Source organism: Anopheles marshallii, chromosome 2, assembly GCF_943734725.1.
Source record: "Anopheles marshallii chromosome 2, idAnoMarsDA_429_01, whole genome shotgun sequence".
Taxonomy (NCBI): domain Eukaryota; kingdom Metazoa; phylum Arthropoda; class Insecta; order Diptera; family Culicidae; genus Anopheles; species Anopheles marshallii.
In genome coordinates, this window is record NC_071326.1 from 84,301,043 (window position 1) to 84,445,221 (window position 144,179).

At 43.0% G+C, this 144,179-nt stretch overlaps 3 protein-coding genes across 3 annotated transcripts; 2 read left to right on the plus strand and 1 right to left on the minus strand.

The window, feature by feature from the left end:
• Window positions 1–4,197: 4,197 nt before the first annotated feature.
• LOC128708878 (D-beta-hydroxybutyrate dehydrogenase, mitochondrial) lies at window positions 4,198–44,528 on the minus strand. Its single transcript, XM_053803858.1, has 6 exons — window positions 44,505–44,528; window positions 42,765–42,992; window positions 9,178–9,381; window positions 4,860–5,013; window positions 4,429–4,787; window positions 4,198–4,356 (listed from the first exon to the last, which is right to left on the minus strand). The coding sequence occupies exons 1-6, from the start codon at window positions 44,526–44,528 to the stop codon at window positions 4,198–4,200; spliced, it is 1,128 nt and encodes a 375-aa protein (XP_053659833.1).
• LOC128708879 (elongation of very long chain fatty acids protein 7) lies at window positions 35,039–40,221 on the plus strand. The gene is made up of 7 exons (XM_053803859.1): window positions 35,039–35,117; window positions 35,229–35,419; window positions 36,621–36,701; window positions 36,816–36,978; window positions 39,471–39,559; window positions 39,637–39,684; window positions 39,925–40,221. Exons 1-7 carry the CDS (start codon window positions 35,039–35,041, stop codon window positions 40,219–40,221), a joined length of 948 nt encoding a protein of 315 aa, XP_053659834.1.
• Window positions 44,529–65,096: 20,568 nt separating the features above from the next.
• Window positions 65,097–114,464, plus strand: LOC128707402 (PE-PGRS family protein PE_PGRS26). The gene is made up of 3 exons (XM_053802354.1): window positions 65,097–65,951; window positions 113,657–113,817; window positions 114,359–114,464. Exons 1-3 carry the CDS (start codon window positions 65,117–65,119, stop codon window positions 114,416–114,418), a joined length of 1,056 nt encoding a protein of 351 aa, XP_053658329.1. The 5' UTR covers window positions 65,097–65,116; the 3' UTR covers window positions 114,419–114,464.
• Window positions 114,465–144,179: the final 29,715 nt, after the last annotated feature.

A 144,179-nucleotide genomic window follows, 5' to 3' on the forward strand; every position in this document is an offset into this window, starting at 1 on the left:
GAGAGAAGGAAAAAATTTACGCGATGAAAGAAAAAAAAAACGAATGACTCTTGCAGCAACAAGGGATGAAAAATGGGCTTCAGTTTTTTTTTGCGAGAATGATGAGAAGAGTTTTCTGTTTGACAAATAGACAAACAGGAAGCAGACGAACAAGAGCTTAAAAACACGCAATTTAGGGAGGGTCATGACGAAGTAGTATTGGTAATAATCATAATGGAAGCTTTTTAAAACATGATAACTTTGCTATACTTATCTCTGCGTATACTGGAAAAAACATATTTTTATCAAGAAAATTAAACACCCGATCTGCGAAGAACATTCGAAAACCTTGAACTATGTCCAACCACAAAAAAACACCTTCCCATGAAAAGCTTTTACATAATATGTTGAACGCTCCAACATCATCAGGTGCGAAACTGTGGAAGATTCTTTGCTTCACAAGGCCAACGTTTGTTACCTCAGACACTTCACAAGCGCCTTCAACTTAAGATCAGACAGGTAAGAAGACACAAGACGCTTAAAGAAATCTGTGCGTTTGCACCACCAAAAGGGGCTGCAGATGAGATGAGGTTTGAGTTCTGCCTGTTTTCGCCACCTGTATTTGCGCGGAACGAAATACGCTTCGCGCAACACTTGAAAACCATCAAGCGAGCGCAATTGAGCATTTATTGTCTGAGAGATTTTCAGGTGCACGCGTCCGCGTGAAGGTTAAAGTCATTAGCAGCGGGGTTGCCGACATTCAGCCGAGGGCGCGAGTTTTCTTGCTGCTTCTTGTCGGCTTTACCCAGGGGCCCGGTTTGGGCGCTTTCCGTGTGGGAAGTTTTGTTCCAAAGTCAAACAATATTCGTTTATTTGGGGTTTTCTTTTGTCTTAATAATTCCAGCGGATTCACAAGCCAGTTTATCAAGGAATTCCAAAACCTCATGCCATCTTCATCGTTATGTCTAACATCACCTACGAAAATGAAAACAGACATAAGTTAAACAAAAAAAAAACACACTTTTGAACGCATTTCAACGTTTTTTTTTGTCGGTTTTACCTAAATCCGCTGCATACACGCCGTTGGAACCTGTTTTCGGATAGATAAACAATACCAAACTGGTGGTGCTGATGTAACCGGGCTGGTGACTGGTGACGGACCGTGATCTTCACACGCAACCCCACAATGCATGATGGTTTGTAGGCTTTTGGGGGTTCGATTTTGTGAAAGCAGATAAGCCGCTGAACGGGTACGATAACAAGCGCCTGCGTACGGTTTTTTGGTGTGCAGAGGAGGGAAAGATTTGTAATTCACTAAGCGGTCTTTGGGTCGTAACCTTCTGCCCGCTAGTATCATCGTTACGCAATGACTGTTAATGTAAGACAACGTAAAGTGTACATTAAAAAAATCAAAATTGCTTATTGTAAGATAGTTGCCAGCTTGTTGCACACGAGCGATACAAAACTGACTCTAAAAGCAGGGCAATGAATAAAGCATATCGATTAAATGTAACGCGCGTGCTTTAATCGAATCAAGCCACAAATATGGATTAAGTCCGCGAATTGTTCGTGGCGCAAGGCATGATACAGCAAACCAAAAAGTTCGCGAAAACCATACTTTTCATCGCACACCGTTTTTTGGTGCGCGTAATCATCATCATTATTAGGCGGAATGTTGAACAAATCGTTGGGCATCTTTCGTTCACGTTTGACGTCAGCTGCATGCTGGAAGGAGGGATTCAATTAATTGGATTTATGTGGACGGATTTTTCGTTCCTTACTACCTGCAGGTAATATCCAGTGTCTTGTCGTAATAAAATAAAAATATCAACCCCACACACACATACACACACTGCATACTGCATGTCCAACCGGAAAGCCAATTACGGGTACCGAAATCACTTCTTAAAACCGGCCAACATGCAACATGAAGATGGATGACGGTGATACATTACAATGGATTAAGTTTCCGTTCTACGACGATTTCCTTACATCGGTACAACGCAATCAAACGTCAGGGAGCTAGAGTCGGTACGGTGATGCGGTCTTATCGCCGTCAGCTGCGGCACTCACGGTGGTTAACTTTTTTAGCCGTGCCTACGTTGTTTTCAGTGTGCACTGACATCAAAATCTCATTCCACCTCGTGGCGATGTGTGTTCATCGAACCAGACAACGATTTTCATGCCGGTGAGCTTCATTTCCACGGGCTGGCAACGGGGAAGGGGTGCGTGGAGAACAGGTCGGATCTTGGAAGCCGAGATTGCGCGATGACGTTGCATGTTTCGTATAGTCTCGGGATGTCGTTAAGGGTGGGGTAATCTATGTACAGGCCAGCATATTGAAGCATATCTTTGCATGAACGGAACCAACTTTGGAACTGATGAAAATGATCAGTTTTGGAGATATGACGGGAGCAGCGTTATACGGCTTTATCACACAAACGATCATGAAGCGAAACAGGTTGATTTCTTTATTATTTTCATTATCTGACAATAATGCCACTTTTATAGCTATCTTTGCTGCTTAACCTTCACCGCTCAATTCATATTATTCAACAAAAGCATTCATGTTTCACTTGATTCTCACAAATTATTTGCACTGCTTCACTGAACCACCATTCTGCGTTGAAACATTCTTCACTGTTCTATCTTCTTTACGTATCTTTACACTACATCGTCATGGTTTGATAGCGCTATTTAAATTCATTACCACTCCGAAGCCGGCCAATGAATAAAACAACAAACGCACTTGGCGTCCAAACAAAAACAGCTGTTTTGGATGAAAGCAGAGAAACGAAAAAAATGCGTGATGTATTCAACGAAACAAATGTCACATTCTGCTGACGATTCTTAACGAAACACATTGGTTGGAAAAGCGCAGAGGAAACTGGGAGATGATCATAACATTGTGTTTTTTATTGCGATTTTAATTGTGTTTTGAAGTGAAAAAAAAACACAATAAAAATGGTTCACATTTTTTAAAAATATCGAAATTGATCAACAGATGATGTGAAGGCTATGAGTTGTGTCTCGGATAATCCAATAGATGGCGCTATCGTTGGAAATACAGGGTTCGTTGGCGTAGCGCATGATGTGAGTGTTGCACAAAAAAAAATAGATAAATAATGTGAATTTTAGCTAACTTTCCTGCAGTATTCATAAGTTTTTTAATTATATTTTTTGAATTTACTTTAAATTCATTTTTAGGCCGATGGTTGTGCACATTTGCGGAATTTTAATTTTGAAAACTCCGTCAGGTTTTTGAGCAACTGTTTTGTAAAAAAAGCTTAAAAATGTCTTCATACTTACCTGAATAAACTGAATCTAGAGTCATGTTAAACGCTTATGTTCGAGAGCCGTTGTCTGATAATCTAATAACCTATCCTTCCTGGTGGAAGCATCAACGCTATTAGTCCATCTGAATTTGGGCCAACCAAGTTTTCTCAGTCCATGTGGACCTAAATAGACTTTATAAATTCAGTCGTCCACATCCATTCACTTGATACGACCAGCCCACTGTAATCTGGCAAGTAAATTTGTCTATACGATAGTGAGTTCAAAGAGTAGTAGAGCTCGTTCAGATCGTCATCGTAGCAACTTCTCCATTCTCCTTCTATGCACACTGGGCCATCCTTCTACGCCTCTTCTTCTGCTACTCATTTAAGTTAGGATGTATACAAATGCAGGGAAAAAAAGTATCTTTTTGGTAATTTACTGTTCCAAAATATCGCTTTAAATGCTAAATGTATTAGGATCAAACAGAGGAAACCAGCTCTAGAGCTTTGAAGAATAAAGAATATTGCCACCCGATTAGACATACGCGGAAATGCTCCGCTTTGTGAAACTGAGCTTTCAATTTCGAAAATGATTGAGCTTTCCGGCTGGTGTAACTTTTGGTTTGCACTCACATCGTGAAACCGTCCTAGCACATTTTAGACTTTGGTGTTTGGGTTTACGGTTTTGTATTTGAGTTTTTGGATGCTTGGATGGAAATTATTTTGACTTCTTTCCCACAAAACAAAGAGGATAAAACATGTGCCAATCTTTGGTACACTTATATGTTTACTAGTTACTAAGCAAACAAGGAAAATCAAGTTTATTACAGAGAATTGTTTTCTATTGCACTAGCAATGCTACATCACATCCTAGCAGGGAACATCAAATGACTAGCGACACGAGTACAAGCATCTCTACACCAACTACACACCCTGTGCGCGACTAAGCTTTGAACAGAATGTCGTACAGCAAGCTTGGCATATACTCGGCAGCGATGATTTGAAACTTTTCCTTGCACGTCAATGGCGTGTAGCGAAAGACCGGAAACGTGCGCACGATTGCATCGGACAATGCACGAACGGTGGCTTGAAAGTCTCCATCCTGGGAAATAGAAATCGCCTTAATTGGTGATGGGGGAACTGCGGATGATTTTTGACTATGAGCGATACTTACTCCGTAGCAGAACGGTTCCAGCGAACGAATCGCCTGTTCGAAGTAATCCTCACCGTACGCATTCTTCTGCTCCTCGCTCAGCAGGGCCCACATGGTTTTAGCCTGATCGCGCATATCCTTATCGTCCAGCCAAGCATCGCCGGCCGTCAGTTCGCTAGCGCAGACGATCGACACACCGACCTGGCGGGGCGTCAGCTCCTTCCGTAGACATACGGCAAACCCTTCGATAGCGGCCTGGGTCGCACAGAGGACACCCCGCACCGGCGACGGCAGATGGGCGAGTGCCGACGACAGGAACACGATTCTACCCTTGCCGTTGCGGATGAGGGGCAGCATGATCTGTGTCAACCGGGAGGCACCTGTGAGATGGGCAAGAGCACGTGGCACTGTGTTACTACAAAGTACTTTGTTCCGTCGCACGGTGCACCCACCGAGAACGTTAACGTCGAACGATTTTCGCAGGACGGGAAACGGTACCCATTCCAGTTCGCCGAGTGCGTTCCAGAGTTCGCAGTGCACCAACGCCCACAGACCAACCTCACCGGCGGGCAGGTGTTGGGCGATGTAAAGCGAAGCCTCCAACATCTGTAACGAAAGCGAAAGCGAGAGGGAGAAGGGAAACGAGCTGGTAATTCTATTTCCTTTGTGATGCATTCGGTCTTCCACGAAGCAACCACCACCATCAGCTCTACTCCATCGGCACTAACAGGATGTGGCAGGAAGGCATGCACCTTGGACAAAACAACGCCGGAATCTTCGGTATGGATTGAGCTACTGAATTAGGAGCATTCCATTCCAGGAGCAAAGCAGATGGACCGTTAAAAATATGCATACCGAGAAAAATAGCTCGTCAAATTTTTGCCACTGCTAAACTATGGTTGCAGTCGTCAGGTCAGGTTTGATGTACAGTGGTTGGCAAACATATGCAAAATGTTGCTGAAACAAGTCTGAAGTCTTACGAGCACAAATATTTAGTTTCTTTCTTTGAAAATGCATCACATTGATGGCAGTCTATAATGCAGCAGCTAACTAAACAACAAATCATAGAAAGCGAGAAATGGCAGGTCTAGAGCTCTTGAGATTGTTGTGCCGATCAAGAAGAAGAGGGACTAAATAACGACGATACAGATGGAGGCACCACAAGCCTTTGTTGGACGCACGTAGAATATTTTCTTCCGGTAATTCTACAATCAAACACATCACTTTTAACTTTGAATGTGAACATAATCTGAATGGAAAAAAAACTAGATAACGTGCAAGGAACATTCTTCAGGAGTAAGCAATGATCGCGGATGATGTTATTAGAAGTTAAGCAGTGCGTAGTTGGCCAGCAGACCCAAAGACTACTGGATGGTAACTTCGAAAAGTTCAGTAACAAAGCATCACAAGGTTTTTAAAGGGTTGAAAGATCTAGTAGCCAACACTTGTTAGGTGTTTCGAGAATTAGATTCTTTGGGTTAAACTTCCTTTCCTATATCCAATCCTCATGACTCCCTCTCTAACATCTGTTTTTTCTCTTGATGTTAGTGTAAATGCCTAGAGCGGTGCCCCAATACATGTTCCTTAATTTTCTTTTGTCGCATGTCACATAAAATTAACACCACCTGCAGTGTGTGACAGAGCTGTCCAACGGGTATTGAGTGCGAAAGATCTAGAAGTGTGGTTAGATGAGGCTCTAAGCTTTCAGGTAAAGATCTTCATCTTCTTCTAATTCTTGGCGTAACGACTTATTTGCTCTAGGCATTTAATTTCTGACTTAATAGTCCAATCGAAGTCCAATCAATTGCTGCACATTAAGGAACTCACGTGGATGCCTTTTTCATCGCAAATGTCTTTTCCATCATTTGATGCATGGCACTGATGCTAAATGGTATTGCTTGTTCTGTTTGTGTCAACGTCGATCCCTTGCTCATAAGACTCGTTATGAAGAGAATGATCCGGTTATCTAAGCTATCTGAGCGACATCCAATGTGTTGGAAGAGTTTGACTCGCTGCGCTTGATTAAGTGCTTACCGATTAAATGCGCAATTGAAGACTGGAGAACTGGAGTTTCCAAGTCAGACTGCACATGATTCTCACAGATTTATCTTTGCGTAATATGAGGACATTATGATTGGACAACGAATGATGGGTTCAGTTCTGGACCTAAGAACCTCGACTTTCTCAAAAACCTGTTACCTTTAAATTCTATTCTTTACGATATGTTTCGATTGCGAAGCTATCTAAGCTTGAAGTTTGCGGAGCAGTTAAGCTTAGTACGCGTAATTATAAATCTGTTACAATATGACAAAATACTGCTATCAAAAATGCCTTGCACACCACTGGACTATCCTATTGGAATCTCTTGTTTTGCGTAACGTTAGATTCTTTTAGCAGTATTTTCCAAGAATGTTCTCCCGGTCGAATGGAGCACTGCGGCCCAGAAAATCGTAAACAACTCGTATTTGTGAATCGTTGTTTAGTTACTTGCTGCAACGAGCATATTATTCAATGAACGTGCAAACAACTGGAGAAAGGAACATAGCAGCGTTAGTTCTAGCGATTGTGGCTGCTTAACAGATTTGACATGATTTGTGGAGTGGAACAAAGGCACACTAGCGATCGTAATTTGGGTCGCATTTTCTACAGTACCGTGAGAAAACTGTGCACTGGAATTTTGCCGTCGCACGTACACGCACACATACACATGCATGTACAAAATAGGAAACGGAAACATCAACAACATGTAACCATTTCTCGTTGAATAAGCTGGTGGCGCGGTAACGAAGCGAATTCCCTTCGGTTTCAGGGTTTTAGAGCGTGAAAGGAATGTAACTCCCACGTGGGAAGCACGAGGCAACATGTCTGCCCTGCTGGACTGAAGCTAGATGACGACAGATTTCTTTCCATAATATCCTTCCCCGTTTATAAAACACCAGCGAGACAAGCACATGGAAGGGAAAGGATATATCATAATTTAATTGGAAACAAACTGAAATTGCTCGAGAATCAACCATTCTCACCTACGCAGCACTATCGTTTGATCCCGTCCGTCCGACGGTGACCGGTCGGTAGGATTCTAAAACGGAATGTGGTGGGAGGAATTGAAAAATGATCCTTCGCTGGGATCGTTTGATTTCACTGCCACGAAACCGAACGTATCTTTACGGTGGGTCGAATGATTGAAACTAGGTCAGCAGCATCGGTGCTGTATTTTTGATAGCGTAGTCGTGGGAAGAGTGTGATAAATACACGAGCAGGAAGCGTTTCAACGAATTGGTTTATGGAATGTTCCTTCCGAAACTACGAAATGATAATAGTGGACTGGTAGCCGCTATGAAAATGGGAGAAACGAATTTAAAGCAATTTATGGTGAACGAATACGAATACTATCGAGTTCGGGAGTTGGTTCTGGTATTTTTGTTTTTCAGAGGAACTTGAGAAGAAGAATTTTATTCTACAGTTGTACAAACTACGGTCAGTAATTAATCAGTAGTAATGATGGAAAGTCCAGAGTGGAATCATGAATCCACTCCGACTCCGAAAAACTTGTATCAACTCCAACAAAAAAATCTGGAGAGAACTCCGGATTACTCTGGAGTCAACCCCAGAATACTCTGGAATCGACTCCGTATTTCTTTGGATTTAACTCCGGATTACTTCGGAGTCGATTTGGGTTCAACATGCGAATATAGTCGACCCCGAAGTAAACACCGATGTGTACTTCGGTGTGATCTTCGGTGTTAACTCCAGTGTTTACTCCGGATTATCCAGGAGTCAAATCCGGATTCGATAACTAAATCAACGCTGAAACCAACACCGCTAGATTTAACTTGTGAATCTGAAACCGCTTGATGCTGGATTTGATACCAGCCCTGTTCCACTGTTTTTCCAACATTTTTATATTCCAACAAATATTTATGTTGCAATTTTTCAAAGATGGTGCAGCTTTTTAATAACCTTTGGCACAGTTTTTCAACGAGTTTTCTGCATTTTTTGTGTACTTTTCTTTAGAATTTATTAAATGCAGTATTGGGGTACTCCACGGTATCGGGGATTTGCTCGAGGTTTGCAATAGAGTTCCGTTAGTTAATTTAGCGTTATTCTTCGTTGGTTTCCTCGGGTTTTGTGGAGATTTTTACAGTATAACAGCGATGATGTTTTTGACAGCAAAGCTTTATTTTTTGTCGTTTTTTATGAACTGCACGTTTAGATCTTGCAGAACTTTTTAATTTTTTCTGCGGATGTTTAGCAGGGTTTGTAGACTGGAACAAGTTAGAAGCTCTTGAAAATATTTGAACTGTGAACCATTTCTTGTGTTTATTCAAAGTATTTCGAATAAAAGTATGCCAAATGATGACTTATCCGATAATTTTTACTTCCAAATCAGGCAACAATAGCAATTGAGATTATGCTTTCAATTTCGAACATGATTGCAAGCCAAAGGTCACACCGGGTAAAGGGAAAATTGAGCATAAAATCTCATTTGCATTTGCAGCTTTTCCGTTACACCAATTTACACAAAGTCAATGGCACAATTGGTAGCCAATAGCTTGCAGCGGAATGTCTTTTTACGGAATGGCTTAAAGCATTTATTGCGAATGTGGAACAAAAATAAAACAAACCAGTCAACCGTACATCGGGCATGTTTTCCGACACACCCGGCACCCAGAAGCGTTCATTATCATATTCAAATCAAGAGCACCTACCGTACCAAGTGCATAGCACATAGGGAAGTTCATGGGTTCTTTGGGTGGGGCTTTTACTTACCTCGACCTCGCTAGTCACGTCCAGCTGAAGCAGCTTCAGACGCCCGGAGGATGCTTCCTTCATTGTGATCGCATCGTCACTGTCCTGCAGCTTCTTGAAGCCCGCAAATACGGTGAACCCAAGGTCATCCAGATACTTGGCAAGGGCACGAGCTAGCGGTGACTCACAGCCGGTAATGAGGACAGCCTTTCCCAGTGGCGAAATCTGTAACGGTACGTAACGATAGCAGATATTTTTAGCATTAATGTATATAAAGGGATTTCTGCACATTAATTTCGTATGGTCGAGAAGGAGAAGTGGTACAACGTAGGTTTGAGATGTTACCCGTTTCCAATAATTATTTTCTCTCGGATTCAATCGAAACGAAACACACCAAGGATTCTTCCCATGAAAAAGAAGTGTAGCTTCAGAAAAGGTCAAAACGATTCGTTGCTTGGGTTTACTTCTCATATATCTAGGTGCTCGATAAATGTCAGCAGGCTGATGAACTTGAGTCTATTAAATTGGTTGAAAGGCGAGAAAGTGTGAGTTATTTTTTGATTTCAAGAAAAGAAATCAACACCGAGAGGCGAAAGTTGTCAAAAATTCATTCTACCGAACGGTACAATCATTCTAGACCGATCTGTTTTTCATGTCCCGTGAGATAGCTCGAATTACCATCGTCGGATCTAGGTTCTTCATTTCATAGAAGTCGGGTCAATTGATTGGAAGATAAACCAAACCTCCGACAGGCCCCACACTTCGGTGTAGAATGTTTTAATAGGTGGATTTTTACTAATTTGTAAAAAAAACACGCTTTAAGCGGTACGATAAAAACGAACTTCCTGCGATGTTAAATCATACCGCGAAGAACGCTTCGAGCAATTGAAATGACATTTTCATTGCGTTGCGCTGCGATCGACCGGATGCATGTGGAATATTTTTTCATTTGGCACGGAGGTTGAGGTAGCAGAAAGAACTGGCAGATAATGAAGCAAATTTGAAGATATTAGAAAATTAATAATCAAACAAGAAGGATACTATACTACGATACTACACGAAAGCCTCGCAAGTAGATAAATCGTAATAAATAAGACGATTTGTACTCGTTTTTAGGCAACTCTATCAAGCAATTGCATAACTTTAGGCGCATTGAAGAATGAAGCGCTTGTGGAAAATCTGCCAGTTGAACTATTGACACTGGATGGCAAAGCGAATTAATTACCACACAGAAAATGCTTCAGGCAAAGACTTAAATATTCTTGTAAACCATACACCAGAAGACATGAGCATATAAATTCTCACAACGTTTGGGATACGTTGTTTGAATTTACAATTAACATTTGTTTGGTCTGAACCAATCGCAAGCAGCAGCTTAATGGTGGATGCTGCTCCGCGACAAAGTTACGACATCCACTGCAAAGATAAATGCCGAAATGCTACGATTGCATACCAAGAAGGGCTTCCCGTTGTTGACGTCGTTTGACGTTTCACGGCGTTTCAATGTCAATTAAGTAGTGATGTTCAAAATTAGTGCGGGGAAAAACAAAATACCCTGTGCCTCGGCATTCCCAACAGGTACGCGTGCTTCATGAAGCTCTCGATACACACGCACTCACGCACGTATCGCTCTGACTTTGAAAATGTTTTAGCAGCAAGAAGCTTTACGCCGATTTGGCCGGGAGTTCGTCAGTTTTTATGTATCTCAGGGCAACGTGTTTCATATTTTATCCAACGCTATTATTATCCTTCGTGAATTTTACCGCGAGCTAGTCGAACGCCGTCGTTTGTGACGCTGTTCGTGTGCAGGCGGCATGTGCCGGAACTGAGCAAGTCGCCGCTAGGGGGAAAATTAGCTTCGTCCGCTTGGTGGCTAAAGGAGGCGGGCTAAGGTAAACAAATGGGTGGCGTGCATGTTGGCAAATTTGAAGCATTTGATGTTGTTAGAAGTGATCGGTATAGGCCCATCGAGCCTCGGTGATCCGAAGGGAAATGTTTAATGTTTTCGTGCGAGGATAAAAAGTACGGCAAACATGTTCAACTTTGCGCTTTGTACTTAAATTACAGTGGAGGCGTTTACGTTTGGTGCATTCTTTGAAATGGTTTCGAAAGTTTGTCTAGAGAGAGATTGGCTTCAAGGAGGGATTCAGATGAAACAAAATTGATTGGCACGGCGCACAAAGCATCAGGGTGAAAACGGTAAAAATCTTAACAGAAAAATCTTAAATGTCAATATTATAGCAACAACTAGGCTTGACATTTTTGGCATTATTTGACTTGATGTATCTGTAACCGAATAGTCAGTCCTGCGTACGAAGGATTGTTGCGAGTGGGATTTGGAACCGTTCCTGTGTATAACTAAGTACTAGGCAAAATGACTTATTAATCAAATATTACTTAGAATGATATGAATCTTCGATTATGTGACGTTGGCAATCCCCGAGACACACTGTTACAACTGACCGCTATATTCCGCGAGAGTTATCTATAATTTCCACATATGTTCAATCCTGGTACAATATCGTTTATACTGCAAAGTTACAGAGTCGACTTCCTACTTTGCACTTTATTTATGCAGCAATTCAGGCGACTTTTAAAAGCATATACCATGAAAGAACATCACATAAATAATATTAACAAAAATTAAAAACAAATAAAACCAACTTCAAACAATACAACATCATTCTGCTTAGATGTTTTGCTATAAAATAAATTAACTGTCAATTATCCAAAAATTGAACCGTGTGTCTCGAGGACAGCCTGTACATTTTTTAGTTTATATTACCCCAAATACCCAAAATACTTAAAATTCTCAATAAACTAATAAGATCGCTGTCGTTAAAGGTTATAGCTACGAAAAAAAAGCTATGAAAAAAGCATTGTCTTTCAGATTTCACGGTTAAGGTTAGGTGAAATGAGACGCTTCAAAGATGCAACGAAACGAAACGGACGGCCGACAATTTCCTCTCCAGCAGCGTTCCCGCGTTCTTCAGCCGGTCGGATAATGGTTTGCCCGCCAGAGTCCGGATCATCACCGAAACGTACGCAAAACTTGACGCACACTGGCAAGCAATGGTTCGAACCGTAGCTGCGCGTATCCTTTTTGCAAAAACCGTGATAATTTATTGTGATTATCATGGGCACAATGTTCCGTAACCTTGATAATGGCGGCAGAAGTGGAAGCATAATTCTTTCAAACCAAGCCACCACTATCCGGCCGGTTGCCGGCCGTCTTGAAGCGATGCCAACCGAGTGCGAGAAAGAAAACTGGCCACCCGCCTTGCAGGGCCAGGGAATGGGGAATGTGCTCTCGCACGGCGACATTCCCGAAAGAACGCGTCCCCGAATTGCTTGCTCATCGAAGGGATATGAATCATTCTATTGAAATGACGAAATTAATATATCCGTGCAACCAACTGCATCTGTGCGTGTGTTTGCACAAGTGTTTGGTGACATATTGGTGCATCTGCCCACGGTTGTAGAAACGTCGCAGAAATAATGGTCCGTTCTGATGTGCTGAACTTTCTTGCTGTACGCCAACGCGAACGAGCGGAACAGATGAATCAGATCCCGCACAGACGACCTGACGATAGAGCTGCAGCGGGCTGATAAGCAAACGAACAGCAAGACGAAAAAAAACCCCGAGAAATAACAAACAAACAAAAAAATCGCACTAAAATAAACTTTAGAACTTTTGGGCGACGTGCGAACATCATCCCCGGCAGCGAATGCGTCACATACATTCAGGCGCTTCATCGACCAGAAAGCCATTACACAAATCTTCCCACATTGCGTTTTATGGTACGCGCGCGGGGTTTTTCTTTCTCGTAGTTGCTGCTCTGCTTTATGTGCAAAATCGCTTATCTTCATCGAAATGGATCGAGTCGGGTGTCGCTTTTCCCCCCGTTCATTGCGTTAGTTCATTTTTATTTCGCACTATATTGAGACGTGCTATAAAAAGTAGCGGAACATCATCTTGGAATGGAGGCAAATCAATTTTAGCACTCTTTGCTGCTTTTTGATCTTCCCGACGCTTTTGTAGCTTTCCCTCATCCCTCCCCCTATTACGGGTGCTTCTCTTTGATCATGGCTTTCTTTGCTTTTGGGGCTGCGTACTGAGCACTTCGGCATAAACGCACAAGAAAAAAAAAACAGTCATTGGAGATTGGATGATGTTTCTTGTCCGTTCTGTTCGCCGAGTGACATTCAAGGCATTGAGGGTTTGGGCTGCGACGAGATTGCGTGCGTAACAGACGCCAACGTTCCGGGCAGCCCCGGGTGTACCAGGGGAACGGCACCCGTACGGCATAAACGGTGGCATGACGGATTATCAGGCTCCGATTCTTCTACGGTGCCCTTGTCTAGCATTCACATCCGGAGCCGGAAGAAAGATTCTAACGTGGGTTTTTCGGCGTTTTCCGCACATCTCCCAGCGCCGAGTGACGGTATCACTATTTCATTGAATAAAAATCACACCACACTGCCATCACTACCACCCCCGGGGGCTTCATTTCTTCCGTTTGCATTTTCCCGGCGGCGTGTTCCGGCATGAATGAATGAAATAGTGCGCGCCCGTGGGAAAAACAACGCGCAGCCAGCGCGCACAGAACACAGCCGCATCAATGAATGACAATGAAGTGCTCCCGCCCGACAGGCGGTGACTCATCGTATCGAGCGAACGGTAACCGTAAAGGACCAACCGTTTATGGCAGGATGACAAAACCCCGGGTACTGTACCGGGGTTATGTCGTCCCCCGTACATGGGCACAGTTCTAATAGCCATCCCCCGTCGGGGGTGGGCGGATGTTTGCCTTCTGCCACGTGTACGAGTGAAGCGGTAAAAGAAACTCACCCCCAAGCACCCGAAGGATCGTCCGCATGGTTGGCAATCAGTATTCAGATTTCCCACGCCGAAACTTCCCCGGAATGAAAAATCAAAGTGCTGCCTAGCCGTGTGGGTCGCCAAGCTATGCCGGGAAAGTGAGAAGTGTGTGCAAGAAGTGGGCACTGCCTGCCATTTTTCCTTCCTGCGCCAGAATGTGACCAGCGTCTCGAATGAGTTTCGAGCCGAGTAGGATGTGGTAATGCTGAGAAGGGCACCAAACGTACCGTCAACGGCAAATCTTGCCTGTTGTCAACATTAGAACAATCTTTGTAAATCGAAAGAACAACGAGAACTTTACGACGTGTGAAACTATGCACGTCCATGCACCGATGTTTCGTGACACGTTTCGTCCATACGCAAACTTAAGCTTGCCCGTGCATGAGTACGCCAACAAACTACTCGAGATTCGCTTCGCAAAGGAGTTTCATTCCGTTTGCACTTCTAATTGCGGCAAGCTTTTAGAGATGGCTGTAGAGATGGCGAGCGTACCATGTCCATGACGTGCAAGAATTCAGCGATGGGTCGATACGACAATGTCTGACTGAAGGTTTGCTAGTATTTTTCTTTTTTAGTAAGTGTCTTTCTTTTTCCTCCCATTTTTGGTCATCTGTTTCAGATTCTTCTTCCTTTGCAGCTCAACCGTTACCAAATGATACTATGTTCTGTCATTCGCCACTCTATCTGGCGTCTGGCGATCGAAAGTTTCTATCATGCGCGTTGCTTTTGGAGGAGGGGGGGGGGGGGGGGGGGGATTTGCTGTACACCCACAACCGGCCGGCCCATTATGTATGCTGAACCGGGGATGCCTTTCCTAGTTGTTTTGGGGTGTACGTGGGTGTGCTGTTTTTGGAAAATTCTTACCGCGTTTCTTTGTGGGCTTTGATCGACCCCACCCTCCCAGAGGCAGAGCATTGTTAGTCTTTGCATTGCCGCACTGCTTATCATTCATGTTTTACGGGTGTTTCCATTACGTACGAACGATTGCGCACTATCGGTATGTAAATGTAATGAGAATCTGGTTTGTGAACCGTTCGAGTGCCATCGGTTAAGGTTTGATTGTGGTAGTACGGGGTTAAATTATTACGGAATGTTTACAGTACTAACAATGTGGCTGTCTGTAAAATGGAAACAATTTTGGGAAGATTTCATCGTACAAGTTTAATTGTAGTGTCTTATATATGTTTTTTTTTGTTCTCAGTGTACAAAGAACGAGTTTTATTTGAAGTATGTAAAGTATGTGCACAGATAAATCTACCTAATGCAATCCTCGCAGAGTGACGTGGGAATGTTGTCCAAGCTTTGAGAATTACCGTCTTGAACTGGACCAACAAGTGATGATGTATGTTTTGTTGAAGCTTGGAGTCTACAAAGCCCTCAAAGTTGGTAAACTCGTTCAAAACCAGGTGTACCAAATTCTCGTAAACTCTGGTGCACCGTTCTGGTGGAACAAGAGTGCTCATCGCCAAAGAGGGTTCGAAGGTTGGGAGCAAAAACCTACTCCAAAAATTAAGTGTAGAAGTAAGCCGTGATTAATTTGACCTTGTTTTTCAATACTAAGCGAATTGTCTGGAAATGCCTCTCGAATTATCGCGGATGGTGCATATAGCATTATTATTTTTAATGCATTCAGAAATGCTGTCGCATGTTGGAGGCTACACCTGACCATCATGCAGCTGCTACAGCACGAACAGGCCGAAAAAATGACTTCTTGACCCTCGTGCCAAACGAGAAAAATCTATGCCCGACTCAATCTCTTTATGCCGATCCCTCCCGAAAGAACAATAACTGATCGAATGCCAACGCCATGCACACTTCAAGCGAATATGTGTACCATTCATTGGTTTGATCACAAGATATTACGAACATTACAGGAAACATAAAACTTATAACCTATATTTTTTTATTTTCAGATTTTTCCAGGTGACAAATATGAAGTTTACAGCACATATTCGTTAACCTGATACGAGTAGAGCAGGCCATGATAGTGACCCACTGTGCTGTGAAAATGAAACTAGCACCAGCATCTCGTGTACTTCGAATAGCATAACTTTAGGCGCATTAGCGTCAAGTTTGCAACGGAACATACCACAGCAAAAATTGTGCATAAAAACCCATTTCTATGCTTTGACATCATGCGGCAATGGAATACATCTTTGTTCCTGAAGGTGTTGCTCGGTGGAGTCGGATTATAATAATACAATTTGTGAAGTGCCCCTCCTACATTGTGAGTGGTGCTCGACTCGAAACTTCCCGCGCTATCGAATGTCAATCAGATTTGACCCGATTGTGGGGCGTGACGTCACATACACACACACACCTCAGACGAACAGACTCGCACCTTGGGGAGGTACATGCGTCAAGTGTCCTCGACTCGGCAATTCAGTGAAGTGAAAAATTGGCGCAGTCAGTAGCAACAAAACCGATTGCGTTTTGATGGACGATGTGTGACTGTTTATTTTACATCCTTCCATCTATTCCCTCTATTCGAAATGCTATCTCATGAATCCAAATTGGTCACCGTTGTTCGGGAATTCGAATTTGATGACGCCGTTTGGTAGGATAGAAAGAGGGTGACGGCAATCGTTGGTAAGCTAAACAAAGCCGTATGAAAAGTGTGCACATCTGATTTGACGTATAATTAAAGCAACACTTGTTCAGTTGAAGTGCAGTGTGCGTAAACTACGTCCGGACACTATCAAAGCTTCCTGGTAGTATGGTATGAATACAAATTTAATTAAGTGAAAAGTAAATTTCCTTGGTGCACTGAATAGTGGAGGTCAGTATGCTGCATGACATTGGATGTGCTGTTGGTCATTGACATTACTTTCCCTTCGGTAGATACTTGGGAAAGATCGCAATTGAGGTTGAATTCGTTTCATGTACGTTTCGATGCAAGATGCAATCCACTTGCACATTGTTTTGGCTTATTTCTTCCTTCATTTTGAAGAGAATGGCAACCAGGAAGCTTCATATCGCAGGTTACAGTTTCTGGGTTTTTATTGTTTTATGCATTGCTCACATCATCGATCGTCGAGCTGCAGAACCTGTCGGCCTTAAAAGTTAAGGGATCCTGGAGTTACTTTCCAATAGGACTCGCAAAAATAAAAGTGAACTACCTTCGAAATTCCTGCAATCCCGCGCATGCGCGAACCGAACGGCTCAGCCTTCACGAGATGCCACCAGGTGAATGAAAGGTGTCGTTGTCGTTGCGGTTTGTGTACTTGCAAATTTGTTACGCCTTGTCGAAGGGTGATATCGCGATGTGGTCGAGGGTTTCGATCGCGGGTTGTGGCGATCGCGCCGAGTTAGTTTGCACCCGACTGTCCAGGAGAACAGACAGACTGACTGCAGAGTGTTTCGACACTAGTGTGGCTGTTTAGTCCCAGTGCTAGTTCAAGCAAAATCTATTCGCCATCAGAAAAGTTTCTTCCGGTGTGAGGTGTCATAAGTCACACTGGAAAGTGTGAGTGTGTTCCGTGTATCGAGTGGCCACCGGAAAAAAGTAAACGATTCTACAGTTTGGATATGCAAGTATTAACTGTTGAGATGTCATGTCAGCTTAAGTAACATGAGCAGTGATCCGGGGGGTTTAATTCAACGGACGAGTAGCATTTGTTGTTGTCAGATTGCTTTCAGAGACTTCTATCCCAGTCATATGCTTTCGTCTCTTAAAAACGAGTTGGATTTCGAGTGATTTCTGCATTGAAATATTCATTTCTGCACAAATGATAACAATAATTCAAATGTCGTCACAGTGATACAGTGTGCGGGCACACGCATCTTAATGAATTCTAGTGCACCGGTTTTGGTGTGAATTGTGTCTTGATGTAAATCGAATAATCTAAAGGATTAGTCGCATATGAAATGGTTGAACAAAAGGTTGTACAGCAACTCGGTTTTATTATGCTGTTCGCAAACTTTCATTGAATTCTTTTAAATATCAAGTTTGAATATAATAGGTATTTAAAAAGTCAGAAGTAATATTAATGTGCAGAGTTACGCAAAAAATGCGTGCCAGAGAAATTCACGTTACTTGATTTTTTTTTGTGTAACTCGAATTCCCTTTACAATATCATATATATTAAGTATACAGTGATCGATTTCTTCCTTTCACGTTACGAAGCACATTATTGATTGATATTTTTTTGTTTATTTCGCCAACTCGGGAAACGACTAGACAGCAATAGCATACATTTGTGATAAGAAATCAATTCTTAGCGAACTGAATCAAGGCACTAATTGAAACGTATTAATATATCTAATGTATTTCACTTGTAAATATGACAATAAGTAATAGTTGCTTAACTCAATTTACAAAACCTCTTAACAATAGAACATTCTAACTTTGAAAAGATAGAAACAAGACTTTAAAAAAAAAAATATTTGGAGTCCCGAGTAATTTTAACGTGCAAAAATTAAATATATTTCATTGCTATAAGGTTATTATGGAAAGTTTTTAAATAAATTGTCTTTAAACAAAACAAAAAAATAATCACCGAGTAGCTCGAAACCAATTAAATTATACAACTCGGGATTGTGATTGTTGAATTGAGACGGGAAAATCCTCTTAAAGAATTCCCCCGTTACAATGGCAATCACGACGTACCATCAACACCTTACTTCCCATTGAAATTTCGCGGCAGTTCCGTTACCGATCGCATAATACGTCACGCGTTTGCTTTTACATCATACAAAATGCACCGAGTGCACGATGCAAAGAAGTTATTCAACCGGGGCGTGCATTCTTGGGGCCGTGGTCACCAGCACCGTAATCAACAAACCCGATAATTACCGCTGGACGGAACTGTCATCAGGTAATCACGGGTCGCGCGGACTGGATGAAGATGGTTTTCTATATTTTTCCCACCCGGTGGACCGTTGGTGGGCGACAGTTTTTCGTTGTTTACTTTTCCGAACGGTCGCCCTTTAGAACGGTCGGGCAAAGTTAGTGGAGCAGCTGAAGGTGCGCAATGGCGTCATCGAGCCCTCAAGGTTCGCCCCCGCTGATGGTGTGCAGTTGATGACACACCGTCTCCGAGGAGGTGCATAATTCCTATGATTAGGGTTGAGCGTATGGTACGTGTGAGCCGGTACTGTACCGATCGAGCTAGCGATCGATCGCATGTGCTTGGAATCTGGCCGGAAAGCCCAATATTTACGCTGTAACCTTGAACGAATTGTGGTCATGCGTTTCCAGCGCTGTATCTCTCTCCGGTTACCTTCAAAGATGATCTGTTCGTCTGTCCGGACGTAAGAGACTTCGTTGGGTGGGTGGGTTTAATAACCCCGAAAGCTTTAAAAAAGCCATCGTCATCTGCTACTTTTATTCTGTCCAAGAACCAAGAACCAAAAAAAAACACCAACGCAAATTTTCCTTCTCCCAGCATTTCTTACTGTGCCTAAAATTTCTCCTCACAAATGAAAAAGCCACGAAAAATGTGCCAAATGAGAGGTGTAGCCAATCGCGCAGAACGATCGTACCGAAATGTGGATGACCCCCAGAACCAATCCGGAAAAATGTGCGTCAAACCGGACCGCAAAAGTTGCCATGTCACCGCGTACGATCGGTCGATCACCGGATAAGATTCTTCAAAATCGATGGAAATTCCAATTTCTGTTTCAAAGTTGCACGTATTTCGGGTGGATAGGTTTCAGGTTTATTGTCCAGGTGCCCGAAGCAACGTTCCACACACCGGTTATTGATTTTTCATACGAATTTGTGCACGGAAAAGTGATCGTTCGGGTAGGTTAGGTGGTTCGAGAAGTTTCGCGACAGCGGGAGTTATGTAAAGAAAAGATGTCGGCGCTCGTCTTGCAGATTCCAGACATAAATTCTCATTTAATTTAAACCTATTGAAAATATACCTCCAGCAATAAAAATAATCACAGAAATGAATAATTTAAAATCATTCAAACGAAAGCAATCCCTTAAACTCCCTAGAAAGGTTATGAAAGCCAAACGGGAATGCTAAGGGTCCCGATTTCATTTATGGGCCACCAATAAAATCCCACGCGAAAAGCTTCCTCCAGTTCGGGAATGTGTAAATAACATATGCAAAACAACGATCGTCCCGAATTTACATCGGGAGTTGACAGCTGGGACTGATGATGCCAATGGAACGCCTGGAAGGGTGTCCAGTGTTTAGTTGCTTATCGCCCCCTGCAGCCATGCCAGTAATGAATCCAGCCAGTTCAATGATCCCGAAGGACACTTGGAAAGAATATGGAAGGTGAAATTAATTCACCAACGAAAAAACTTCGACGGAACAGCACCCGTTTACCAAAGGGATGCTTAAAAACCGGTTCTAAAAGTCGTGCGTTTTCACGGGTCTACTTTCGGTGAAGTTTCCGAGAGTTTTTATGTTATTGTATCATCCAAACAGAAAATCCAATTTCTTATCGTTTACCCGTACCGTTATATTCAAATGTGCGGAATCGATATGTTTAAACAATTTAAAGTATACGATGTGTATTGCCCAGAAAAAAAAATCAGGAAATCGTATGTAAATTAGTCCAGACGATGGTTAGCATATACCTTTGAATTCTAACAATATCATTCCCATCCATGTTGCTCGAAGAGGTTTTACTCAATGTCAGTTTTTTTTCGAAAGTTAAACATTTAAATGACAATCGCCCATCTGCTCGCCTGTTCCCCTTCCCGTGCGTTCAACGTTTCAACGAGGGATATACTTTATCAATCGATAGGTAGATAATATTCAAACACGTTGAATTAGTGTCAATATCCGGTTTTGCAACGATGGTACACTCGACCGCTTTGAAGTTGGGCAAGAACACCGGTGAAATCCACGATTGTGTTACCGGTGACACACAAACACAACTTAAATGCACTCACGATCGACCTCGAGATGAACTTTCTAATTGAAAAGCTTCTAAGATACACCAAGCTTTGGGCGAAGGAAGCGAATAAATAGCGATCGTTCCTCGTGTGCTTTTGAAGTCCTGAACGCAAGCAACAAAGAAAACAGACAACCAGATGGGAAGGAAACAAACGGTAGCTGTGGTGTCTTTCCAACCCGGACCCACAACTGAGGGGTAGCAGATACACCAAGGGTTTGTTGTCAAAAAAAATCGTGTGACTAAGGTATTTAGCAACGACCCTAAAACCGTAAAAACCACACAATCAGACACATATACACACGTATAACACTATGCACTGAGCGCTACAGCTTAAACGAGGAAAGCTATGAAAACCAAGCGTGGCCCAGTGACTAACGCACCGCTACTTTTTCGAGTGCTTATGTAACCTGCTGGCGACCTGTTGCATTCATCTGAACGGTGTGAGAGAGAAATGATTTGCTAGTGCGCACGATAGCACGCGTTGTCTTGGGCAAGCCGCGATTTTATGGGCACACATTTCGTCAACGAGTCGGGCCAAAGACGAAATTTACTGCCTGCTGCTGAATGCGTATTCTTCGGGATGTTTGCTTCCCTTGCATCGTTACCAGCGCGTACCGGCCCGTTCCAGGCAAAAGGTGAAATCGGGAATGCGAGTAACGCAAGGGCACGTGCAGCAGATGATTTTTGATTACAACTTGATACGGTTTTATGGTTTGTTTTTTTTTGCTCAATGAAGCAATATATTGCTCGCAGATCAATATTTGTGCTAATGAGCATTGGTTGAAGATCAGGGTTAATTGTTGGTCAGCAACACAAAAAAAAGGCGTCGTTGGAAAAGTGAAGGTTATTATTATGTGCACGTTGCTTAAAGGAAAATCTGTATCCTTCGGTATGGGTTAGGTTAATTAGATTGACCCGTTAGTGATCAGTCTCAGATTGAACGCCATTGCAGTATGGTGAAAGAATTAATGCTGATGATGAAGTTGCGGGATTGAAGTCGAATTTAATCAGATTTTGAAGTTGCGATTGCCTGTAATATATTTGATCGAGTCCCGGCATAGATAAAGAAAAGTGAGAGGAAAAGCCATCGCTCTTAGATTGTCAATTTCAAGAGATATCGAATTGAGATACCGATTTGCAGAAATTTGCTAAGGATTGTTATAAAGTTTTAGGACATATTGACATAATGAATTTAAATGAATCATTGATTGTGCTAATTGCACGAAGATCCACTCCAAGCTAAAACTAGTTTGAAGATTAGCTAGAAGCTTTTAGACTACTCATTCCTTTCACGAATGATATTCTTATTCCTTCTCATAGAATTTTCGCTACTTGCCGGGACGTTTTGCGTCATCTTTGCGAATTACTGGAAAGACAACAAAGCACAACCTTGTATTTCGCGTGTTTAGTTTTCACTGGTTTTTTTTTCATTTTAGTGTTGTGCTAATTGACATCATGTTGAACAGCAAACTCTACCATTGGGCGCAAATCGATAAGGCTTAGTAAGTTCAGAAGCCGTAATAAATCAGTTTTGTTTGAAAGGAATTATTTGAAACCATTGAATGTTAATAAATCGGAAATGAAATACAAATATTGACGAACGAAGCTTGGAAAGTTTAGATCTTTTATAGTTCCAATATTCACATACACCTCTGAGACATGGATTTTGTTCAAAGGCGCGTTTGAGTGGAAGATACTCAGAAGGAGTTTTGAGTCTGTGAGGATATACAATAGAGGAACCGCTGTAATGACGAGTTCTACGAGTTGTACGATCAACTGACTGTCATACAGCGGATTATACCCGCTAGTTTCTGTTGAGCTGATCTTGATATGAGAATGACATAGGACGACCCCAACCCGTAAAGTCCTCTTTAGGGCGTCCACATGGACAGAGGAGGCGTGGTAGGCCCAAATTCAGAAGGGGTGATGGTGTTAATGCGTCCACCAGAAAGGTCGGGATAATGGTTCGGAAAATGACGGCGCTCGAGCGTGACCGGTTTAGAGGACTCCTGCAGTAGGCGAAGCAGATGAAAATCAGTAAACTTGAATGTCACAAGATGCACGTCGAACAAGTATCTTCATACTTACCATGAAATGGATAAAAATCAAGAGCAAAGGTTTATAAACCCATTCACGAGAAAATAAAATCATTGACAGTAATTCCAACAGCACGATTCTTCGAAAGCCGTACTCTTACAATGCCACTCACATGCATTAATCTAAACTATGCGAAGAAAGCCTGCAGGGTGTGCAAAAGGCAAGAAATACAAAAGCAATTTCCTCATTCTGTCACCATCGCCATTGGCTTCCGGGTTGCATTCCATTGCATTCCGGTTCGTTCCGAAAACATTAGCCGCTCTAGACACACACACACACACACGAGATCATTACTACTTTCGGCGACGTTCGGACGTTCGCTGGCCACGATGATTTGTTACGACCTCCAGTCCGGAAGGCAATTCGATGAGCACAATTTTGGGCGGTCTAGCCGGTGCATCGTACCGTAAACCGGTTGACCCTGACGTTTTCACTCTGGCTGCGATCGACTCAGCTCGGAACTGACGCCCGCCGGAAGAATGAATGAGTTTAATGTGACATTAACACCGCACAGAAACGCACGAAGGTATGCAACTATGCCGGAAATCAATGCAAATATTTCCTACCCTTCGGCGGTTAGCCATGTTATGGCATCTTGCGTCGAGAAAATGTATTCTTCCAGCCGATTAGTCGTGAGTGTCATTTGAACCGTGCAGGTAGCGGCATACACATTTCCATTAACTGCACTTCGCATGTGGTACGGTTTTGAGGGTCTCTGTACACAACTCGTAATGCTCGTAATGGGTCACATTTTCCCATCGCTTCGTTTATTCTTTCCTACACCGCACAACGAGCACTCGAGCGCTACGAGTACGCGGCGCCAATCAATGTTGATAAATGATCGTAAAAAAAAAAAACACTCATAAACGCCAATGGTCAACCACAAGTGCACGAAAGCGGATTGAATTTTATGATCGTACCTTAAAACACGATCCGTCAACTGTTCGTTCGGTTTGCATTGCTGTTGTGCTGTTTGTTTACAGTTGTTTGCCGTATGTGCCGTATGGTTCCCCTCAACACTTACAGCTTCTTGGGGGTGGTTTGTTTAACATCGGTAGTTAGAGTGTGTTTTTTGTTTTGTTTTCGTGTCATTTTTCCCTGTTTTTTTTTGGTTCAATTTTTCCCGCTGCAATTGTACCGCTTGAATGATTGGTTGGTGGTGGTGTCGGTGGTAATGTGGGCTAAACAGTGGCACTAGCGCCTGCTTCCCACGCGACTTCACGCATCGACACACGTTGCCCGGGGTAGGATAATTGCGGCGCAATGTTCAATGTATTAGAGGTTTTTTTTTGTACTCCGAGAGCAAGGTACCTCGTTGCGCATGAGAGCAGGCAGCGTAATTGAATGATTTGTCGGCAATTTAATGGTGTTCCTTGCTAATGAGTTAGCGTTTTGCTCTTTTTTGTTTGCCGAAGAACTGTGTTTTGCTGTTCGGGATTATTGTTACTCTGAGACAGTTGGTCGCCAATTTTAGACTGACAACAGATTTAGGAACACAGGGTAGATGACCCAATTATGCCAATAGGGGGGTTTGCATTCCACCAAAGACGAGATTAGCGCATGCAAAACCTATGGAAAAATTTTAATGGTTAAATATTGTCACTTCTTAACAATTTTGCATGATAAGTTCTAAGCAGAATATTTACATTTGCAAACAAATTCACTCATAAATAATGTCTCCAAAAGGTTGACATTTCTTGAGGAGTTTCATATGAACAACACAGTGGAATGTACGTTATTTTAAAGCTTAAAATTATTATATCAGGAAGACTAGGGAGTAAATTGAGCTGTTTGTTACCACTTCATTTTAAAAATTGCAATATTTTATCGAAAAAGAGTACTTTTTTCGAAGGGTACAATTGAACTTCGGGGATCCAATTATGACAATTTGTGAAATTTACATGGTTTATATGACGTTTCGATGTGTTTTATGTGTTGCTTCACATTAAAATTTTATATGACACTACAATTGCCGTGGCTGAACTAACTGCAAACCGTAAATCGAGTTTTTGCCTTGAGGGCACAGTATAGCCAAAATAGGAACACGGTTTTTGAAAAGGTTTTTAATTAAGAGACAGGAGCATTTTCTTGTTCTTTACCGGTATAACAACTCCAGGAGGGCTTGGTCTGCCATTTCTAACTTTCGTTGATTTTTGCTAATCGTTGCTGGATAGTTGGGATTTTGGAGCGGTTCTGTCGTGTGAAGATCGGCGAAGCTACTAATTCAGCACCCACTAAAGCTAAATTTTATGGTAAAATTTATATTATTCAAATATGCAAACTTTCAATATTCTAAATTTACTTAAACACTGTAATTTATATTCAACTTATTATATTTAATAATTATTTTAATCAATTTGTTTTGCAAATGATGAATATATAGAATAATGAAAGCACAAATAATTATAATTTGACAAATAATAACAAATAATTTGGCATAAAAAAAAAATTAACGCACTACAAATATGTATAAATTCTTTTCCGTAAGCAGAGATAAAATGTAAAAAAAACTAATAACAGCAATCAGGCTATCAAACGCATTTTAATACACGAACATTTAAAATCAAACCAACATCATGTTCGATGACACGAGAAAGTAAACTACACACAACCCATTGGAACCATAATGTTTGTCCACCACGCAAAAACGCACAAACCCACGGGCCTGCTTCGTGCATCATAACAGCCAACTCACGGTGATTTATTAAACGATTTTCTCATCAAATCCAAAATCCGGTTCAAACAAGGGCAGTAGAATCGGTTTCTCTGTTTGCCCAACGTGCCAATTTCAATTAAGGCAATTGATTTGTTTGCCTGCGTATGAATATATTGCGCTTGGTTCTAAGCGGCGGCAAGGCTATTACTGGCAAAATTTCGCTGCCAGACGTTTGCTTTGGGATGCCAACCGTGCAGCCGCATCTGGTTGATGAAATGTAATCACACAAATTGTGCGTCACCCGGAAGGCTAATTGGAAGTTAATACATTTTACGCCCAAAAAACCCGGCCATTGCACACACACACACGCGCAGGTTTGTCTGTTTCAGTTACGCAGCGAACGGTAGTGATTCTGTAGTTCTGTGCAGAAACCGTACAATGCAAACCAATGCTTTGGGCATTAGTATGTGCTAATGATGGATCGGCAGGCTCTCGTGCGGAACTAATGATGAATGCAAGAAAATGAACTGCCAGCCTATGAGGCAAGCTCATTTGGAAGTCTGATTTATAAGCGCTATGGGCATTCGAAATTTCGATGATGTGGAGAGGACAATTTTTCATTTCAGATTCTTCTAGATCGTGAAAAACGAAGCATTCACTGTTACAAATTAATTTCAATCGAAATTATTGTATTATTTTAGTACAAGTTACTTATTACGCCTAAAAAGGTTTTATGGTGGATGAAATAATTCTCCTTTTGACTTGATTAATACCGTGATTATTGTACAAAAACAGAAACCCTTCGAACTTGAAGCTTAAAACCAAACGTAAATAAGAATCTTTTTTTTTATGAACAGCGGAAAACACTTCTTTTCAGATAATAATCATGAAATTTGACAGGGAAAAAAGTAACTCTCACACAAAAGACATCAAAACATGACAGTTTTACTCACCCCTGTACAAAATGAACGAACATAAGAGCGCTATTCATGGGCAATTTATTGGAGTGACGCAAGTTTAGACAAACCGAACAAATGATGATCGACTCTCGGTTTATTTGTTCGCACCAAACATCCGCATCGATTGTACACCTGGATCGAGCGATCATGACAATATTGGACCTTATCGAACAGGGCGCGTAGGAGATTGAATGAAATTTACCCTTTGCCGACACCCGGATTGAGTTAGAACGTTAGCCGGAAAACCGGTCCGTAGGCAGGCGGATAAACCAGTTTGGGATCGTCTTTCGGAAGGTTTGCATTCCCGCGATCCCGATCACGGTATCTTCATCCATGCAAGTTTCGGCTAAACTGCAACCTCATGTCGTTGACCATGAAAGTAATTCGATGGTCACAAAGAAAAAACGAATAATTGCTGCATGATCGAGCAATTGCACTCGGTCACGTGCCAAAGCCAAGGCAAAGCACCGAGATCAAACACGGCGGGATGGAACAACCCCTAACAGGGGGCTCGATCGGTTGGTAATTTCATTTTTCTTTCAAGATTTGAGGGCATTCCCCTGTCAAAAGTGAGCAGCAACGTGTTTTCCCTTTCGCGCACCCGTCCAAAGAAGGCGGTGGTGGTTTATCTTCCGTCCATATCTCAACACCCCCGGGGTGTGTGAAAGTTTTGCAGCCACCACACCACTTTTTGACCAGACGGCGCAATGGAAATTGGGCCCTCGGAGACCACGGCGATTCCGTAATCCGGTGCGCAACCGGGCCGAGCAACCGGTACGCAAGCTGGGAAAACGGGGTGTTTGCGTGATGCTTTGCGTTTGTCGGAGTCACTGTGACTAAAGGCCTCACCGTTACATCATCCCTGCCGAGATGCGGAGAGGCCTCGAAATGGGCACAAGCGCATAATACAGCGCGCGGTCTCGGTGTGTTGGTGCTTTCGTCTTTCTTGGTGTGTGAAAGTTGTGGTGAGTGTGAGTGTGACTCCCATGACTTCCAATCACCTACCGAAGATGTGGAGCATTGGAGCCGGTGTGTACATGAAAATCAAGTACACTCATCTCATGGTCGATTACGGGGTTGCCGCACGTGTGCGCGAATACGTCGGTACCGGGAGAACTTGAATGGCCGGATGGCAAGTAACCTTGAAGCAAGGTTTGTTTGCGTTTTTTTTTCTTCTCCTCTTGCGGTGAAGGTCACACCGACTCGAGGGAGTCGAGCTTGCCGAGCAATTGAAGGCTGATCGAGTACCGATCATTGGAACACGCTTCGGTTAAGGTCAGATTTGGGAGTTTGTTCAGAGCTCGTGACAGTATCCAGACATTGCAACTTGCAATCAACGGTGCAATTGAATTGAGCGGTCGATGGTGGAGCATTGCAGCTAGACTTGCATTAAAACCACCGTCCACACCGTGCCGGTGGCCCACCACTCTGCCCGAACCCATTGCCGGTGGTAACTCGAAACCATTGCAGATGCCAGGAAAATGACGTCAAACCGCGGAACAGCACATCTCGCCGCCCGGCTCGAACCGCGGTCACATTGCGAGCACAAACTGTGCGCCGCTAGAAGGAAATATTTATCATCTAACGCGTAACACCTTCCGTAAGCCCGTCCCTGAAGGACATCCGTTCGGAGGTTGCAATCGCGTATATGCGCATATAAAGTGTGGCGATATTGAGTTTGTTAGATTGGCGCGCTGTCCCAGGCAGTCACGACTGCGTACCATCTGCCCATGTGCTGGACCGTGCCGTACGTGGGGTAGGGATGACACTGTGCTTGACAAATAATTCGATTCTTACTTCCGCGACAAGTGAATGTACGATGTCCACCTGACTGGCAAAGGGATGCATTGAATGGGATTGGACGACATCCTATTTCGTGGCCGTTTACCAGCGTCACAATTGCTGTCTTATCTCATCTGCTGGGTAATCAACTATTGATCAGCGTATCTATTAATCGTGTTGAGGTACTCTTTACAGACGATCATTTATATTTTTTTTTCCACGTGTCTACACTCTTTTCATGGCTTGCTGAGGCAGGTTGATTGAGACAGCGGAAATAACGAACTAAATTAGAATAAGTTTTATGCAATGTTTATGAACTCTAACCTTGGTTTAAAAAAAAAAAAGATGACCCTACAAAAGTCGCAAGACTCAGCCGTAAGCTATTATCAATAAATATATTAATTTTGAAGTATACTGGGCAAGATGTCGTCATTTATAGAGGGCATCTTATTTGCATAACACCTTCATAATTTATAGTAAAAGTTGCAACACAATATTGCATGGGATACATAGTGAATGACTGACTCTCGCAATACCTTAAAGTTGCTTTATGCGCATCATGCTAATTTCATCCTACTTAATACATATTTAACGCCCTTTTAGAACGAACGCACTCAAAAACGCGTAAAGCAACCGCTTAAGGGATGCTGCAAGAAGTATGGTTATTAGAAACGCAATGAATACAACAGCTGCACAGCAAACCGTATCTATTTAGCGCTGACCTACAAACGCTATTGCAAAACTGGAAAGAAAAAGAAACCCTTTGAACAGTTCGTCTCGCAACAATGTGGCGTTTTCGGTGGTTTAATTTTACTTTCATCTGCTATTGCGCCATCACCCGGTGAGAAACCTTCCGTGCACCGACTCTTCACTGCTCCCTGAGGCGCGTGCGGGCATTGATGTACGATCCGGCAGGCTTCCGCCAAGCGAGATTGACTACAGAAAGCATTGTTTTTTGGGACAGTTTTTCACTTACCGCCCGGCCCGACCAGCTAACCAAACCCTCCCGAAAATGTCGATCGATTGCTGTGGCATTCGCGTGCTTCAGCGATCGTGAACGCGTAACGCTCTCAGTATCCACCGGAATGCCCAGCCGGGTCGGTGGCATGCGCACCACCAGTACGAGCCGCAGCGTAGTGTCTCACCCGAGACACCTTACGCAAAGCTCATTAATTACCTTTTCGTATCTCTTGTTTACCACAGTTTTCTAAACCACACCGTCCACAGCCGCCAGACAGACAGGCGATCGAGAGACAAACAAAATGCAACCGAAGGGAATTAGTAGAAATGCAACCGCAAAGGGTCGTAGGGAGTGTTTGGTGAATGAACGAAGAAAAAAAGTGAGAACACCGCGCCATATCGCATGTGTAAATGGGTGGAAATTAATTTCGCGTACCGTGTGGCACAATGCGCGCTTGTTTGTCGTTGGAAGCTGTGCGTTGTGAGTTGCGGCTAGAGTCACGGACACCGCTGCACAGCCTTTGCAAGGTCGTAGGTAAATGTATTCAGCCCTTGTCTGTTGCGTTCCGATGTCGCTGCAAGATGAATGGAATTCTTTCCTAGATAGACGTGATTTTAATGAATTTATAGCACTTTTGAAGGGCTTATGTAAACAAATGCCTCATTATTTTATTATTCAAAACTACATATCAAGCAGTTAAATTCATCGTTAGGTACGAAAGAATGTAGCTGATGTAATTCCAATTGCACAAAATAAATGTTATCCTAATAGATCGCAACCAATGGGTGTCATTTTCCCTAAATCTTGTAATGGAGAGGCAAAATGCTTTTTAGGTATACCATAATCCTTATAAAAAAATCTTACAACACTCATTATCCATTCTCGCTCGACTCTAAATTTAGGCAAATCATCAGTACATGAAGTATATTGTAAAGTTCCACCAAGATTGATGAGTGTGAGCTTGCCTGTCACTATCGATTTTAATAATTCGAATGAGTTTTTTATGGGATTTTACAATAAAAGTCTACCATGAAACAATCATAAATGTAACATTAGACGTGCAGCAAATATTTTTGGGAGCTTCTAGATAGGAATATTAAGTTTTTTTTGTAATAGCGCACATACGTTAATAAAGTTTTAGCTTAGACAAAATAGGCGTGCAGTCATTTCCTAACTACACAAACATCTTCTATTCGTTGAACTCTGTTTAGCGATGATCCCAAACGGTCACGTAACGAGCAACGTTTGCCAATCTTCCCCTGATCGCATATCGTTATGCGTTATATCTGCATACATTGGCCCAGAGAAATGCTTCAGGTCCTAGATCATCATTCGGAGCACCTTTTCGGACGGAGTTGTGCCAAATTTTGGATGATTCGTTTTTTTGTTTTGTTTTTGGAGGCGAAAAGTTGAGCATTGGATTTATGACAGTATCACACAAACAAAAAGTATTATTCCAGTAAACCGGTTTGTGTGCCCGTCAGTTCGTAGAGTTTTGAATGCAATCTTGTTTTTCCTTCTCTTTTTTTTTTGGCGAAATACATTTCGCAAAGATATGACGCGAACCGTTCAGGTCGCTTGATCGATCGATATCCTGCTCGTGATGCAGGCAAATTAGCAATGTATTGCAGCCATCCCAAGAAAATTGGTTGGTCCGCCGTTTAAAGTTCTAATAACTTTACCAATCCAGCAGCAGATCACGATCGAAAGAGATATGCGGCCTAATCAGCGGATCATAAACGTGGTGTGCTTTGCATGCAACCAAGTGGCGTGAAATTGTTATTACCACGAGATGTCCGCTCGCGTTGGTGCTTTGTTGGTGGTGATCGTGTGGCTGTGATCGACGACAGGTTGTTCATTACCAGCGCTAATGGAAAAAACAAAAACCATCCGATTCATTCTATTTCAGCCTGCCCTAAGTTGGGGTTTAGCTGCTTGCTAGCTGCGGGCAAAAAGTCTTTCGCAACAGATCCTTGGAAAATAATGTCGATAGATGGAGATGTGGTAATAAAATAAAATATTTTCCTCCCTCACCCATCACATCCCAACAGCACGCCCGTCAGCAGCAAGAAATCATGAGGAACCAATAGCTTGTCCGTAATGGCAAGAAATGCAACAAGAGATCACTTGCAGGCAGAGGTCTTACATGCAACTCCACCCTCGTGTTGGTACGAAACGAGCTGAAATGTCTTGCAGTCATCCTTCCACGCAAACCGGGAGATCACGTGGATCGAGCCGTGCCGTGTGTTGTGTTTTGTTTCCACTGTCCGACCTACTGTTGGTGTCGGTCTACTGGTGAATCGAGGGCAAATCATCGGTGCGCTGACTAGTTGAACTTTGCAACGTCGCACCATTTGAAACAGCATGCATCGAATGCACTTTCGTCACTCCCGGGTGCGGGTCAGTCTGGGTTGTTGAACTGTGGCTGGTTGTTGGTTGGATGCCGACTGTGTTTGCACGAGGCCAACTGAATCATAACGATATCATTCGAGGGTTTGTTTGTTTGCAGACGCTTGATGCGTGAAGTGATATTTAGCATAACCTTCCGAACAAGGGGACCTTGAACAATATGGCTTGTTCGAGGCAGTTCGGTTGACTACGGCATGCAGATGGACGACATTTAAGTGTTGTTTTCAAGGAAGGAAAGAGATTTAGAAATGGATGCATCTAAAAATACAGCAATAATGTAGCTCTACGTTTTGAATAATTTTAAATACATTTCCGTGAAAACTTTATACAACAAATATGTACATGAATGTCGATATCATAATGGGACACGGATGATAACACCATCCAAGTACATAAAATTAAGGAGGAAAATGCCAAAAACAAAAATAAAATAACAAATAGAACAACATCTCCTTCCTTTATTACAGTTAAGGTTTGAAATATTAAGTAAAATAACAAATGTGAAGTATACCAATATTCTATAATATTATATTTTCTTATATTATGCCCGGGATGAGGCAATTCGCAAGGAGGAAATGCCTTGTAAAATTAAAAAAAGATTTGTATAAACTCAACACTTTGTTGATAATACGGCAAACGCCGTCATCATGGAAGAAATAAAATATATTTTCTTATATTTTAATATTCTTCCTATAAAATAAACCAAACACCAAAAACGTTGCCAAACACATCTGCAATTGCCAAGGTTTCCCGACCGTTCAATATTGTTTTCCCAGAAAATTTTGACATATTTTGAAGGCAAAACTACTTCGTGAACGCACTGTAACCTTCCAAAAGCTGATAGAGTCGTACGCTAAATAAATAGCTCACCTGCCTTACTAAGGTTTTGTTGACGCGTTTAGCCGACAGACACGCACACCATGTGGATAGCATTGAGCGGGGCAGCAGCAAAATAAAAAAAGAAACATCAACAAACAAACTAGAGAATTGAATTAGAAATCTAATTTACACTTCCGCAGCTCGGACTAGTCTAGTCTAGACGGGACGCAAAACAGTGAGCGGAATGTGAGAAATAAATAAACCCCACAAAACAGCTACAAATCAATCGCAACGAAACCTGTTTATCAATCTGTTCGAAAAAAAAAACATGCCAACCTTTGTTAATCAATTCGGTGCATAGTGGAAGCTTATCTTCGTTCTGTTTGTCAGGCTGCAGGAATCGTTAATCCGATCTGGCTGGTGTTGGAGGTTAAAGTTTCCCCTGTCAACTAGTCAATCGTTCGCTAGACAGACCCGAAAATAGAAAATTGGAACAAAGTAACAGTCGTGGACATGCGTTTGGTCTTACGCAACTCGGATGGGCGAGACGAGAGGGACGGTTTCACACATCTAAACAGACAGGTTTGGTGTTGGAATGCACTCGGCAAGAAGGTTTTGTGCTGGTACCTGCAAATGTGCAAGAAATGCAACAATCTTCACGAAAAAGTACCACACAATCGCTAGAAACTAGGTACAATCTTCCCGATGAGCTCGTCCATGGAATCCGTGGTGAGTTCAGCGAAAGTGAAACCCGCTGGTCAGCTGATGAACAGTCGCAATGCAAACCAACCCATGTTTGGTTGAACTTCACGCCCAAACGACCGTTCCGTGTCGTGTAGGGAAAAGCGCATTCCGGTTCGACCACAAAAGGGTTGACACACGATAGCCTGAGAGTTGGGATTTTCTGCGATTTACCCTCCGTAACACTCACACACACACACGCGCCTGTGCAGACGACCTCACCTCACACAAATGTGGGCCTGCGTGGACCGGGTCGCGACCTTCAAAAACTGGCATATCGCCTTCTAGCAACCGGTATATGGGGAGGGTCACTCCTTATATAATGGCCACAGGTCTCTCTCTCTCTCTCATGCACACACACACATGCATACATACTGACCGACGGTTTTGTTCATCCCCGCATATCCCCGGATGCTAGCACCAAGTCGAAGATGAAGAAGAGTGACCTCTTTTAGCGTGACTGTACGACGTTATCCTCGACACGGTACGGTGGGTTTTGGTGGCGTTGTACAATGACAACCAAACCACGAAAGGGAAGTTCGGCGTCCAAGTCCACCCTAGTCAACCCCGGTGGAATGGGGGAGACGCAGTAAATGTAGCAGTACGCCTAAGAAGCGGGTGCCCGGTTGGCGTTGTTCGTTTTCGGGGGGATCGCTCTACTATTATCACCACGCGTCAAAGCTGACCCGACTGCCCTACCACCGCACCGGGAGGCTACCGCCGTCACACTCTGACATACTGTGCGTACCGCCCCAGCGCGGTCGTCTGCATGCTGATTAACTGCAGGCCAAATGGCACTGAGCGCCCGAGCCTGGCGGGTTGGGATTTTGCCGGTTCGTCGCTTATGCCACTGTTGCGGTCTTTTGTCTGTTTCGCTCGAATCCGTCTCGCTTTAGCGGCGCGAAAATCGGTCGCTCCATTCGCGTTCGTTGATATTAGCGTCTTTTTGGTGTTTGTGTGTGTATGTGTGTGTGTGTGTGCTTGGTCGAAAGAGGTTGGTAGGGGAAGGAAGACTCTTCGCACCCACCGTTAAAGACAACGGTCGTGGAGACGATGGTAGTGGGTTGTAGTTTGCCTGGGTGATCGGCACGGTGGTCGCTGCAGTATAGCTCATCCAGTTTTCAGACTTTTTTTTTGGCTCCGCCATCCGCTCGTTGGTACAACGATTAGGTTTTAGAGCCGCTGAAGCATCTCTCCGGCGTTTGGGTTCGCCCAGTCGCGATCAGTTCGATTCGGACACGCGCACGGAACGGTGTGGCAGGACTCGACAGTACCTGCTGCTACTTTGGCTACGCCTGACGCGATTCACGGGTGGTAATAATTTTTTTTGGGAGATTTTCGTTGTTGTTTTGCTATTTAAATTTTCGATCGTTCTCGAGGGTTTGGAAAAATTGGCCGTTGCAGTGCGAGTGCTAGATAAGGAGGATAGGGTTTATTCTAAACCGCTTTAAAGTGTGCCTTATCATGCAGTTTGCATAAAATATTAGTGAATAAATTAAACATTAATTTCCTCAATTCATTCCGTTTTCGCAGATTTTCTCACTAGCGAGAAAGAATCAATATAATCAACCGTGCTGCTCTGTCCACAACCATTGAAAAGAGCACCCAAAGTGAAGAGTGCGAAAGCAGGCACAGAAGGTTAAGATAAAAGCCGTAAGTGCAGGTGAACAGTGGTGAGTTCGGTACCGTACGTCAGCAAACCAGCTTCAGCCAAAATGAATCCAGACGTGCAGATAAGTGAATCCAGCAACGGCATCCTGGACCGTGTGATGAAGTTTTTCGTTGATAATCAAGGTGCGTTAGTGTGTGGTTGTTTTTTTGTTTAAATGTATTATTTAGTTAAAAAGTGCATTATGGATCGAAATCGTAACGGTGCGTTTGTGTTTTACGTTGTTTCCATTGTAGATGAGCGCACGAAGGAGTGGTTCCTGTCCGGATCGATCACCCCCCTGATCATGATCCTCGTGACGTACCTGTACTTCTGCCTGTACGCTGGCCCGCGCTATATGGCGAAGCGAAAGCCCTTCAAGCTGGAGAGTGTGCTGATTGCGTACAATGCGGTCCAGGTGCTGCTCAGCATCGTGTTAGTGTATGAAGTGAGTGAATAGCTGCAATTTCTATTGTTTTTTAATCAAGTCGCTTTCCCGGAGTGTGTGAATTCAGAACATTATGGAAAAGGGAAAATGTCACTAACAGTACCATCTTAAGCTTTTGTTAAAAGCAGCCCAAAACAAACAACAAAATTCCTCCCTAATGATACTGTTTGGTGAATGTTTAGCTCTTTCCATTCGTCAGATTTAATTCTCCCTCCATGTTGGCTTTAGTGGTTCGTGCTTATATAATCGAAATGGAGTGTCGAAACACTGACCAATCTCTTTGATACGTTTCACCACAGCCACGCCAGTGGCGTGGCGTCACCAATGCCTTCAGCTTACAATTTCTAGTCAAAAATTACCAGCGACCTCGTCTCGTCTAATTCCAACACGTTGTTCCCTGCCAACGGTTAACCGTACCCAGCATTAGTAGCGCGATGACGCTTAAGTGTTTCCACTAAAACGAAACTAAATCGAATGGGTTTAGCAAGTGTGGCATAAATTTTGCACCGTCGGGTAACATGTCGACCAGGAAGTTAACATTCGGTTGTTTCGATCGGTGATGTATGCTAAACGTTCGTCCTTGCGATGAAGTTTTGGTGTATCTTCTGGGAAGAGAATAAGGAAGCAACGGCGATAGGTGAACTTAAACCGGACAAAGTCAAAGGAGTTTATGTAAATGAATGCTGATATTTGTTTTAACTTTGGTTGACCTGTTCGGCACGCAAAATGTGACACGCAGTGCGGATGGAAAACAATTCCATGTTCGATGATAAGAATCTTCTGTTCTTCTGCTTTGATTAAAAAAACAATTTTCTCCTGTTTCTTGCTTTAATGATATGACAGTCAAATGAATTTATTTCAACAGAATAACTTTAGTCGTAGCACGAAGGATGTGAGACAACATGGACAACCAGTATACCAACTGGAAGAAAAGGTTCAGATGTTGGTTTTTGGCGTTTTTTAAAGAATTTTCAAAAGCGTTTGACAGTTTTATTCTAATTTTATTTAACGAATTTGCTTTTCAATTTACACCCGTTGTTGAAGCATTTAGACCACTTTTCCTATACATACACAATCGTTGAGTTCTAGACTCTTTTTAATTAAGTCCTATAATGGGTTTTCCAACAATAACATTTATCGTGTCAGTAGATTTCATTTTGCTTGAATTTCGTGCCTTAAATGTTTCTGTTTTTTTTTTCAGGGTATTGAAGGCGGTTGGAGGAAACATTACAATTACTCCTGCCAACCCGTGGACTACAGCCGAAACCCGGTAGCAATGAGGGTATGTACCGCTGTTGGAACAACATTTTCCGACCGCATCGCAACTACTTCTTTAAGAAGCACCTGCATCCAGCCTGTAACCGTGTTCCGCCTGTCGCTTTCTCCCATCTTCCAGATGGCTCGTGCCGTTTGGATGTACTACATGTGCAAGGTCGTGGAGCTGCTCGACACGGTGTTCTTCGTACTGCGGAAGAAACAGAACCAGGTTTCGTTCCTGCACGTCTACCACCACACCCTGATGCCAGTCTGTGGCTTCATTGGCGTCAAGTACTTTGCCGGTAAGTGTCGTTCCGCGGAAATGGGTCGTGCAATTCGATGCGTAAACATCCCGTACTGGGCGTGCGTACGGCCCACAGTGCACAAGGTCACCAAGGAAGCGGTCAGTGTCAATCCTTGCCTTCCCAAGCTCAACCGGCTGGGTAGCATTTTTCACGTCATGGTGTGAAAAACAAATAGCCGGTGACCGGTAGCAGTACAACCGCTGGCAAATTGTGACCAATGTGAGATGTACCTTAGAAATTCCAAACACAAACACCAAGCGCTAGGATGGTGGCCTTCTTTCGGTGACCAGCTGGTCGACACTGGCAATCTTTGATGGTCAACATTGTGTTATCGCGCTAATTATTGTCTCCTCTGCTTGGCGATCCGCTTGGATGCGTTGACACTTTGTGTGAATGAAGTTAGTCAAAAATGCGTTCTCGTGCTTTTTCGAAGGCCGCCACCAGCATGAGCGAATGTAGAGTTTGGGAGATTTGAATGCCAAAGCGGCTGTTTAGACATTCATCCTTCACTCCACATGAGAATGAAATCCAATACCACAAATAAGAAGTAAACTCACATCGTGCCAACGCAATCGTACCAGATCACAACACATTGCAATGCCTATCGGAAACCATCCCACAATGTTGAGGGATGAATAAAAGATTTGGCATCTACAACAACAGATGAAAAAAAAAATCAATAATTAGCTACCGATGCAGGGATTTAATGCCACGGTTAGCTCACCACTTTCATGCCACAGTGCCAACCAGTGAGTACAATTTAATTCAGTTTATTATCATCGCGGCTGCCGAAGCGACGTAACGCATTGGATCATTATTTTTGGCTTCCACCAGTGTTTGGTTTCGTCACCCGGTATCACAAAATGGGGTCTCCCAAGTGACTTGTTTGTAAGGCAGGTGCATTTTCATTGTCTTCGTTTTGGACGCAGTGTTTAATTTTTGCTTTGCAGATAGGAAGGTGTTTTCGAGCGACGAAAACCTTCGCATTGGGTAAGCACTGACACCGTTCTTGCCCAACACGATCAGCGCCAAGTGCAAGTCAGTGAGGTTTCCTGAGGGCACCCAAAGTTACACTGTGTCACAAAAAATCACTTCACTAATTTTCAAATATATTTATGATTCAACATTATAATTATCTGGTAAAGGTTTTTAAATTACGATTTTGTTGTTCAATCGTGATTTACACTAAGGAGCTTGTTCGTTTGATTCCTTATCAAAAGTATGACAAAAAATTTCATTCTATGTGCACGAAAGAGTCATCAATGGGTAACGAGGGCCCCTAGAAACATTTTTATTTTAATTGTCAATTTGCTTACCTTTAACTATTTCAATTTTTTGTTCATAAACACATCGGTTAAAATAACAAAAAAATTAAATAATATGAACAAAGAGAGCTAGAGAAAGACACATATTTGATCTACAATTTGACAGATGTGACTGTATTTACGAAAATTCATTGCAATTCCAAATTTCAACCGTCTAATTTAATAGAATTTGTTTTGGAATGTGTGCATTTGCAACACCTTGTTAATAACAATAGTTTAATACTTTCTAATATTTTCACCAAAATATTACCATTGGCGAGTGAAAGATATTCAACAGAAGAATCATAATATCAGTAGCTGATTCATTAATCAACCCTTAATATGCTTCCACTCTTTCATCATACATTTGTGCCCCGGGAGAGCGTTGCGACAAATATGCGGTTCTGTTACATAAAAATAAACCCTTGTTCAATAAGCTTTCTTGCCGTTTCGGTATCGCATTGGCCAATAAAGGCAAATCATTCAATAATCTCATCACAGCTGACAGGATCAGCATCAGTTGCTCAACCGGTGAACTCCAACTAAAAGCTGACGCTAGTTAAATCTTCGCAACGCAACGCAAGCGTCGCTTGCAAATCTGCGCGCTTACGTTAGACCGACGAACAAAACCACGGAATAAAATGCTCCGAACGACCTTCCAAGCCTTGTCGGACGGTTTCGTGCGATAGGTGATTAGGTGGGTTTTAACCGAGCGGATGAATGATCAGGCAAGGCAACGGACGCCAATCGAACGTCATCAAGCCGCTGGTGGATATAAAACAAAACGCGCAGTTGTGACCCCACCATTTGTTTATGCGACTGTGGAACGACGAATCTGACTGACTGTGGCATGAGGTGCCGACTAATCCAATAAACGGAATTGTATGTTTTATTTCGCCCTTTTAAACATATTATTTACGTTCAGAACTATCGAGACTTCCAGTTTGTTTTTCGAAAGGAAAATTGTGAGCAGTCGTTTACGCGTGCTGTAAACACATCCGACACAACTGACACGCGGCGCAAAGTGAAGCGAGTTAGAAACAAAATAAATTACGAAAAATCGCACCAAACGTTAAGGCCGCTTCCCGGAAGTAATGAAGAAGCGACGCGTCGCCTCAACATTTGGCCATTAATTTGCTCGAAAGTTCTGGATTAAATGTGTCTTCTGCCGTCTTCTTTTCGCAGGGGGTCACGGTACGCTGTTGGGCGTCATCAACTCGTTCATCCATGTCTGCATGTATGCGTACTACATGCTGGCCGCAATGGGCCCAAAGGTAATTTTTCACTGCTATAAACAGGTTATGAAAGTGTCCATGTACACTATTGAAACAACTCTGCTTTCTCCCATTAGGTTCAAAAGTATTTGTGGTGGAAACGTTATCTGACCGTAATGCAGATCGTAAGTAGTCAAAAGTTCTTGTCCAGAAGAGCTCGTTTCGAGTGTTTATTTGAACACCTTCGAAGGGGATTTCTGATAACCGTAACCGGATATTGGCCCCGGTCAGACTTTCACCCCGAATCGATGAACACTCAAAACGAGTTCTTGGCGACGCCAGTTTTGCGCCTTCGATGTCATTAACGCCCGGCTACCGCTAATGCAACATTTCCCAATTCTTGCCACTCCCATTTCGCCATGCAGATTCAGTTCATAATCGTGTTCTTCCACACCGTGCAAGTGCAGTTCCAGCCGAACTGTGCCTACCCAAAATCAATTGCCGCCCTGCTCACACTGAACGCCGGCCTGTTCATCTACATGTTCAGCTCGTTCTACGTACACTCGTACATCCGCAAATCGAATGCGGCGGCGGCGGCGAAGCGCACCGCAAAGGCCGGCGAGGAAAACAACAACCAGTTGGAGTGCAAACCAAAGGACACCGTGGAGGTGAACAGGCGGCCTGCGGTGGAGGTGACGGGCGAGTTCAAGAAGAACCTGTAGGTTAGCTTTATACGTAAAAATAGTCTCTCATCCTCCCGCGCAAGCGCGCGCGCGCGCTCGAGGATAACTCGCCTGCTGCGCTGTTCGGTGGGCTGGTTGTGTTGCAAGGTGACTCGTGGGAGGGGGAGAAGCTCGGGACGTGAACGTAACAGAGAACAGCTGCAGTCGTGGGTACATGGAAGGGATCCAAAGAATGATCGGGAGAAAAGGATGCAAATGGCTAGCTCAAAGTCAGAACACGACATTGTTCCCACCACGGCCCTAATTCTACAAGCTCCAGAAAGCTCACGGGAGTTTGCAAGAGTGTAGGACAAAAAAAGAGGAAGACAATCTGTAGCTTACCACCCGGGACGCATATCTATTAAGGAAGTCAATACAGAAACAGCACCATCAAACCACATTGAACTCCATCACGGTCCATGCCTTTCATGATCTCAGCAAGATCTTGATGTGTACCCTGCGACGGACTGGCCGGATAACGCGGGCCGAACGTATGGCAGGTGGGCAGCTTGAAGCGTCCGTTGTGGTCGCACCTCCATTGTTGCGTTGCAGAGTGTGCAGAGGGTACTATGTAGTAGTGTCGGTCGTATCGAAGCCTCCGTTCAAAGCGAAGTTTAGTCCTTCTGGGAGCAGTGTATTGTTTTTGTATACTATGTTTAGCTAAAACCGACGCGCGCGATGTACATTATTATTTTTTTTTGTGCTAGATTATTTAATTTAAACACGGAAATGAGAAACGGTACGAAACGGTGTGTTTCTTGTTCTTTTTTGGTTAATTTGCAAGCCGCATCCGAAATGTGTTTCATTATAAATAGTTTGTAAAATCTTGAAATGTTCCACCGTATGATACAACAGACTTTATTTTTATGTTGAAATAATTTAATCTTCTACTACAATTTCAATTCCGCCGTACAATGACTGGTTAGCTGTGCAGGCAGGTTGACCGGATCACTGTAGACCGATAATGAAACGCCCATTACATTTGAGTTGTAAAAATAATTAATTGTGTACAAATACTCTGTTTCTTTAACTGTATTTTTAGCCAATGGCATAAACTATGTTAAAGGTTAAATGATTGGGTATTTTAAAACATTCTCCTCAGTTTTTTGTACAATGTTGAAATTCTTTACTACGGAAAGTTTTAAAAGTCAACAATTAAACGGTTTAAAAATTAAACCGAAACCGGTATGAACATTTTTTTGCTTACTTTAAATAATTTCAGATATGTTGCAATTAAACCTTATTTATAGCTCGTTAGCACGGTTACAGTGGCATGAGCAAAATGATAACGAACACAAATGGATTGACGCGCAAAAATAAAGTCAGCCTAGAAGTATGCAATGCGCAGTGCATGAAATATCGATGCAGGGTTACTAAGCAGTGCGCGAATGTTTTTGCACAAGAATTTTTACTGTTTTGAATGAAAAACGGCTTGTACTGAAATTACAAATGTAAATTATTCTATCTGGTACTGTTTAATCAATAATGTTTAAATCATCTTCATAAGAATCGATTTTAATAAAATGCAGCTCGAAATTTTTGATTATTTTTTACAATTTGAAAAGTTTAAAGTACTCGATCAATTCCAATCTCGATAATAACTCTTATTCAAAGTTTTGCAACCCCACAAAAACAAACAAATAAGTCACACTTTATTGAACCGTAGAACCTTTGTTGCGATAATGCACAGTAATCGTTCGTTATGGAGTTATTGCAAGTTTGTGTGCCATTTCTAAGCACAACCATGCTCCACACAGCTTATGTTACGAAACTTGAAACACAATTTGACGTCAATGGAAACAAAAACGAAACACACACTCACGTGCCGAAGGTCTTTACAAGGTTCTTTCCAATTATTGCGTGGAGCTTGTAAGGCAATGGTTGAAGTAAGAACAAAACTCAACTACAATGCCCTCTAGATCCAGCTAGCATCAACCTGAATCCTTGATGAATCCTTTTGTTTTCCAAGAAACAGCGGATGAAGTTTAGGAAAACATACGTTTTTTTTCCAGTATAAACTTATGTTTCATGTGCTAGTGCTTTGTTTTAGCGGCACAAAGCAGTATGTAAGGTACGGCGCTATGCGGTGCCATGTGCCCTCGGAGTGGTGACTACAACGTTTGGCGAACGCTGCACAGATGCACCGTAACTGCTAAAAACTGCCCACTTTGATGTAACGTAGTAGTTGCAGAACGGTGTGTGCTTGTTTCTCTTCTTCTGTCTATACAGCGCGAACAATTCCCGTCCCGGAGATATGCTTTCGGGAAAGAAGCTGCACCATGCCACTAGTTTGAAAGTTTGCGGTTTAAGCATGACTTTGTCTTCTGCTAAAATTCGCATGGCTTCCACCGTCCAGTATACGCCCGTGCCACTAATTTCTGCAGGTAGCGTTGGTGTGTTTGCCAGCAGGTGGGCTTCGTCCCCCGCTGCATTATTTGCACACAACTGGCAATGCAATCCGGTGGTAAACTCCCAACGCATGCTTCAATAAGCAGCAGCAACCGGAGCAAATTGTGTTTCTTGGTACGAGTCGTTGTACTTACCGCAAGGCTGTGGTAGAAGAACACACCGCTGACGGTCAGGATGGTGAACAGGATGAACAGGACCAACGCTGACACTTGGGAAATTCGCAGCAAATTCAGCGCACCGGAAATGAGAATTGCCGCAGCGTGACAGCAAATAATCGGTACCACCAACCGATCGATCACATCCCATGGTACCAGCTTCGATTTCTCGTTGCCACTTTTTTTCCATCCGCAGATGGACAGACGCTGAAATCAGGGGTGGAACAGATGGGAATGAAGCGTAAGTAGGACATAAAAACTGTAAACCAAACAGAGTTCATACGCGTAGTAAGTGATTGAACGCTATTGATAGCAGGTTAATGCTTTGAATTCAACTTGCTACGTAATATAGTGTACGTTAGTAATAGTTATTTACACTGTTTTTATGACCTAAACAACCTTTAACCTAGTCACTATGAACTTGAAGAACTGCATTTTTGTAAACTTGAAGCAACAACTTTAATGTTATATTGCACCAGTTATCGTGGTGTGGTTCCTATTATGGTAGTATCGTGAACCAATAGTAGTACTGTATTACGTTAATCACTTTATCACTAAAATTTTTTCCCCTTAGTAATGAAGCACTCATTTTGTTCTCATTTTGTTCCCGTACGACCTGTCTGTACTTTTTTCCGAACTTTGGAGGTCAATTTGTATATGCAAATGCTACTACGATCATCATAGGAACATGTCTGATTTTGTCTGTTTGTCTGTTTCTATAGTGACACTATGACCAGAATAAAAAAAAAAGATAAAGTTACACTCAAAGACTGGATGTTTGCAAAAATCAACAATTTTCAACATTTAAAAAAAAAGTTTTTTCGTGAATACTTCTTGTCCTCAATGATATTTCTGTCATTTGAAGCCTTAAAAAAATGGCTTTTCTTATGAAATCCTAAGTAATGTCTGCATAATGTTGCAAGTTCGCGTATTTCATGCGTAACTTTCGAAATTAAGAGTTTTATGAGTTTATTTAAGGTCGAATTACTTGTAAATATCCTCCCTATGTGGGCAAATTAATCAATATTTGGTCCTTTTCTTTAAGAATATGTAGAGGTTCCTTATACAAATAAATCAACGGAGGAATAATGTCAGCATACGCTGATCTACACCTAACTAACCCTAGTGTACCATCGATCCATTGTATGTTTTGGTAAACATTTTGGGATGAAAGATATTCAATATTGAACTTTATTAAATACAGAATCTCTGAAAATCCCGATGTGGTAAATTTGATGTATAGCAAGTCTGTATAAGAAGTGTATAAAAGAACCCTTCTAATTTTTTCGCAAAATATTATTAAAAAGAAGCTGATAAATCACTTGATCAAGCTTCTGAAACAAAATGTTCCGCTTAACAAAAAAATCTTCCATTTTTTGTATAAAAAACATGAGATGGAAAAATTTTTAACAAACGGAAAATTTTATTTGAGTAGCATAATTAAAAGTCTTTTATACACGAGAAAATATGACAGCTTGCGCCAGAATATGTACTTTATTGCCATGTATCTCGCATTTAAACAAAGCGTAATCATTATTAATTTTAAATTGGGAACACTTAGCAAGGAAGTGTTATGGGCGTATCTAGCCGAAAAAAAAACTATGCACAAAAAATGGTTTCTATTATTGTTAAAGTCAAACGTTCTGGTTACCAAAAACAGGGCCCAACAAGTTAAATACACAAGCAATAAATCATTTTTTCTTTTATGATACACCTTACCTTATTCGTTAAGTTGGGCTGCATGGCTGCACACGTCTTTTATGTATTGAACGTCAAGGCCACTTAAAAACAAATTCACCTGAAACTATGCCAAATGTTAATGTTTTACTTCAAAAACTATCTCGTACATATAATATATCTTGGTTTGCTTTCCTTTACAAAGGATGTTCTCTTTTTTCTGCATCTTTTATTTATTTCACTTCGTAATAAGTTTATTGTAACGACACAACCGGCTTCCGGTTTTCCCTGTCCACACAAAAACCTACGCACAGCGCCACCGGTATGACACTCAATTAAAACTTTCCACCCGGAAGAAAGAAATGTTTTATTTCCCTGCAGCGCAAGGTGCTCCATTGACACCACACGTACACGCACGCCATTTCAGCGGAAAGTGCCACGGTTTCGGTACACGATTTGTCGATGCACACAACCGTAAGCCACCGCGTATGATGCCGTTCGGCGGCTTTCAATTCACAGGTTAAAGCCTGTCAGCGGTTAAAATATGGATGATGGAAATAGAAAATGGCCAACAATTTTCAGCGGGAGGAAAAGTGAAACGGAAAACGGCAAGTGCGCAAATTGTAAATTACTTTACTTGATTTTTTTTTTATTATTTCGTGTTCGTGCGTATATTCAACCGGGAGCTATATCATGCTGCGAAGTATGATCTTAAGCGAAGTATTACATATTAACGTGTGAATATGTTTCCACAGTACGTCAAAAACAGTTTTTTCATGTTTTAAAGAGGAAATTTCTAATTAACGGGAGGAAAGAAACAGAATGTAACAGTTTCACCCTGTGTTTTTACTGCACCGCTTCCAGTAAAAAGGATGTTCTATTCACACCTTTCCTTAACGGCACATACATGGTTCGATGCAAATTTTATGCACCGTCTTATGCTCGCATCGTTTGTGAACGATAAGCCAGTAGTTGCATAACACTTGTCCCTTTTTATACCATCACAGAGTAGCGATCTCTTCAGTGCTATTTAATAACGTCTATTTTGTTGCTCTGTTCTCGATCAAAAAATCTAACCTTCTGCCTCGGTCCAGCACAATTTTGCACTTACAATTTGTTCGATAAAGCAATAGCTCCTTCACACTTCACACTCACCTTCACTTTCGCAGATACAACACGCACTACCAAGCCGGACGAATGCCCAACCGGACTGCGGACCGGGGTTAGACTTTCGCGCATTTCGCATCTCGTGTGCGGTACGAAAATACTGTGCCCCTGTGAGCATCGTGATGCGTACCGCACTGGGGGCAGTAGGTGATCGTTTCCATCGCTATGACGTCCGTCTGGTTGGACCGTTGCAGTTTGTTGGCGTTTTGTTTGCGCTGTATGTCGTCCACAGAGTGCGCTTGCGCGCGATACAACTGTGCGCATCAGGCTGACGGTAGAGCGCCGAAGGTACGTTACGGAACGGCTCCAAAGAATCTCGAAACAGCTGACGCCGGATACGGGATGGCCAAATTTAGCGTCAAGTGTGCGTAAATTGTTTCCACAGCCATGACAGGCGGACCTTGCCTGTTAAAAGCAAGCGATGGGTTTTCCTTCCATTCGGAAAATTGACTGCTCGGGTCATATTTTCCGGACAGTGAAAATAAATGTGCCAACGGATCGGAAAGAAAATGGAGCGATGGATATGATTGAATTAAGCAGATGCATTCGGAGTAGATATTTGCCATTTTTAGATTTGGACGAAAATAATTCAATTGAAAATCCCATCTTTGTACACAGATCGACAAAGGCTGTTAATATAGCAAAAAAATAGGCATCGTGAATGTTAGTCCGTCACAATCAATCCAATGCTAATTATTGATAAAATAATTTATTATCTATTATTTAGTAACATTACAAGAAATCAATCAATCTAGAACACATTTTGCACAGTAATTTGATATGCCTTTTCTTGTTTTTACAACCACGGCAAAACAAAACACTTCATCCATGGACCGGGAAAGCAACGCCAAATCTTCGTAACGTTTTACGCAAATTCCTCGTTCGCATATGCTTGCGTAGAAGACACGGATCGCAAAAGGCAATAAGCACCAGTTAGCATCGTCCGTTAAATGGAGGTCAATGTTGATGGAAACCGGTGAATCACCGCCCTAGATAGCAACGAAACGACATCGAACCCATTATCATTTGCCGGAATGAAGCTGTTCTGGAATTTCTTTGCTTGCTGGTGTTCCAGGTAGTTTGGATGCGGAGAAATGTGCTATTTAATGGTGGCTAAGTAAGTGTTCCTTGGCAAACGAGTACATTTCATTGGAAGAGCGAGCGAACGTTGCGTGATGTAATGTTATAATGAACTGCTGTAATGTTAGCAGGTGAGGTAAATGACAAAGCTTAATTTAACTTTTGCTGGGAACCATTGTGTTTGATGGAGCGAATACTTGAATGTTGTTTTTACGAAGCGTGCACCGATTTAAGAAGTTTATTCTTTTAACCTGTTTAAAATCAACAGTCAAGTAGATATTTTTTTAATCGTGGAGTTCAATAAAATGTAACCGACACAGGTTTGCTAAAGATTTGTCTAAGTACAGCAACTATATCGACTATAAACTCTATGAAGCATCGCCGAATATTACCTGCCTTAGATTGTTACTAAAAGACGAAAGATGTTAATGTTTTATGAACTGTAAGTCGCATCTGGTATCGTACTAAATTATTGAGGTGCTATCGGACTAAAACATATTTCACCGAATTGTGGCTTATGATGCTGGCGTCTCGTTGCAGCTGAGGCTCTTACAATAGACCAATTCGTGCAATAACACCTGTTGCCATGTCTCATGGTCGCAGATTAGGGTGAAGAAGCAATGCAAACACCTGGGGTTAGGGAAGCATCTCCAATCTCATCTCGGATATCTGAAAATGTTGAACTTTGTACAGATATATTTAAGACAGCCAAACGCGTTAAAACACCATTTGCAAACTAGAAATTCTGATTCAGAATTATTACAACAGATCATCCTGCGGGCCATCTTCCTTAATGTTACCACACATCTCAAGTAAAGAAATATAAAAAAAAATCGGCGATAATTGGGGCGATTCGCAAGTCAGGAGAGGTTAAATAAATTAACAGGGAATCTACTTTCTACTTCAGGAAATCTACTACTGCCTTTAACTTAATCGAGCTTATTTTAAGTGTCCTGAAAAGCTCTTGAAGCAAAAATTTTAAAACTTCGAATTTTACTTTACCGATACTTAATCAACGTAAGAGCATTAATCATTTCCTAATGGAGTGTTAGTCTTCAGTAGAGTTTGTGCATTCGAACACAAAAGCTTTATCTTTAATGTTTCCAAGAATTTCAGTATAGATCCATAGATCGTTCTTGTAATTAAGCCAAATGTAATTTAATACTTTTCGTTGTAATGGAAAAAAAACAAACAGCGGTATCTATTAATAATGACGGTCCTCTTCCCAAATTTCACTAATTTAATATCTACTCTAGACAATGTAACTAACTGTTCTCTATTCCATACCTAATTAAGAGTCGAGAGCACTTCGAACGAATCCATGAGGACACCAAACACTTCACTGGCGGTTAATTGATGAAAGATTATAAGCGTCGGGACCATTCCAATAATTTACCAATTAAAACGATCTTCTATCGCCTTCTTGGCCATCGAATCTGTAGGTGTCTTTTACTTTCCCTTTGATTGTTCTTGATGAGCTGGTGGCTGGTAGTGGGGGGATCACCAAACACGAACGCCACCATCAGGACAACGTCATCGTATTGTGACGATAGATTGTTTATCCACCACAAGTGGTTGCTTCTTTCTTCCGAAAGAGTTCTTCACGACTTCTCAGCAAACAATCACCGGTCTTCCTTGGGCTTTCATCAGGTGTGTGCCCGTTTTTCGGACCTTCGTCACCAACTAATGAAAACCACTCGCATAAACACTTGGTGGTGCTTTCGGTGGCTATTACTGCCATGGTTGGTTTTCCAAGAGTAATCACGCACACGATGACGCACTCGCAACTCTGTGGCTGAGATTGCCATTTCAATGTCTCTGTCCCTTGCTACTGCCTGCCCCAAAATTGTTCCCCTAAAGCTCCGCTGGGGTTGACAACTGAACTGGCTCCTACTTCTCGGAACCAGGTGCGATAGGCAATGGCTTAAACAGATTTCACCAAATAAACGATTGCTCCAATCGGCCAATAGGGCTTCACTAATCTTAAGCCCAAAGGAATCCTACCAGCAGTGCGCTTTTCCCACGTTTGAGGCTGCTGCTGAATTCTTTTTCTAACAGCGTTGTCATTCGCAAAGGCGTATAAAGTTTTGGGACGTCGTGTGCCGACTGGGAACTTTGTCTAGTACGACGTTTTTATTCTCGAATTCCCCACCATGTAGGTGTGGGCGTTGGGTGCGCATTCGTGATTAGGTTGCATGACACATAAAGGTGTACGCATGGGTTCGGAATACGAATAATGACGAAAGTTGACGCGCTGTAAGGATGGCGATATGGCAGAGAAGCCCCCATTACCGAACCGGGATTGATACCTTCCCAAAGGAACTGAACTGTGAGCAATGGGTTTGATGAATTTGTTTGCCATGTTTCTTCTGCGTATCCCAACTTTGATGATGTTGGAAAAAAAAACCTTCACGCTTATCGCAGGACACTTAAAACAACAATTACTTAGTATGAAATATTCTAGACCGCTTTCGGGTGGACTCGTTTGGTCGTTTCGCCCACGAATGGCATTTAAAATGATTTGTTTTCCTAGAGCAAAGACGGTGTAACATTTCGTAACGTTTCTAGTGCGTCTGTTCAACTTTTTTCCCTCCTTTTGGTTCAGTCAGTGTGCAGAAAGCAAAAAAAAATCCTTTGCATCCAATAAATCATCTGTCCGATCATCCGTTGGTGGTTTGCTTTGCGGTGGAAAAAGGGCACACAGATTCAATGCACACTGGCACTGGTGCTGCTCACGGTGTGGCACCATTTTTGGAGGTTGTAAATTACAAACCCGTAACGTCATACCAGCTCTCGCTTTGGTCCCAACGTTACGCGACGAAAGAAGAACACAGGGCAACCTTCGACGGATGGTTCGGCGAGGCATGCTGGCTCCGAGCACTCGCACAAGACGCCAACAAGCAAAAAGGAAACCTTCCCTGGCACGGAAAGGTTGAAGGTCGTGCTGTAAAGTGTACTTTTTTTCTCTTCTTGTCTCTTCTTCCAGTGCGCCCTCGTGTAACGGTTGCAAGGCTGCGCTGTGTAACGCTTGGGAGAGATGCTTTTGGGCAGAGAGAAATGAAACCATTTTTAAACAGAACGATGCTACAAACAAGTTCCAGCAGATTGGCGAAATCGTAGAGCACTTTAAAGTTGTTGTAAGAAACTGCATCCAACAACCAACAGTTACAGCAATACTTTGTTTGATGATTTGATACAGCATCAGCAGTGATTCGTGATTGCTCAGCAATCGATGTTACTAATAGTGTGGGTGGTTTGAAAATGTCGCAGTAAAGCGTTACACCCATCGAGTCAAAAGTGATTTGACTAAGGTTGGAACTTTTTTATTTAATCAAAAGGAATGTTTTTTGGCCACACGAGAGTACGGTCAGGCTCGAAACGTAATGAAGGGAATGAATTAAGTTTTTTTAGAGAAACTGTCTTTATTTTATATGTTAGAGCTGAATGCTAAATGCTTTAATTCATGCTAGATTTGTTCTTTATTAGCAGACCAACGACCTGTCCGACTTGTGATTGAGTCTTACTGGATATGGTACTCTAATTGTACCATTTTATGTAGGTCTTTTTTAATAAAATCGTAGTTGAGTTAACTTTACACACGACAAAATCATAACCGAAATCCTATCTGAATCATTCCCTTTCGTACGCAGGAATAATTGGTATACAATGTCGAAGACAGCCAGAAATGGATGACTGCAAGAACCCTTCGAGGTCATAGTGACACTAGAGCAGGAGAATTAATTATGACGTTTTGGGAAAAAGATCTCACGAGAGATGAGCGTAGGTCGCTTTTAAGGATGCAATTATTGATAGAATATCCGAGGTAGGTTCACGAATCTTTTCCGCCTCTGGAGTAGAAAAGCCGTTTACATCCGGAATATTCTGGACACCAGATTCATGTCCGGTTTCAATAAACTCTGATTCGACTCCTGGTTCAACTCCTTATTCGACTCCTGATTCTACGCCACATCCGGCTTCGGGTTCGACTAATTAATTCACTTCTTATTTGACTGCTGTCTTGACTCCGGGTTAGACTCCAGAGACTCTTAATTTGACTCCTGATTTAACTCCAAATTCAACTCCTGGCTCAACTCCGTATTTGTCTTCAAATGCTACTTTTTATTCGACCCCTAATCAACCTTAATCAGCAAAAATCATCATTCTGTCTGTCTACATAGGAAAAGTATCTAATCAATTATCTGTTCGTTGCATTTGTCAACTTCTGTACTCGAATAGGAAGGAAAAGAAAATAGATTTTATTATTAATGCTTTATTAAGAAGAACAAAAGCCTCGTATAAATGGAATTCAATCGTAAAAAAAGATCATTTTAGCTAATACATCTCCTTTGTAGCGCTAAAGCATTGAAGTTTTCAACCTACCCTATCATGCCCTTATGTTTTGTTTCAATTTTCTATTACAGGTTTTCCTAACCTTTACTAACCCACATGGGCTAATGGCTTCTAACCAGAGTTATAATCTTTTTTATGTATTCAGTATGTTAAAAATGATGATATTGGATTGTTACAGCTAAGAGGCAAACACATTTATTTTAAATCGTCTTTTATAACAAACTCGTCAAATTAGATTATCGATCTGCTCCTTTGCCCTTTCAAAATGTTCCTAGCGAACACACAGCTTCACTTTCCGTGTCCTGCTAAAAAATAGCGTTGCCCAGCAAAGCGCTTCCATGGTAGTGAAGTGAAATCACGGATAGTGTCATCGGTTGGCAGATTTTCCAAGGCACAGCATCCCGGACCATGGGTACCGGATCTGCATGCACCAATACATAATGCAGTCGTGAACGTTACCCATTTACCCACCCATTGCCCGGTACCATTCGCTGGGCTCGCGAACCGAGAGCAAACCGGTATCATGACGTCATCGACAACCGTACAGTGCCGAGCAGGGTCCTTGGATGCAACAGCAGGCAAAGGATGCAATTTCCCAGCGGTCGCAGTCACTCAGCCCGTCGACGGGTTTTGCACTATAGACCGACGGCATATCCGTATCCGAGAGCCGGTCGGTTTGGTGTGCGTACGAAAACCGGGCACACCGGGCAACCTTGAAATCGAGCATATTTATGAGCTCGATGCTGCTGCAGAGCCCCGGCACACGCTCCAGCTGTGCCAGACCAGCTGATTTTTCAAGTGCACAAGTGTCGGATGAGCGGATCGCGGGCAGGCAAGGCGAAATGCACACATACACGCACACACGGAGGATAGCATGGCCGGAACAGTAATAATGCTTGCTCAGCGTTGCGACCGGCGGAGCAATGGTGGTGAGGCGTGCTTAATTGTTGCAAACAAGGTTCCCGTGCATAAGGTACGCTTTTCCGCACCAGATTTCCACCAGAGCGGGACACTGCAAATCGCACCCGATTTTCGTGTTTTTTTTTTTTGTTTTGCTTCATCCTACGTTAATTTGTCCTCCAAGCTAATGGCGCTCGGAGCGCCGCAACAAGAAAATGGTCATTTCTAATGCATTTTTATGCAAACGACTTCCGCTTCCGCCCGGCTGGCCTGAAGGCTATTTGGGACGAGCGGTCGAGTTTTTCCAGGGAAGATAGCAATCGTACCGAAAAATGGAACACGGCAAGCGAGGCATACATGCACACAAGCAAAGAAACACAGCTGACCACTCAGCAGAACAACAATGCAACGAATAAAACGGATCGTTTAAAGCAATACCTCGTAATGCTTTAGTATTGTTTATTTTTGCTGAACCTACAAAAAAAAATGCTAACAAAAGGCTTAACTATTTTGAGTGGTTGAAAGGACAAAACCGGGACAAAAAAAAAACATTTTCACAGAAATATGCTCCCGGTAGCATTTGAAATGCAACACGAACCAACGTTGGTGCCAAATGGGGCCATTTTGCCCTCCAAAAACTGCACAACAAGCTTGCTGTATTGTGGCGAATGAAAGTTTCCCCGGTTCGGTTCGCTATTTTTTTTTGTATTCTACCTCAGTGAAGCAACAAGCCGTTAAAACAGTAGCGTTTTGAAGTAAGTTTATCCGGCGAGCGCATTACTCTTCATTAGCCGCACTGATTACCGGGCTGAATGCAAGGTGGGATGAACTTCGGCGCATTACACTACTCCGTGCCTTTTGCCGCATTTTCCATCCGCAACGCCGGTGGGTGATGACAAGTGGAATAGTTTCCAGTGAGCTTTACCGTGCAGCGTGGGTAGCGATCTTATTGTGGCTCATTTGAAACGGATCAAGCGTTTTGTGGAGCAAAGGTGATTGTTTTGCAGTATAAACTTTACATTTGTTTGCAATCGAGAAGATAACAAATGAGAATAAAATAATGGCTATGAACTGTAGTTTAACCGAATGAAAATTGCAAGAATTGTAATGAAGTGAGTTGAGTTTTATGTTTTATTTTTGGCAAATATTTAAAAGTTTACATTAGGTTTACAATCGATATTATTGTTTTTAAAAGGTAATTATGGTATTCTTCAACTTCACCTTTTTTTATTTTTGGTGGTTCTGATTGAAATATAAATAATAAAATTGTTCACATTACAGGCAAATAAGGCGTGATAATAATGATGGATCACGAGTAAAGCAAACTGACGAAACAAGGTTAAAGACACGAAAGGCGAAAAAAACAGAAGACCCAAAACCAAAACCCAAACCCAAACTTTGAAAACAATTTTTGTTTTGTATTGTTTAAGGCCTAGAAATCGCTTTTCTTGTAGGTCACTAAAATGCACCCTAAATCATAGTTTTCAGCTATCTCTTCAGGATTTAATGCAGTTCGCAAAAAATAGTTCATACAATTATGGTACGCACCGTAGGCACTAAGCCACTTGGGAAAATTTTATAGCGAATGAAAATATGTAATATTGTTTGTAAATATTAGCACGTAAAAATAATAATTTTTAGTTATCCATTCTTTTTTTTATTTTAAAACTATGCAAAACGTATTTTTTTATTTATTAACTTCTAACTTTATTTATTTTGTTTTACGTTCTCAAAAACTAATAACATGACAAAAACTAATTGAGGATTGCTACAAAATGATTATGTGATACTTCATAATATAAATTTAGTTTATATTAGTTAGTTATAATATAAATTTAGTTAATAATTTAGTTAAAATTAACTAAACCATTGCTCTTTTGCAGGTGTCACGCTTCAACTGTTGGTTTTTCATGTAAAAGACAATCTGTCGAAACCGACAAAAAGGGGTAAGAATCAAATAAACAAGCAACGAAACAACGACAATTAGTGGAAATTAATTCACTCTCATCATTTATTCAAACGAAGCTACATGCAACACGGGCATAATGCGTTTCCTTCTCTGTCTGCCGCGTCACCTACTCTGTGTCCGGCCACACATCCCAGCATGTGCAATTGGGCGCCCATTCTCTGCTACATGCACATTAACGCCTCCATATACTTTTAGTGAGAAATAACTGCCGTGCTACCAAATCTGTGGTATTACCCGCTGTACGGTCAGGCGGAATATTCATCCTGTGTGGATACGATCAGCAATACCAACCAGCAAAAAAAAAAGAAAAGTACATGCCCTACCTGCCTAAGACGGCGGCATAGCATCGAGGTGAGATTTATGTTCACAATCTTTCACCCTTTTTGCCGTTTCTCTCGGCTTACGGTTCAGTCGTTCTGTTTGCGGCCATGGTTGCACAAGGTTGCACAAAATGGATGGCAAGCAAGTTTGCGTTTTTTTGTTTCTGTTGTTGCCAAACTACGAACGTACAGGTAGCCCACGCTGATGCCTTCACTTTGTGTTCGCTTAGCTCCTCGGGGGGAGGTTTTTTTTTTTTGGCTGTTGTTTGTTATCCAGCATGTTGGATGATGATGACCATCACCGCTAGCCAGTGGCATGCAATGCGCTGTTGCAAAACCCCTTTGGCGTACGCCAACACACTTCAAGGTTGCATAAGCACAGAGCCTACGTGACAACATGGTGCCGTGACCAGGATAAGCGTTTCGTTGGGTCCTGGTCGGGGGGGTTTTTGTGCTGGCAGTGTCCAACTAGTACAACTTTTATCTTCGTTGGATTTCTATGACCTGATGGACGTAAACATGCAACAGCAAAGGGTGAGTGAAATGAAATTGAACGTGGTAATTTAACATTAAATTAAAATGGCTAAAGCAACGATCAAACTCACCATAAAATGGTTGCTGCAACGTGGGATTAATTAAACACCAGCACAGCTGAACCGTTCGGGCTGCATGTGGGTGATTGTTGCTTTATGCCGTTGTAGTGTAATTAGAATGATAATATGTTAGCTAGTTTACCTTAAAATGAGTTCATTTACTACTACTTTTAATCAATATGGTGCGTAACGTAATTATAATACCATTTATTTCTGCGAAAATAAAAAATTTAGTACAATTTATTTCACCCAGACGAGAATTGTTCCATCTATTATAAGGGCACTTGCGCAAAAAATAATATTCACTGTTAATCATTCGCATTATTTGAATGAGCTTTTAAATAAAAACAAAATATATACATCCTATAAATCCCTCCTTAAATATCTCATACTCAGCCATGCTTGTTAGACAACGATCTCTACCAAACCCACAACACCCTGTAAACAAAATTATCCTCACTTCGAAAGTTTGTTCTAGTTGCAACACGGCGAGCGCTACCGGTAAGCCATTTGCCACTCTTTATCCCAAACAACTAAACCCAAGGATGCTAGCCCGGTTGCTACGTTGCTAACGCCAACGTGTTGCAAAAAGCATCACGTAGGTGCGCAATATTCGGTGCATCTTTCCGAGAAAATGTAAAACATCCATAACGGTGTCTTCTCGCTGCCGATGGGCGATAATGCACCATGCTGCCGAACGAACCGGCAAAGGTGCATACTAATGGATGGAGGAATGCACAAGCTCTGGTTTCCATGCTAGTAACTGCTCAGAAAGGTCACACATCCGGTGGTGCAGAGTGTCGGCCAACCGTAGCCGGTGCGTTTATATTGTGGCCACGCAATATATCTTTCCCAGCAGCAATATTTCGTCTTTATGGATCAACCTCCAACATTGGCTGTTGTGTGACGGCCGTGAGGGTGTAGGAAGGAGTTGCGAGTGCGTGCAAATATTATTTGTTCTGGCAAATGTCATCACTGGATAATAAAAAAAATGTTATGTCTTGAGAGATTTTGTATTCGTTGTGTGCCACAGCACGGTACAGCGAGGCAGCAAAATAAATGTACGATTCTTGCTTTATGGCACACTTTTCATGCACGCTATTAAACGCCACCGCTCACAGGATTTTCCCACCTTTAAAAGCTCGCAAGAAATGCGACTGTATTTGGGTGAGATATTCACATCATTCGGTGGCGGTAAGTAGCAGTTCACAACGCTTTACCATTTTCCCTACGCCAATTGTAACTGTAATTGGATTTTCCCGAGTCACTTTCATCACAGTTAAACCTTTGCACCGTAAACGCAAACCAAAGGATGGAGAGCGAAGCAATACTGAGAACATGTTTTTTGTAGCTGAAGCGTGCAGTGGAATTTCCCCTTAATTAATCGTTTGATGCCTTGAGCAGGTCTGAGTAGGCAGTGGGAAGTAAAATGTTCGTAGAACTGGGATTTCTTATATCTATCAACAGGTTGTTTGCTGCTCCTGAAAAGAAGTTGAGATTTAATATTGCCGTAGGAATTCCGTGAACATTAAAGATATGATGGTTTTACAATTTGGGGGGATTTTTTTTTGGTCACAAGATACTTCATTACCAATTTTAACCAGTGTCAGAATGGCCGTTTAGAAGTGCATTGGAATGCATTAGAAAGCTAAAAGTTAAAACACCCTGCTATTCCACTAAGCTCACCCACACTCGAACCGTCACATCCACGCGATTTACTAAGCTAACGTTCATTAAAATCTCGACATGGTGTATAATTACCAACGAGAGCGTTTTAACGTTATTAACACGCACCGCAACCATCTGTACCATTTTTCCAATGGCCGGCGTACGGCGCGACACACGACAGCCACTGTGAGGCGCCCTAGCTTGCGGCATACGGGAACCGCGAAAGGGGCGCTTGTGTGGGGGTATATTACAGGAAATGTGTAATTTCATTAAGAGCCCGATGTGTTTGCCCACGATGCTGAAAGGTCCCCATTGTGGGCATAGGTGACGCAGAAGCAAATTTGCCGAGCGGCCGAAAATGGTCCACGAGCTTTTATTTTTTCGGTTGCGAGAGATTTTTTTTTTAACACACGCAAACGTAGAGCGCTATCAAGGGTTGCCTGGATGAGTGGAGAACGTTGCGGTATTTTCAATGCCAGTGTCAGTACGGGTATCATATTTCGACGCTCGGATATTAACGAGGAGACACCTCAGAAATTTTTGCACAGACAGTACCGGGAAAACCTGTACCGGCGCTACGAAGTGTGAAGCGATTTTCGTTAATTAACGGCTATGCTGAGTTCGCGGAAGCAGCAAAGCTCGCACGGCTACGAGCACTCGAAGCGGAATTTGGATAGTTTTTCCGATGACGACAGCGCGAGCCTTTCAGTGTAAGGATGAGAGAAAGGATCATTCCACTGTTGTTTTATGAGATAGTTCCAGGGATTTAGAGTACTGTTGGAGCATTTATCGGAACATTTGCTGGCGGTAATTTTCAACGTCTGGCATTCATGAACAGACGTTTAAAAACAGTCCAAACAAAGTACATGTTTCACAATTTTCTTTTTAGAGTAACTAACAAATTATGACAAAAATCAAATATAATGCAATATGGAATATTGTAATGCAATATTGCTAATCAGTGAACATTATAAAGGTCATATTATTGTTTCGAGAATCTGATACAGAAAATCTACATGAGTATGCTACACTGAAAAAAAATAAAAATAAGCAAATTAATAAAGAATTTAAATGCATTTTTTATATTCAGAATATTCCATTTTAAAATTTAAGGATTTCATTTGAGGAAGCAATTAGCCTATAACTACCGAAGCAGTTATTTTGATTGAAACGATCCATTGTAATCACATCAATATTTGGGGTTAGTTTCTGCCGTAGTTGATGTATAACTTTCTCAATATTAAATGAGTTTTTAAACTGTTTTTAATTCACTATCTTTCAATAAATAAAAGTGATCTGGCAATATTTAACACTGATAGCTTGAGATGTGTTTTCTCCAAACAAACAAAAAAGCATGTTACAACTAACAAAAAGTCAGCACTGTCAGCACAGCCGTAATCGGGTTTACAGTATTTCATCTAATTTCCCATAACCCGCACCTACACATATCGCTTGTACCATGTTCCACTTACGCGCAAATTGATACCTGTAGAATGGAAAAGTGTAGACACTGCCACAGCACCAACGTAAGCTACCGTACGGGAACGGAAAATTGTGCATTGTGGAAATGGAATGCGATCGTTGTGCGATGTTCCACGCTCTCCGAGTGCTTTCTTAGAGAGATTACAATAAAACAACCGGTCCGGTGTGAAAGGTGTCCCGTCGGGACGGTGTCTCCACCTGCAAAGCGTATCAAATGACCACGAAAGTGGATACATTTTCCAGTGCACCACCAAAGTGCAAACGTAGTGCATGTGTTGCAACTTTACATTATGCAGTTGAACCAAAGTGGGAGTGGATGGTGTCGTCTTTTTACTTTAATCGCAACAGAAACGGAAAGGATGACAATGTAATACGACGGCTGTGCCAGTAAATGGTCTCGATGCAAAATCATCGTGTCGTGCGGACTTTGGAAAATATGAACGAATGGACAGCGCTGGATGTTAGGGATGGAGAATAGGGCTGCAGCACAATAAACATAATGCCTTTGCGTGGTAACAGATTTAGGAAATGAAATTCCCATTACTTATTAAGTATAAATATAGGCCTGTAATTTAAGGTTGATACGCATTGCTTTCAATTGCTTTCTAAGATACTATAGTGTGGATTTGTGTGAAAACAAGTGCCTGTATCTGCTGAACGCTTCATTTATCATGACGTAATTATTGCAATAATTTCATCCATCGAAATTTATTTTTAAAACTTCAGAAATTGCTTGTAAGCCAGTTTTTCAAGCAGTGAATTGTAAAGGACTACCCACTGATTGCTAAATAATACTGTGTTCATCGAATTACGCACTTTTTATTCGGCTTTCTTCCAAAAACCAAAATAATGCTGTCATTTTGGAAATCTTTGATTTCTTTTCACTGTTATTTGTGTATTATTCTGTAAAAAGTATCCATACAATGCACAAAGGTATAAGTACAATTATTAAAAATCGTACAAAGATTCATCTCGCTCCCAGATAGAAACTCGCTCCCAGAAAAACTGGATATTTATATCATTTTGGAACGAAAAATCTCGTACTGTTTTCAACGAAAGTAAAAACAATGTGACAATTACACTCACAATTTTTGATAAAATTTAAAGCAGGTTTTTTTAAATTGAAAATGAAACTGATTTTTATCATACTTTAATTAGCATTTAATGGTCGAATACTACTTGTTTAGCTAGAAATCTTGCAATAAAGAATAAGAATTCATGAAAACTGAAAACCCAAACCTAACAAAAGCAGCCCTACTCGCCAAAGATTCGACCAATGAACTTGCAATCCATTCCATTAACCAAACCAATAACGTGATAAGCAGCAAAATGACTCACAATTTCATCATCGAATGAAATTGTGCGGTTGTCTCCAGCCCAAGAAAGCACAATGTCACTTAGAGTAAACGCAAAAGCAAAAGGTAGCCGATTTTCCCGTTCGCCGAATGCAGGCGGCGTTCCACACATGTCGGTTTACTTGGTACGTTCGCATGAATGAAAGTAGCCTCCAACCACACACACGTCGGCCACATTTACAACGATGTGAGATTCGTTTTCGTTTATTTTGTTGCTGTTGTGTGTGAGGACATAACAGGCACATAATAAAAGGACAACCTCATTTTGACGAGTCTGATGAAGGCTTTTCGCGATTTTGTCGCTCCCCCACCTTGCATAAACCACGGCTGACGTCGTTCGTAAACGATGAGGGCAAAGCGCACGGATAAAAACACACCAACCACTTCCAACTTCCAAGAACACACACATACACACACGTGCGGCGGTTCTTGCGGGAAGGATCGACACCCAAACGGTAGGCAAGCAACCAGTGTGCGAATGTGGAAGCTTTTCCGATGAGCACAAAGAAATAAATATGAAATAAATATCAGCAGCACACAAACGCACGGCAAAGAAGAAGGTATCGCACGCAATTGATGTGTGTGTGCGTGTCTGTGTGATAAGAAGAAATATTTATATAGAGGCAAGCGAGCTAAAGGGACAACCAAAAACCAAAAACAAAAAAGCCAACAGCGCCAGAAACAAAACAACACAAACGATGAGCTTTTGCTTACGTCAAACGGCAACGTGGAGTCGAACGATGGGTGTGAGGAGTCACCCCCCACCCCTCCCCCCGAAAAAAAGCTTCCCCCTTCCCACACGGTCGCAGTACATCGTGTCTCAAATTTATTCTAACTATTTCCACCCAGTGTCCTTCTTGCGGAATTGCTTCTCCGGCCAGCCCTCTCAGCCCTCCCCTTATCCCCCTTGCTTGAGTGGATTGGTGAGTGGAAAGTTTTGGTCTCGTTCTGTGCGGTTCGGGTATTCGGTGGCGGTGGGCGGAGTATTCGGGGGTATTGCGGATGTCAGAACGTACGTCAGTTGGAGATCGGCTCGGCAGGACGAACACCTTCAGAACGTTGCGTAGGCGTCAGAGAAAGCAATCTTCTTTCTCTCCCCACCAACAGGGTGTATATGTGTGCGTGTTACTGGTATAGATGGAAGGGGTGTGCTTTCAAGTGAGGGAAGGAGGGAAAGGAGAGAAAGAAAAAGAGAGTGTCGTCGGTAGTGTGTTTATGTGTTGCGAACCTTCGAATGTCGGAATTTTCCCCAAACCCGAAATAGGTGGAACGTCCTGTTTCTCCATGCTCTATGGTTCGGGTGCTAAAATAGGGGAAAAAAGCATTCCACAGGCACTCACCATTTCTCCTCCACCGTAGTGAGACACTGAGACGGAGCTTTACGGAGTTGTTCGCGCCATAGCGTTGATTTTTGGGTGGGGCGATAGGGCAGGAAAGGAGAATGTGGATCGGATGTGGTCACCATCCTGTCTGTTCCGATGAATCCGTCACACAGCGTTCTGCCCCGATCGATGGAGAAAAACAGCTGAATGGAAAACACCAGCACTCGGGCGGGTCACTCACGAGTTACCTGGTCAGTTCGCTCGTTCTTTCGGAAAATTATTTACCACCCTTTTATTTCCACACCACGGTGATTATGTTTCCACATAAACAAACTACCGAACGAACGGCAGAGCAGGGCCGAAACCGTGACGAAACAGTGGGAAGTGTATGTGTCACCCATTAGAACACAGTACACAATGGGCACGGTGCGGTTCGTTTAGCCCTTGATAATATCAAAACAAAAACATTACCCAAGATAATAAAACAGGCTCCCAACAAACCTTACGCGAAATTCTAGCATCGAAACTTAGTCACGGTATGTTTGGTGGGTTTTTCATTGTTGCTCTTCTTTGACCGACCTTCCTACATGTCAATACGGTACCGCGGATTTTCCATGACAAATCCGTCGGAATTAATCATCAAACACGGTGGTTTTTCGTGACAGGGTGTTCCGCTAACCTTTTCCGAGGTAGTCGGATGAAGATGATGTTGATTGTGGGATTTTCCGAACACGGGGATTCGTGGAAGACAATTAGAGTTTAATGGGAACGCGTCGTATATTTGTTGCTGTGTAATAAGAACGAAGCAATCTGGATCAAGGTCGGTGTGCTACTGATGGTTAGTAAACTTGCTGCGGATGTTGCAAAGATTATTCCATCCCTGTTTTGTCTAGAAACTCCCGAAGGACTTCAGGTATTCATGTTTCGAATTTCTGGATCCATAGCACTACAATGATTTATTTTTTTGCTTGCAATAATAAAAAAGGAGGTTAAATAAATCATTATATTGCCTTATGGCTTTAGGGCATCTGCTTATAAATAATCCCAAACATTGCCCGATGCCAGTTTACGATGGAAATGTTTGGCAAAACCGGTCATCACTACATCCCCGTAGATGATTCACCTTGAAACAATGCGTTCCATTTGTGGGTTTTGCGTCACTGTAGCTGGAATGTTTTCAAATTATAGCCAACTAGTGGCAGAAAATTGCAATAAACTCATCACAAATACGATCGTGTTGAAGCAGTTCTACTGTTTCCTTCTTCATTAGCGAGTTGTATAGAACAATAAAGCGTGGAATGAGTACCGTATGTCTGAATAAAGTCATTTGTTTAGGTGCAGTCCACTGCGAGCAGCGAGAGTCAAATTACAATTTACTGCCAAAAACAGCATCTGACCTTCAATCAACACATTCAATGGAGACGCCTGGTACTTTACACCGTCCGCGGGTGCTTCCATGCTCCGGAATGCGTTCGCTTTGCAGCGGATGCTTCCACGATAGCGATTGTTTCCCACTTCAAAACATAACACCATGCGAAAACACAACAACAGCGAAACAAATCGCACCAAAAAAAAAAGACACAATGAAAGCGAAGGAGTGACACAGCGCCTGCAAGGTTGCTTTCGCTTAAGCAAAGGAGAGAGAGAGGGGGGAAAGCTTTCCCAAGTTTCTGCGAACAGCCCGATGACGATGACGACATGACATGACGACGCGAAAAACGGCACCATCATGCTGCCCTGCCATCGTCTTGCCAGCAGCGCGAATTCCAACGCAAATAGGGGTGGGAAAAAGAAAAAGAAAAAAACCAGGAAAAGAAGTACCAGAATCTGTGGCCCTTGTGCGAGACCTTCCTGAATGGACCGGTTCGTCGCAGGTGATGCGCTTGCGCTCTTGTCCACCATCGTATCGCTGCTTTCGCTATGCTGCCTACGCTCGGTGGCGACTTCCTGGTCCGGCAGCGACGGTGCCTTTTTTCGTTCGCGAACCATTCACACTTGCCCGAACAAAAAACCGTTCAGGAACTCACTAACACACACCCATAGCATGGCCCACTATAAGGGTGTCTGGGCATGGCCGGAGCCACAACTTAAAAAGTCACGGTTCGGGAAAAAGCTCACCGGAAAGCTGGCCCGCGGAACTCATTTTCCAGGGGGCGGTGTTTTTCCCCTCCCCGAGATACGCAGCCAACGTGACGACCACGCGCTTCATAAAGCTTACTTCGCCGTTAACGGACCCGGGGAATCGTGGGGTGGCGGATGGGACAGTGTTGAAGGTGAATGAGTGAATGTCGGCCGAAGCCGAACCAGTCCGGTGCCCGGAGCCGCCACGGAACGCTAGTAAAACCGACACGAGCACCGTTCGGTACCGTTCATTCGCGTTCCATCCCTTGACGAGGCTAGTAGGGTGTTCAAACGGTCCGATAAGCGCGCGTCATGGCCAAAGCGGCCTCCCAGGGTGGTCACACTTACCCCCTACTGTGCAGCACCAGCAACGGCAGTAGAACCAGTAGCAGCAGCAGCAGCATCATCACCTTCGTACTATTATTAGTTCACTAAGGTGGCCCGGAAAGTTACTGGAGCGGTGTTACCGAACTGCTTCGCCGAATCGCCAGAACAAGCGCCCGCGTTGCAGGCCACCCTAGCAGAGCAGCATACGGGAGCCCGCAAAACATATTCCTGGAAGCAAGGAGCGAAGTGTTGTTATCGTTGGTAATAGCGTTGTTGTTGTTTAAACATCCTGCTGGAGAAGCGTTTCCCCTGCCGCAAGTGACACCGTGGAGTGTTGTGGAGTGAAGTGTTTGAGGCAGTGAAACAAAAAAAAACCTTCGGGGAAATTCCTCCTCACTGGTGGTTCCTTGCGATTTCGTGGAAAATTAGTTACCGAAAATGGTGTCGCGGCTGGGCTAAAGGGAAGCTAACGGGTAAAAAACGGCTCCCCATCCAACTCTGTTCCCGTCGTCTCGGAGAAAACCGCACGAGAGTACGTCGGCTTCACCCAACGGCTTGTGCAAAACCCGTGGAAACCACAGTGCAGTGCTAGCGATTCGTGTGCTAACCGATATCGATTTGCTAGAACCGAAGGATACGGCTGATAATCTGTAATTATCTCCCAACTGCTCTGTCCCTGTACATCCGCGTGACGGTGCGTACCGTATTTTGGGTCGATGCGACATGCAACCTTGCGTGCGTGTGTGTGACTGATCGGGGTGTCCTGTGCGCGTGTGTGTGTGTACGTGTGTGCGGTATGGTGTACATTTTGTTCCCGTGTATCTGAATGGTGTATGTGCGTGTGTGTGTTTGTGTGTGTGTGCGGTGCGTGTACTAACATCCGGTGTACCATTGCAGGTGGACGTGCGATGAATGCGAACGGTTTGGAGCAACCGTGCCGATTCCACACTGTGACAAGCGCCCCCGGAAACAGCGTCCAGTAGGCTGGCTTCGCGCGTAGCGTGCCAATCCGAAAAGTAACAAAAACAAACAAAAAAAAACTGGCTAGCGTGTGCGTAGTGCGAAACGTCAACGAGCAGTCGCGTCGCACAGACAGTATAGAAAGTGAATATCGAAGGTTTTTGGTGTTTCTTGTTGGGGAGGGGGTTTATTTTGGGCCTCATTTTCCCCCCGGTTTCCGGTATGCACGTACAGCACACCCGTGGGTTGCTAGTGTGGCGTGCAAGTGCCTGCCAGCAGCGAACAAGCGTGAAAGTGGTCCATTAGGTGAGACTCGGTGCCACTGTTAGTCTGGCGTGCGAACGGAAATACCAAAGCGGGGTGAGACTCGCCGTTTCGCAGGGCCATTTTCGAACTGGCTGACCTTTTCCGGTGCGCGTTTCGGGTTAATGGTGCGAGATCCCGCAGGAATGTGTGAGGCGCAACTCTAGAGCGCGCAGCACCATCCCATTCCCCGTAGTGTGGTAGCGAGTTCCTATAGTGCAGCCGAGCTCCAGGAAACGTCCGACAGTTTGCTTTCACAAACAGACAAACGAACAAACGAATCACGCGTACAGATAGACTACTCTCTTCGATCTCCAGAAGCTGCACCGCTTGATCCCGTCCCGACGCCATTAGTCTTTCCCTGCTAGCGAGCTGTAGTGAAGGTGAAGCGTTTCCTTGCGTGACTGGGACCGAACAAGGGAAAGAGGAGAACAAACACAAGCCACTCCAAGTGGAGGAGCGTTACCTGTTGAACATCCACTGCGGTAGGTTAAGCGTTACGGACGTTCGTGTCGGCAGTCATCAGGATCAGTCCGCTCCATAACCGGCACGAGCGTGCGGAAGGTCCCAAAGGTCCTCGCAGGTATCCGCGTCCGTGCGGGAATACCCCCATCCATCGAACTTCTCACCCCACCAGGGGGCACCTCTGTACGTTCCGCGCCTTGCGCCGAAAACCTCGAGGTGTGTGTGTGTGTGCGTGGGAGTACGTGCGTGTGTGTGTGTGGCAGTAGTGAAAAATGATCCGACCGATTCTACCGATACTGGCGTACATGAGCGTGCTCTCGAGTACGTACTCGCTGCACATGGCACGCGATGCTTACATCAAGCCACCGCCACCTCCGCCACCTGCCCAGCTGCTCGACGACCTGGACGATATGTCCGAGCTGCTGGCGGAGAACGGTGTCGACCTGATGCGGCCAATGATGGGCACCGTACACCAGAAGCCCCACAGTGGCACTAGCGTCGGCGGTGGCGGTGGAACGGTCGGGGGCAGTGGCAGCATCATCAGCAGTAACACCGGTGCCGTATCGTTAGGTACCATCACCCATGTGACGAGCAATGAGCTGCCCGAGCTGAGTCCGCCGCCAGCGCATCTGCCGGCGGCGTTACGCCACGGCCCGATCGGGCCACTTGTTGGGCAGCCACCGCGCGGCCTGCAGGAGCTGTTCGGTGTGCAGACCAACTTCGACATACGTGCGGCACAGCAGCAGCTGTCCCACGGTCCGAATGGTGCGACGTCCACCTTCGACGCCAACCAGTCCTCCTCCAGCGGTATGGACGATCGGGATGATGATAACGGTGATGGTGGCGGTGGGAGAGGTGAGGATGGTGACGATCTCAACGGATCAGCAGCTGCTGGTGGTGGTGGACAGGGCAATGTCAATCTGCAACGGTCGGCGTCGAGCAGCAAGCGAGCGTCACCGACCGGGGGACGCAATAAGATGATGGTCAACTCTGCCCAAGACGTCGGCGGAAGCAGTAGCGGTCTGCCATCGATCCCGCACGACATCGCTAACCAAATGATGCTGCGCAGTACACGCGGTCAGCGGCAGTACGATGTGCCGCAAATTGGTAAGTTATTTGGTCATTTTTAACTGTGCTTAGATTGTGCTATAAAACTAATGAAGCTGGGTTCTATTGGCCAGCCGGTATTAGAGTTGCTTCACAAAAATAGCTGTTACGAGGAAAGCGTCTTTGGAAAACTTTGCAAACAAGTGCAAAATACTGCGGGAAAAATAGGACACAGCTGTGTAAAAAGTGCTATAAAAATTGATTTTGACATTTGATTGACATTTGACATTAGATAGTCAGTCATCTTAGTGTCTAAGATGGTCTTAAAAGGCAAGTGTCTTCAAAGTTTTAATGTATAATAGAAGACGTATGTTCATTACTTACCTGTTTTGGAATTTTGTTTTGCACGAATCATTTTGTATGAGAATATTTAGTGATACTATACTTTTGACACTTGCTATAAATTTGTTACCATCCATATATTATCATAAAGGATTCTGGTGCCTATAATTGGCACTAAAAACCCAACAGATACTATATTTCACGATGCAATAAACGTTAGAATAAGACTAAATCCAATCCACAGCTCGTTGCCATCGTTTGAAATGTCCATGCCAGGCTCTACAGAATTACTCTTTTTGAACAATTTGTGATTATGTGCGAGAAACTATCATTTAAGTACTGGAGATCAATAGTTTAAGTACGAGATCAATGCGTTTGTCTACGAGTTTGTTTGTTTATTCGATAGTCATGAGAGTTCATTTTACTTAGATCGGTATCATAGCCCTTGATCGATTGCCATAATAGTGCTCTCGTGCAATTACGCTTTGAACTATTTAATACAATATTTCATTTCTAACTAATTCTCGTAAATTATTACTAAAAAAATCGAATTCCTCGATTTTGCTGTAATCCAATTTCAATATTCAACATTATGTTTGTTAGCCTAAAATTCGTTCATCAGTTGCTGAAGTAGATGAAGCACAACCATAAATGATAAGATTTTGCTATAAATCAATATTGCACTCACTAAATTGAAGCTTTATCTCAACTTCAAACAGCAAAATGATTCGTTAGCATTTGCGCACATTCCTGGAATCAGGCACCCAAAACATATTTGTGCAGTCGGAGTTTGACCAAGCAAATGGCTTATCGTACCATTCATCCCAATGCCCAGATCTGAAAGATCTGAAAATATGCAAAAGATTCAAAAGATCGTTCTTGAAAATTTACGTTTTCCCGGAATTTTACCCAACCGTCGAGGTCATGCTGCATTCCTCCAGTGCACTCGCATTCAACAGCGCATCCAACAAGTGCCGCCACTTCAACTAAACCCGTACTTGCACCGAATCCGTCGGTCGATTCGTTCGCTAGAAATTAAATCAAATTACACACTAGAAAATGGTTACGACAATCAAATCAAAATAAATGCCATCGTCCAAACGTTTCTTGGTCCGCTATCGTACGGTGGGCGACACCCCCCCCCCCCCCCATGGTACGACACTAAATCCAAACCCGATCTCGGAACGCTACATACCGAGCGATACGTGAGTGGATGTCGGTTTGGTGGTAAAGAATGTCAGTTGCCTGCCCCGGTTGCAACCATGGCAATCGTCATGGGAAAGCTCACTGTGATAGTGTACTGAGGCGAGAGGTATCTGCCATTTCGTTACCTCGTCAGGCTCCCCATCTGTTTTGATGATGGATGAGCTCAGCTCAGGGTTGAACTTTCAGCCAAGCACTGGAGGAAACTGGAAAGGAAAAATGTTCACATCGACGGGCGGATAGCGGCATGTTTTGAGATACAGCAATATGAGCGCGGTTCTATGTGAAGAACCCACCTAGTCGGTGGGCATAAAGTAAATTGGCATGCTCATCTTCATGGCGTGCCGGTGTGTGGGCGCTTCCCGAGCTGGTGATATTTTATTTCCACATTTAATGATGTGTTCCACGGTGGCTTTTGCGTTTTGGGTGGGATTTTCCCGGAGTAAAGCGAATAAAGCAACAGAAATGCCCTTCACGATTTACATGTGCCAAACGAGCTGAAGTCCTGTTCGATGTGGAGGCTGAATTTTATGGCCATCATGAATGTTTTCGTTGCGAAGCGTGGGGTATATAAGTGTAACAGCTCAGTTCAGTTTGCTTACAGCAGAATGAAGCCTCGATAAGCCACCCGAACGAAACCAAGCAAGGCAGAACGTTATCTGTGGCTATGGGTAGAAAACAAGCGCAACTAACGATACACTTCGAGCAGCAACCGGAGAGTAAACGGTTCAAATCCTACAGGTACGCGCGGCTTATGGGCTACGTGTTGTGCATCGTCCGTCGTGCACGTTATGCATTCCAATGAGCAACCGGCTGGATCGATTCAATCGCGCTACGATGCTGTTCCCCCCGTTTTTGCTGTTGTCACTGCGCACCTTCCCATTCACGAAACAAAAGCGACCAGAACGCCTTAAGCCGTACGTGACAGGCTTCACGATCTGGATCATTTGGCCACGACGGGGTGGACGTCAGTCAGTGGCCGTCGCGGTGGTTGGTTTCGCGATCAAAAGCAAATGCATTACACCGCAAGCGAGACCGTGGCCGTGGCTGGCGGAGAATGAGCCAGGGGACAAATTGCGGTCAAATTAAGTCGATTGTGTTAGTGGATTAGAGGAAATTGACAGGCACAAGCCACCCGGAACAAACGGTGCCGGCGCTGGAGCACAGGAATACTGCAATAAGGCATGGAAAAAGGATCCAATTTAAAGCTGGAAGCGAAGCTCACAACCAAGCATTATACACCGGGCGCACACAATGTGAAACCGGTTGACTCCCTTTGTCCCAGGTGCAGCGCATACACAGACATTGAATGAGGAAAAAAATGTGAACAGACCAGTCGTTGAATCGTTTCCAATTTCCAGCGGTCCCGCTGTAAGTGTTCGTTCGTGTGTCGGACACAAATCAGCCATCGAGATGAATGGGAATAAATTTGCAAGAATTCATCCCCATCGCCCGATCATTATCGCCGTGTGTGAGAAAAGCTCCCCGGGAAATGCGAACTTTTCCTTTTTTTTCTTTTCTTTCCTCACACAAGTTTGGTGAAAAGTCTCAAAGAGGAGGGGGAAATTTTGGGAAGCTTTTCTTACAGCATTTCCATTCCACCTCCACGAACCAATCAGTCCCAGTGGAGTCTTACGTCAAATATGCGCAGTAAATGGGGATCGCTACTGGAGCCCAAAGCCGCCCATTTTCGCTAATGGTGTAACGATGCGCCGTTACCGTTTTACATATCATTTTTCGATAATCCTACATCGGTAGCCTGCCTGGCACGGTGGGACGCCTTCGTCCCAACGCTTACTTCGGCAATGAAGGATAGGGGAAGATGGCAAGAGCGAGCGCACGACGGGTGGGAATAAATAGCGTTTAGAAGCTCACACCACTCGCCTTCGGGCGTTTACGCAGGATCGAAACAATCGTACTCCATGCATGCTCCCATCTAACCTTCAAACGCGATATTCAAACACTACACTTCAACCGACCACCGTCAACTCACTTCCGTGATACGCACGCACCATTTGTTCACACATTACATCCGTGCCACGGTTAGAATGTGCGTGTGCGAGGCTACCGCTTCGGTCTAACCTTACAGCAAGTCGCGAGGTCGTAGGTTGGTTCACCGTACTGCCACATTCACACCGGAAGCAACATAAACACACACACACACATACAGCGCACACAATTCATTTCCACCCGCAACGGTGAACCTGAACGGAAAAGCTCACCTGTTGCGCAATTTCCTGCCGTCCGCCGGTGATGCTTGTCACTCTCACCCAAAAAAACAAAGCAACACCATGCCCAGTGTGCAACGGGGAGGGGGTGTTTTTTTTTTTTCATGCGCCCCCACGGGAAAAACCACCCGAAACAGTAGGATGAACAAAGCGACACCGAACGAACCGGGAAGTGTGTAAGAAAAATTTCGAGCATTCGTGTGCGAAAGTCCCATGGTGCACCATAACTCCCACTTCCATCCAGCTCGATGCTTTTTTCGAGTATTTTCCTCTGTGTTTTTTTTTGTTTTGTTTTACGAAAAGCAACACAAATAGTCATAAAACATTGCTTCCAGTAATGCAAATAGTGTAGAAATGCTATAAAGGATATTAGGAAAAATGGACTAATATTACACGGACGCAATGCGCTTGCATACCTTTAGGCGCGCAATGTATAACTGATGGATTGATAATTCATTTCCTTCCGGGTGGGTTTTGTGTGCGGGTGTAAGCTATGTTGGCAACACGGATTTGGATGGATTCCGACCCGTATTGTGTACTTGTGTTTTGCACAAACTCTGCCTAGGCTTCTATCCGAGCTCGTAGTTGCATGTGCGCCTGTGCGTAGAGTCCAGCACGTCATGCTTGCACAAAAATGTTCCGTTTTTCCTTATCCGTATAGCGTTGCAATGGATTTTTATAACTACATCAACTGGACCACTGAACGGAAAATACGCGAAACTGAACTGAAAAACGCAGTATAATTCATTTAGGCTTATTAATTTTATCAAAATTGTTTAAACACCTGTTTTTAATGGTTCATTTGCGTGTACGAAAAAAACGACGATTATACCCCTGCAGCTCCATGTTAATTAATGTTGGCTATTTCGTATTAATTAAATTTATATGTGACATTTACAATCATGTAGACATACATTTTGAACCACTCACCATTTAATTTGAAATTAACAGGATAAGCAAAATTGTCGGTTCGCAGAACAGCCATATCTCGAACCGCCCTAGAATAGAGCAACTCTCGGTACAGAAAACTCATTACCCAACGGTAGAGTGGAAGGTAGAATCATTTGCAAGTGAAATTCATGTACATGAAAGCACATTGCAACATACTCCCAGCAGGTAGCCGAAGAAGCTGCTTCGAGTTGCACCCCATTCCGATTGGCCCCATACCAAACGATCGACGCGGCATCATCTTCAGCATCCGATAAACTTCCAGTAAAGTGTTGCAAATTATAAGCTCATCTAACGCCCTTGCACGGAGCTCACGATCTCACGATGTCTACATCCTCCCGCTTAATATTAGCAGACCCAAAAGTTGTGCCACTTCCGTACCGTGTCGGGCGCATCTTCGGGAGTACAAGTTTTGCACTGACGAGGACGAACCGCACGTTAACTTGCCAAAAAAGCTCATTCACTAAGGTGAGCTAAACGAGACAGCTCGGAGATTAGCACGGCACGGATAGTTTGTGACGGTAACTTTTTCGGTGGAAACTTTTCCGCACGTACACGCACGTCCTTGGACGTAAGCTGCCGGAATTGTGATCCGGAAAATCCGCTGCTTTATGTACGAGTGACTGGAAGATTGCAGATTTACGAGGGGTTTTGCGTGTAAAACTCTGTCGAACATACGTCGTGACAAATTTACAGAAAATTTGACGACTTTACTTTTGCAGCTACAAGAAGCAAGAAGTTTCTTCATGGAACGGAAAGAAAACTTCTGAACTTCTGTATGGCTTTTTATTCGCTTTTATTTCTTAGGGCATGATTTACATATCACAAAGTAGTTGGATATTTATTATTTAATTAATTTAATTGTTCTTTGGTGAATGATTTAGGCTTGCACACTGGATCAAAACCTATTCTAATCCTAGGGAGAAGGAGCTATAGTTCATGTAGTACGTTATCAGAATTTCGTTTCTATGGTAACTCATCAAGCAACATTTGTCTATTGGAAAACTTAAAACGTTTGACCTAAACTTATAACAGAAGTTACCACAGTAGCTTTGCAGAGCATCACGGTCAGTTACAATCTTAATGGACAAAAAATATTTGCAGCTCGTCAGCATGCAGCAGACTGGTATACTCGGTTACCTGTTTGAAGTAGATGGAGAACAACAACCGACCTAAGTTGCTCCCTTGAGGTACTTCAGAAGTATTCACAAATAATGTGGAACATACCTTACCAATCTCAACGGAGTAGCAGTGGGTTTTAAAATAAAATTCAAAAGACTGAATTAGGAAAGGAGACTCACTCAGCAGTCTATCAGGTCTTGGTCTATATGATGATGATGGCGTTAAGTTACCCGCCAGCGCATTAACGCATCCATCATCATCATCATCATATTCATCTGGAACGGTTTCCGATAGCAAAACAAAATGGTCGTCACGATCGGAAAGCAAGGCAAAAATGTAAAACAAAACTAGGGTAGGCTCATCCGTCGGTTGTTAATCCAATTATATAAACCGGCTGATTTCAGCGGGCCAGCCATAGTTCTGGCTGCCTTATCAGATAATTCCAATGAATTTATGCTTATCATCAATTCCAACCCACTAACCGCAATCACGCGACCATTAAATTTGTATCGGTAGTCGCGGTTTTCCTGCCCACAACAGCAACCAATTGTGCCGGTTCGTTTCACTGTGCCGAAAACATTGCATTTGATTTAACATAATTGGCAACATTCTTCTAAATCCGCTAAGCTAAGCCGCCCGCAAAGCCGTTAAATTGGTGCGCTAAAGGAAGGATTTCGGGGCCCCGTTCCCTGTTTGGCGTGACAGTCGGGTGGGTCGGGTGTTGTAGGCAAAATAAATGGTGGTTTTGGCGCAAAAGGTGGGCTTTTGTTTTGCGAGCGTCCCGGATGTATCAATCTTGATTAAAATACTCCTACATTCCATAATCTCTCCAATAAAGGCTTACGAGGGGATTTGCTATTTTTGGACGGGGTAAAGCAAGGAAGTACGAGCGCCGATTCTTCAGTAACGTGACGTTGAGCCACGTGGTGAAGATGGGTAAAATATTATTGGTGATCCAAATTATGATAAAATTCCAATTTTTACAGAAATTGAGTTGTGTTAATTTGCAGCAGCTTTCGTGCTACACGCGTTAGGTATCATTAAGGTGTAATTAATGTGTCAATCACCATCTACATAAACATTTCGCTATGCTTGTTTTAGAATTCATGGCGGAAAAGCTATCATAAAACGCATTTTGCTCATTTTACAAACCGTCCAAAACAACATTAAAATCGCATCGCAAGATATTTTTAATGCTTTTGTTCTTCTCAGTCGAGCTTAGAGCGTGTACCAACTAACGCCAACACGCCCTTCACGCGTGTTGCCCAATATTTGCACGCTCGGCAGACGAATGATAAACAATAGCAGGCAACCTGACACCTACGCCTATTGCCGACGCACCAGCCATGGCAAGCGAAACGACGTGAATGAGCTTACGTACGAAGTATTGATAGGAAATGAAAGCGAAAAAGAAAGCGAAACAGGGTTTGGGTGTTTTATTTGGCCGAGCCAATGCGTTAGAATTCCTGGAGCACAGTGTGTGCGAATTCGGGGCAATGAGTTTGGTTTAGTCGACAGGACGATAAAATTTGGACACAAGTGGCAGCTCGTCGTTGTCACCGTCTTCTTCTCCCTGCTGCTGCCTGCTACTATCGGTGCAAATTTATAGCCCACGCCAAGTTTCATTAGATACACCGCCTTCGCACCCACAAACACATGCGCACACGCACCACCGGTCGGATGGAAGGGAAAGGAGCAATACCCACTAATATATGGTGTGCCTTCGTCCCAAAACTGTCATGTGAAAGTAACGTCCACATTACGTCCTGTTGCGCTGCGGAACCTCCTTGTGTGTGTGGATCCCTATCGCCAGTTTTCGGTGGAAGCATTGCGGTGCGACACGGGACGATAAGTGAGCAGGTCACTTTTCATGATGCCACACCGATGATCGTGAGGATGAGCAGCCGTATGATGACGGTGCCCTTGCAGACGGGAATGGTAATGAAAGTGATACCGTAGCCGTCGTCGTCGTCGTCGTTGTCAGTTTTTGCCCGTTGGGTTACCGGGGACGAATAGCTGGAAGGTATTCGGGGGCTTTTTTCTTCCAACGGCAAGCTGGAAGCCATCCGATCCGGTTGATAGTGGAAACCTGTCAACGTATTCGGGTTAAGCCACTGGGTGCTGCTTTGTTGTGCTCTCTTCTTGTTCGCAACTCATTGTTGGGTCGACATCTGGGAGGTGACCCCAAAATTTCATCGTCAGAAACAGGAGCTTTCGTTGGTTGCAGGCAAATGAATTTGAGGTCCGATGGTGATGTATTTATGGACGGTCAGAGGTCACTGGGGAGTGGCCATTAAGGGGTTTCATCTTTGCATCTTCATTAACAACGACCAAAAAACGAGCTTCCGTTTTCTGTAACATCTTGAAGGAGAATTATCTTACTTTACTTTATCTTCATTGTCTTCAAATATCTTGGTCTCAGTCGACCAAACCTCCCGTGAAACATCGTCAAAGAGAACGATCTTACTTTACTTTATCTCCATTGTCTGAAGGCAGATACACATAAACCAAAGCGTTTAAATACGCCACAACACATCGTAGACATTATCCAAAAAAAAAAGCAGACACAAAAAACTCCTCCATTTGCCCATAACTTATGCCATTGTTGCTTATAATTCATGTGATGGCGATAAGAAAATATGCCAACTCTAGTTTTATTGCCCCGAAACTATTGAGTGCACTCACCCACGCAATCGCGCCGTACCGTTGGACCGGTCGTCCACAGACGAAATATGAAATCGGCACTAAAAGCCGAACGCCGAAAGACAAATTATGGATCTCATTTCGGATGCCCGTCTCGAGTGGGAGTCGATCGGGTGACTGTTACAATGCAATGATTCATGGCACTGTACCTCCTAGCACCCAACACCCATTGCAAAACGCGTTTCGAGTGGTCTGCCTTTCATTCAAAATCCACTCAAAACTTAGGAGCAAAACCTCATAAAACAACCCCTTCCGAGGGAGAAACATCGCGGGTTTGGCAATCCGACTGCCTTCCTAAATCAAACTGCCTCGATTGAAAGCTCCTCCTCCACCAGTACATCAAGCTTGAATTTGACACACACCCATTCTACCTCCCACTGCTACATGGGAAGGCTACCGGAAGTGGTCCATCATAAGGGATGTGTTATGCCATACCCAATTCCCCACGGCCGAAACGCACCCGGCGGAATAGAATGGCACACCATTTAGCACAAAAATGGCACCAGCAGAATGCAAACGGGGGACAGAAAGAATGACGACCACCACAAAACAAACATGGACGGAAGAAAACACCCCCCGTCCCGCTTGTCAGCGACAGTGCAGTTTGTGCGCGCCCACGCCCACGGTGGGGCCGGGCATATGTGCCGGGCTGGGCGGTGGGTTGGAATTGCAATTTGTCACAAACAACTTGCCGTTGCAGCTTTTGCGTTTGGCAGGCGGCAGAGTTAGTTTTTGGTATAAAATATCAATAATTCCGTCTACGGTGCGGAGTTCTGGCGCGTTTCGCCGATTTGTGCACGCGCTTCAGTTGATGGGCTTTGATTGCATTCCGCCCAATGAAACGTGGGAATATGTGTGTTAGAGTACATGACAACGTGAGCTACTGTGTGTGGCTCCTAGCTCTGTTTGATTTGCTTTATCGATCCTTGTTTAGGAAGAATGTTTAGCACGCTTTCTGGATAGAATTGTGGAAAGATTTTTCTTTATCGACGTATTCGTTGGTCGTTGGTCGTTGGTGTGAGAATAGAACTAGCAATAGTATAGGATGTTGATCGGAGGATGACACCTATTGATGACTAATATTTTCTAAAAGTTCAATGAGCTACATGACGATGAAGAGGAAGGAGGAGAGGAGAGCTTGAGATTTTGTATCTATCAGAAGATGTATCTAGATCTATGAATCCGCTATCATACAGAGAATTGAACTCGCAAGGCTCTGGTGGACTGGTCACGTCATGAGAATTCACGCCGTAAAGTTCTTCCAGCACGTCCACATGAACAGATGAGGCGTGCTAGGCCCAAATTGAAAAGGAGTTGATACGCCCACCAGAAAGGCCGAATTATTAGATTGCCAGACATACGATTACAGTGCCTGGTGGGTGAGTAAGTACGATAGATACTTACGCACTCATATGTTGCTGAAGTATTAATACCATGCGTTCGTAGGCACTCTGGAAACCTAATTCTTCAAGAAATATCTCTTTCCAACCAAATTTTAACAACATACATTCCTACTGATGGCATTGTGCAGCATAACATGTACACCTTCAAAAAAAGATCATGAAACTACGGTGTACTAAAAAAGTACAGAATTGTTGTTTTTAGTACGGATGCAGCACGACGTTGATCACTTATACCGAAGCGCTGTCATCTGGAACTAGTGCTTGCCAAGAAAAAGCAGACAAATCTATTGCAAACAAGAAGAAAAAGGCTAGAAAAGAAGTTTAGACGAAAAGTTTCCTTCTTTTTTATCTGGAAGTTTAAGTTGCTCTTTGCTCCCAACTGCAGAACCGAGCAAAGATAATCAAATGAGCTGGAAGCGAAGAGTCCCCGGTTTTTAGTCGCATTGGCTCTCTTTTCGTACCGTTTCCATTCATCCATTCTATGTCCCTCGCTGCCGGAAAGCTTTTCAATTTCCATGTACAACGATTGCCGGATTTCCCTGGTCCTGCTAGCTAAACGTGTCTGTTAAATCCTTCTTTTCTTTCCTCTTTGTGACGCCAGACGCTACCTGACGAAGCCACATGTAGCTGCATCTGATTTGCACGCTGATGCACTTCTGTCGCACGCGCGCTCTCTGTGTGTGGGTGGGTGGATGCAGGAGTGTATGTGTGTCTCACTAGCAAACGCAGTAGCAGTCCTTCCACCCACTAGCCGACCGAATCCTTCGTTAGTCCCACCGGGCGAAATGTCGTCGTATGGGTATAAAAAGTTTTAGGCAAGCAAAACGACGGGTCCGGTTTTTATCGTTCATTGCCCTCGGGGGGAAAAGAAAGACTTCGACGTTTATCGATTGCAAGTGCAAGACAAGTGGTGGCGCAGTACGTGCTTCAGACGATTCAGTTACCCGTGGCTTTGATTGGGTTGTAGACGAGGTGGAAAACGGTTCACTTAGCACGGTGTATATGAACTGCGGTGAACTACGAGCTAATCGTTGACCTGTGATATCTGTACCAGGGAGTTGCAGAAATGGCCGATTGATTTTAATCTCGAGCTGGTACTACAATTTAAAGCTAATAGGAGTCAAGGAAGAATGTAATAACTACGGGCTAATGTTAACTCTTTCAAATGTCAAATCATCACTTTGGCCAACGCCAAAAAAAACACATTAAAATATATAAGTATCGTTTATTTGTTCCTAAATTTAACACAACGTTTAAACTAAACCAAAGCAAACCTTAAAACCTTAATAAACGATAGCAATCTGGATGAAGTAGAACTGAGTCGCCCGAAAGCTGACGAGAAAAGAACAGAAGACGAGCAAAACCGTCGCATCAAGGCAGTGTTGCCATCACTGTCGCTATAATATTTTATAAATACGCATTGCTATAAATCTACTTACATAGTTATAAGTTGTTCCAAATTTTCGATACGGCCAGTCCGTTCTAACTAGAAAAAAAAACATTTTCCAAATTATTGTTGATAAGATATTCTTAAGACAGGCAGCAAATGAAGTAAATCTATACACTTTAGGGAACTCAAAGCTGCGGAATAATAAGATTTTTATAAGAAAAAGAATATGTGCAACCATTGTTGCCCAAGCATAGCCAACTCCAAAGTAAAAGCTTTCGCCTGTTGCCGTTCACTGCTTATCAAATTACATCTCTCCATCAAATTACAAAAGATTCATTACATTTTGTTAGCCCTGTTTTCATCAAACTGAAATTTCAATACCATTCAGAGCTGCTGAAGCATATGTGTCGTTTCGAATTGTAAATAGCGTCGCAAACAAAAACAGTGCTCTCAAAATATCCAATTTTACTTCAGCTGGTTACCACCGCATAGTGTGCAAATAGTATCAAACATCGACCACTTTGATGATGCACCCGGAAGTGCAATCCATTTGCAACTGCAGTTGATTTGCATGAACAAGTGCACTGGTGCGAATAACAGCGCGGTGTGAGAAAAAAATGAACCCCAACTACAGACAGATAATTACATAGCAACAAAAACATCCTACTGTTACGTTGCACCTCGAAACCCTCGAATACCCGACGGGCTTGCAGTCAGTGTATGAAAACTAATTACATTTCGTTCATCATCGTTTGTTATTCATTTGAAGTTTCCCTGTTCAGATTTTACTTCGATGAATCTGTGCTTCAATTTTACATCTTCATTTATTTAACACACATAACCGCCAGTAAACGGGATAAGCAATTTTGTTTTAAAAACCTCACAACTACTTTAGTTTTACAAGAAAATACCCAGGAATCTGTTTTACAAACAGAATACGTCATATTATTATCACGTAGGGAAGTTGTCGATCGGATGCCTGTAATATATTTTTATAAATATTCTAAAACGCTCACTTCCCTGGTAACTTTAAACCTTTACCCATTATTGCCTTATTAAGGTATAACAGAACATAAAAGATGAAATTTCATCCACGCTGCCAGAACGATACATTTGGAAACTGATTTCTATTGGTTACGGCAGTTTGTGCGGTCATATCGCACACCGGTATCATATTAGCACATCGAAAATAATGGAAAGGTCAGTTAATTTGCATATTAAATTGCGTTGGAAGTTAAATATTCAACACGCGTGATGCATTTTTCTCTGACCAATTGCTATATGAATTACACTTTAAGTACATGCGGTTGAGCGTACGTACTGATATCAGCGTACGACCGCTCAACCGCATGTACTTACAGTGTAATTCATATAGCAATTTGTTGAAGTTTTGTATTTAAACACAGATACTATTTAGTTAGTAAGCTATTTTTTAGGGATATGATATCTGTGGGGAAATAGTCGATATAGCAGTATTTAGGAAAATTGCAACAGCAGGATGTCAAAGTTTTTTTTCCGAAAAGAAAAGCAGCAGGTTGGGGCGGCCCGGTGGCATGATGGTAGCGGCGCCGGTCTTCACACGAACGGACCGGACCAAAATCCCATCCGGGCCAATCCCCCGTAGCAAGGACTGACTATTCGGCTACGTGGTAAAATAAGTCGATACGGCCAGGCCGTTCTAACGAAAAAAAAAAAAAGCAGTAGGATTTCAGCATCTGCTGGACTGCAGTCAGATAGCAGTCAGCCAGTCGCTCGTGAGTTCAGTGTGATGGCGTTCCTGAAGGCGCCAGTTAAAATTGTTTTATCTTATTTTGATGCCTTTAAAATGGTTTTTGATTATCTGAGTTTTTTTGTGTTTCGAATACGTTTTGCTTTTTTTTAATAAATAGTACAAGTTTACAAAATGGACTCTCGATTACACAGGTTTATCGCTTGTCAATTTAGTTGACACAATTCGAATTCAAACAGGAGTCTGACGTCTGAACGGATTTCAAAATCTTCGTTACGTCTTGCAAGTAAAGAACAGTTTTCAAACCGTTTACAACATTAATTCTTGCTTACTGCTCTTATTTTTTTCTCTAATTTTATATGTCTTAGTTATCACGTTCATAAGCATTTCTGCCGAATGTTGTACAATCCCCAAATATCTCTTAGGGTATAAATTTAAAAGTAGCTTCAATTAATCAGATGGGAAATTTTGTTTTGCCTTTAATTGTTATAGGTTACAAGAACTTCACAAACATTTCAAAATTATTCTCATTTTCATTATCACGGCACGTCCTAACTATTGACGGTGTCAAAGTTGTACAAATATTAGCGGAATGTCCCTTGAAATAACTGATCATTCACAGAATGACCAACGCTTTGCAACTCAGTCAAATGACAAACATATCATTTCATAGTTCTATGGGTATGTTTCCTCCCTTCCCACTGCTGGTATGTGTTGTTGCACGATGCTATCCACTCGTCCAAGAGGCGAGCTCAAGTTCTCAGTATACCTCGATCAAACTTTGTACATCGTTCGGACGCCTGTATCACGTCCACCCGTTCACACACTCAATCGACGTGTAGCAAAATATTTGTAATAGAACCCTCCCAAATAGTGGAGCAGTGACAGCGCTTTGGGTGTCTTGATGGATCAGGTTCTACCAGGTTCAGTATATTAGCACGTTTCTAGAATGAAGACAATGATGGAATACATATTTTTAGACCAAATGTTCCAACCACCATCGATGATTGTAGCAAGAGTTGAGGCTCACGTGAACAACACGTGTGAGGGTAAGTGTACGCACCCTTGATTCCAACAATTTTACTGTTTGCAGAAAGGAGTTTCTAACAGCGAGTTCGCAGAAATTACCACCGTACGTAAGGGTGCTGATCAAACTGGCCGATTTCTGGAACGTTTGAAGGTAATATAAGTCGCCCCACTCGAAATGAGAGCCATTATCGTAATTAAAATCGAACGCAACTTGGATCCCTTTTCTCGCCAACATCAATTCGAGAAAGTTGAGGCTCAGCCAGCCCGTCGCCCCTAGTTACAACGAAACGCGTACGTGCTCTGGCCCACACATTAAATGCAGTCGCACGGGAACAAAGTCAACCTTGCTTTCGACCACGTGACTTTACCCGCGGTAACACCCAAACAGTTCAACGGCTTGTCCTTGACGGCACGGGAGCTAATGAGAACCGCAAAAAAAAAAACGAGCACCGACACACTGCGGGTGTCTTAAAATAGGCCTCCCAATCGACACCGCGTTGCTATTAACAGGCTAATGAGCCCACAAAGCTCGGGTGTGCCGGCCAAAACCGGCACTACGGTTCTGTCATTACATGCACCTGCCACTTGAATTCGCGCACTCCGACTCGACTGACGTCAGTGGGAAAGATTTCCACAAGGGGCTTCGATTTGATGTGGTGCGTATCTCAAGACGAGTTGAGAGTCCACGACCAAAAAAACAAAAAAGCAAGAGGAAAATGATGCAGACTTGCGAAGTGTACGTTCAAAACCTGCTCACAAATAATTATTTCCGCCTCAATGCCTACACCGAAAGGCGTTGGTGTGTACGTGTGGTCTGCGTTAAGTGTTCGATTGTGACAGAACGGTACAATTGATTGGTCTGCTCAAGTGAAGTACCACAGCGGGTACTGCGTCAGAGAGCCGTGGTCGTTACACCACGTGGTTTGTGGTTTCCCCAGTGTAAAGGCAGGATTATCCGAATGACCACAAGTGGCCAACAGTCGATCATTTGACAAAGAGGTTCCGGTTCGTCGAACGGTGCTCCATGCCATACCTGCTCGGTGATTGATTTATAGCGGTTGTGTAGAGCTCGCCACCGGAAACGGGTACCACAGCGTTCCCAGAATTCAAAATTGCAACTTGACCGATGCAGTTATTAGTGTACCCGGTTGGATGGCAAGGTACTGAGATGAGTGGCTTTAGAGCGCAAATCAATTCTAGGAAGTCTTCCGTTTCCTTGAGAGATGCAATTATTGGTGTTCCAGCTGGGACGGTGCGAAATGTCCCAATAGAGCTATCGAACCATTGATTTGATGTTATAAATTCCGGAAAGTCTTCCTGTGTGGTAGTGAAATTAAAGTCTATCAGTGCAGTTAAATGTTACAGATATACATCGTATTGCTCAATGTAAGCGTTCCTAAATATAGCAATCGAACCGAGGCTCTAGGTTGCCCCTGACACCCGGTGTAATGGTTCGTTCGTCATTAATCCTATATTTAGCAGTAAAGTGTGCCGCCACCGGTAGGTTCAGCTTCGGGCGGCACAATCACAACAGGAGAACTGAAGCTTCCCCTCGCACCAAGGATTTTTGGAGTGAATTTAACGAACCGATAGCTCCACTGGAAAGGTGATACGCTCGCAGAAGGCGAAATGAAAGCGACTGCTGCTGAGAGAGAAAATCACTGCACCACAAGCGCCAGGCCACTATGGTGTGCGCTATCGCAACGCGCGAACTGAACGTGAAGTGGCGTAAAATCTAATCTGCACAACCAGAAATTAATACGATTAAGCATTATGATGTAGTGTGCAGCAAAAGCTACCGGTCGGCGAAATGGAAATGGAACCGTTCGCACCGAAACAAGCCTCCGAGCTCGCACGGAGTGGCGCTACGAATTTTCCCTTTCACATCGCCCGTCCATAAGTTTTCGCCCGAAGTTTGGACACCGTGATTTGCTTTCTCACGATATCGTGTTCCATCCACCATCGCCGTACATCATCGTCCACCGTCCTGCTGAGATTCTCGGGGGAATGTGCTTTCTTTTTTGTTGTTTTTTGTTCCATCGGCGTACCATCGGGGTTGTGGTTTTACTGACCAAATCCGCAGGTCAGCAGGTGGTTGGGTTGCAAAAAAAAAGCCAATATGATACCTTCTGCCGCAACATGACGCAAATCTACCCGCTCCTGCTGTGGGGCACACGAAGACAGTGAGGGCAATCATGCCTACCCAAGGGCCGGTGGTTTTTTTTTGCTACGGGGCCGTCGCTTTGATTGTGATCGCAGTTTGTATCACGTTTTATGTCACGCTAGGGTGCAACCGGGGATGGGCGAGAAAGACCAAAGAACTTAAATATAAAAAAAAAATACATTGACAATAGCTACCTCTGCCCATGGTAATGTAGGTGCAGATAATTTTGAAAACACAACTTTCAACCGTCTTCACCGCCAGAACACGCGTGCTGCCATGCTCGTGAGCGTGTCAATTCCACTTTATCGATCGTGCGGTTTTTGTACATTCGCATCAGACAATTGGCGCTGGACAATGACGTCGGTGGGAGTCGTCTAATTTTGGAATTAAACTGCTGTCCTTTTGCTGCGCAAGGGCCCCTCATCCTGAGAACATTGATAAGTTGGCCATTATGAAGGTCCCCTACGCTAGGGTTTTCTGGAGAAAAAAGCAGCGGTGGGAGCCTAATAAAATTCGACATTAAATAAATCGTCAGCAAATGGTTGCTTCTTTGAAATTCCTAACCAAGCTACTTTCGGCGGCCATTTTCCAACTGTGTCTTGCAGCTTTTCACAGCACTCCGAACAGCTTTTCACAGCAGCGCATTGATGATGCTTTACATCCAAACCACACTTTCAATCATCATCTTCGCATCCGTGCCACGGTAACCACTTCCGCTTCGCACCAATCCAATCCCAAGTTTCACGGCTCAATTACTTTAACTTTCCGTTTCGGATAAATGATAAAGACACCCGGCAATTGCATGAGGTTATGCCTGTTCTCCGTCGTGTTCGAAAATTCCACAAAAACCAAAAACTTGCAACGACTCAACCCGGTCCAACGGTTTGTACTTTCCACGCTCCAACTACAACCGCGAGTTCCTCGGTGGTTTTTGGCCCGTCCCGACCGAACCGGACGGATATCAAAAACTTTTCCAATCCTACCGAGGCCGGTAATTTGCCAAAGTTCACCATCTATCTAACTCACGCGGCAGGATTGGCCACTGTGCTGGCAATAACTGCCATGTCGTCTCCCGCTCCCTGTTGCCCCGGCGAGCCCGGTTTGCAAATGTGTCAGCTAAATGTCGCAACACGCAAACGACCGACGGTAGCCACCAACACCGAACGAGCTTCCGGTCGGGTATGGGTTGAACTTTTGCCACCAAAACGATCCCTGGTTTGTGCGGGGTATCTTATTTTGTAATTTAATATCCGTCTTCTGTGAAAACTCCGATAAAATGTTAGCGTGAAGTTTGAGACTTTCAACTGAGCTTCGCAGCTGGTACAATTCAAACCGGGAGAGCTGCTGCACCACATGTGAGATGTTTGATGAATATCACCACTAGAGCGTTTTTGTATTGCAGTGGAACATTTTAGGTGAGTATGAAATTCTCTAAAAAAATTGTGCAACTTGATGATTTTTACTAATAGGAAGGTTTGAGGTTATGTGATAAGATGTTACTAAAGTAAAGTGTGTTCAAGGAGATGTAGAATTCCTAATTTTTTCTCATATTTTTGCGATGTAACATCCACTTTCAGAGCTTTCCTAAGTGACGTACGCTAATTCAGAGAGTTTTGTGCAGCTTAACGCTGCACTAATTTTTACAAGATCCTGAAAATATGAAGAATTTCAACTCTTTATATTTTCTTGCAACTTTAAACGACCTAAGGTATGTCTTCAGTCTTATTTGAATTTAAAAAAAAACTCTGAATTCAATTCGAGTTGTCATGCAAAAATAATTAAGCATTTGTTATTTATAATTTTGGGCGACACACGCAAGACTGAGCATCTAGCTACTATAGATAAATTAAGTCAAAGAAAGCCAGATATGGTTGAACCTCTTGAGGTTGTTATGCCTGTAAAGAGAAGTTACTTATACTTATCTTATCTCGGCGTTAAGATTAAAAAAAACTATTGAAGTCAATTTCATGCATAAATTAAACAAATTCTAAAATCTCATTAAGAAGCCACTATAATATTGGGAAACTTCAACATGAAAAAGAAAATGCTCCACCATACGTTGCCTACACACGCCATGCGGAAGTTTTTGCTGCAGATAATCTTACACCGCACGTCGGCCCCCGGTGCATGTAGGCGATGAAAATGTGTCATTATCATACACTAATCGTATTAATGTGGCTCGCGCCCGAAGACCGAACACGAAAGTAGTTGGGTGCAGAGCAAGTTGCACGACCAGTGCTGCCAAAACCATCCGACCGCAATGGATGGATCGTTCGGATCGTGGAGCGGGGGTTGCGGAGACTTGCGGCTGGCGGTGCTATCCAGTGGGCGATGATACGGTCACGAACTTACAGGCTTGCCAGCTAAACATCCAGCACCATCCCACCCACCGTACCGTGGCCACACACGGCGCAGCCGTCCGGCTGGCAAAACCCGGCTTGGACGGGATGGGGACTGATCGGGCTGGAAAACACTAGACTAGATTAGAACATTTTCACTGCGTGTATGTCAGTCAATCATGTTAGCGTGTCAGTTTGCTGGTCAACGTGATAAATGAGCAACTTGATGAATAATTTATCACTGCGTGCGTGCATTTCGTTGCTCCCCGTTTGCCGAATGGGGCTCCCATCGGCCAAACTTTGCACCAGCGGTTGCTGCCGCTGACGCTCTTTGATAGAATATGTGCGCTAGTGTGAATCCTGTATCTGTAAGTGTGTTTTTTGTGAGCTTTATTCTTCCCGCAAGGGATTCAGCTTTTTTTTTTGCCAAGTACACACACACACACACACACACACACGAATGTTTGTAAGCGATATGTTGTTTTTTCCTCTTCTGACACCACTATTTCCCGCTGTTCGCTACTGACAGCTTCTTCCCTCGAGGGGGGGTGGGGGGATCCAACTACACGTCAAACCCGATAGACCTCGGGATGTATGGACGCATGTTGTTCGGACCGGGGAGCCGAATGATGTGTTTTGTCCAGCACCATCGGAGAATGATAGACCGTTTCTGCCTCGAAGTCGTTCTTGTGCTGTTGGTGGTGCTGAGCTGAGACTCAGTAGGCAGAATGTCACAACTCCACCCAGGGCAACGAATACGGATGTCCAGGAAGCGTACACCATCATCAAGTAGCAAAATTAGTTGATGAAAGAAAAAGAGATCGCGACTAATTAGCTCATTAGTTCCTAGTTTTTTTTTTTGCTACGGGATACTATTTTATGTAAACCAACATAATTGTGCCCGAGCGTGGTCGTAAGGTTAGAAGGTCGCTGGATATTTTACGATGGTTAGTTTTGCATTAGAATAAACTACGATCGGTGTTGCTTTTACGGGCGATGTCCGTCGCATTGCTCGGTTGCAATTACCTAAACCTTGTCTGCCGTATGATGAAAGTATGCATTACGAAGGTAAATTGTTTGTCCAACGTTATCCACTGTTGTTTGCTGGGGACCCTGTACGCTGTCCGCTAGCAATAACAGCTGAAGCATCATCCAGCACCAAATGGACGAGCCCACCCTGGAGTCTCATGGACCTTCCCCGAAGGTTCCCCATCTGCTCCAGCAGGCTGGCACGTCGATGTGTGTTTAGTATGAAAACTTCATCTAATAATAAATCTCAGCATCTGGCAACTCTGCCAGCCCGGCCTTGCGGGACGTACCTTGGGCACACGAATGTCGCACGGTTAGTTGCAGCGTCCAGCCCCTGCGACTGCACTCTAATTTGTCGGTGTTTTAAAGTAAACAGACGCCATGGTTGGGCACGTCATACGTTGGGCCCGAACACACCGAGCATCGCCATGTTCGCACGCAATAAAAACATTCGTGGCATGCGAGGTTTGGCCCACTACCGTCGGTGAGAACCTTGTGACAACATTGCACCGAACAACACAGCCAGTGGCACCGTCACACCAGCGTCCCGGGCTTCCGGGTGGTATACGCTGACGACACAAATGTCAAAAGTAAACCCTTTTGTGCCTTGCAAACGAACACAAAACCATTTGATTCGTATCCGTTTTTTTCTCCCCACCGGATGTGACACTCATCGGGATGCAGTTTGCAAAGACAGTAGAAGCTCTTGGTGGCTGGGAAGGTTATGGATTGAATCTGAACTGTTCTGTTCTGTTCTGTTCTGATTACTTGCTGAGTTATATTGGCTAACCGCTAGAATCTAGTAGGCCTAGCTGCCAACGAGCTTCAACGAAGCAGAGTGTTGACGGAATGGAAAGGTTCTACGGTGCATAAATGTCACACCGACACTGTGTTGACCGTGCGGCTGTGGCTACTAACGCAATTTCGCAACGGATTTAAAATTTAATCCACAACTAACACTGCTCACCTGCAAAATCCTACACCTGATATATCTACACTGCGTTGCACAACTGCAACACACATCGTCCCAAAATGGCACTCAAGTTGCTGGTTTTATGGGATCAAGGGAACGCACAGCAGCAGCAAGAGCAGAATACATCAATGCGGCACACAGTATATCCAATTCCATTAGATGCCATTAATCTCCTGGTCGGTCGCATGCCCCCCAACGCATCTCTGGATGCATCTCACCTTTGGATGTGATAGAAAGCTTCCGTCTCGGACATGGTGATGCTTCGATACCCAGCGCATCGAAGACCACCTGCAATATTTATGCCTCACGCTCAAGAGATCCTCCAAACAATGGAACAAGGCACCATGTTTACCATGGTTTCGACCAGTTGCTATCGTTGCATCGGATGACTAGTGCCGCCTTTCAATGGGACCCGAGGCGAATCGTAACGATAACGAATGATAGAGTAAATTTATTTAATTTTAATCTACCACTCGACTGCTCCACAGCACAGCTCGAGAACGAAAGTGGAATAGTTTAATTAGAAGTTGCGCCCATCGTGGGTAAGTTTTGGTGCAGACGCAAAATAATACAGCACGATTTATGGTAGAGCAACAATTTGATACCGAACCTCGCATCCCAAACGCACGCACGCAACAGTGGGGACGCACCGAAACTTTTGCTCCGCACTGTGTGCCGGTTCCCGAAAAACCGCAGCGCAACGGTTTCGCCGTTCCGCGCAACTATAAACCTCTCGATAATTTCTGTCCCATAAATCAGTGCATTTTACACGCCCCGGCACAAGGCACGGTATCGCATGCCCGGTTCGCTGGTCGCGCTGGTGGGTGGACTGGGCTAACGACGGTGGTGTGGCCAAGCGAGTGGTACTGTGTGCGGTTGTAGGCGCCATCACTATCGCCACTGTTCACACGCTCGCTGATGGTCGCCGTTACTTTTGCGCAACGATCCTTTTTGAAGCAGTTTCGGTGCAATTTGTGGGAATGGGGTGGGGTGGATATGAATTTGGGGCGGTGGAAAGGGGGCACAGCGCACCGATGGGGGAGGAAGAAAATTGTTTGAACTAAAAATAAACCCATCCAGTGCTCGTTTTATCCAGAGTCAGTGAGATTTTTTTCCTCCTACAAGAGCGATACGAGGACTGAGGTCAAGTGGACGATTACGGACGTCATCGAGAGTGGAACCGTAGATCGTAGATACGCTGAGGAGCTGTTCTGCTAAGAAATTATATGCTGAAAGAAGTTTTCGAGCAATTTGTTTCTATTTTTATATGTACTAAATGCACATACAAATATTTTGTAATATGTATTTGGTTGTATAAAATGAACCTTCAGGGAACATTTGGCTTTCGTGATATTGATGCAATCTCTTTAGGATTGGGTAAATCTTAGAAGATTCATGAATCTTTGAAGAATTTATATTAATAATGAATTTTTGATAATATTGGAATGGTTCTTGATTGAAGATCCTCGTTTATAACTCTTCTCAACACTTAAACTAATCCCAGAATCATTCATAACTCACTATATATTCATAAATCTTTAAAGTTCGTGAGATCAGTGTGGTCCTTCGAGAATATGATGAATTTTCGAAGATTCTTCAATCTTTAGAGAGTCGATTAAATTTGAGTGACACGTTATAACCACGTGAGTGCTAATGCGCAACGCCCACTTGGATACCTGAATCATCAGAGATTCATCCAATCTTGGAGTTTCACGATATCAGTACGGTCCTTTAAAAATATTTCGTATTTTCGGAGTTTCAAAACGAAATCAAATCAAACATGAAATTACCGCATAATACACTGCTGAAGAAGCACATCAAAGCTCCATCAAATCTAATCAAATTGCTCCTTCCTAATCAAATTATAAAATAAATATTTTAGATAATTTTCACCAAAATCCAGACTTTGCAGACACATTTCAGCCTGTTAAGCTTGTTAGAAAACTACGCATCAAATTTTACTAATGAATTAAACAAAACACAAACGTATAATTTTAAATAAAGTTAAAAATAAACACACAATGTTTGACTCCTGCTGCACGACATCTTTGCGACCCTATCATCAAATAATCGATATTCAAATTGGTTACGCACACGATGGCCATGGTTGACTGTGCATCGATTTGAGGCTTCCTGTTGACGCGCATCTCCCTTTTTTTATTACCAGGTCACGCTGAAGTGATTCCTATCGATTGCATCGTCTTTTTTAATGCTTTATGATACGTTTGTTGACTTGCAGCGATCCGTCGTTGGTCGATTGCTCCGTTCGAATGCACGGTAGAACGAACCGCTTCCTACCCAACTAATCATAAAGCGATCACAGCTTATGATTTTCAATTTACGCGTCTCGAGGTAAGCGGAATGGATTAAGTTGACGGGAAAGGAAGAAAAACATGATAAGAAACGCTAAACCACACACACCGCCCCCACCGCAGCAAGGAAAATAAAGATAATGAAAACCGTGCCATAAGATTGCACCATGAGTTCCGCCTGCTCGCAAACAGATACATAAAACGGTGGCGCATCAAACCTCGCCTATGAATAAGCTAGTATTTATTGCTCGATTGGAGGGAGTCGGGTGGCCGGTACCGGTACCGGTCGGTCGACGTCACTGGGGAGTATATTTTTTTTATGCACCCTCGGTGCCTTTTGGCGAAATCCGGCCCCGTGCCTCGATGCACTATTTATGTCGTTTCATTTCCGTCCGCTGAGCAGGAAGCAGGATGCTCGTTCCGAAACGGTGGTGGCAACAATCATCGCACCGCCTTTGTGTGACGTATCTGCGGGGTTGCGGGGTGGGTATGAGAGAGGTGATTTGGCAGTACAATAAAAGCACACTTTTGCGGACAGTTGGCTGAATTGGATTTTTATATCGATTTTATTGCAACTACTAGCACGGATATGTGGGTTGGTTGGTGGTCTCGAAATTGGGAGACGAACATAGAGAAGGGTTCGTCAAACAGCTTTAAACAGTATATAAGCAGTAAAAAGTGTATAGACCGCTGCGCATTTGCAACCCCCGCGGCATCGGTCGGTAAAGTTTGTGAAAGCATTCATCAAACTTTAAGCGCTTCGAAAGTAATTATCAACCTCGGCAGGCACCTGCAAATAGGCATTCTAACCTTCGTGCAATGAAAGTTGTTCGCGAAATAGCACGGCTTGATTAAAAATGCATTGAAAAACAAAGTTCGGCAATTTCGAAGCAAATTAGAAGCGTTTAAAACTTTCTCTCCCTTTTTAAGCAATTTGATGCATGCTGAACAGCCCGTTGAACATTGAATAGAATGAAGAAAAGGTGGGGAAAATCTCAACTGCTCCAAATGCTGCAGTATCGTTTCTGCGTTGTACCACAAGATATGCAAGTGGTTCGGTCCAACTTTTCACCACAAACAAACGATACAGAGAGAATGTCTCTCATACAACGGCGCTATGATACTGGAACACTCCATTTATTCAACGAAATGGTAAAAGCTTTTGTCCGAATCCTTTTTATGCGAAAGTCCGAAAGCTTTTAGTCAGTCTGCAGATAACTCTGACCAAGCCGGACCAAACGAATAGTGAAAGTGACGGTTTGTTTTCGTCTTCACGGTGTAATGAAGTGGTCCCATTAGGTGGGGAAGGTTTTTAAAAGTTGTACTAATTAATTAGAGTTTTGCTCTATATTCTAGTTTATTGGAATTTCTAAAGCAAATTGATCAAAAGCATAAACATTTACTAAAGCACAATTTTCTACCAACAGAAAAAAACAGAAAAAACAGCGTTTGATACAAATATCGCCTACGTGGAAGTTCTTCTTCCGTGCGCATACTTTTAAGCTTCACAAAAATAGCCCCACCATCCAACTGTTCGAGGCTTATCGTCCAATTTTATGGTAATTTTCAAAATGACGCGAAAGTGACCTCAAGCACCCATGAACACATCCGCACGGTTTCAAAAGCTGAGCAGGCAATCGCTTGTATCCTTCCTTTTCGTGTGACAAAAGTAAGAAAAAGCACTTACAACAACAAAAAAATGGAAGGAAACATTCACCCATTCGGAAGAGGTGAAGTGTCGTGGGAAATAATATGCTAAACTATCGCAATATCGCAATCGGGTGCGGACAGAACGAACGCGCATCGGCCGCGAGTGTGACGTAAAACGCGGAAAATTGCCGACGGACATGAAAATGTACCACACCGAACACGCGAAAGCTGCTCGAAGTTTGGCGAAGGCTTCGCCTTCGCTCAAGTGGTTGGAACCAGCCCGTGCCCCGGAAGGAACGGGGTGAACAACTTGAACCTCGTGAAACACTTGTTGCCCGCGACTATGTTGGGTTGGGGGGGGGGGGGGGGGGCTGGCGCACCCAACCCAGCCTTTGACCTTGCCGTAGGCTAATTAAACTTTACCGTCAGCGATTTTTCCCTGCGGAGCGCTACTGGAGGAAGATATATTTAGCCCACGCCCGGCCTGAAGATGGCTGACGAAACAATGAGGACCAACCATTTTTTTTTCTTTTGTCATAAGATTTAAGTTTAGTAAAGAAGCAGTAGGAGGAAGAAAAGAGAACGAACGAACAGAACTCTAAATTATTCCCTTGCGAAAAATCGTTCAACGCTTCGTATCCTTTCGCACGAAGTTGCCCCATTCCGGTTAAGGCAAAAGGCAATTCCGCGCAATCATACGCGCCTATTGCCATTTGGCTTCTTTCTTTTTTTCAGTGTTCAGTGTTCGTTCTCAACGTTGGTTTCTCACACCTTTTACTGCTGACGTTTCGAAACTCCTTATCCATCCTGCCCGTTCGCTGGAGTTGGGGTTTTTGCATTTTGAAAATCGAGGCCAACCGTTGGTACCTTCTTCGTCGGGTCCTAACCATGACTACTCAATGACAAACCCACACACACACACACACACACACACACAGTCAGCGCCCTCGTTCGTGTGGTTGGCCGTTCTGTTTGCGTCAGCAGCACGAATCGATCTGAAGGCACGGCCTGGGAAAAGACGGGCAAAATAAACCTTCCTTTGCACCGTTGTGACCCGAGCCCCGCTTGAGCCTGATTATTTATTTATTCACCAACATTTAGCTAAAGCAGGAGGGTGCGTTGTTTCGCCTTCTCCCGATTTTTCCTCGACAAACCGGCAATTGTACAGTGGGGGCAGGGTCTAAATCTATAAAAAGAAACTCAGTAACGGTTTGTTCTACCGCCGAAAGGTAAAGGAACAGGTAGCCGGACGCTGATCGAACGAGCAATGGAAGCCGAACGCGTGGTACTGCTGGTAAAATCACAACACCGGTGGCTTCAAACAGATTTGTTGTTGACTTTTGGACAACATGATGCGCAATACATGCGCCGCCTACAAAAAGACGCCCGGTCAAGACGGGCGAACGAAACATATCGCCCTTGGGTCGCCTGGGGAGACATAGATCAGTGGGAGCTCAGAAGCGAGGATCGTTGTAACCCCCAACCGTAACATAAAACACAACAACAACAACATAAAATCTATTTTTATACCCCACGCCAAACTCTACCCATTTATTGGGAGCTCTCAGCGAAACACAAAAGCTCTTCATTTCCTACGCTTTGCCGTACTGGGGACGCTGTTTGCCAGCATGGGTAGTGAAGTCCGTTCCCGGTGGAATCGTTAAGCGAAGTCAAAAGTCATCAGCTGCGTTCGGAACACGAGAATGAGAATGTTGTGTTCGATTGCGTTTGCGACCCTGGAATGGTGGGTAGCTTGTTTCGCTGCGATAGCCGGGCAAATCCGATGAGAGATCGAATGGAGCAGAGTTCACATTTGATAAGGGTAGTCCAATTGGTAAACAAAATATTTTCCCATCACTTCACCCTTACCGAGAACTTGTATATTAACACAAGGCAGAGAGGTTGTATAGGACGCTTTCCACAGTAATGGGTTAAGGAAGGCTTGTTCTAGAAGTGGTGAATATTTGAAAAATTACTTAACCGTACGATTTTGTGTTTGGTTTCAGTTTCTATTTGCAACAGACAACTTCAATCTAGTGACGCGCTCAATGATTCGTAATGAATGAATGATTTAAATCCTTCTAGGAAGTGAGTTGACTCAAAACTTGAAGCAAAGTTTGTATAACTCACTCCCAGCCTAATCGATCGTTCAGGAGTGATATAACGAATGACTTGGTTTACTGACTGAGCTATCTCCAACCATAAGAGGCTTACATTGGAATTTCATGTCTCGCGGTGACCAACAGTTGCTTACTGCTCCTAGTTGCCAACCCTTCCGGCCGGAAGCTTCTAAACAAAACTAAAACTTCCCGTTAAGGAATTCGTACTTTTCCCGTTGTATGGTATCGATATTCATAATTTCAGAATAAATTCCGTTACACATGAGCAATCGTTCGGTGCTGAGCTAAAAGGCGTAAGCTTACTACACTGGAGATCCTGAAACGAATCTTATCTGGATTGGCAATCGGCTACGCGATAACAATATGTCTAGGAACTCTAGTCCAGGTTACAGAGCAAGCTCAGCTCAGCTTAACGAAGTACGACTGAATGAGGGCGAGCTTTGTAACATTAGGTAGGTACTAGGAGTAACTGGTATTAGGAGGTACTGGTGAAATAGCTTGAGCGCAAATTCACGTGAATTAAAAGAAGAGTCACGCCGTGAGCTCGAGAACAGCTTGTTCGAGTTGCACGAGCCAGCCAGGATAGGTATGGCCTTTTTTATGTAGTGAGTTATTGTAGCTCACTGAAGCTTTTGTCAGTTCCAAAAAGCTATAGTCATATGTTTCAATTATGCATAAATAATGATTGGTTGTTATTACTTCTGTATATTTTCATAAGAAAATAAAAATTGTATCTTTTTAAAAATTAAATACATACATTGCTTTGGTAAATTAGCTTGGAGATTAGACAATTGATCAAGAAGTATATTTCTCCCCGGCTGTACAAATTGTAAATGAAAAAGTTATTGCATTTTATTTTAGTAAGAGAACAATGAAAAACTGAGCTAGTAAATTCGGAAAAGATCGACGCAGAATAGTCAGTTCATTAGTATTTCTTGAGCGTAAGATCTCGACCCACGGTAATCGACGTGAGCTCGAGCTCTGAGTTAAGCGCTCGCAGGCTCACTACTGGTTCAAAAGGCGTAGCAAATAGCGATGTTTCTTCCAACGCATATACAAAAATAAGTCGTGGCGTTTCCTTTTTCTAAACTATCTGTTCAAAGCTTGAAGATCAGATCGGGACTGTAGTTTTGTAGAGCCTTGCGTGACTTACTCAACTGACATTTGCGTAGCTGTCAGTTGGACAAGGTTGTGAGGTTCAGGTATTATTACTGTTCATTGGAAATATTTCCTCTCCACCACTCAGACTCACCGAGAGTGTCAAATTAAATTTATTTCAATAGTTCTATTCATATAAGTAATCGTCCTTTACGTCCTCGTACTCAGATTAAAGTCAAAATGGCTCTAATATTTGTTCTTACAACAATTTAACTACTAGAAACACTCTACTTTCCTTTGCTGTCCAATGCAAATTCACGAACCATATAAAAATGAAACAAAAACCTATTATTTGTCTGCGTTAGTATTTTCTTTTTTTGCTCAGTGCAAAGGAAAGAAGTGTTTTGCGATTGTTAACGTAAAAGAACCCCATCAGCCATTGTTTCGCAGCGTTGATGTTGTTTTGCTGGGAGCTTTGGCGAAACGGTGAAGATGACAGGCGGGCACCATCACTGGAGACGAGTTAAGACATTAAATTATGAACGAAATGGTGCTCGACTCGACCAAACAGAACAAAAAAAAAAGCCCCATCGCGAAAGCAGCTACTGTGCAGGGAATGTGGTGGTAAAAGTAACTCCAGACCATTCTGTGAGCTTCTCCCGCTCCAGTTCCACGGCGTCTCCACAGAGTTCGCGCTGAAACTTACCTTTCGAAATGGTTCTGCCGGTAAATAGTGCTACTCGGAGCTTTCCACCGCTGAGCCCCCACACCGGTTTCAACCAAACAAGGGAAAAAACAACGGTACGAACGCAACTAAACATTAACACACACACACCCATACACGCGCGCGTTAACACACACAAACAATTGCCACACTAACAAATGCCGGAACAATCAATGCTTTCCCTTTTTACAGTTTAATGCTTTATTCAGTGCGCGCCGGCCAAAAATAGAATCGTACACAATCAAGCCGCTGCGCTTGGCGTGTATTTTTTGTTTTGCACCACCATCCTCCCGCGCCCATCAACCCACCCATTGTCCCCCCGTAGGTCTGCGCTATGATCAATACACAATCATCATGCCTTTATGGTAACCCGGCGCACGGTTGTCGGCACTACCACTGCCGCGGCGATGGCGCGCTTGTTTAATGCTCGTTGCTGTTCACTTGTACCTGTTTGTTTCCCCCTACCTTGGACCGCGCCAATTCCACCAAATGGGACAAGAACGCAGGGCAACGAGTCATTGCGACCTTTTTATGTGTTTGTATGCCCCCTCCCCCCTCTCCTTCTTACCCCCCCGTTGACCGAAAAGGTGAGCCCTTTCAATTGTCTTGCTGAGAGGTCGGTTAGCTTTTAGCTTTCGGTCTCAAAATATATACCCACCAAGCTCTTCAGCTAACGCAATCCACCCTTTCCACCCCCCTCCCCCTCCCAAACACACACACGCACACACCTTCCGGAACCGATTCATGCCGGGAAACTATTTCGTTACCAGGAAAAGGCTAAACAAGAATAACAGCAGTAATAATACCAACAACAAAAAAAAAACTCTCTCTCACACGATCTAACGACGAGGTTTATTTTTAGCGGGAGGCGTACCCCAGCCTAGCAGTCTGTACGGGCAATCGTACCAACATTCCAAACGGCGCAATTTGAAGTGTTTATTTTATCGGTCCGTGCGTATTTTGGAGTATTCCGGCGTGGGGATTTTATTTCCATTGTTTTATTGTCATACCGTCGAAAATACCGACACAAAGGAGGGCCGCGTTTCCGGTTTGTAGCAAATGTGTAATGGCGGTTAGCGGTGAGGTGTTTCCCAAAGATAATCGTTTGCACTTTTAACAACGACATTGAACAACCAGCTCAATTGCAGGGAATGGGGCGATCCTTCCTTCATCCTTCATCGGTGGTGTTTCAATGTTAATCAGGTGCGGTTCTGGAGACACTGGTGGACGTCGCTTTGCTATCGGGAAGATCCTTTTTTTTTACAAGTCCTGATCTGGTAGCTAGCGGACATATACTTGTTCTCTCTCTCTCTCTCTCTCTCGCTCTCTCCTTCTCTTGAATTCTCTGTAGCACTTTCGGTACAAGGTATTCCAAAAATAATGGATATTAAGCATAGACTGAGGGGAAAGAGTCCAACTTTGCTGTATCATATTGCTTGCTCGCAGGAACGGAAAGAACCCCCCCCCCCCCCCCCCTCCCCCCGAGTACAGTATTGATCTTGCGCTTGAATCACGTTCCGGGTTGTGGGTTGATGGGTTTTGCTCTTTTCCCACCGACAACTTCCACCGAAAGCGAATCATTTGAGATGCAAACATCATTCTTCGGTCGAACGCTATAAATAAACTTTGCGCATGAATAAGTGATGAATGCCAACCGGTTCGAGTAATGATTATTCTATCCAGAACGTACAGGAAATTTAATGAGCGGTTTGCAGCATCTAGACGGTGGTTTGGGTGGGGGTTTTTTCTTTTTTTTTGTTGTTCGTTGTTGACTGGAACTGGTTAATAATTTGATTCGCAATGAATAATTAAAAACATAATCAAATTAGTTGCAACTATACGTTGCCGAAACCGGTAATGATGTTTAGTCCCACGCTTGTTCTATGCCCACATTCACACAATTGCAATTTGATTAAGCCGTGTGGTAAAGGTTAAGCACATCGGTTCAATAGCCATGATATTAGAATAGGAATACAAATATCTTTTCCAATTGTTTAATGAACTACATTTAACTCAACCAGTGTCAGTTAAGTGAGAATCAACTCGTTGCGAGCAACGGTTCAGCTAATCAAGGATCGGTAATCGAAATATCCGAGGACAATCTACGACAAAATACACGAGAAGCGTTGTTATAAAAGTGAGCAGCAGAGAAAAAAGCAGTGGCTTTCACAACAGAAACTCCATAAATAGAGGACTTTTTAACTCCGCTCCAAAACCACCAAACTAACGTCAACATAAACGCACGGATACGCGAAAACTTTGTACAACATCAAATAGTTTTGTGTTGAAAGAAACTGTTCGCGGCTGCCTTTTCGTTGGAAAAGTGGTTGCTGGATGCAACCTTTGTGGCAGGACGCATCATACCTTGTTTTGTTTCCTTAGCATAACGAACTACTACTAGAGCATATCTGCCATTTCTCACTAATATGAGATATTTTTCCCCTGTATCCCTGTCCGAGCTACGGAGAAATCGGTCCGAATTTTAAATTAGTCTCGGCCCTGTCGTGGTGGACCAGCACCTACGAGCTACGAGATGCTATACTGGGCCACTCCAACTATTGTTAATAAACTAAGATTTATTATACATTGATAGTCACCTTATTCAAAACTATTAACCATCAAAATTCCCTGAAAACAGCTCTGTTCGGGACGAAAAAACCACGAAAAAGACCCATGAAATATGGAAAGCACACCATATTAGAGTAGACTTTTTTAAAATAACTTCTGTTCAATAATCCAAAATTTACTTGTCTTTCGTCAATTAATGTGAGCAACAGTTATTCTTACTTACTTATTCTTCTTACTTACTTACTTACTTACTTACTTACTTACTTACTTACTTACTTACTTACTTACTTACTTACTTACTTACTTACTTACTTACTTACTTACTTACTTACTTACTTACTTATCAATGTCCTACTTCGTCTTATTGTCCTGTTCGGGCATCCAGTAATAATTGTAATTTCAACGGAAAATTCCTGTATGGATACAGCTGTCTCGAAATTCTTTCGAGAAATATAAAATTACTACACTGCAAAAGCAGAAAACGTTACGATTTTACACTCAGTTAAATTTCTCGGACTGGCGTTTGTATGTCTTTGATAACCTTTTACTGATACCTAAAGAATATTCAAGTTAATCCGTTGATCAAGGAGAATGCATTCCCGTGTCCTTTGGCATAGCATTTTTGGCTCTTCTCGGATCAATTCGCACCATTACACAATTTTAGGAGAGCTGCCCCCAATCCCGAATCCTTTAACGCGCAGTTAAAGGATGTCTCGTTCCCGGTGGGAGGTGGTGCCTAATGCCTTGGAGATTGCACGCAAAATTTCAACTCAGTTTATAAACCGAGCTCGAGAAACCACGACCACGATTCGGTCGATTAACTTGAAAGTTTGAGTTTCGGATTGGACATGGTTGTCTCTTTTTTTTATCCGTTTCCGTTCGGGACCCTTGCAGGGTAAATCACCAGACATCCTGTTGCTTGTAATCTGTTACATGCTGGTCGGTGTCGGCTTCTCATGACTACCGAGGAGCTACAGTAAAGGAGGCGGAAAAGTGTTCCTAATGGTCTTCGTAAGGGGCGTAATATTGTGATGATGCGTTCGTGTTTCACCCGTCTGCTAATGGGATGGTGGCGTCTTAACTCACACACAGTCAGGCAGGAGGATGGTGCATGACAGTTAATGAGGCACCCAACTGTTAATGGGCACCAGCAAGCAGACACTCTCATCCTCGTCCCGAGCATCTGCAACCGGCACTGAGGCACTGAGTAAACAAATACGACGAATGCTTTCATCAGGTCTACAGCACAAAGCACCGGCTTAAATGCTTAAGCTGGGGAAATTAAATGAGCAGCATCATGTGGCATAAGCCCTGAGGCTGTTAATGTCTCGCTGGCACCTGTCGTTTGCCATTTCAACAATTCCAATACTCAACACAATCAAATGTCCTTTGCGCAAATAAATGCTTTTGCAGTCATTGCTTATTAACACACTAACTTTCACAGCTAGCGACCACATTCCGGCACCCGAAGTCAAATCAATAGTCAAATGACATTTTAAAACGAAAACAGCAAACCATTCGTCCGCCCCCTCGGAACTTTTAACTCGCCCGGGGGCAGCACGAACGACACCCACCGTTCTACAGCACCGGAAATGTCAAAAATCAATTTGTCCGAATGGGAAACACTTTTCTGCATGATCGTGCGACCAATGGCACGGGAAACTTGCCCGACAGGATCCCCGGGTGTGGATGGTACCGTTTCATTTTAATTTTCCCAACCACTTATCGATCTCCTGCACCCACCCAATGTCCGCCCAGGACACTCGGTGGAAAATGGAATGTCACTTACTAAACGACCGGTTTTCCGGACTGTCGTGCGATCATGGCGCAGGCGGGAAATGGGTAATGTAGTTTTGCCACCTGGTACCCGAGCAAACTGTCGAAGATGCTATTGCATCGATTCACCAAGTGACATGCTATCCGGCCGATACCTTTGCTATGGTTGCACGCTCCTGCTAGAAAAGCAAACGCCAATCAACTGTTGGGCGAAGGAAGCGCAGACGATAGTGCAGTGTTTCATGTGTGTGAGTATTACAGCCCTGCTGTTGCAGACAATCAATTTTCAATTCGAAAGCTAATGGAAAATGAGAGGACCTAGACGTATGGAAACGTTTTCGCATTTTTTACACATTTTTTGTAACGTTTCTCATCTCTACAAAGTACATTCTAACCCCGCTATCCCTTACGGCTGTTTCGGGTTTTTGGTCCTCGTACTAAGTATCGTAGAGCGTGTGGGAGATTAATTCACTACAAATTAGGTTCGCTCTTCCTTTGTATTGCGTAGCGTTATGGTTAATGTATCTTTTGAGAAGAGTCGTTCATATGAATCTTCATATTCGTATGATCATTCAATTCGTTCAAATCAGGAGTCAATTCTCAACAGATTCATGAATCCTAAAGTTTCAGCAATTCTTGAGATTCATATATTCTTAATATTTATTAACACTTAAGATCCACAAACATGATTTTAGGATTTGTTTCTCTTTTTCGTTTTCGCTTTATCGTTTTTGTAATTGGCATCGGTTTTCGCTCTGAATAGTTAAACTCTTTCTCTCTACTACTTTAACTCTCTCTCTAAGGATTTCTAACGATTCTAAGGATATTTTATTGTATTTTAAGGGTTCGTTGAGTCGAACACGCCAAATTTGATACTTATTTTATCGATTTCTAGATAAGGAAGAACTTCTGCTACAGCGTTACTGCATTTCAGCATAGTCAACAGCCGATAAAAATGACTATGAAGAATAAAATAACTAAAATGTAAAATAAGTAGTGGTGAATGGTAGAAACACGACAAAATTTTATTTTGTTCAAATTGTTTTGCTATGATTTTTGTTTTATAAACATTTTCATTAAACCCACTAACAACCGCTACAATAATAGTAGTTAAAGGTGTCTTTATTGCATTTATTCCTCTTGCACACATTCATTCCACACCGGACAGAGACAATATGACACTCTACCACAGTCAATTACGGTAGGCAAGGGCACAAATGTCGTCGCCTGTCAGCGCTAGAAATTACAACACCTTCGGTGAGAAAGACCCTCGGGTCGATTTAATTCCGCAACGACATTTGACCTTCACGCAAGATGAAAATTTATCGATGAGCAAATGTTTCGAAGGGACAGATGCATCGTTCACGGTTCATGCCGCCCATGGTACCGATGGGGATCAATTCCCGGAAGTGTAGACGACACTCGCTGGCACCGAAAACCCATCTCTTAGGCATTTTGTCTGTGTGTTTTTTTTCTCCTATCTTGTTTGCCATTACTCCGGTGAACACTGGAAGTAAATCAACCAACACGTGCCACGACACCAACACACGCAGGGATAGACAGGCAGGTTTGTTCGTGTGATCGAAGCACGGAACCAGTTTTTTCTCTCGCCTTACCCACTCGTCACACACACGTACGATCGGTGCAGATCTAGCGACCCGTGCAGTGTACGCACTGACGCCCTCGGTCGCTCTAATGGTGCGGCAGCATGGCTAGGAAAATCGTTTCATCAAACGGGGAGGGAAAAAATGGTTGTTACTGTTCCGTGCAAGCATCCGTAACCGAGCATCGAGATAAAAGCACTCATCTTTCTTTCGCTGGCCACCGTTTGGGACGAACGGTTGAAGCTGGTAAGACAAACAGCGCGTGCCTGGAACCAATTTGCGGGTCCAGCAATCGTCGAAGCAACGGTGGATCGCAGTAAGCGATGAAGGAAAAAACCTCGTGCAGCAGAAAATAGCTAGCTGCACATACAAAAAAAAACGAAAACAACGAGCAACAATCGAAAGCCTACGTGAGCCGGTGATGAAAATGGCAAAGAAATTGTGTTCCCTTTGTTTCCCCCATTGTTTGTTACGAAATGCGCACAATGACAGGTTTTTAAGGGTGCTTTTTTTGTTGGTGGGGGAGGTCGAAAACTTGCTCAATTTGCTGGCCAGAGCACTCGGTAGCCCTTGATCGAAATTCTCGGAAGGTTTGCTACGGTGGCGAAAGTTATCTGCCGACTCAGGTTTCATCAAGCATGGCGTTAACATTAAGATGATGGAAAATTGTATATTCAATTTTTCCTCTTACCCAAAGCTCAAGGTTTTTTTTCTTTTCTATTGTCGTCAATGTACACGTGGTCCTGTTGGAATCCTAATGGAAATGCAAGATTTTTCTTGCCTATCATAAATATCTACTTTCATGAAAAATGAACTTATTCCATCATTGCACGCACAGAACGGACGGCGTTGTTTGTTGAAATTGATGTTTATTCAACAAGGGAAAACTTCGCTCGCTCTGTTTCGGATACCATTTTGTTTTACTTGCCAGCATCATCTAGCGGAAGGGTAGAACAACGTTGCACGGACGACAACACTTGCCGCGCAGAACCTTCCAAAAGAAGATCGCATTTATGGTGCAACAATGTACACACATTGTTTATCGTACCAGTTGCAGAATCCAATCGTTGGATTCAATGGGTTATGATATGAAAATTTTCACATGCATTCATTGTTTTGTGGAATTATCCTTGATGATATATTATTTTTCAATATTTAAGTTTCTTTTCTATCAGTACATTTGTACATTTTGTATGTTTTGCAAGCATCCGTAACCAAGCATCGAGATAAAAGCACTCATCTTTCTTTCGCTGGCCACCGTTGTTTTTTGTTTTTTTTTTCTGAACCAATTCGATCTTATTTGACCACGAAACAAATGGCGGATATCAAACTACTGAACAGAGTGCAAGTACCCTTCTGACCAATGATTTATTCCAAGAAATAGAGCAATTTGAATTAGCGAATTCGTTCGACAGCGTACCAAGAAAACCTAGGAGTTTACTAATTTCAATTACATACTACAATTAATTGCAATTAATATGGAGCAGAGGGAAGTCAAGTTTGTAATCAATAGTATGTCTGACACACAGTAATTGAAAACAATCGAACAGTTTGAACGGTGGATCGACATTGACACTTATGAACAGAATGTTACTGGTCGTTACTGGGCAGAGAAGCTATCAATCGAAGCGAGAATCTGTAGAGCAAATGGCCACGGGTCGGCCCGGTAGTCTATTGGTACCGGCGCTGGTCTTCATACGACAGGACCGGTACAAAATCCCATCTAGACCAATCATCTGTTCGCAAGACTGACTATTCTGATACGATTTAATAACATCAAAGAATGCCAGGACTAGATGATGTTTGCGGTTGTTGTGTCGATAAAGAAGTAAGAAGCATGATAATACGACAACAGCCATCACATTGGATAAATAAACTAAAATATTATTTTGGTGCTAAATATTAATGGCATAGTTTAAAATGTTCGACAGAAATCGTTCAAAGCCATGACACAAAATATTTCCAATAAATGAAACCATTCGACGGCACCACTTTAATCACAGCAATCCGATGAGCAATTCTCTACACGATTCAATCGGGCAGAAAAACAACAACTTTCCCATCTGTCATACCATCAGCGAAAGATTGTTGAAACGCAACCGATACTTATGTCTTCCTCCAAAAACCCCATTCTGCCATTGTATCGCAAAGGGTTTCTCTCGGTAACAGGATATCGGGATGTGGGAAGAAAAAAAAAAACATGCCGAATGTCTTCCAGTGGTAGTGCAGTTGCAACATATCAACGAACAAACACCAAACGCACTCAGCTAGCAGGCGGTGCGAAAGGAACAAAACTGTAACGAACGGAAATGATGATTCACTCGGTCGTAGTCTAACCCGAAATCTAATAACCTCGCGCACGGAAATTCCAAGCTATTTGTTGTATCCTTTCCACGCAACAACAGCAGAAATGCGCTTCAACGGCACTTTTGAGTGGCGAATGTCGCCATTTTTCATACCGTTTCTCCAAAAACAAGGGTTTGCTACTCCACATCTCCATATGCATCGCCGGAATGGTGCTTTCTTCTCCTTTTGCTGTCTCGCTTCGATACGAAGGGAAAGTTCTCACGAGGTCTTTGACTTCCACATCGAGCTAACGTTGCACAAATCGTCGCACACACACACACACACGTACCCTCGTGTGACCTGCATCCGTTTCGTCCGCTATGCCATTGTCAGCCCCCGATGCTTGCACGCCCGAACAAGAAACACCGGAAAATCACCTGCCAGCACGGCTACACTTTACGATGCGAGCGTTACGACACCGGCGAGCAAAAAGAATGCTCGAGCAACAAACCCCCACCCAAATTTCCCCCCAAAAATCAAAACTACTAAAGTCCGGGCCAGCAAGCCACAAACATCTCAGTGAGGCGCCTTGTTGGTGGCTTTATCCCTTCGTCCACCAGCCTTTCCCCAGCGACAAGTACCTTCCGCACGATTCGCGTGGGATATTTCACACACTCTCCCACACACTCGTCCAAGATAGACGAATTCGCGGTGCAACGATGACGAAACGATGGAGTTCTGTCCGCGCCTGCAGTAGACCGACCCGGCAGGATCACCCGACAAAGCCGTAAAGGAAAACGGTTACGCAAACAGCCACGACCAACATACACACACATGCGCACTCGCACATTTCGCGAAGGGGGCAGAAGAAGAAGAAGAAGAAGAAGACATTGCGTCTCCGGCAAGATTTCGCATACCCGGGTGCAGCGCTTTCCCGATCTCGAACTGCCAAACAACAAGCGGGAGCTAGCACCCGGTACGGTAGCGCCGAGCCGAGCCGGGCAACCGGTGACGACAGCAAAGGCAGCACACCGTGCCGTATGATGACGACACAACGACTACGAAAACGATCAACGTGTGGCCGGAACGGAAAAATAAACCAAAGCGGATACGACCGTCGACAACGGTTCGGTTTCAATCCAGAATTTAAGAGCGAAAAGAGAAAAATAACACCCAAAAACACGGGAAAGACAGGATTTGCGGGTAGGGGGTGGGGTTAGGGAAGAATCCTGAAGACAACCATAACCATTCGTACACACACACACACAAGAATGAGGCGAAAAAAAATCCCACGAATGCAATCTAGAAGTGTCAGTTGCGGGAGAACGGCTCTGACAGTAGCACAACCGAATCGGGCGAAATCGCCCTGGCGCCACACGGTCCAGACAAATTGGGGTGGTTGGTGTATCATTTGATTTGTTTTCCCACCCACCCTCACGGCTGACCGCTCCCGCCCGCTTCCCCCTTCCAACGTCCAACCACTATCCCAGGTCCAGCATCCATGTTGGTCGGGTTGCTGGTAGTGGTGGGCGTGAGCGGGATGAGCGGGACGGATGGGACAATACGTACAGGAAGAACTCGGCGACGGATTTGCTGGCACTTGGCACCGATATTTTGCCACCACATACTTTTGCGAATTTTGCACCCACACAACGGTTTGCCATCGGTTTGCCCTTTTTCCACCGCTGGGAAGTGAATTCTTCGTTGCGCCGAAATTCTTCCATTCGCCTGTGCCCACCTCGGCCCGTGCACCGTACGGAAAAGAATGAAAAACTGTGCTGAGAATGGTAGGAAATTTACCATTTTCTTGAAAAGGCCAGGAAGGGGGTGGAGAGCGATGGACAGGAAAAGGGCAAAGGGGTGGAATTTTCACGCATTTTTCAGCGCTGAGCTCAATCGCAACACCCACCTACACGAACGTTCGCAAAAAAACAACGAGACAAAGCGCAATTTACCAGCAGCGAGACCAGCAGCGACGACGCTAACGAGACCGATACGGGCGAAAGCAAGATCGGTTCAGCTTAGGAGAAAGTTCAGTGGGAGAAAGTTGGCACACGCACACGGCACTCTAGGGCAGAGCAGCCGAGCAGCATAAACATCCCCCGTTCCATTGGCGGTGGCAGCATGGTAAAACAAACCATCGCACACATCCGCTGCAGGTTGTGGAACAGTTTTTAACAGGGCGCTCGGTCCCCCGATCGTCGGCTGGTGCAACTTATTGATGACTTTTCGTGTTTTGCCACAAAGTGATTGTTCCGTGTTCTCGTTCGGCAACATTTAAAGAGCACCTCGGGCGAACAATTTTATCATCGTTGTTTGTGCATCAAACTTACGATGCACAAGATGGCGATTGGTGGATCTTTACGGGTTTGTTTTAGATAATTCTTCGGCAAAGCTATTTGCTTCACAGTTCAATTCGGCATGATCGAGCTATTGTTGAATTTCGAGGTGCTGGTTCGACTGCTACCAGTCTGGATGAGTCTATTTTTTGTTAAGTTACTTATTAGTTGGGTCCCACACCATCCCATCCCATCGAAACTGTCATTTTTATTAAATAAGGTATCAATTCTTCAATTTTTAACGCTGATTTTATGGCTTTAATCAACCGATTGATGAAACACGATGTCACGAAATCTTCACTGTTTCATGCACAACATGGTATATTATCATACATAAACTAATATTGAGCATTATTTAAGACGATTTTGATGTTCTCACAATGTTCTTTTAACTATCTTGATGTGTGTTCCCCATGCTTCTTACTTAACTATTCTACAACTTGTACAGCAAGCGACTAAACAAATGTACACAAATTTACTATTTCCCGCTTGTCAACGATAGAAAATTGAAGAATTTATGGTACAACGTTTATAGGTTATGTCGTATCGCGCTCTAAATTTCACCAACTTTCATTGAAGCAGTACTTATATTGAATACTCTTTACCAAACACTGCTAATCGTTGGAATGGCAGTTGTGGTTTAGTAAATATTATCATTCAAATTTATTTCGTTCATTTGTCAAAATTCGCAAATAAAAATATTCTCAAAATATTGTGAATTTAGATTTTCCGTAAGTACGGGGATTGAAAACCCCCCTTTTTGGCTTTTGTTTATACTCTCATTGTTGAGAAAATAGAGAGAGAGAGCGAGCGACAGAGAAAGAAAGAGTAACGTTGGAGCAGTCTAAAATTTAAACCAAAATGTCACAAAAATGATGTTTGGTTGTTAAAAACAGAAAACCCATATTGCAGTAAACGTTAAAGTCATGCATAAAATGAACTGCCAGCAATATTCATTATTACAAACATTAAATTTTTCACCAACAAATTCAGTTCCAAAAGCAATCAATTGATGGAAGAACAATTTTAATGATTCTGTGGGCTTAAGCTGTTCAAAACTTCATTTCAAAGTCGAAACTGATTCTAGATCCGAAATGCGTTATGGAATTCGGAATAACGGATTAGAAATTGTTTAATATAAGAATTTTTAATAGGAAAATGGGTGTTCAATTGTCTTTAAGTAATGTTAGTGCTGATCTAGGATTGAGGTATCTGAGTTAATTCCAATTAAGTAAAGTTAAGAATTCCATTAAGTCTTGAAGAATCCCAAGAAACCGAGAAGTCAAGAAGGCAAGCTTAGGTGAATTCGAACGATCCAAAAGAAGCAAGCTGAGCTGCAATTTCTCATTGCATTTTCTAACTGCATTTGCAAAAATGTCGAAGACCTACCCACACAAACATTCAAAAGGCCTGAAAAAAAAAACCCACAAACAGAATGTGCACATCAATGTTTCATGTTTTCAATGGTAACTTCAACATCGACTTGGCTGTTTCATGCAATCAATAATCCGTACTTCAGTTAACCCCACAATCGTGCATATCATGAACTACCGGGCGTCTCCATTATTATGTCGAGCAGTTTCTAACTGCATTTCGTTACATTTTCTGTCTGTTCCTCCTAAACATATACTCAAGCAGTGCCCAGACGCGCACACAGCATGTGCATGTTGTCGATCACGCCTACAAATCGTACATCGGTCATTGATGCGGAAAAGGTTCGCAGCGTCGGGTAGATTTGCTGAGATTGAACGAACATGACAAATCGTGACAGCGTGAATATCCCAGTCTCGCAATCAATCATCTTTTCTCGCTCATCGGATGCCAATCGATTCTATGGTTTTTTTTTTTTTTGGACCCCACATTTCGAGATGACGTCTGCGAATGAACGATCGGGAGTAAGAGGCAGGAAAAAAAACCCTCCCCAATTCGGAAGCGCTTAATCATCATCCTACTAGGTACTTGGTGGGTTCTTGGGTTCAATTCCGGAAGGCCTGTAGTGATATCCTCTCCAACAAAAAGAAAAAAAAACCATCACCTTCCCCATCCCTATTTGACCTTTTTCTGGCCATGTGTTCGTATCGATGGGAGAAACCTTGTGATCGAATTAATTGGATTCGACGGGCAGGTCACACACACACACGCACACGCATTGGGGTGCGTATGTGTTCGGGCCGGAATCGGAAAGTAATGGCCGTGGCAGGAATTAAATGACGTATCCGTTTCACTTCGCCAGGGGGTGAAATCAGGGCTGGGTGCCCATTTTCACTTGCTAAGTGGATGGAAAATTCACTTTCCACTGTCTGACGTCCTGCAACTTCACGTGTAAGTTCATTGTTGTGGTCATGTGGGAATGCTCGGCTTCCGAAAGTCTCAACTTTTCCATTCGAGGAATGGGTGGAGGACTTATGCTCGAAACTGAAAGGTCGGGCTTTGGTATCGGTGTCAGTGACGTAAATTCAAATCGTCAGTTTTTTTTTTTTTTTTTTGGGGGAAAGGTGCCTGGTAATGGACTTGGTAGAAATTGATCGAAGACTTACGAAGTATAGTGACGTAAGAAGGACAACATGTTTCCTGAATGTAGAACATTTGTCTGTTTTATTTAGTTTCAAACAGATACGATCGAGCTGTTAGAAAATTTCCATTAATGTGTCCAATCCAACAGTTTTTAATAACTAATAATATTAATCCAAAATTTAGAAGATACATACAATATATATCCAATATTTATAGGAAATTTTCCATTAACTGTTAACCAATTCTACTGAAGACTTCCAACGTAGAGAGACTTCACGGCTAGCCCTGTATGTTTGTTCCCAGAGCTCACCACTGCATTGCATTTTCTTCGGAAGATGCCGCTTTTGCTACGGAACGACCTTGACCAATAAGTTTCTGTTAGCGGCACCAGCGGTATCACCAACGATTTCTTCACCTACCTACGGAAAGGCCATTAATATCAGTTAGTGGAGACCGTTTCCGTGAAGCTTAACGTTGTTTTTTCTTTTGTTTTGCTCCCGTTATAAGAGTTTTGCTGCACGCTGGGTTGAGTGTGCGGTCTGGCAAAGTGTATGAAAATGACAGTACAGTGTAGGAAAAAGAGTCCTGCTTGCATAAAAAAAGCTTCATTTCCTCTTCGTCTGCATTAGCAGCAAGCGATCTAAACTTTCTCACCACGCTGCACAACTGCTAACCTTCCCGTTGCGGGATGCTAGTGACGGTCACCACGGTGAAAGGTGCGGTTTACTGACGAGGGAACCCAACTCATTCCCCGCCCGGGAAAGCTTCACCTCGAAGCTTCTTTTCTTTGCTGCTCCCGTATCACGCTTGCTGGGACGGAAACTACCTGACCGAAGACAAAAAAAATACGGAGAAAACAAAAACTTTCCCCACAACGAGGCGACTTTCCTTGGGCGTGTGTACGATGAATCAACTGGGCCATGGGTAAAACATAAAATAACACGCCAGCAAACTGCACCTCACAGATGACAGCAAAACCGGACGAGAACGCACCGGGCGCTGGAAAACACAACCCACCGTTCGGCCACCACTATGTGCAACCATAAATTTTCATAACAAGTCCAAAAGTCGCTTACTGCGGCATATCCTTCACCGCATTGCTTTCCACATCCGGGTCACACACCTTACCATGACGCTTAAGCGTATGGTTTTTCTTTGTTGTCACACCGGTGCGCAAAGTCTCTCTACAGCTAGGTGACCAAATTCGCGGGAAAACATGTTGAAACAGTGAAAAACGAGACGTTTTATTCCTTCTTACCATTCTAACCACCTTTGTCGGACGGATTGCCTTTAACTTGTTGTATTTCGCTCCCGAGCGTGAGTTCTCTCCTCATCGCTCACACACTCATTTCCTCGTCGGTCTCACGGTCGCCTTTCTTCCTAGTAGCGTTCTCCAATGTTGTTGATTTTCTCACCCTTCTGACTGGGCAGCTAATTAAAACCATTGCCGCACACTAATTAATGATCGTTGGTTTTCCATCGGTGGGTTTCCACAAACTATTTGCTCACCGTAAAAACTCAACTCCCAGGAAACAATTGCCTGCTACTCGGCTATAAGCACTACAATACTGTTAAACTACTTCTTTGAAGGCTAAGTTTTTGTTGAATCTGAACTTGTTTGTTTGCAATGTTTTATGATTTTTTCATTGTTTACACAAGAATCAACCGATGACATTTGTTCACCGCAAACCCACTTCAGCGAGCGTATCGTTGCACTAATTGTGTTCCCAAGAAACGCTTTAGTTGCGACGTGATTGCCGGAGCTTAAAGCTCACAGCAACAGCAATGTCACACTGAAGGAAACATCTGTTTTTTTTTTACTTTACTCACTTCGAAGCTTATTGTACCGTTATGATAAAGGGGTGCAAATTTAATGCTTTAAAGATGTGTTTTTATTGGGCTTATGCTTCGGTAATCTACCTTGTTAAGGAGTATTTTATTTTATTTATATAATTTTTGTAGCCTGGCTGTATTCCTTCGCCATTCTGCTTGAGCATGAACCGTGCCAGCCGTAACGGAACGTTCGCCCGAAACCCGGCCTTATGTCGTATAATTCTTTGTGGTGTTTTGTTTTGCCTTTTTTTTTTTGCTCGAAAATATGCGCGCCATGCAGCGTAAAATTAGAAAATGTCGCCGGTGGTTAACCAAGCTTCCTGGAAGGCAGGATGAAAATTAATCCCTTTGCTGCCTTTGGCAGCTGCATATCGTATTGTCACGTACCTGGAAAAACTTTACACTAATGAAAAAAAAAGCATCGTTTGGGGTAAATAAAGGCAACGTGAGGACTAAAGACAACAACAAAAAAATAGGAGCTACACACTGCATAACCTCTTCCACGAAATCGTGTTTCCCCACCGGATGAAGGTTCTGCCAATCACTCATTAAAATACGGCCGTACGGTGGTACGGTGGCATGTGGAATGGAGTTTGATTGGTAATTGTTGCAACATTTGTCGTTCTTTGCAATGCTCGAGGGGACCTATTGTTCACCGGCACTCGGGGAGTTTGTGTGTTTAATTGCTCATTCAAACACGATCCATTTTCCAAGAGGCTGGCGATGCTAACGAAGCAGTTTATAGCCATAATTGCGCGTCCGTTTCGCACCCATTTGCTGGCGATAGAGACGATGGAAATGAATCCACCCTTTTCCGCGTGCTCCCGCCTTACTGGTGACATATTTAATGGCCATTTGCTGACCACTTCTCAGTATTTGGGTGTGTGTGTGTGTGTGTGCGCGCGCGTAGGAGTTATGCTTCGGAAGGTGGCAAATTTGAAGCTGACCAGTCGTTTCTAGCCCAGAAAAGCACACACACACACACATGCACATGCACGCACAACATGTGAATGCACACCCGATATGGGTGCACATACATAAATGGCTTAACATAATGGCGAAAAGTGAAATGGTCTGCGAAGATAAATGCATCGCAGACGACGCCACACTGCTGCCGCACGGCCAATTGCTGGAACTGGTGCATAAGCGAGTGCGAGTGTGCCCGGAAAAATATGTGCCACGTCGAGCGCAACACATGCGGCGATGGCGCGGTGATGCAATCCATCCAACGATTTCCGTACCACCGCACCGCTCTCTGCCGGGCTCGCACGGTTCCGGTACCGTTTCCCGCACCCGTCCGAAAGTGGAGCATATTCTTGGACACTTTTTCCGCTTGCCACACAACCGCCGGGTGGAGGGTTGGAGCGGGACCGTACGGGGTTGAAAAACGATACGCCGAAACGGATGAATGGTGTGTGGGTTGGTTGACTTTTGGTTTGAGATGTTTCGGCGTGGGACAAAGTTTTCTGCAAAGTCGATAAATTAGAAAAGATCCTTCCTTTACATCCTAACCCTACCATCTTCTTCCGTCCCTTCCGAACATCGGCCGAGATAATGTGGGACGAAAATATGGAATTTGAAGGCGGTGAGTAATGTGGCGAACGGGCGCTCGGTAAATGGATCCCGAATATCTCCAATCTAGTCGAACGATAAACGCTCACCATTGTTTGGCCGGATTTCACGTTCCACGTCCCACGTGAACCGGCCCGTTCCTGGTGAAAGTGGCTACTGCTACAATAAAGCGCGCCTAGGTGCGCACGGAAGGGTGGTTTTGCTAGCCAGCAGGGACTTGGTTGTTGTCGAATTTAGTACCGCCCCTTTTTCAACAATGGTTACCCCCATGGGTAAGTTCATAAATAATCCGATACCGTCGTTAAGCTGCTGGCAGGTTTGTTTTCTTGGCTTAATTGAAACATGCGCTTCAGATTAACAGATCTTAGTGGGATTTCACAGACAGAAATTTCTAGCTGGAAGCTTTACTAAAGATTACCGATGTAAAATAATATTTCTGTACTATCAACATTATGTCTGGTCATCATTATTTCTTATATGTCCGTAGAGTCCATAGAAAGCTGAATGATCCCAATCCCTGAAACCTATTATAGGGCTATTTCAAACTGTACACTTGAGTATGTTTTTTTGTTATTGATTTTAAAAATCTTACAATTTTGTACAAGTGAAAATACAATTTAGGAGTCTCAAACTAACATTTAAATAAAGTCTTGTGACTTTGAAATTAACAAAGTCGTCGAAACACCAAAAGACCCCAATCACTTTTTAGAGTTTAGAATTATTTTTCGTGTCTCAAGCTTATGCTTATTTATAAATGCTAGCCCAACGGGGTGGCCCGTTGGTAAATTTGCAGTCCCAAGTTCACACCACACAAAAATTCCATCCGGATGAATGTGGACCAATCTGCAGCCACGAGTAAATGAAATGAAATTAAAAGCTAGAACATAATACGAAAAGAAAATGAAAAGGAATAAAAAGGATCAAAAAGAAGGAAAACCCATGCCTCGGCAGGAATCAACCAAGCAATTGTGCTACTGGATGCTTTAAAAGGTGCAAAAAAAACGCATGAAAGTGCATCGTGTGAAGGGCTCCTAATGTTTAGTTTAGGCAGTCGTTGTAAATTTCAGAGAAAGGTTATTTATTTCATTATTTTATCGTATTTATACATGTTTTTAAAAAATATTCTCCATACATAACCTCCTACCATTGAACGGTGATATGAACGAAAGTAGATGACAATCTAGCTTTTATCTTCGCCTTTAGTCTGCTTACTCTTTCCGTTCATCAAAATTCATAATGTAGCTATTTAAATATCAATGAAATATGCAAATAATTATCTCCCGCCACTCGGCCCAGTGGGGTAGCTATAGTACCGCACATCGCTACGCTTTCCATCGATATCTCTCGCACCAAGCGTGTTCCGAACAGTGGGTGAGAGTAAATAAATTGGCCAGATGAATGACGAAGCATGTTGTGCCGATAACCGATCGAACACTTGCCTTTGTTCGATGGTAGCATCTGGTTTTAAATGATATTCAATTTGTGAGAGTACAACCAATTGCTGTTCCTTGAACCGCACCATGCGTTCATGTCCAGTATCTTTTAGCTCAATAGCATAATAGATAAAAACAAAAAGCAAATTGGCTGATTCTTTCCTTCGCAGTAGTAAATTTGTCAAAACATCAGCTGTAACATCCACAATTTATTCGATGCAGCAATCTTTTAAAAATTTTGTATTTTATGAATCGGTCCAGAATAAACCCACAGTGATAGTGTTAAGCGCTTAAAGTTACCGTCTTTAGTATGCAATTAAAATCAACCAACGCTATCCCTGCTCGTTTCGCATCTTCAGCGCGGTAACTCGTGCAGCTGGTGCGTACATCCCCAAACAGAGCGAAGAATTGATTAATTCAGTTCCAATCGATCCATTTTCAGTGGACCTTCATAAATCACAGACAGCATCTCTCCTGCCCATGCAGACCCCTTGCCGTAGCGCAGTAGAAAATTATTAATATCTTCTATTCACTGACTGTCGAACGGTACCGCCTCATGTCACCAGCCAAATGGTCGGACGAACAAAAAAAGCACGAGACACAATAATGCAAACAGGCTGCCGACACTGCTCGGAGGTTTGCGGAGAAAATGGAAATTTGCCAAGGCAAAAATCGTCACGTCGCGGCATAAATACTGGCACGGATTGAAACCAATTCGCTACCAGTCTCCGAAAATAAATGGGTTCGTCTTGCAAGCCTTTCTTCGATCGCTAGATTTACCTGTCTGGCTGGTTTGTTGGGAACGCCCAACCTTCGCTTCCAGCCATGTCGCTATGTCGCTTATCTTTAGCGTGTGATCGGCACATTTAGGAAAATTGATTCTTCCACCCACGGTTGCCGGGAGATTTTGCCTGTAGAATCTTGCTTTTCTTATGTCGCATACGCAGTAATTGTGCGCTTCTTGTCGTCGTGAGAACAATTTACATAACAATAAACTGTTTTATGGCAAGTTTTAATTGTTGTCTGAACCATTTCTACTTTGACAATTGCGTTTTGCTTTACGACATTTATTTATTTTCCACATTCAAATGCGTCTCTTGAAAGTCCTTGTATTCACTTTCTTGGTGATTTTGTACCATAAGAAAAGGAGAAATGTAACAGCTAATGAATTAAATAGATTTATCCCCTCGTTAAACTCGCAACATCACGCGTCAATCCGTGAATATCATTACAATTACTAGCAAATTATTATTTAAACTTACAAGAAGAGTTTAATAGACACTGATTGAGAATACTTCCCATTAAATAAGCAATGTTTTCCTTTTTACTTTCAGAATGTCCACCAGCGATGGACGGCATGGAGCGTTTTGCCTGCCCTACCCCAGATCGGCAAGGCCGGTACCGATGTATAGACGATCACGTGCTATGCGACGGTTTCATCGACTGCCCCGAAGGCGAGGACGAGGACAGGCAGGCTTGTATGTTCTACAAAACGGTAAGTTGAAGATACAGGAGGAAAAACGACACATCGCTCACTATTTTCTCATTCTGTATCTCAGTAAGATACAGTTTAATGTATCGAACAAAAAATATCGTTCTACATTTGTTTAAGCTCCCATTGCGGAAAACTAACAAAAAGAATAATAATAAAACATTTTGTTATAAATGACCACACGTCTCCATCACAGGACATTTGCCTGCAATGATGGAGGTGCCTGGTGTTTCACACGGATAGCTAAGAAAAGCGGTTAATAAACTAATTTTTATCATCGTTATTCTGTTGTCTGTCAAGTTTTTACATTTTGCGAATATATAAATTTGTTTATATGATCTAAAATTATAAAAATATAAGCACCGTTTTAATACGTCCCATTATGCCTCATATCTAATAATAAACAAAAAAACAATAAGCGAAATTTAATACGTCTTGGGTTGTTGCTCTAGAGCAAAACAACTTTTGGAACTTTTTCAACTGCACCAAAAAGGATATTGTATTTCATGCTAATCACCCATACATTTCTGCTCCCTTCTTACAGACAAAAGCACATCTCGACGTATTAGCGGACGCCTTATTGAGATGGGCTCGAGGCCGTTAAGTTGTACATTTCACAGCAGCTCCCGACAGCATCGCTGTTATAGTGCTAGATTGAACACATAGGAAACTGTAGAAAAGTGATGAAGGAAGCAAACAGAGACTATTAGAAGGAGAAACGTAGAGAGAGAGAGAGAGAGAGAGAGAGAGAGAGAGAGAGAAAGTGTGAGAGCCAGAAAGCTAAAAAAGGGCTGATAGTAAGGTTACATGTTTATTTTACATTGCGCGAGTCAGATAAACCATCGAAAAATGCAACCCAAAGCATGCACATTGCCCGGAGCAAGGAGCAATTCCAATCATGACTTCTGCAACAAGAGGTGTAGAGGTGAATGAAGAGAAGAGCTGTTCTTCAAATCATAAATAAAAACAAAAAACAAAACAGAAACACACACACACCCACACAGTAATGCGTTTGGGTGAAAAGGGAAAACAGATGTTGTAAAAATAGACTTGAAGAATTCTGTACATATGGTTAAGAGAAGCACATGGAGACGGTAAAAAATAATGCAGTAACAGTAACTCCTAACGCAATGCTGTGTTCACTACATTCACTTCGCCCGGACGCAAAACTTCTACCGGCTGAACATAACAACTGCATTCGGAGAGGAACAAAACAAACCAAACCAAAACGAACATAAAATGTCAAAACTCAAAAAAGCAGATGATCTTACTATATATATATACATATACATAGATCCATATACAAAAACATATATTTACCGACTAAGAACTAGACACATAAGCAGCAAACACGAAAGAGAAGCAGCAGCAAAGCAAGAACATTCCGTACTTGATACGATGAGCAGTGGAGCAGTTGAGGGGAGTGATTGTGCGGCGAGTCGTGAGCGAATCAAATTCGAAAGTGAAGGCTGTTGATCATATGCATGCGTCCGGATGCTAAAAAAGGACATGCGAACGGGACGGGTGTACATTGCATTGGTGGATTGTTATACGAGTGAGTGAGGATGTGTGAATGTGTTACGGAAGTAAGTAAAACATGATACGAAAGCCAACCCGTTAGAACAAAAAAAACCGTCATGATTTCAAGCGTAGAAAGTTGAACAGTTGAAACTGAAACGGAACTGTAACGATTCTTGTTGTGCAAGTTGATAAGCGACAAAAGCTACACACTCTCACGTGAAACACACACCTACACATACACACACATACACAGCCGATCGTAACATGTAGTTAAGTAAGTGTATGAAATAAATGTACATTTTTTCTTCTACATTGTAAAAATCGAAATCAAAACCCAACTGTAAACAGACCCTCTTTTCCCAATCACATGCATAAAGTTAAACGATGTGTTAAACGTTTCGTTCACTGCAATAGTTCACGTCAATGCAGTAGTTTTACGTGATTCTTACAAACTTTGTTTAGTCCCCAACAGCAAGATGAAAGTTCAGTTCATCTCGAGGAACGAAGATCATTCAATGGTTCAATATATTTAGCACCGGTCATTAACAGCTAGTCTCACCAAGAACGTATCTGGTAGGAGGTGACCACTACCAAAACCTTAATCATTTTTTCCAACGAAACGATGCAACCAGATAAGAAAATGTTCCATACCATCCATCCACTTCTTACAAAGAGATATACACATGTCCATCCGATCGTTCCCGTTTCGTAAGAGACACGCATCACACCACATCACCACACAACGTACACATCGGTGGAGGAAAACTATTCTCATGGACAAGGCAGCTATATTGTATAGATAAGTCAGCAGTATAAGAAGCAGAGAACACAAACACTTTAGATCCTTAAATGCTAATATTCGAAGCGGTAATGGACTAAGCGAAAGGTGCAGCTACAACCCCCGAAGCAGGAGCCCCACACTCGGAGCTATTAATGCGACAAAAGCGCGAACGGCTGGTAGATGATTTAATCACCGAAGCCATATGAAACCTAGCCCTCACCCTCTCCAAGGGCTTGGCAACAGGGTTGCGCAAAGTGAACCAAAATAATTAAACAAATACAAACGAAAACAAAAAAGACAAAATGACTGATGATATCAATATCTCTAATCGACCATCCACGCGACAGTCAATGGTGCGGGCAGTGCCATCCAAAGCTGTATGCCTAGCGTGAAGTACGTGAAGGAGAAAAGGAGAGAAAGAGAGAGAGAGTGAACGGGAGTGAAACAGAAAGGGACAAATTTCAAGTTGACGTTTCTAGTCGTACTTGGAATGTTTGTTTAGTTAAGTTCCGGAATTCAATGTTCTGACGCAATTACCAATAAGTTAATTTAATTTGTTTCTGTATCATTTCCCTTTCTCAATTAAGGCTATAACTACGCTTAATTTAAACGTCATTGTTTACTCCCTGTTTTGTTTTACGGTGTCTTGTACAGGCGTACTGTAGGTTATTGTTTTCCTACTTCTCTCCCTCATTTGAAACTGGTTGTGGATTTATCAGTTCTAGTGTCGTTCCGAGGAGTTTCATAGAGGACAGTGCAATTGACTAGATTAAGCTAATGGTCGAATGTGTGTAAATCAGCGAGTAGCATTCTACTTACAATTAAGGCTAGGAGTTCGAAACAGAATATCTTGAACATAATGGTACATCAATCATTCACCGGACAGGAAAGTCCATCGCCACAAATCGCGCGCGATGGGCTCAACCGCTTGTGATGACACTAAGTTCCAGCAACCGCGTGCGCATTCTTTCTAATTTCCAGTATCTCCATCGCATGTACATGAGCGTCAGTATACCAGTATCTGATTAGTTTCTGCCGACAACGCACCTGTACAGCTATCGGTTTGCCCTCTTACCGGGGCAATACCAGGTGTTAGAACGGTTACAATTTAGCAACCCTTGCAAGATACGCCTCTAGCACGTACCATATACACGCCACACCACAAACCGCACAGACAGCAGTAGAACCTTCCCTTCACTTCACATTGTACACAGTCACACTCTTTATTTCGCAACAACAAAAAATACGAAAAAAAAAAAAACAAATCAAACGACTTTGCAAAATCACGCTCATCAAAAGCATTACTTATAAATGTCTATTTGCACAATAATATCTACAAAACAACAAATATTAAACAGTAAATATTGACGAAAAGAAACCCGAGCACACACACACTCATACACACCGATGCAAATGATGGTGGAACAAGAGATCAAGATAAACAAAACTATGCGATGCAAAAAAAGAAAGGACAGGTGAATGATAGCAGAAAATGCAAAAACCCCAGACGGTGAATTCCACCCAAGCTAAACTAAACAACTTTCTCTCTCTCTTATACACACAACCACAAGAGAAATCGAGCAAGGTTTGAGTGTAGTAAAGGCTTGTGTTGTCACTGTGCGGTCAAACCATCTCAATCGGCTCCGGGCATCCCCGGGTTCGAACAGCTTCGAAGGCAGAGCACGGAGGCTCGGTGGCCGCTGTGATCAACCATGCACTCATCCAAACGTGTCTCATCGACGACTGATTCTAGTGCCCCGAGTAAGCCCACACAGTTTGGAACAGTGTTAACCGACGAAACGACTGCGATTAGCTGGCTGCGGTCGGAGTGCTTCAGCCTTACCAGGTAAGGCTTACCGTACGCAGCCAAAGTGTCAGTGACTTCCGTAATGCCATCGACGAATGCAAACTAAACTGTAAACATCGCATCATGGAGCGAAAACGGTGATAGAGCGTTACATGTTGAGGTGGATCGAACGCATCCTTCGAAGAAAAACACAAGTCAAGAGCGTTACAAGATTACGTCTAATATTCGAGTTGATCCATTATTATGATTATGCTTGTTGTTAGTTTAAACGTTTCATTCAGGTAAAAAAAAGTTACTAAAAAGGTTCATTTAAACATAAGCGCAACAATATAAAACATGTCAAAACATGCAAACACACTAGAAGGAAAATGTAAAACATCTGTATCAACATTTCAACTCACAACATTTGCTTAAATTCCTAAAATGTGTCTGAAAGGAGAGTCAGAACAAAGCAGAACGTTACCCAAACACACAAAACACTGAATCTCTCACCACATCTCACACATCTACACACCATCTACCCGGCTTTCATCTGTTTTCTGTGCATTTCTGTCCATATGTTCAATCTGTTTGGATAAACAATGAGGAAAACTACATTCCAACGTCACCACTCATACGCCTGGCACTGAATGTTCATTCGTTTGTTTTTCATACTTTGTTTTCCTATATCTGTCGTTCTCTTTGCTATAGTCCATTGTTTGTTGCTGTTATCGATGTTGTTACTGTTGGTTGCATGAAGAAAACGAGGATATTACAAGGTAGGAAAGAAACACATCACCAGATGGCTCAAAAACGGTTCCATTTCATTTTGGGTTTGTTTGTGATGGTTAATTTCAGTTCTTCAAAAGAACATGTCAATTGATAAAAAAAAAACCCTCGTTAGCAATATGTCCCTTTCTAACGGTTAGTTCCGATACGGCTGTCGTCAATTGGAAGATCTCAAGTAGTAATTTCCATATTTAAAAAAAATGGAATCTAATATAATTCACAAAAGCGCTACCAAAAACTGACCGAATTACGTCAGGGAACATTCGGGCCACCAGTTTTAAGCGGTAAACGTCATCATCAATCCTCGAGGCCTCGAACGGTGTACGAGAGATGAGAAAGTGTGTTCATTGTTTGGAAGCCCATGTTGAAAATCATCACGAGTTCCGTTCGTCAAGCTAACCGGTGCCACACGCTGGTGAATGCTTCACGGGAAACCAATTTCTGCTACGTATTAGTACCGCGCCGGGAGAGGTCTTACAGAGGGCGCAACCCTGATTTGCTGCTCGAACCGTGCTCGACACTCTCGCATACGCGTACCTACTCCTCCACAGCTGGGAGCGAATGGTTAAATGTTAAAAACAAACAAAACCACACATAAAATTAAAATTAAAAAAAAAAAACAAGTAAATTATAAAGAAAAGACTGACTTAGTAGACCCGCAGTTGAACTACGCGTTAACACAACAACACACACCTAACACCTATAAAAACCACGAGGAAACATGTAGCTAGCCAGAGTATAAACAATATATTCGAAACTAAACATGGGTGTTTTTTAACGCTCATCGCTATTAAGTATTAGTAAAAAGCGCCAAGATTTCAGCGACAAGCCACGGGCGACGCGATACGCGCCCGTCTACGCTACAGACGCACGCTTCCGAGCCTGTCCGCTCACCTTCAAGTGCCGGTGGGCTGCGTGTCCCGTCACGGAACGCTCCGGAAGCGTTCCAACCCCCTGTATTGGGTAGTGTGAAATAGTGTGAGAATAGGAATACAATCTGCCCGCCTGGAAGCATCGGTAACGCTTGCCCTCACACTGCAATAATAGCAATAACGTTTGATCTTGCCTTTGTTGGATTAAGTTAACGAAGCGTTTTCCAGCGTTTTTTTTCTGTTTAACTTTATTGCCACGAACTGGCGGGTAGTCCGACGAACTCATTTAAAGGCTGCGAAGGACTCTCGCGACGATGGGACGCAGGGAGTTACAGATATATTACTACGCGCCTTTAAATCTTCCGCACTACCCACTGTTCGTGAAAGAAAGTGAAAAAAGAGAGACAAAGAAAGAGATAACAGGGTCGTTATTGTGTGTTTCAAAACGCAAACAAACCCACGATTTTTAATCATGGGCTCCCAACCAATGAACGTGTACACTTAGAATAAAACCAAAAAAAAGGATCCACCAAAAAAAACTGGGCAAAGCATTAGCAAAACAAACCAAAAACGTCTATAAAACACGGGAACTCTTGATAAATCGAACAACAACTCGATTCAAATTAAAGACTAAAACTTATCGCATGGAAAATGGTTGAAGATGAATGCAACAGAGTAGAAAACGAAATGGGACAAAAACAAAGCTCCCGCCTGTGTCGTTTTTGAATGGAAATATTTGTTATTTATTGAGATACGCTACTGGTAGCAGTATAAACGTAAGAAGTGAGTAAAAGACATCTTCACAGGAACAGGAGCGCGTACGCCTTCATTGTAGCGTAATTGATGGAGATAAGACGCGCAAGAAAGAGAGAAAAAGAGAGAGAGGGAGAAAAACCCCCAAAACAGCAGTCAACAAAAACCAAAGGCAACCTACAATCATCGTTACTTAAGTAGCCCTTTTAAGGTGTCAAAATAGCGCAAAACAAAAGACACACACACACCACACAACCACACACAAACAAGTTGTAACAATGTAAAAGCCTGAAAAGACAAAACTCAACAGATGTTATTGAGCATTAAACGTAAACGGAATGTGGTGTTTATGTGTGCAACATAGACAGCAGCAAAATCGAAAGGCCTAAGCAAACAAATACAAACACGTTGCACATTTCGAAAGGCTTAGAATTACTGAAACACACATACACGGGAAGTGGAAAGATAAGCGCAGAACCGCGATGGCGGGATAATGCAAATAAAGGCAATAACAAGCTACACAGTTTGTAGTTTGTTGTTTTGAAGAAGCGAAAGAAGGCCGCGTGATGCAGTGCGGAGGCAATGCAACTGGAAAAAAACATATAAACTAATTTAGATATAATAAATATATTAAAATAAAAATACGAAAAAAACAGAACATTACTTTGATGGTTTAATTTCGTTGTGTTCTTCTGTTTGTTTAACATTTTGTTTTGATTTTAGGGGGTCTTTTGGACACACAATGGTTGGTTCAGTTCGTTTGGTCGTGAGTTCGGTCGAAAAAAATATAGGGGGGAGAGGGAAGGGGAGGTTTGTGGAATTAGTTTTGTTTGTGTACATTATGGTTTTGTATTTTTCCGAGCCGTAATAACTGGTTTTCTGATCCTGTGTACCGATACCAATAGTAGCGACGCGTACAGAGCACTAAAAGTCATCACACGCGTATCGCGTCCACCTTGCGCGTCTGCCACGCGAAATGGCAATCTTATTGCACCTCTGTTCACTCTCTGCCCCAAACTTCCATCCAGCACCGCACCGCATGCCCACTTTACCACAAGCACCACGCACGATGCATATACTGTTTATACTGTTCATACTAGTTACGCATATACCACCACCACCACCACCACCACCACCATCAATACCACCACCTTCAAACCACACACAATACCTTCGTGAGCTTTCCCGAGCGAACAATGAGAACGGAGTTACGGAGCGAACCAAACGCAATTGTTTAAACGTAAAACACCGAACTGAAGTTAGAAGGTTCAAAGCAAATGCACCGAAAGCAACATTGGTCAAAGCAACCTTCGGAAAGGATACACAAATCAACAAACAAAATGATGCATTTCAATTCAATGTCATCGGCCAAGTAATACAGTAACTAAGTAGTCAAACTTAAAACCAATCCTCTGTAATGTCTACAAAGAAAGCTCCATGAGCTTAGCGGATAAGTCCGGTAGGCAAATGATAACAGCAGCATACATAGCAACTGTCGGCACGTACAGTAAAACGCACCCGAGAAGAAGGATGGTGTGATGTTGCACAGCGCCCGAGTTATGGGATGTGATCCGGTGTAACATGCCTCCCGGGTGCTCCACAGTGGTGAAATCAACGATTATTGCGGGTAAGTGAAACACATGTTTTACCACTATTACTAAATGCATATGTTTATTCTTGAACTAAACTTTGTTGCAATGACTGGATCCCTAAAGTTGAAGGTGAAGCTGTAATGAACAGTATCTTAAGAGAAACAGTAAGAGAGTTTCAGAATTTATCATGACTTTGCGCTTAGTGTAAAAACATCCACGATACACTAATCAATATGATCGTCTTCTTGATATTTTCTTCTACAAATCAAATTGTTAACCACAGTTACTGTACTATTTGAACAAGCAAAATTCTAAAAAATGAATCAACATACTATCGAAACAACATAAAAAAACTATCCAAATTGGACACGATTTTATGAAGTTCTGCTAGGTTTTTAGAATAGCAGGTGTTCAGGTTTTCCATTTTATCTTCCACAAATGGTGAACATTGGGTCATTTAAGAGTTGGTGATATCTGATATCCTCAGTATATGCAAATGGCAGGCATGGTCCTCTTAGCGACATAACAACCTCTATGTCGCTGAGAATACAAATATAATTCCCCCATATAATTTCAAATGTTGCGTATTTTTCATATTCTGTCTGACACATTAAGCTTTCGTCAAATTTTCCATGGAAATTGGTTCGCATGCTAGATTGAGGATTGAGTCAAATGTAAGGACGTTTACCAGTTTTTGATGTCAATTTCTCAGAACAAAGGAATCGAAATATTCAATACCAAGATAGTGAAACATATAATTTCAAAAGTTTTGCTATTGTTCCCAAATGACTATCTGCGTCAAACATTTTTTTTTAATTTTGGAAACTGATCTTCATTTTCGACTGGTTAATAATAGCTAACTTCACCAGTTTAGAAGCTCCTGTTTGCCGAACGTTCAAAGTCACTCAATATCATGACCATCCCCACCGGCTAGAGTTGTCCTTTGGTTCGGTTGTAAACCTATAAACTCACGCCCCCCCCTTACCTTAGCATTCAAACCAAAATGACGTCAACAGGTTTAATTGATTCAATTAGTTTGCTCAAACTCAAACTCACTTCCCATCCTTTCGAGCATGAAACACATATCAGCACTCACCGAAAACCCGTTACGCTTTGGAGCATCCCATCGCTGAAGATCGTTCGTTCATCCGCTCGCACTCGCCAAGGTTGAGGGCACAACTGCTTTAATTTGACTCCCTTGCCACTGTCGAAACATTTTGCGTTGCAAACATTTCAACAAAACTCGGCATTTTGCAGCCATCACGTTCTGCTTTCGTCCTTTCCGAGTAACTTTCGTCGCGTACCGCTTTTACGCGTTCGGATGCCAAGAAAAATGGTAGCAAAGGGTAGATTTCCGCAAGCAGGACGATGAACGCATACGGTGCTTACGCCGGGGTAATGATGGGAGCGTGTTGGAGCGAAACAACCCATTTCAGTGGTCTAAAAATAGCACCAAACTTACCCGTACACTTGCACACACCTTTCGTTATGCTTTGCTGCGGACCACGGTTACAGGGTTAACCGCGACAATAAATCTTAGGCTTTACGGATCTAATTTTATGCCAGTGCATACTGCCAAAAATACATTATTTATGTATTTATTTCGCTTACAGGGTTGAACAGTCCTGTACAACAACTCTGCACATGGTTATGGTAACCACCAACTCACGAGGTCATCAATTTTAGACAGCGCTCATCAACTTTTGTCTGTTATTCGTCTAACATTGTTTAAAAAAATCCTTTTTTCTGATCATTAAATAACGATTGTTGGTGTTGGAGACTAATGCAGAAGAGTACTTTAAGCTTCAGTTCTATCAAATTCTCATAACTTCAACAATGTTTGTTTTGAAGCTGCTGGAAGGCATGAGGTCAGATAAGTGAATAACGAATTCAAAGATAAACATTGAACTACATTTGCAAAACTTGATGATGTAGAGGCAACAATTGATGGCGACCAGGAACAAATGGAAGCTGTCAAAAAATTGTGACTTAGAGTCAAAGTTTAGCGGCAACGACTCTGTCTGGTATAGGAGCTTATAGCAGGGATATACGGAATTGTTAGATTTTTCAAAAGAAAATCAAAATATCTGATAACAGAAAACATGTAATGTAATTATACTAAATATTCAGGCAAAATATCAAGTATTTACTCCCTATATGTTACAATTAACACACTTGGGACTTCACGTAACACTGTTTAAATATATTAAAACAATCAGAGATACTCAGAGCAACAAACATAAAAAATTGTTAATTTTGTACAATCCGCCCTGGAAAACCCTGCATCTTGCCAACGGTGGAAACCCGCCTCACAGTAATATAAACTGTCCGTAAAAGTTAGTTCCAGGCAGTGGATGGGTCACATACAGCTGAAAAGTAATGCAAAAAGCGGTTGTAGCGGGGATGGACGGAATTCGTTGGATTCGTCGACTCGAACAACAGGCACGTACGAGATTTCCCACAACTTCAATCACACGCACACAACCTACCGGTTATGGTGTACGGCATACCTTCGCTGCGCCATTCACGCGAGCGCAGCAAAAAGCACAAAGCAGGCAACCATTTCGATTAATCTTTAACTAAGCTTTCCCCGGCGCGTCCTTTTGTTGCGCTCTGTTGCTTGCAGCCGTACGCTTGCCGTGCTAACTTGCTGGCGATGTGCCGTGCCGTTCGTAAACGGCAGACCTTTCTTGACTTTGGTTGACGGATAGGGCCGGGTTTGCGATTGTACGATCCATTGCGATGAGTAGCCAGACATTGAGAAACATAGCAGGCAAAATGGAGTTTACAACCTATTTCTGGCATTGCGCACAGGGGAGGGGGGGTTACCGGTGGGTTTGCGAGCTTCACCCTCGGACGGTACACTTTTTGCTCGTGTGCATGTTTGAGCAGATCCGCCCGAAGGCGCACGAATTCCTTGCGCGCCTCCCGACAAGTCACGACTGTTGACTTGATAGAAGTATTTTATTTCTTTCCTTCCCATAGCGCTAGCAGTTCCGTCAGCCTTGCCTGACGGGTAGTTTCCATTTTTATAACTTTGCATGCGTCCGAAAGCTATAAATACCGTGGAGCTATATTTACGAAACTAACTATCGAATGATTATTTTTATTTTGCATTGGCCCGCTGCTGCTAATAAGTGTTATCAATTTTGCTGCTGTTTTTGGCGGTACACGAGGCGCAGGGTACGAGCGTCCCAATTTGCCTTATACGAAACAAAATAACAATATAAAACTATACACTTATCCATACTTTGGCGTCCGATAAGACATCCAACGAATCGAGTGCCTCCCGTCTAGGGTATGGATCCGGTGAACCGTATCCTACGGCCGATGGTCAGGAGCTATGTGTATACACTAACACTGCTGATGACAGCCTGCTCCTGACGTCAGTGGCGTACAAAAATTCAGATGCCCCGGGCCCGGCCACGATCAAGCTGTACTGTGCCGTACAATTTTACCGATGGCTGCCATTTAAAAAGTCTTTAGGAACGATAGCGCTACCAAATGAACTTTCAGCACGCGATAGTTCTATCCGACTGCAGATAATCGCAATTACGCCCGGCGCACGCACTTGCCGTCCCGAACGAGCACCTGAACACCGGTGCCGGTGAACAGGTTCGTGAACCGCTGTCGTACCGCTGGATAACAGAGGTGAACTTATCCAATAGAACTAACCGAAAACAATAAAAAAAAACTAAACTTTTACCCAACTCTCAAACACCTTGAATGCGACAAACTAACAACGAGCTGCAAAGGTAAGCGTTCGCAAAAGGTTTCCCTGTCGAAATGGGGCCAAATGCATGCACTTTGGGAGTCGTGTTTTGGTCACTGCTGTCAAAGTTTAGCGCAAGGTTCACAAAATCTGGTCAACATCAAAGGCAATGGTACGGCCTTATTTCACTTTAGTCCGTCAAACACGTGCACGTTTTGTTTTTCAAGCACTGGAATTGCAGACGCGTGATAAAGCTCTTCTACAATTTTACATTTATTCTCTCGTTACTCACTTGAAAAAGCAACACAACATAGGTTGGATAAAATAAAAGTAGAATTATACATAATTGTTCATTCATGCATAATTTTACCGTATTAATTAGTCTCACATCATGCCTCAACAAGCAGGCAGATTACAATGAATTATGCACAGCATACAATTTTCCCTCCTCGGCATCTTTTGGTTGACTTTACATTCCTCCATGAAATTTCGGTTGTTATTAAGCATTGATTGAATTGTGTACATTAACAAATAGAATATTATTCTTGGATTAGATTACGAATTAGAAACTTACTTGCTTATGCATTTGGAAGCAGCGCCGGTTTAGGTTTAAAATCCAAACCGGACAAACCCTCCGTGCGCAGGACTGCCTCTCCAGCAATTGCTAAATAAACTTAAAAAAGTCAGACATACGAGACCTTAACCTCCTGATGATATTCTGCCACTAAAGAAAAACATTCATGTGAATCAAGCTATAAATGTGGTGAGAACAATTAATATTAAAAAGTTACGATATTCAAGCAAAAAAAAGACATTTTCTTCGTTCCAAACGATTTTTTTATAGATTACTTAAATAATGCTATTGTAATTATACCTTTATGCATGTCCTTCAAAAAATAATTACGTTTTTTTACGTTCCATAATGACGAAAAGAGTAGCGGATGAATAATTTCAAAATTCCTTAAGTAATATATTTTTGATGTCTATTGTAGTATGAAAGCCTTATATTGTTTTTCTCTCTAAAATGCTCATCGTTTATTTCCTCCTACGATCCACCTGTGGAGCCAGCCGATACCGATGCTCCGAACATTAAGGCTTCACTCACGCCCGACACACAGGTATCCTGGAAAATGTGCTACATCATCATTGCCACTGTTTAATATGTCCCTGGCGGCTCATTTTCCGGGCGCGAGCACACCAACATAAACAAGCTAATTTTCCATTTCCTTTGGAAACATCGTGTTGGTACACATACTCGCACCCAACCACATGTGCCGCGGAATCACATAAATATAGAGAAGCTGGCCCAGCCAAGTGAAAGTCACAACACGCGCAATCCATACCCACCGCTCGAACCATCGAGACTGCACGTGGGCCATCGACGAACATTAAAACTTGGTGCACGCGAAAGCCTACGTGGCCAAAGGCTTCCTGCCGCCGGTACGCTGGAAGCAACGGGAGAACCACAGCGCAAAGGGACTGGATAAAATTTGACAGAAAATTTACGACCTTTGTGATTCGGGCTGCAAACGGTTTCGACGTCATCTGCGTGTCTTTAGCGCAAAATAAGCAGCCACCAACCCCACCCATACCATTGACCCGAGAGAATACAAAGGTCACGTCCGATGTCATTCTCGGAAGTGGTTAGTTTGATCCGGTGTCGATACTTTACGGCAGAAAAATTAACCATCAAACCATAAGTAACATTGCTGTTGCCATGAGGCTGTTTCGGAGTGGTTGAAGTCAATTGAAAATTTTAACCGAAACTCGACAAAAAACAAAACACGCTCCCTCGCAAGAGAGTTACTAGTCTCAGAACAAGCTTGAAGGTCGAGGCGAAATTAGTCCTATTTTCATCTCCTCGCAAAGGATGGACCAAATGATTTCCTTTCGCCTTAATTTGGTTTAACTTCTTACGCCTCCGTAATGTGATGACTTGAGTAACTAATCGACCAACATGCCATTGCTTGCAGAGCTAATCCACCACTTAGATTTTCATGTGTGTGTGTGTGTGTGTGAGTGTGCGTTTTTCTTTTATTTTCTTGGTATCCAAAAGACCCAACTGAGGCACGCGACTGGAATGTTAATATGGGGTTCGAAATGAAAACGCTCCGTGCCTTCATTCGCTTTCGTCATCTCACTTGCGTCTATTTTCAAACACACCCGGGAACACCCCGGTCGGATTCTGTAACGCGTGCCTGACATGGCGATCCCGTGCTAAGACATTCCGACAGCGCGTCTGCTGCATACTAGTGGCCGTATATTTCCGTCAAACACACCACCATCGAATGACGTGGAAAGCGAACATTGTATGTGCATGGTGTTTTTGAAGTTCTTCCATTATTTCCCCCTCAAGGTTATGGGGAATGGCTTTTTCTTTGTTCTACCAACCGGGAGATTTTCTTCTGTTGTTTTTTAAAGGTAAAAAAAAATGTCCCTTTACGGCCGAAGCGTCGCAGTGTCAAACTTTCCATTCCATCGCCTCATCGGCAGGCAGAACTCATTCATGAGCGCTTACATTCGTTGACAATTAATGGTTTTGCTAACCCGGTGGTTCGGTTGGCAGAAAGTGAGCATGTCAAGTTTTGCTAATCCGTCCCGCGTGCAAATCTATTATTTATACCCAGGCCCGTAGCCAGTTCACACTTCCCGTGGCGATAAATTGATTAAAGTTGCTTTTGTTAAGTTGCACAAAAAGGGGCAACACAACTCACCCGGAAAGTGAGCGAAGGTTGGGTTGAAGTTTAATAATTCAGAGTGATTGCTGTTTGGTTAACGTTAGCTTTTGCACACTTTCGCTGAGCAAACACGGCGCTTGTTGTTGCATTTACTGATGTTTTAACTCAAAATAGGAGGAAATGATTTTTTTTTGTGTTTTTGGAATTGAAATTTCCTTTCGTCCTGGTACAAAAACACAAAGATGCTTATTACACTTCCAAAAGACAAAAAATCATCATTACGCCCAAACATCACATTTTTTGTGGAATTCTCGCTTTTTGAACGATGCCAAATAATTGGTACAACTCAAACAGGATATTTGCAGTGCTACATTAAACGTATATTGCCTTCAAACTTATAAAACTAGCATATGATTTGCCGAAAGCAACAAGCAACAACAAACTCTATCGAAACCCACCATTAACAATGAAAAAATCGACACCTCAAGTAGAGCACTAACATTAATTTAAAGATATATTCTCTAATCGTTAATCACTCTTAGCTCGCACATCCGGAATTAAGGTGCCTGGATCTCTTTCTTTTACTGTTCAGTGCCAAAGTCAAAACATTTAAGATACTTTGATCTAATATGACAATGCCATCAATTAAAAAACTTACGACGTTGGTCAATGGTTAGAGATTTGAAATGTGAAAACAAACGAAAATGCTTTTAGCATACGATTGACGATTTCCACGAACAACCCATGAAGTTGCTGAAACCAAAGTAAATATATTTATATGGCGAAAGATAAAACACATCCACGTTACAACAACAAAATTTTAAACATATTGAAGAACATGGATTTTTTTATAATATTACAGTTAAATCAGGTTTTAGTTAACAGGCAGAGTACTCAAACATAAAAATAACCGTCGCATAGGTGCGGGGCTCAACAACGAATAATATTGCACTTGACAAAATTCACCAAACATCATGGATTTTTGAAGTTTTTGCTCATTTTCGGTTTATTGCTTGTTCAATTAAACTATATTTAATCTAATAGGTTCTATAGTTTTTTTTTTTTTTTTTTATTCAATAAGAACGGCCAGGCCGTATTGCTAATAGGTTCTATAGTTATGTGTCTATGTTTTAGCTAGTAAAATAAAATGAAGGCTTTTACTTAGTTGGTAATGATTCAGTATTACACAAGAGTAATTTAATACTCTCGAATATCGATTCTATCGAAGCAACAAGCTAAATTTTAGATTTGTTCTAACGGTTGACTTTCAGAAGATCTTGAAAAGAAAATCCTTCCGAGAACGTTTGAAACACCAACAAATCCATTCGCATGTTAACGCTAAAACTCCTTCAACATCTTCAAATGCAATAACGAAATAAACCACCCAACCATCTAAGCTCATTCTACTGGCTTCTCAACCAAACTGTCACACTGAGTGAAGAATTTCGCCGTGCGAAAAAAAAACTGCTAAAGTCTCATCATAGAAATTATCTAAACCGTGCGACCGGATGGTACCATGAATACCGGTGCCAAGGTGATCGGATTTTCGGTCATACCGGCATTGTGCTGGTGGTTCGAGAAAATATTTATACGCTCGCAAGTCGCAACGGTTGGCTTACCGAGGGCCGGATGAAGCTATCGCTAAATTGTGCAAAACCGCACAACACCGCCGCCCGAGGACGAAATTTCCGACCACGACCGCGAAAGACACAAAGCGGGCCCAGGAAAGACACGCCGCAACGCCATTCGGACGGCAACAGGAACAAGAACGTGCGAAAGAAATGAAACTCGAAAGACGATCCGTTTCGTGTCTGGTGTGTTCACCCACAGGCGCACCGGAAATGAGGATATGAAAATCTCAATGAATAACACAAAACGTCTTCATCTGCAGACCGTTCGTGCGCCTTCCTTCCGCCCGGCGCTGGGAAAGGGACCCCCTTCTGACTACCAAACATTGTTCCGGAACGGTGGCCCAACAGCGGAACCGGCCCGAAGGGGTTTTCTTTTTTTTTTTTGTTGCGTTCTTCATTCGTCTCACCGAAGACGATCCAAGGACGCGAGAGTCATCTCACCGGCATTGGAACGGAATCCCGAGGAATCCCACAGAGAGCTTTCGGGAGATCGATGGAGCAGTGGTTGGCACAGTGTGGGAGAGGATGTACACACACACACACATACACACGTGCAAACAAAGGAACACACGGGGAAAAGTGAAAAGCTCATTCACCAAAACCGAAAGTCCTTTTTCGAGCCGTGTCGGAGAGGCTCACAACCCCCGGGTCACACTCACACCGTCCTCCATCGTTCGTTGCCACTCTTTCTCACCATCAAGCGGTAACTCTCGCTACGCTCTGGCGATGTGCTCTCGCAGAAACCTGTCGAGTAAATAAAATAATTTACATGACGTCATATTGACGTCATCGCGCAACAAAACTTCACCACGGCACGGCAAACAGAGCCGGCGGTGGTGGTTGCTGACATAAATTTATGGCCATTATGAATTGTCTTTGCCCGGTTTACCTGGTAGTTTTGTCTCGCTTCACCATTACCGGGACCAATTCCTTCGTTGCGCTTGCACGTTGTTGACCGTTTTTTGACCGTACCGTGCCAACACAAGACTACTTGAGCCTCACTAGAAAGAATTCTTACCTGAAACAAGCACAGAACAATACGTGCACTCATACACATAAGAGTGTGTAAAAAACTTCACGAGAGAGAAGTTGAAAAAAAAAGCACAGGTTCAAGTGCAAAACAAAAACCTTTATTGTTTGTTAAAGTTCTGCAACAACAAAAGCAATCGGGCGCGTAACAAAGCACACCGTTAGCTAGCAAAGAGTCATTTTGAAAAGCAGAAAAAAATGTTTACCACATTTGTACTTCATTGTTGCAGCATTTAGCCCCCTTATATACACTTGATGAAGTGAAATAAAATACAGTATTTGTACCAACAGAAAAAAAAACAAACTTTGTAACCACAGCATGCCGATTGCACGAACGACGCCAATGTGCAGCCGGCTTCGCAGCGCACTCATTGAACGAGAAAACGTTAACGAACAACTTCACGCCTTCACATTTCCAACTTTCATATTTTTTATTCATGATGTGGTGCGCTTGTGTAGGTGTGTGCTGTGTACTGGGCCATAAAAACCCTGAAACCAGCCCTTGCGCCGTACAGCTTATCTGGCCCTTTTGCAGGCCCGACCAGCAACGCCAAATTTATGAACGAAAACCTCCCACCACGGACCCTGGAAAAACAACAGGCCTTTAGGACCAACATCCTGCCTGCATGTGTGTGTGTGTGTGTGTGTGTGTTTGGTTTTTTTTTTCACAGAAAAGAACGAGATAGCATGCTTCCAATTGATGTAGGAAAAGGTTTGACGATCGCCCACACATTCGTTTTTTTGGGAGCTTTCAGGACCGGTACGTCCCATAAAAGAGGCTTGAGCGCACCGGGAAAACCCGCCACGACCGTCTTACCGGTGGGCCATGATTTCATGATTTCATTCATCGCATTTTGGAACCCGGGGGTCCGCAGCTCGCCAGGTGCGCTGCCATGCCGGAACACAGGCTCGAAACCAAGCTTACCCAGTACGAGTAATGCCGTGAAAAGCCCAATCAGGTGGCGTGAGCGTTAGTGAACCGTTGCGAAGGGATAATTTTCAATGGTTTTTGGATGGTCGGGTTTTTTTGTTGGGCACGTTGGCCGGGTTTTCTCAATCAATGTTGGTTTGCCCATTCACGACTGCTTGACGCAGTCACGTGTGTGTGTGTGTGTAGGAGTGCCCGGAGACTAAGTGAACGCGCGGTTTTACGAACTTTGTCCCGAAACCCCGCAATGGAGTGGTTTTTATGTATTGCTTCGATTGAGTTGGTATGTCTTGCTGCAAAGTTTTATCAATGTTAGGATTTGTCTGTAAGTGTTCTTATAAAGTAGGCGACGCAATTATGGATATAGCACCAACTATCGAACGAAAAAGAAATATACTCATTCTTAACTTGCGAAAACATTTTTATCATTAAATATTGACATTTTTTAACAATGTTGCATCATTAGGTCTATCCTGAATACTGACATTTGTAAAATAATAATCCACTTTTTCAGTATGTCTTCAAAACGACTTTCAATTCTTGAGGTATGAACAACACAGTTGAATATAAGCTATTTTAAAGCTTATGATCATTATTTCAGAAAATAAAAAAAAGCACAAGGACGTAAATTATTATATATTCAATCACTCCACGCAAAACATTGCAATAATTGGTACAACTGAAATTCGGCGATCCATTTATCATGGCAATGTGTGAAAAGATGTTCGTTCGTTTCGCTTCGTTTGAAACACTTCAATTTTCAAGGCCCTCTGTGTTAAATGCAATTCACTGGTGTTGTGTTAAATGAATCTTATGAGAAGAGTCAATCGTTCACTCCCAAATTATTAATTCAGAGCTTCATGATTCCATAAAGATTTATGAATACTCAGTATCTGTATGCTGTATCTGTGGAGCACTCCATGGGAAATCGTTCCGTTTACCAGTAGGTAAAGGATGAAGCGCTGCAGTGTGTTTAGGTGTTTCTTATGTATATTTGGAAGCTCCACATTGACTTTAGGCGTCTAAAATCTCTCGATTTGGAAGACGATCTCCAGAATTACTGACCTCAAGCTTGGGTACGTTGTTGGGATAGCCGAGAGGTTCGGTGGGTTTCCAGCACATAAAATGTGATGAATGTTATCAGGTTTATCAGCAGTGCAGTAGGTGCAGGTTAAGTCTTCTTTTACTACGCAAAAGCGCGAGTTGTTCTAGTGTGACGCGTATGCCTTCCGATCAACGTAGTGGCTCGTTGTAAGTCGCATTGTCTCGGAGAGGAAACTGAAGTAATGTAAAGTAAACGCCCGGAAGAAGTCAGGTATTCAGAAGAATAACCCTCTGCTTCAAATTAAAATGCCTGTGTAGTGTCACAAACTGTCAATCAATTTCAACCGAGTGCACTTCCCGATCCTGCCTGAGCTCGTCAGCTATCCTCGCAAGCTTTTCTCTGACAACAGTGTAGTCAGCACTTCGCACCAACTGTCGTGTACCATAAAATTGTTCATTCCCTACATTCAAGGAACTGTATCAGATATACTCTACTCTAAAGTTCACGTATCAAGTTTTTACTTGAAGACATGAGTATAGCCAAAATTGGAACGCTCATTTACCTTATTTGCTTATGTTTAATTCAAATTAATTTTTGTAATATATCTATAACTTGTGCACTATCTCAGTTTTCATATTTTTCTACTGTATTTTCACACTTCCTGTTATAGTTATCTTTATTTCTTTTTTTTCCTTTCCCTTTCTCTCTTGTTCTCTTTCATATACACACAAATTTTCCCCATGCTTATTTTCAATTCTTAACCTTAAATGGATGTTAATGTGCATGTCATCGGATTTTATGTACATTGTCTTTTTTTTTGTTTTAACACACTCTACTCCCATTCTACTCTCCTATCATCGTCTTTGCGCTTCCAACAGTAAGCTGATTTGTTTGATTTTGTCGCCTTTTTACGCAACCCCGCCGTACGCGTTGACGAGCTTCCTGCACTGTGTACTGATTTGCAATTTGCCGAAACGCAAACAGAACACATTGTCAATTCCGTACGCTCGGTGCACACTAGATACGGTGACATTGGATACTTTGTGCTGATCTTTACACACATACGCTTGCTATAACGTTATTTACATTTCACAAGCCGTTCGTTATGCAAATTTGGTTAGAGCACAGGCGGGAACTTTTTTCGTTCGATGAACATTTTTATGTACAAATAAACAAAATACAAAAAAAAAGAATCATTTGTACATGTGCGTTTGGTTTACAGATGCTGTTTTCTCGTGCTTCAGTTTAACGAGAGTCATTTTCTTGGCCAAATTGAGACTTTCATAATACTTTTTACGTGTTTTGAAATGGGTTGTAAAAGTACATTTTCCCCCTACAACGTTCGTTCGGTATGAGTCATTTTAAAAATACTAAATAATCAGATAAAACATCATTCTTCGTTGTCCTTTAACGTTCTGAAACTGAGAAAAATGGACGCAAATTACTTTGCGATTTGTTTCGATAACGTTAACAATTTTTTATCTCTCGCTTGACGAATTCCGTTGTGGGCTGTTCGTGGAAATCTTGCTCAAGATACGAATTGGATGTGGAACTTGAACATAAACCTACCGTTTTTTTATTGCTTGCATAATACAGTAATTTTTAACACCACTTGACCGTCGCAACAAGCTGACGACCATCACTGAACGATTTAAGGTATAAAAACGTCGGTTTGTAGACCATTTGTAAGGTTCAGCTTTTTTGTTGCACCAATGCAATTTAATTTATTTCGCTGGCGCATGATGTAAGGCTGTATTGTCTACCATATAGCTGCAATTGTTTGATCACAAAAAATGATCCGTTTTTAGCTTTACATTTTAATTGCAGCGTTAATTTACTGGATAATTTCGGGTTCAGGTTTCATACATTGAAACTAGTTATGCACTATAGTCAATCAATGGTTTGCTTTACCATAAATATTTGACTGTAAATTTTGTTACCTATTTATCACGCAATTTTAAAAATTGAGTTTAGATGTTAATTTCCATTGTAGTAACACGCATTAAATCGTTTCTATACTATGTGACTAAACTATGTATCGTAAAAAGAACAAGGTCAACTCAAGGTGGACAACTGCACACTTATCAAAAAATACAGTGCCAGAAAAAAATGAGAGTATTGTTCCTCGCATTTTAAAATAAATGATCACTCGGAACACATTGCACATTTATCCAACAGACGTCTGGAGCTATCCTTTAAATCACGATCAATGCGCCGTGCCAAATTGTATTGAAAACTAGCATCATTGGAGACTTCAAACGTAAAAATGCAAACCAAAACCAAGCCTGTTTGAGATATCATACACTCCAATGTCAGAATAATCGCACTCATTTCGCACCTCATTCGTGCTCTCGTTCAATAAACCAAAAGCTATTTATGATTGCGAACAAACATTGAACTTCCAGCGTGAAACGATTTAAAGCTACGCCTCAGCACAATTACGTCTCGTGCCGGAAACAATCGCCTCCACCAAAAGGATCAAAAAGTTGTTTAAATATTGAAACAATTGAATAGCCCTCCAGCCGTGCGCGGATCTCGCCCTCGTCCCCAAATCACGCCAACCACGCTTACAGCTCAGATGGAATAAATTCAATTTAAGATACATCTATCCACAAAACAACGGCCCAGCCACACAAACTGTTGTTGCGAACCGAGTGTAGACGATTGCTTCTTTATACTTTGGCCAATTGCCTGCCGCATCAAGAACAAAAAAAAAACCAAAACCTTACTCAACGCAACGCACCCACAGGCGCAGGCACGCGAGCACGCAAAAGGTTTCCCCCAGATGCCACGGCGTTGCCCTCCCCCAGACAGCTTTGACGTTGTATTGCAGCTTTCGCCTCTAACTTTCGCGTTGGCTTCGAGCGCAATCAAACCGGCACCGGAAGATCGACGAAGAAACGTAAAACAATCTTCACAAAACTCGCTGCCCGCCGCATCACCATTAACCGCCACCCGCGGGCCACGTGGACCGTTCCGCGAAATTGAACATCAATCATTTTCTTTGATTTCCACCAACCAACGTGATTTCTGTACGAAGATGCCCTCCAGGCCTGGGAGATCTAGTGGCCCGATTTGCTAGATGAAAGGTGGCGAAACACGGTGAACCGTACTCTGTCGTGACTGCACATTTCCACCCCTCACCCGTACCGCCCCTACTGTTCGGGTGGGGCCGAAAGTTGTGCGGGGAGGAGAGGGAGGTGCGGGGGTTGAAACGTCATCTGAGCCACAGAATTCGTCCGTCAGTTCGGGGTGATTTTTGTTTGGTGGTGTGTTTGCTTTGCCCGCGTCAGATATTTTTGGCTCATTTGCTTGGCGCTAGTGTGAGCAAAACGAGAGTGGCTTCTCCCTTTATCGTCACCCACACCGCGTACCCGTGCATTTCCGCGAATGGCGAAAGTTTCATAATTGCTATCGCGAGGCAATTTGCGGGATCGAAAAACTTTTACCAAACAAATGGAAATAAATCTCTTTCATTGCTGGGGGTTTTTTTTCGTGCTCCGCACATGCCGCAAAAAAAAACAATTGGCTTGGTGAAGTGTCGAGGTGTCTATACTTTAAATTTCCCTCCAACCCCACACCAGAACCCAATGGCTTGCCGTGAAAGAATCTTGAATATTTGCTTACCGAATTTCCGTCGACTATTATGCGCCATCGTTGGCGACCATACCGTACCACACGCGCACGAATCAATGGGAGTGCTTTGCTTGCTTGATGCTGATCGGCCAAACCATTACATTCGTTTTTGATGAGGGAAACTCCAGGCTCCATTCGCGCATCATCGAACCGCACGCTTGTGCGTATGCGAAAGCCAACAAAAAATAGAATAATGTTACCTTCAATTCTACCCGTCATAAGGATCTTGAGTTGGGATTCGTCCCTCTACAAACGCGGCAGGTTTCTTTGGGGTCGAAGGCACCGACCATAAAGACACTCCACCAAATCGACCATAAACATAATCCATACCCTAACAAGATTTGCGTGTTCGAACCGATAACAATATCCTTTTGGTCTTGGTCCACAATGTCCCCCGCTCACCCTGCGACCTGATCCCGGGCGGGATGGAGTCAAAACCGTGCCAAACATGTTGAGTTGCGGCTGACAAACTCCCGTTTGCATCGTTTGCACAATGTAAAAGGTCAACAGTTTTCTTTTTGCTGGTCGCTGGTGATGCGCTGATAGATTTTACCCGGTGGTCTGACAACCTTCATCATCCTGCCCAGCAGGATGCGTACTTCCTTTCCCATCCATATCCCCTTTAGGGCTCCGATCCCAGCGTCCATTCATCCATTGAGCCGTTCAACTTCCGATACAATAATTCTCTCCCTTCTTACTTCGCTTCGCACTGCGTGATGGCAAGGTGGAACTGTGCAAGGTTATTACGGTACCACACTTTGACTCGGAGCAACAAATACCTTCTTCGTAAGAGGGTACTCGGGGCGCGGGAACCGGTCCGGGGAAGGAAAGTAAAGTGCGAGTAGCGAAGGATTCTATGCAAACTTTTATCCGAAGTAAAGCTTCTTCCGTTCCCGTTTGAAAGTTTGAAGTGATTATAGATTTTCCGGGAAGGAAAACGCAAACCAGAATAGTTCGCGAAATCAACCAAGCAACAACAGCAGCAAACAAACCAACGACGCTTATACACTTCCACACCCAACCGCGTTGAAGTCGTACACGATCGATAATGTGAAAAAATTATTGTGTTTGGCTGGTGATACAACTAGCGATGATGATCCGTATCGTATAGCCTTTCGAACCATTCGGCTAAACTTTGGCTTGCACCAAACCAGCCCCGATTAGGCAAACTGTCTCCGAAATTGGAAGCGGCAACTCGGCAGCGAACTTTTTAAATGGGCAAACATCCTTGAGCAATTGGCCCCGAGGTGCACCGGGCCATTCGGGCACACACACACACACACACACAAACACCCAATGCGGAAAGGTCAATTTTTTTACCCCTTTTGATGTGTTTTTTTTTCTCTTTTTTTGGGTGTTCGCTTTACTTACATTTTTCATGTTCCTGGCATGTTCGTTCCATTGCTGTGAGCAATATGAGTATGTCTGGCGGTAGCAGAAGACTGAAACCAACGACAACAAAAAAACAACATCAACAACAACAACTCCTAGACACCATCAGCAGTGTGTCGTTTGCGAAGTATTATTAACTTTGCACTAACTTGTTGACAAGTTTGGCAGCTTCCGAGGTTCTTACGAGGAAGAGATAAAGGAAGAGTGTTCGGTTGAGAAAACGATAACTTTATCAGCTACACGTGCACCTCGTTTACTAGTGTTCTCGTTTTACTTCGCCAGTTTAGGGCACACAACGTCTGCCGGGTTTTGTTGAACTTTTCCATCCTTTCGTGAAGTTTTGTTGAGTGAAAATGTGATTGCTAAGGTGCGTAGTGACGCCGTACATTTTTCCTATGCCGGAGCGAAAACGTCGAAACGCCGCACGATGCAACCGGCAGACGAGCGGAGTCATAATTTCATAATTTCCCCAACGAACCTAAACGACCAACGGACCAAATCAACATTAACCGGTCTCACACCGCAACACTAGACAAAGCAACCGGTCCTTCATTATCCTTCACAGCAGCAGAAAGATCCTCCCTGGGACAGACACGCTCACTTCGTGCCTTACCTTTCGCAACTGTACACATCTTGTACGCTTGTTTGCGACATGACACCGCCAGTGAAAGAAAAACACTACAAAATCATCCCAGTTGGTACACTCCATCGCCACCGTTGGTAGTTTTCTTTCCGAGGTGACAAAGGATGAAACTTATCGAAAAAGACTTTTCCGTCTGCTGAAAGATTTCTACTCTACTTCTGCTTCCAAGAATTTTGTACTGACATTCTTCCAAATTCATGCCATTGCTAAATTAGACAGCACAGAATGATTGTGAAACAATCGTTAAGCTCATAACAAGGAGTCAAAGTTTTGGAAATGTTTCATTGATGCTGCAGCTTGAGTTTTTGATTAAACATCACCAGCTAGATAACAAAGACTATGGAAAATGTTTATATTGAATTTAGCAAAAGAACTTTTCACTGTGTTCCTTGTCCTTTTAATATGTATATGTCTCCCTGTATTTGCCTTCTAATAAGCTCTATTTTGTTGCTATTTTTCTTGTTCTTTTCTTGTTCTGTTCTGTTTTGCTTTTATTTGTTGTTCATTCCACTATTATGTTTTTATTTTAACTCTTTTGCGATACAATTTCATGATATCATAGTTTACAATGTTTGGTTTTCCATTACGCCGTTTGTCCGTAGTTAAATTATAAATCCTAAACACGGGCCGAAATGGTCCTTCGCTGAAGCACCAGGCACCTCCATGGTTGCTATTCTGTTACCACCAGGCGCCTCCATGGTAGTTGTTGTTTAGACAGAAATATTGCTTATTGATAAACTGTCTGGCCACGAACGAAAAAGAAACTCAAAACCAAGAGTCTACGTTGCCTTTTACGAGGTTTTACTCACTTTCAGTTGCACATTCTATCACTTTGGGCGGACAATCTGGATATTTTTTGACGGCGACAACACACAGTATGTCAAAAATGTGTTTCATTTTATTAATTGTTTTGTATCTATTGTGATCAGATCACAAAAATTTTTAAGTCTTCTTGTAGATGAGCCAGGTTTTCCCTAAAACTCAAATCCACTCAAGAGAGTGAGGTTCTGAATTTTGAGGAAATCATCATCGCAGGAGGCCCTGCGGCTATAATTTTTTTGTTGCGACAACAACTAACCTTTTCGCATCAGAAGCAGCGTGATTCCTAATCCCAATCCTAACTCAATTCAATACCAATCCGGATGTTTAAAGATGATCCTGATTATTCGAAGAATTATCTACACTATTCGGAAAATCTACCGTACAAATTAAAGCAAAACATCCACACAATTCGTCTGATGTATTTATTTCGTTCGTCCATCCATACAATATATCTTTGCACCATAAAAGTTTTGCCAATCATCGTGCCATTTTTGCTAACAATTTAATCAAACTGTTGTAGTTCTTGTACCAGGTAAACATTGGCATACACAACAAAGTGAACGGTACGATACGCCCGTCAACAAAACGCTGATTCATCGGATTGTACACATTTATGGTACAGGTGCAATCGACAAATGCCACCATAAAACCGAAACTCATTGTCGGTTTAAGATGGAGCACGGCTAATAAAGCACCGTGAAAAGAACAGTTTGTTGCCGGGGGCACTGTACCAACGAGTCTGGCCTCAATTTAGTGCGTTGCCTTCCAAGAAGGGTATAGGCAAGGTACAACCAACAACTCAATCTTAACCATTGCTTACCACATCCTTTGAAGGAACTAACATTTGACCCAATTTTAAGAGAGAAAGAATGCGACGTAAAGACTGCTTATGCACACGGTCTCTTAAAATAGACCACACTTTCCCTGACCTAACGAAAGCCACACGCCATGGGGTTTCTGAATCCTTTTTTTTTTTTTTCTTACCCCACCAACCCGGGGTGAAAAAAACAAACCGATCGATCATGATGGATTAGGCAGAACGGTTAAAAATACCACAATCGTAAACCGGTTACGGTTGTCATAATTTCTTCCGAGCCAAACACTTTCACTAGAAATGTGTTTTCCGTAGAAATTAATGCGATTAAATTTTAATGGGTCGCTCAAAACATAAAACTAACATTGACATGATTATGGGCGATAGTGCTGGAAGAATTTCGGGAAACTTCACATTCCGTGCCGCACCAGTAAACGAATGGCCCCCGGGTGCCGTGGCCATGGAAAACGGGCTCGTGCACTTCGTTTGCCAGCGAAGCGACCCGTTCGGAGCCGGCACAGGAAATGCTCCAGTATGGTGTTGGCAGCCGGAAAACGGTAACGGAAATGCCGTTCAAGCTGTTGCACACCCATTTTCGGATGGTACTGCCGGGCCACACGAAGCACACGAGTGAACACTCGCATGTACACACACACACACGCGCACAAGCACAAGCTCAGAAATATCATGGGAAGCTATAAATGCTCAGGTGGTAATTTTAACCTCCGTGGCGACCGTGGCAGGCACCTGGCAGGGCAGGAAGTCATTTCCGATATGTTTTCTTCCGTTCGCTTCGTTCCTACACTCCCAAAACCCGTACCTATGCTTTATTACTGCTCATTAAATGAGGCGTAATGGTTGAGGATGTATTTGAAATGTCATAAAACATTATTATGTGCCAACATTGCTGTCGCCGGACAGGATGCAGGCGTCTACGCGACGATACGTGCTTTGTGTTGACTACAACTACAACATTGTTACAATCTTAAATAATTAAATATGTGGTACATTAAACATTTTCAAATGGGATAATTTTACGAGTAAAATAATCGGACATTTGTATTTTGTAATTTTAAGTGTTATTTTTTCACTTTGGATTTATCCAGGAATAACTATTATAGCACTAATTTATATCTCTTCGCCTATGGAAATTTCATTTCATTCCTAATTACCATAATTTAGCCTGCCTTGATAATGACATATGTTTAACAAATTCATATTGTTCAATCCAAAACTAAATGCTGTGTCCAATATTAAATTAAATATATCTAAACGATTTAAAAAGAAGTGTGCTGTAATCAAGATGAAAATTCCTCATGCTCATTCGCATAATGTTTGTAAACCTATTAGCTAATAGACGATGATAAATTTGCTCCGCCTTTGATTGAAAAGCTCACAACAATCGATACGCCATTGCAATCTTTACAAATGCAGATTGAAGTGGGCAAAAGAATAACTCACACTGCAATGTTCTTTCGTGCACACCATCGAAGTAGGAACCAACCCCAGACCAGTAACGAAGATGGACAGTGTAGAAATATGAATGTCTAATGCATAATTGATGTGAAAAGTTAGCACATGCTGATGTGCCCGACGGTGCCGCACGAAGGTGAATGCCTTCTTCACCACCTTTCGAAAGACGCGCACCGTACGCATGTCAAAGATGCCATCAAACGGAGAGGACCATACGGGAGCCCATTGACTAAAAGCAAGTAAACAAACCAAACACGGTTACCCACGCACGCAAAAAAAAACGGGCGCATCGTCATCGAGTTCGAGTGTGGCAGGTCGTTTGTTGTTTTGTGGCGGTAAGACAAGCGGGAAAAAGGCATACACAAGGGCCAAAAACTTCACCATATGATTGGCAGCTGTTGAGGGTATGTTCAGACCATTTTTCCTCCTCGTTGTTAGTTGCCGTATGCCGTATGCGGCTTTCTTCGGCATGTGAAACAACCACCCGAATTGCCATTAAATTGTGCTTCCCCATATGCAGCCATGGCATGGATGAGGTATTTTTTTTCTCTTGAATGCGATACAAACAACCTTTCTGGTAGTTTATGTTGTGTGCCATAGAAACGCTCTGACAGGTGCAGTGTTTCGATCAATTCGTTATACTTTCGAATGGCATTCGTTTGAAGGGGCCAAGTTGGATACAATAAAACATTGAGCTATCATCGTATCGGCATTCGTAGGGCTACAGATTTCCACACGGAAGCCTCGGTATCATCACAAACGGTAAAGAGCTGTCAAGCAGAGGCCCGACGGACTGGTTCTAAGCCGTCGATTGTGGATGTGTTTCAAATCAGCCACATATCAATAGGCGTCCATGGTCAGCACCGCTGCCAAACGCTAGCATTTCCTTTTCAATCAGAATGTATTGCAGTTTAGATTTTTGTTTCCAGTTGTGAAGCTTTGGATTGAAAATTATTAGCTGGAATTAGCTGCAGTGGTAGAAAAAATTAGAACGAACTACAACCTATTGCCACAGAGCTACATTGGTCCATGAGACATGAGACAAAATAATATTAACACGCAAATCGTTAATATGTTACACAAGCCTACATTGTATTGGCTTTGTATAGACATATAAAAAGACCGTTTAACATAACAAATTTAATGTTTTTAGGAGTTTTGATAAAATCGTATTTACTTAAAGAAAGCACAGTACATCAAAAGAAAGAGAAGCAAGCCTATTCACTCTTTGCAGAGGACCTATCAAGAGTCTTTTCCTTCCTCCACACGAAGCGATGTTACATACACATCCATCACACGTTCCATCTGCCAAAGAGCATTTCATGACATACCTTTCCTTTGATCGGCAGGAACAGGGTGAAACATTCAGGTTTTTGATTCGCAATGTTCCTCGAGTTATTTCTCCAGTTGACGTTGGACATCGTCGCTACGACCTTGGGGTTTTGAAATTTCCGGTTATCGAATAGGTATCTGGTTGAAGAGTTTTGCGAAGAATTACCTTTGTTCATGCTCATTTCAGTGGAATGTCTGCCTACTCCCGAAATGATGTCCTCTAACATGAGTACATGGTTGGGGTGGTTGAGCGTTTCGGTGGAAAATCATACGCTATGTTTCGACTAGATGCTGTTTGAGACCATAAATGTTGTGTAGCAAAGACTTAGTCGCTCCAGTGAAACACATACGGTTCCACTTCTGTGGTACAGCAGCTATTCGAATAAATTGAATGACTCTGCTTGTATAGACCTTCGAGAAAGCACTGAAACAATGGCGAAACATAGACGATTGGACATAATACCTTTTGATTTCCTGAGAAAGAAGATCCTTGAATTAACATTAACCAATACAGATTGGAAATGTGAAAAAATATTAAATTCAAGTGGAATTTTTTCTTTGTCTTAAGGAAGTATTCTGATTGAGGAAACAAATTGTAATCTTGCCATTTATTGTAGAATAAAAGAAGAAAAACTGACAGCATTGACCTCTTGTATAGCCCACAATCACCCGCACCATCCAACTACAGCGATACAAATTTTAAAACCATGTACCACATCTTGAGGCCACCAGTTCTTGAACGTTCTCCTGCCGGCAAGCTATGGCGCAAAAGAATGCGAAACTAATCCACACACGTACGCGCCATAAACGTCCGTTGCAATTACAACTTTTCAAACTCATAAAACGCAACCGCGATACCGCGATAACGCAGACGGGCGATTCTGGAGGAAATACGTCTTTGACGAAATTTCATTTGCTGACGCAATACAACGCAAGCCAACCGGCCGTCCGGCTAGGCACGGCATCACGGCAGCTAGCACGCAAACCCGGCCCCGGCCATGTGCGCAAAAGGAAGCTCGCATTGAACGTTTCATCGTTGCGCTTGTGTGCGGAATTGCGTTTTATTTCAGTTTGATCGGTTCGGGTCAATAAAAGCGCTCGCCCGTATACCGCCCGTTCGTTGCGACCGAACGGGA

Bases quoted from the DNA above. Each gene is read 5' to 3' on its own strand.
- LOC128708879 (XM_053803859.1), top strand. From the start codon at position 35,039: ATGAATCCAGACGTGCAGATAAGTGAATCCAGCAACGGCATCCTGGAC. The intron at 36,979-39,470 runs GTAAGTGTCGTT...TTCTTTTCGCAG, and splicing joins TGGCGTCAAGTACTTTGCCG to GGGGTCACGGTACGCTGTTG. The intron at 39,685-39,924 runs GTAAGTAGTCAA...TTCGCCATGCAG, and splicing joins ATCTGACCGTAATGCAGATC to ATTCAGTTCATAATCGTGTT.
- LOC128708878 (XM_053803858.1), bottom strand. From the start codon at position 44,528: ATGCAGCCCAACTTAACGAATAAG. The intron at 9,382-42,764 runs GTAAGTACAACG...GTACCGTTACAG, and splicing joins TCTTCTACCACAGCCTTGCG to ATTTCGCCACTGGGAAAGGC. The intron at 5,014-9,177 runs GTAAGTAAAAGC...CTTTCGTTACAG, and splicing joins ACGTGACTAGCGAGGTCGAG to ATGTTGGAGGCTTCGCTTTA.
- LOC128707402 (XM_053802354.1), top strand. From the start codon at position 65,117: ATGATCCGACCGATTCTACCGATACTGGCGTACATGAGCGTGCTCTCG. The intron at 65,952-113,656 runs GTAAGTTATTTG...TTTTACTTTCAG, and splicing joins GTACGATGTGCCGCAAATTG to AATGTCCACCAGCGATGGAC. The intron at 113,818-114,358 runs GTAAGTTGAAGA...CCCTTCTTACAG, and splicing joins CTTGTATGTTCTACAAAACG to ACAAAAGCACATCTCGACGT.